Source organism: Amphiprion ocellaris, chromosome 6 (genome assembly GCF_022539595.1).
Source record: "Amphiprion ocellaris isolate individual 3 ecotype Okinawa chromosome 6, ASM2253959v1, whole genome shotgun sequence".
Taxonomy (NCBI): Eukaryota; Metazoa; Chordata; class Actinopteri; family Pomacentridae; genus Amphiprion; species Amphiprion ocellaris.
The window spans coordinates 13072355-13210633 of NC_072771.1; the positions used below are offsets into that span (position 1 = coordinate 13072355).

At 40.5% G+C, this 138279-nt stretch overlaps 7 protein-coding genes across 7 annotated transcripts; 3 read left to right on the forward strand and 4 right to left on the reverse strand.

The window, feature by feature from the left end:
• Positions 1-222: 222 nt before the first annotated feature.
• On the forward strand, positions 223-3495 carry znf703 (zinc finger protein 703). The gene is made up of 2 exons (XM_023289549.3): positions 223-880; positions 1487-3495. Exons 1-2 carry the CDS (start codon positions 614-616, stop codon positions 2993-2995), a joined length of 1776 nt encoding a protein of 591 aa, XP_023145317.1. The 5' UTR covers positions 223-613; the 3' UTR covers positions 2996-3495.
• A 24180-nt stretch (positions 3496-27675) lies between these two features.
• On the forward strand, positions 27676-48012 carry erlin2 (ER lipid raft associated 2). The gene is made up of 12 exons (XM_023298472.3): positions 27676-27795; positions 29285-29392; positions 30086-30167; positions 33384-33430; positions 33679-33740; positions 33944-34069; positions 36779-36852; positions 39036-39094; positions 42675-42766; positions 42843-42932; positions 43782-43861; positions 44040-48012. The coding sequence occupies exons 2-12, from the start codon at positions 29286-29288 to the stop codon at positions 44217-44219; spliced, it is 999 nt and encodes a 332-aa protein (XP_023154240.1). The 5' UTR covers positions 27676-27795; position 29285; the 3' UTR covers positions 44220-48012.
• Positions 48013-51589: 3577 nt separating this feature from the next.
• On the forward strand, positions 51590-58661 carry ch25hl3 (cholesterol 25-hydroxylase like 3). The gene is made up of 2 exons (XM_023298475.3): positions 51590-52226; positions 57537-58661. The coding sequence occupies exons 1-2, from the start codon at positions 51808-51810 to the stop codon at positions 57898-57900; spliced, it is 783 nt and encodes a 260-aa protein (XP_023154243.2). The 5' UTR covers positions 51590-51807; the 3' UTR covers positions 57901-58661.
• Positions 58662-63433: 4772 nt separating this feature from the next.
• bmp10 (bone morphogenetic protein 10) lies at positions 63434-70662 on the reverse strand. The gene is made up of 2 exons (XM_023298476.3): positions 66800-70662; positions 63434-66315 (listed from the first exon to the last, which is right to left on the reverse strand). Exons 1-2 carry the CDS (start codon positions 67206-67208, stop codon positions 65243-65245), a joined length of 1482 nt encoding a protein of 493 aa, XP_023154244.2. The 5' UTR covers positions 67209-70662; the 3' UTR covers positions 63434-65242.
• Positions 70663-70805: 143 nt separating this feature from the next.
• arhgap25 (Rho GTPase activating protein 25) lies at positions 70806-86415 on the reverse strand. The gene is made up of 11 exons (XM_023298473.3): positions 86003-86415; positions 82128-82330; positions 79297-79384; positions 78799-78912; positions 77159-77363; positions 75999-76131; positions 75781-75854; positions 74860-74981; positions 74148-74302; positions 71951-72480; positions 70806-71414 (listed from the first exon to the last, which is right to left on the reverse strand). The coding sequence occupies exons 1-11, from the start codon at positions 86064-86066 to the stop codon at positions 71213-71215; spliced, it is 1890 nt and encodes a 629-aa protein (XP_023154241.1). The 5' UTR covers positions 86067-86415; the 3' UTR covers positions 70806-71212.
• A 272-nt stretch (positions 86416-86687) lies between these two features.
• On the reverse strand, positions 86688-116250 carry cds2 (CDP-diacylglycerol synthase (phosphatidate cytidylyltransferase) 2). The gene is made up of 13 exons (XM_023298474.3): positions 116039-116250; positions 104511-104653; positions 101201-101297; positions 99939-100036; positions 99289-99428; positions 97254-97312; positions 95655-95737; positions 95409-95496; positions 95187-95255; positions 94161-94313; positions 93572-93691; positions 93140-93243; positions 86688-90355 (listed from the first exon to the last, which is right to left on the reverse strand). Exons 1-13 carry the CDS (start codon positions 116105-116107, stop codon positions 90220-90222), a joined length of 1359 nt encoding a protein of 452 aa, XP_023154242.2. The 5' UTR covers positions 116108-116250; the 3' UTR covers positions 86688-90219.
• Positions 116251-128840: 12590 nt separating this feature from the next.
• On the reverse strand, positions 128841-137451 carry zgc:65851 (uncharacterized protein LOC321113 homolog). Its single transcript, XM_023282884.3, has 4 exons — positions 136585-137451; positions 133460-133777; positions 133211-133335; positions 128841-130826 (listed from the first exon to the last, which is right to left on the reverse strand). Exons 1-4 carry the CDS (start codon positions 137326-137328, stop codon positions 130445-130447), a joined length of 1569 nt encoding a protein of 522 aa, XP_023138652.1. The 5' UTR covers positions 137329-137451; the 3' UTR covers positions 128841-130444.
• Between the last annotated feature and the right edge of the window lie 828 nt (positions 137452-138279).

Consider the following 138279-nt stretch of genomic DNA (forward strand, 5'->3'; position numbering starts at 1 on the left):
TTGAGAAATGTTTTACTGCAACTTTATGTCTGGTTTGCATGTGGCTGATGCAGGTCACTGACACAGATTTCTACCTACATTACAGCCGGTTGTGAGGGTGAGGCCACAGACCCCGCCCCCTCCCCGGTCCCGCCCCTGATCATGAATACGGGCACTTGTGATTGGACGGCGGCTCTCTGCTTTGAAATCCCTCCCTTCACGTCTTTAGTATGTGGAAGAAGTGAGGTACTGTGAGGCTGCTGCAGTGGGAGAGAGACGCACACAGGAGGACTGTGGCACACTATCCTCTGCGGGGATACTCCTTCAACTTGCCCCGTACACTGATGAGCAGTGACTACTCATGGTGCTTTTGTTTGTTCCGCTTTTTTCAACACTGGATAAAGGAATATTTAGGAATAATTAGCGGGTCATATTGAAGAGCCCGATAAAGGATGACATTTTGTTTGTCTATAGAGACAGCTTGGTCACACGGAGGACGCGCACTGCGCACTGTTTGTTTGGATTACCGCACTCTCCTCTATTGAATTTATCATCATGAAATGTGCTGGTAAATAAAATTCAGCCCTGCGTCCTCTTGTTACGCGCCTTCTTTCCTCTTCGCGCCCTGATCCAGATGAGAGATCTCCCCGGTGGACCTGAACCGCTTTTACGCAGACAGTCCCCGGAGCGCAGCGCCACCGACGCCAGCGGCGATCCACACCGGACAGGAACGGAGAGACGATCCGTTTCCACACCCACGTCTTGTCCTTGTCCTTCGGATCCCTCGCGCCAGGCTAAAAGGCTTCCTATTAGGATCGTAAAGATGTTGACTGCGCACAGCGGCCACTTGCTGCACCCGGAGTATCTCCAGCCCCTCACATCCGCGCCTGTCAGCATCGAAGTAAGTAAATAAAATGAAAAATGCTCTCCGAGACGCGTTCGTATCATCTGATGTCGTTTTTCTTCCTTATGCTGATCAAATCCTTTGAACTACAGGGCGCAGGTTGCAATGAATGTTATTCGGACAAAAATATTACATGCGCCATTTTATGCACAGCAATTTTTTTGCCAAGTTTGCCCGAGTTCAGAATTACTGCGAATAGTGTTTAAAAAGCCATATCATCCTTTTAATTTTAACGAATACAACAGGATTATATTTTGTTTCTCTAAAACGTTAATTTGGGGCACTTGTTTTTTTTCTCATTTTCTTTTTTTCCCCTTAAACTTGGCTTCAGCTTTCCATTATATGACGTGCTTTATTCTGTCGATACGCAACTGGGGCCTCATTTTGCTTTGTTGGGATTTCTACTTTATATTTAATTTATTTTATGGCCAATATTATATATTTTCATTAAAATTAATATTGCATTTTGTAACTAGTAACCTTGTTGATATGTCTTTGTAGAGTCAACATGTCTTGTAATGTTCAAACTAAATGAACTTTTTTTTAGAAAGAAAGAAAGAAAACTTATTCACCTTTTTTTTTAATCTCCTTTTATTTTCCCAGCTGGATGCCAAGAAGAGTCCATTGGCTCTGCTGGCACAGACCTGCTCTCAAATTGGCAAACCAGACCCCCCCTCCTCCTCCAAGTTGGCCTCCCTTTCCTCTGGTAGTCTGGGAGACAAAGAGTCCTCCAGCAGGTCATCGAAGCCCGGAGAGCAGCACCAGTCCCTGGAGGACAAGTCGAGCTTCAAGCCTTACTCCAAGTCATCGGGCGACTGTCGTAGGGACGTTCTAGTGACAAAGGGGCCTTCAGATAAAGCAGCGTTCAGGGTGCCAAATGGAAGCTCCAGTGCTAGTAACGCTTCGTGTCCATCCTTCCCTCCCCATTCCCGGTCACCCAGCTCCTCCTCTCCTCCCCTGCACACTCAGAGCCAGCCCCACAGACAAAGCCATTCCCCTTCCACGCAGCCCCCACCACACTCCCAGGCCCCGCACATGGACAACAAATCTGGGAGTTCAGAGCAGGCCAACTCGGACAGTAACAGCAACAGTGCTGGCAAAAAAGACTCGGATGCAGTAAAGTCAGGGATGGATGGGGCTCAGTTGGCCAACTCCAGCCACGTACGAGCCAGCGCTAACTCCAGCAATGCCAGCTCTGCCAGCAGTCCGCGGCCGGAGAGCAAGACTGACCCACAGGCGTCTTCACAGTCTGGCCTGGGTTCTGGGCACATCGCCCCTGTCTCCCCATTTAAACCCGGACAGTCTGTATTTCCATTACCCCCTGCTACTATGGGCTACCATGGCTCCATTGTGGGGGCCTATGCTGGGTACCCTTCCCAGTTTGTTCCCGGCTTGGATCCTACCAAGTCAAGTTTGGGCTTAGGACTTCCAGGGAAGCACCCCAGCTCCAGCCCGCTCACTGGAGCCTCACCTCCATCTCTGATGCAGGGTTTGTGTCGGGACCCTTACTGTCTGAGTTACCCCAACGCTCCCCACCTAGGAGGCAGTAACTGCTCCACCTGTGTCCACGACCCCTCCAGCCTTAAGTCTGGTTTTCCCCTGGTTTACCCCTCACACCACCTCCACTCCCTACACTCCAGCTCCTTATCCTCAAGCAGCACTCCCTCTCTCTCCCACCCTCTCTACACGTACGGTTTCATGCTCCCCAATGAACCGCTGCCCCACGCCTGTAACTGGGTGTCTGTCGGAGGTCCTTGTGACAAGCGTTTTGCCACATCAGAAGAGCTACTAGCCCACTTGCGTACCCATACAGCCCTGCCGGGGATGGTGGACAGTAAGCTGTTGTCAGCCTACCCTTCATCAGTTTCGTCTACAGCTTCCTGCCATCTCCACCTGCCCCCACCCAGCAGCCCAGGTACCCTACCCAGCTCATTCTCCCTGCGAGGCTCTCCTGGCTTGGGCCTGGCCCGTTATCACCCCTACAGTAAAACCCACTTGCCCGGAGCCCCTGGACTTCCTATGCCATCCCTCCCCTCCTCCTCAGCCTATTACTCCCCCTATGCCCTCTACAGTCAGAGACTGGGCTCAGCCTCAGCTCTTGGATACCAGTGACATCCGAAATAGCGTTGATGCCCACAGACTGCAGGCACCAGCTTGGACTCTCCAGAGCTGCCCTGAAGATGGATTCTTGAGACTGGGGTCATCACCAGTACAGGGCATGATGCCTGCTGGCATGCCTGCCAGGAATACCACCTGTTAGCCTCAGGATTGTGACTGGTGCTCCAAAGGCAAGACTGTGATGGATGGTCTGCAGCAGAGAACCAACAGACTTTGGTGATTAAAGACGGCGGGAAGCAGAGCTTGAAAATGATGAAATTGTGGGATTATTATGACAGTCTTGATTTTAGTTTTGTTTTGTTTTTCTCAATATCTGTTTCCCAGAACTGAAAGTCTGTATTTATTTTTCACTGAAGCGCTTGGTATTCAACTCTGGGGGGGAAATTTTGCTGTCCAAATAAAATGTTCTTAAGTATTCTAACTGAAAAGAATGATTTAAGTATAGTACCATTATGCCTATCATACACTCTAAAAATAAAAATGTTGCACCATGATGAAGATGGACTGCGAGGCTTTATTCTGAGGACCTCTTTTTATCTCCTTTCCTCTCTGCTGTTGTATTTTTTTTTTTCATCCTCCACTATTCAGACTCTGGAGAATTGCATGTCCTTGAGAAATATCTTGAACAATGCCATTATTTTTATTTGTAAATATGCAAAGATGTAATATTTTTTCAAGCTTACCGGGGGCCAGCAGGTTGGGGTCACCGACACACATGGTGGCGCGATAAGAAACTATGACTTAAATAAAAGCAATGATGGCTGTGCTATCCGACCAACAGGAAAAGGTCTTATTTTGTTAAATAAATGATACATGGTTGCATTTTAACTTGTTTTTTCCTCATTGAATTCTATATATAGCGTCATGAAGTAGCAGAGGATGCAGTAAATCTTGCCAGACTGCAACACTGCACTTATCTAAGACTATCTATCATTATGGCTCTCACAGCCATGCTATATGTGGCTATGTGTAATATTTCATGGCTCATATCAGCTGACAGGGCTGTCCCAAGAAGGGCAGGCTGGGTCACATTAGCCCTGTTAGCTAGTCTCTGAGGACCTCCAGCCCTCCTCCTCCTTCCATCATCCACATTGCTTTTGTTGTTCTGAGTGCAGCTTTTAATTGCTGATTCTTGTTTGTGAGGTCTGAAAACAGCCTTCTCAGCAGAGTGGATGGATATGTGGAGTGGCTGTTGGGTCACTGGGACTTCAATAATGACCTGAGGGAGGTGTCGACCCAGGATCTCCTCACGGTCTGACAGATTGGCCTGCAACACAAAGGCCAGAGCTGACAATGGGAGGCGGTTAATAGAGAAATATTCATCAAAGCACTGACACCTCCCCTGAGGAGAGCGGGCTCTCTTACAGGAACCACAAACATGGAGGCTGGTGTCCTGATGTGAAGAGCCATTTTCTTGCTGCTTTCTGCTGCGTTGTGGTTTACTGAAGTCAGCGCTCCTGACTCACAGCCGTTAGATACTAATTCGAAGGGAAGGAGTTGGTCTATCTTAAAGCCACACTGCTGCCATTAGAGTGTTTTGGGCCTGATAATGTGTCTGTGTCTCCACTCTATTTGGCTGACAGGGGTAGGTGGCGGAGAGCGTTGAGGATCTAGTCTCCGAGGCGGCTATTGACCCCGACTCCCAGACTCCTCTACTCTCGCGGTTCATTAGCACTCCAGACAGGGGAGAGGCGAGCACAGGTGTCACTTGACAGGACCATTAACAAAATGGATGACCCTCCCAAACCACATCCAGCCCCTGCCACACCAGCAAGGTCACGGCGCCCTGATCATTGCTCTGGGCAGCTCTTTAGGACACTACACTTATTTTTCTTCTTTGGAAACTGGATCCAAGCACTTGTCCGGAACAAGACAGACTTACTTTCTTGTTGTTGCTATTTTGCTAGAGTTCATAAAGCAGTCTAGACAAAATGGGTCAAGGATATTCTGGATTTAGTGCTGTATTGCACATACTGTATGTATTTAGTGCAACATATTTCTTACAGTCGTCCCACTAGATATACTCTGGATTATGTTGCCCCCTATAGTTGCCTTGGTGAAGTACAGGTGAAGACTGATTGAAGAAGAGCAGGTACCTCTCTTACACAAAGGGTGAAACACATCTACACTGTTATCTTGCTTTTGATATGACTGCGGCTGCTGGGATGCTGTTTTACAAACTATAGATAGAGGATTGGTTACATTGGCTTCAATGTGGAGATGATTCATGCTGGAGGTCATGCAGAGGGGAGAACTTGCAATCTTGTCGGGGAGGTGGAATTAATTCTACTGTTGCCAGTTTACACTCGTTCATCAAATGCCTCACTATTCTCCCCATCCCGGCATTCATCAATCTCCTCCATCTATCTTCTTCCCCCACACTTTCGCAGCTGAGTCAACACCCACACACTCCATTTATGTCGTCTGTGTGAGGCTGTGTGTGTCTGTGTGTGTGTGTGTGTGTTGTGTGTGCCCTGATCCTTTGTCCACAGAGGGTGACACGTGAGACTGAATTCAGTGGGACTGTAGCAACACAAATGTTATTTTCACTCAAAGTGCTGGCCTTATGTTATTGGAAGTCCTTAAAATTAAGAGAAAAATGTTAAAAAAAAAAAAAAATATATATATATATATATATATATATATATATGCTATATAAATATATATATATATATATATATATATATATATATATATATATATATATATATATATATATATTGACATACATTGTAGGTCACATTCCCTGTGCGTACAGTATGTATAATTACACTTACTTCTTCCCATCTGCACATGTACAAACAATCATATGTCCATGGATGTATAAAACCAATTTATAAAATGTTAAGATAAAATCTCTCCGTTTAGTCGCACTAAAAAAGTTAAATGAGCTCCAAACTGCAGGAACATTTTTGTAGAGATAAACCCTCAAGCTGTCTCCAATTTGTTAAGAAGAGGGAGTAAATATTAGCACTTCTAAACATTTCTGAGCCAAATGCTGACTCTAGACTGGGTACATCCTGACAGGGATGCTGCAAGGTAAAATATAACACATTACAAAGCAATTTAGTATTACATTATTCCTTTTTTCCTTTATAGATATTTGAATTCAGAGGTTATTCTGTTATATTTATCCATAAATTTAGATACTAAATGCAAGCTGTGTAAATGCTTAACACGAATAAAAGGAAAGGGAATATTCATCTAAGGCTTAGACCCATCTACACATGTACCATGTAATCACACTAACAAAATTAAATATACACCAAGCGAAGACATAAATCCTTCAACTGTCACCATTTTGTCAAGATGAAGGAGTTAATATTAGCATTTTCAAAACACTTCTGAGCCACTATCTGATAAATACATCCTGACAGTGATACTCCACAGTAAAAATATAGGAATTTTCCTCGTTATTTAATAACATAGTCCTTTTTTTATTAACAAAATAAAATTATTATTATTATTATTATTATTATTATTATTAAAAAAAATTATTATGACAGGGTTCCATCCTCCTTAACATGTATTTTATTAGATTTTTTTTTTGTTATTTTTTGCTATTATTAGAAATAAAGTCTTTGCGGTCTAACTGTTGAAAGGAATAGTTTGACATTTTCTTCTTTCTTGGCAAAAGCTGGATGAGAAGATTGATACCACTCGCAAATCTAACTTTAGTTTAGCATACAACTGGAAAAGGGGGGAAGAACCAGCATTTCTGAAAACCCTAGTTCACATGTTGAAGCTTGCTTGTTTTTTAACTGATACAAAATCAAAAAGATTAAAGACTAGGTTATTCATTTGTTGGAATAGTAGTTGAAGAAATAAGAGTAGCTGTAGTCATGTAGACGAGTCAGTGAAGGTGGTTGCCACAGTAATGATGCTAGAATGACTGAAGTAATCAGAGTAGTAGTATCAGCGGAGGTGGTGATGGTGATGGAGGGGACTAATATTTTCCCCTCTGTGCGTCAGTGCAGAGACGGTGCGGAGTGCCACTGTGAGGTCCTGAGCAGCGGCTGACAGGCCTGGTGATTAATGACGACAGGGTGTGGAGCTGCTCTTCAATTAGACGCCAGCTCTACCGGCTCACCATCGCTGCTGACAGCCAGGACAGAGAGAGAGAGAGAGAGAGAGAGAGAGAGAGAGAGAGAGAGAGAGCAAGGGTACTCACTCATTCTCTCTCTCCTGCTCTCTGTGTCTTCAGAACAAAACATTAACCTCAACTCCATGACTACCACCTCTGTGTTTAACATCAGGACACAATACAGAGCCTCTGGCATCCAACAGTGACCGCAGTGTTAAAGCAACCCAGATGGCGTGAACACATCCCTCATCAGGGCCTGTCACACAATCTCTGCTTTATTTCTCCACATAAACCCAGTGACTGACTCTTTTACATGCCTGTTTCAACTCCCCTCTCATTCACGTCTGCAGTGAGGCATGCTGAAATGCTCTCTGTGAAAAAAAATAACAGCCACATTAAAGACTTCCAGGTTGTTTTGCAGACTGACTGTTCCTCCCACACCTCCAAGTACAGTAGTGTTTGCTTGGTCAGAGGAAATGAAAGGTTTGACAGTGTATAATTGTGGGCAACAGCCAGAGCTGATACAGTGGCATTATTAGTGACCCAGTTTATAGAGAGGGCGTATAAACTACCAGTCAAAAGCTTGGACACACCTTCTCATTCAGTGGTTTTTATTTAATTATTTTATACATTGGAGATTAATACTGAAGACATCAAAACTGTAAAAGAATACATATGAAATTATGTTGTAAACTAAAAATGTTAATCTTCAGGATTAATCTACAATGTAGAAAATAATACAAATAAATAAAAAACATTGAATGAGAAGGTGTGTCCAAACTTTTGACTGGTAGTGTATGTAGATAAAGGTATGTGCAGATTCAGGTTCACATATCAGTTTGTGGTCTTTTCTCAGAAAAAGAGAAATCATTTTTAAAAAATTGATGTTCATGCTTAGGGCTGCACAGTGGTTTGGTGGTTAGCACTTTCGCCTTGCAGCTAGAAGATCCCCAGCTCATGTCCCAGTCTTCCCGGGATCTTTCTGCATGGAGTTTGTGTGCTATCCCTGTGCATGCATGGGCTTTCTCCGGGTACTCCGGAACCCTCCTATAGTCCAAAAACATGCTGAGGTTAATTGCTAATTCTAAATTGTCTGTAGGTGTGAATGTGAGTGTGATTGTTTGTCTCTATGTATAGTCCTGTGATAGACTGGTGACCTGTCCAGAATGTCGCCTGTTTTCACCCTAAGTCAGCTAGGATAGACTTCAGATCCCCCCACAACCCTAATGAGGATCAAGAGGTGTATAGATATCGATAATAAAATAGATTGATTGACGTTCAGGCTTAACATGGCAAAATGGGCAACAGCATAGTGACACATGATTTGGGCCCTTCTTGATTTGAGGCAGGAAGCAGGTTTGAGTTTCTCCAACAAGGACCTGAATCCACTGTAACAAAGATGCAGAGTGGTTATGGAAGTGCTTTTTTCCTGTTCTGTATTCCTTTTTACAGTTTTTTAAAAAACTGCAACCCAGCAAAGTAAGCATTGAGAGTGTACATCAATAAAGAAACACAAGACATTATTGGGGATATATTGTAACAACCTTCTTGGTTCATGCATGCCCATCATTTTTAAATGATTCATTACTATTTTTAAAAACATATATTTTGTCCTAATTGTTGTATGGTGGACAAGCTTAATGTCTGATTTATGTTTTTAAAAAGATACACATAAGCAAAACAAACGAACAACGCCAGGCTGTTTAGAGATTATGGCATAGCAGACAAACCAGGACTTCCTCATTCATCACATGATGTACCCCCCCACCCCACCCCCCCCCCCCCCCCACACACACACACACACACACACACACACACACACACACACACACACACACACACACACACACACACACACACACACACACACACACACATTCATCAGACTGTAAAACAGTAAATACACTTATCTGAGCATTACAAACCGTCAAATTTTTTCTTTGATAGAATTCAATCCAGTGAGTGATAACATTTGTAAAGTGTAGACAAGCTGTATAATTATTGTATTCATGCCTACTTGTGTGTGTGAGAAGCTATCCAGAAGTCTGCCAGCTAAACCAGCAAAAATCTCCATTGCATATGATGACTGTGGGCTTTTTGAAGAAGGACACTAGCACACATGGTCTACAGGCCAAGATTTCTGACAGCATGTGAAACATCCAGGTATCTCAAGGTAGAAGCTTGGAAAACTATCTCCACCACTGAACTGTTTTTTACTTGACTGTGGGCATCCAGTTCTTCTTAATGCATCGGTGACATGAACATCTCTGAGGACCTGCCTAAAGAAGGCTGTTCTGGGCAACTGCAGGAAACACATCCTGTTGACCTGCTCAAGAAGTAAGCTGACTGATTGGTTCAACTCCTATCAGGGCACAGACTGACAACCAAAATTAAACCAATTGGTGTGCAAATGTATCCACTTTACCCCCACATATGCTGGCCTTCAGGACAGAGAGATGCAATTCTGGCTTAAACACTACAGCACCCATGATCCTTGGGAACTATTGTTACAGAGAAGAAGAGGGTACAATTGCTGCCTCTGACTGGTACTTTGTCGTTAACAAAATGCGGCATCATAGTTACTAATTTCTAACAAAACATTTCCTTCTCATGGATGTGTATAACTCTCGCCTACAGTTAGTAACTTGTGCAATTGCAATTGATGTTTCTTTGCTGTTGGAAAAAATTAACATAGACTGTACAAGTTTGTATCTTTAACTTTTCATCTGCAAGCTGACACGTGGTAGTTTAGGCTTCTTCTATATGAAATCCTTTAAGTCTGAATCAGTGCACTAAAGTTTCGAGGTGGAAATGCTCAGATATGGTGTTTACTGCACATTTCACCCATGATAAATTTTTCTGCATGGAAAAAAACACCATATGGACATGTTAACAGAGTAAACAACATATGCCAGAGTGGGTCTTTAATCATTTGGACTGCAGATTGGACTGAGAGAGTTTGATGACAATCTAAATTGTACACATGTACCAAATGTAAGTTATGCAACATTTTCTATGGGAAAAATAAATGGGACTTTTACTTCTGGAACCAGAGGTGCCTGGAACAGCTCCTCCCACCTTTGATCTCCACAAAAAGGAGCAGGAGCCACCTATTATGAAAAATTACAGTAATTTAAAGAGAGTCTACTGACAGCAATGGCTGTGTTCTAGCTCTTTCAAAGGCACAACTACAGTGATGGAAAAATGATAATATGACACTAAGATTTTAATAATTTTGAGGAAATACCATTATTTGCTTTCCTGCTGAGTGGACTGATACGGTTGTTTTATCTGTGTGAAATGTGAGTGACATTGATCTTTTCACCTCTGAAAAACATGTTTTTAAAAATGCTGAACAGCAGCAGCAGCATTAGATAAGGATATGATAAAGGGCTGTTGCAATTTTTTATTTTTTGCAATTGACATGATGAAGAAACATTTGCAAGAATTGTGTGATGCAGCTAACAGCACCCATAAATTACTTAAGAGGCTTTAAATTATCATGCTGAATTCTAACATAACAATATAGTGATTTGTTTTAAAGTCTTCAATATATGTTTAATAAATTTTTACATTTAAGGATAAAATGTGAAAATGTGCGTTGCAACATCATCTGACCTGCTTTTCAGCTGTGTCTTGATCAATTTGATACCAACAGTTCATGACGACTTATTGATCCTAAAACATCCTGAATATCCATCCATCCATTATCTATACATCGCTTAATCCTCATTAGGATTGCGGAGGGGTCTGTAGCCTATCCCAGCTGACTTAGGTTGAAGGCAGTCCCCTGCCTTCAAGGGGACACCCTGGACAGCTCACCAGTCTATCACAGGGCTATACAAAGAGACAAACTATCACACTCACATTCACACTTATGGACAATTTAGAATCACCAATTAACCTCAGCATGTTTTTGGACTGTGAGAGGAAGCCAGAGTACATCTTGAATATATACATTTTATTTTGAAGTAATGTACGTATATCATAGTGGCATGCACATCTAAAAACTATACTATATTACTAGTTTGAGTTATTGGATGTAAAATACAAGTCTAGCACAAATTAAATATAATATGCAACTGAAAATGTGCTTAAAATATATAAAAGGTTGTATAATTGCTTTTTGGGTTGATTAATTTATTGATTGGTAACAAAGCTTTGCTGTCAGCTCAGCTGTACAGTTTCAGATAGAGAAATAGTGGCTTTGATTTAATTTTCATCCAGATCTGACCTTGGCAGACCTCCTTGCCCTGATCATGGAAAGCTGCCCAGAGCTGCTGTGGTCTCTCCAAAGTTCCAGTGGTGTGAGTGAGCACCGTTAATAGACATACCCTCCCTAACCACCAGAGGAGAAATGAATGTTGCAATTACAGTACGGTGCACTGCTAATAGCGCTTGGACCGCTTGTCCAGCTGGATTCCATTTGCTGCCGTGCTGGGAGATGGCGGCGAAGATGTCACGGGTGTTCAGAAGGGAGCGTGCCTTGGCAAGAACAAGCAACATCACTGACAATCATGATTCATTCTCTGATTGACAACTTGGTTAGTTCTTCCACTTCGGGATGGTCTGTGGTCATAATATAGTCACTTTAGGCAACAAGGGCCTTATGTCTGTTTTATGTCTCCCCTTCATGGGAACACTGACTCAGAGGCTGCCATTATGATGATTACACTCATCTTATCCACTGCACTCCTGCCAGATTACACACTCTTTATATTAGCTGCTTAACTTTTCCAGCAGGATTAGTGCTACTTTAATGGCAGACTCTACCTTTCTGAAAACTAATGAATAGACACACAAAAATAAGACTCACAAATTGTCCATAACTGTGAATGTGATTGTGATGACGTGTGTGATATCATGTACATTTACAATCCTTAAGCCAAACTCTCTCTGAGGCTACTTAACACACATGAGATGTTTGTTAACTGACTGCCATTTGAGTATGACTTCAGCTGCCAGGGGCAAACAGAGCGTCTGTGTGCATCACTCAGCAGTGTTCTATTCAGACAGCAGTGCCGAGACATACATTATTCCACATGTCAACACATTGCAGGAGCCGGAGCTGCACACACACTACACACATACATTACACATTTGTGTATATTACACATACTGTTCACTCAATGATACATGCGCGCTGTTTTTTCTCTTCCTTTGTATTTGAATAATTATACATTGGATATGTGAACAATGAGTATTACAACTTAGGCTGAGCAATGATGACTGACAACCAATATTTTGCTCAAATTATCATTTTGTTTGGGTGCTGCACATATCTTTTGTTTCACCTCAGTTTATAAATATCATGCTGGAGAATGACAGTAATAAGTAGAAGATATCCAATTTCACATCAGGGCAGATATCATTCTTATGCTACCATGTATGTGCACTGAAAAAAATATAAACAGCATTAAATATTATAATAAATTCTTTTTTTCATTTTTACATAGGGGATAAGTATTTGTTTTTCCAACACAGAACACCCCTCCAATGAAATGGATGCCATGAAACAACAAAGTACATACTACATTAGAAATTATAACAGGTAGATTTAGAGTCGGTAAGAAGTGTGTCCACCATTTGCACCACGTAGTGTCACACATCTGCGACACACAGAGTAAATGAGGTTGTCAATGTGGCTCATGTACCGCTCTTCTAAAGGGCTCAGCAAAGTTGGCAGACATTTTGGGCAACAGGAACGTGTTGTTGGACATCCAAAGCATGATTTCTTAGATGATAAATGATTTGCTTCGGCCCTAACTGACAGCCAGCATCCAGCAGCTAACTGTGCATTCTTGCTTGCTCTCATCTGTGGCATAATGTCATTTGAACAAAGCTGCATTTTACAGTGAACTGTTACAGTCACTGGTCAAAGGAGAGTCAATGTACTGGTCACTATCTGATCACTTCAAAGACACACCCAACCACAGTGTGGTGAAACTCAGTTGCTGCAAAATTATCACCAGCTGGACATCTCAAAGACTTTTTGTGCACAGTTGGCAAAATGTTACTCTTTTCTAACTTTTTCTCTAATCAGAAAAAGTCTATTTGCAATGCTGCTTTTATATTCTGGCTCAGTGTGCATACTATCAAACCAGCAGAACAGTCTTCTCATCTGTTCATTCTGCTAAGCTGAAACTTTTTTTTAAATTTTTTTTTTTAAAGAGGGTGTTTAAACCTCTCTGTGTGTCTCTTTCAGCTTCTTGTGTCTCCCTAAGGTGCTGCACTGACAGATCCAGAGTGTCTGGACATTGCTGCACCAGTGTGGCACAGTGGCCTGATTCCTTCACACTAATAAGCTGCAGTGTCCTGCAGATGGACAGAAGCCATGTCAGACGTGCATACAAATGTTGTCTCACTGGAACTTAAGTAACTGGAACTTATCAGCTGCAACAGGTTATACAATTCAAATACAATTTTAGAACATTGAAAATAAACTCAGTCATTTTTTATTTAGAAATAGTCTTGTGGCTTTGCATATACATGTGGTCCTGTTTATTGCAACATGTCAGAGCTCATGGCCAAATCATCTCACATTTTGTGTCACATTTTTGACATCACATGGACTGCTTTATATTTCTAAATTCACAACAAACCTTCACACATTAAGACGTTCATGGTTCATGTTAGCAGTTCTACGCCATCCATGACTTCTCTGTGTTTAATTTAGCAGGACAGTGTGAGAGTGTGTACTCACATACACAAGTTTATATTAGCAGGGGCCTTGTGGTTTGTTGAGCAAGGCTGAAAAAAAAAACTTTTTCCACAGGCAGCGTGATTATTTTTATTTTTTTGGACATTGAGACCCCTCCCTCACCTCTGCAGTCCCTCCTCCCAGCTCCTAATAGTGAGGTACCCTCATGCCTATAAGTGCGCTTGGGGCAAAAAAGAAAAAAAAAAAAGGAAAGAAAATGTGGAGGGGATAGGAGGAGAGGGCAAGCCAGGGAGAGGGCGGGAAGGGAAACAGAGCTGATTATCCAAATACAGTCATTAAAGGGGAAATGTGTTTTTCAAGCTGTCAAGATGATTAATGGGCGAGAGCAAATCCTCACAAATGCTCTTGTTTAGTCTAACTGGCAGACATGATCCTGCCCATTGATTTATGGCAGGCCTGCTGTGTGAGACCATAGTGAGGTTAGAGGCTATGTGTGCGTAAGTCATAGTGTGTGTGAGAGTGCAAGCCGTGCATTTGTGTGCACACACATGTATGCATATGTGCGGTGGTGTAGAGGAAGCAGGGAGTGTGTTGGTCCACATGAGATGAGGAAGGATCAGAGAACACAGCAGAGCAGTGAGTAAATTCACCTCATCAGCTTTCACCCTCTGCTCTGACAAATCAACAACACAACCCAGAGAAGGAGAGCTGAGCCCCCTTTTTTTTTTAAAAATTTCATGGCTCCATGATTGAACATCAACAGCAGGATCGATGTTACATCCAGAATGAATCAAACAGCTGTCCAGAGGTACTTAGGCTTTCATCTGTCACTTGCCAATATCCCTCCTCATGGATGAGATTGGAACAGAATAAGCAATAGTTCTCTCATTGCTCAACTATAACTGATGTTTATCTGGCCTGTGCTGTAGATAACATCAGTCAAACACACCTCTTTGTAGAGCAGGGTCATGCTCACTAAGAGATGAGAGCACAATGTCATGACTTGTTTTCAAATGAGCTCAGTGTTTACAAGGAATAGTTTGGCATTTCAAGAAATACAGTTATTTGCTTTCTTGCTGAGGGGTAGGTGAAAAGATCAATACTACTGTCATACAGTATCTGTGTGCTAAATATGAAGCTCCAGCTGGAAGACAGTACGCTTCACTCAGGGTAAAGACTCACGTGCAAAAGGTCAGCTATGGTTTGGTTAAGTAGAGGAACTTATTTTTGAGTGTGTTTGTTTGCAGTTTGAAAAAAAAAATTCTTCTCATCTAACTGTTGCTAAAAGTTATATGAGAAGATCAATACTATTCTCATGTCTATGGAATAAATGTTTGCTTTCTCTGTCATAATGCTTTGTATAAATCGATTTCTGGTTCTAACATGTATGGCTGAATTACTCCACAACATAGCATAGCGTTGTTGCGCAGAGTCGTAGTGAGCTGATGTGCTTGGGCTGCTGTGGGTGGAAAACAAAACTTCTAAATGTGAAACTTTGATACACAGAGATGCATTTTAGGAGTTTAATCAACTTATGAAGAGAGACTTGAAGTTAGAGCCAAGGGATGATTAATTTTGCTTAGCATAGGCACGGGAGACTGGGAATTAGCTAGCCTTGCTCTGTCCAAAAGAGACTAAATCCACATACTTGCCCCTCTGAAGTTCTAAAGCTGTAAGTTTTTCTCTCCTCCACTCATGGTGATGACAGAATTTCAAGAAGAAGAAGTGCCCAGACAGCTTAATCGGTTATGCAAGTGACCCCTGAACAGGGGCTATAATCCAAAACACAGAGGCCTGGGTTAGATTCCCATTCACGGTCCTTTGCTGCAGGGCTTCTTCCTCCTTTCCTATCTGCCCTATCTGCCTCTTCACTAGCCTGTCAAAAATAGCCAAAAAAATAATAATAATAGAAAGCAAGAAAGAATCTGGCGCATAACCCCTTCCACAAAAAATAGGCCTTGTCAATTTACACATTTTGTATGACATAAAATGTATTATTTAGCCAGTTTATTTAATAGTTGGGTTTTTAAAGTTTTTTTTTGGCCTTATGTATAGGACAGTGGAGAGAGAGACAGGAAACACAGGTAGAAGAGTGGGGGAATGATATGCAGTAAATGACCATGAGCTGAATTCAAACCCACCACCGCTGTTATAGTCCCTGTTATGGGTCGCCTGCTCAGCCAGCTGAGCTATCCGGGCGTCACAGATTTTTAAAAAACTTTTGGACAAAGACAGACTAGCGGTTTGTCCTTGTTTACAGTACAAGCTAACCCTAACCAGCTTGAAGCTAGAATTCCATATACAGTGTACAGGCAAGAAGGCGAGGGTAAGAAGTAGAATCACTTTCTCACTGACTTCTATACAATCAAGCTTCATTTTACAGCCAGAGAAGTCGCCCCCCACTGACTGTTAGAAAGAATGCAGGTTTAAGGCATTTCTTAGACCATAAGGCTACATCCATCTTTTATATACAGTCTGTGGTAAGGGCATAAAGTCCATCTCAAGTGAGCAAACCGGCTAAGTCAAGATTAAATTTCTGTGGAAATTCCTGTCACTTAATGACAACCAAAACCATTCAGACTAACACTAACAAACGTTCCTTCATTTATCCAGACCTGTTAGCCAACATTTTTCATGTGACCAACAGGTCAGAATGACGCGTCTGTTTTTACTGGTGGAGGCACATAGTTTTCATGAGTCACTGGAGTCTTCAGGGGAAATATGTGTTCACAAACGTTTGAGAGACTATGTTGGCATACGCTGATGCTTTTCATCGCACACAATCTTGTCTTGTACTGGAAAGTTTCCAAGATTTCTATTCAGTTTCCATCGTGTACTGCATTCTGTAAAAGTTCACCCATACAGTTTGACACACACTGCTCAGTGCACCAAAATGTTTTACATTATGTGTTTGAAACGCTTACTTTTGGGTAAAACTTTTTAGTTGGAGAGATGTTTTAGATTTGCCAGATAATTATTCCGAGAAATGATTTTCACTAATTCCCAGAAAAAGGTTTTGGCCATGAAAAACAAAGACAAACAGATAAAGAAATGTGCATCACCCACCCAAATTGAAACTTCACTGACAAAACATTCAAGGAAAAACTTATCACAGGATCTCCCACATTGTCTGTCTGACAGGTAATCTCCGACAAATGAAGAGCAACGAGTAGCAGAAAAAATATCAGTGTCAGTTCATTTTTCTGGTTCCTGACACAAGCTGGTCTTACTCTTCACGACCAAATTATGATCTCAACCAGATAGTTTAGTATATATTGTAATAAATTACTAAAAAGGAAAATAAATGAATTCCATTATACATTCTGCATAAACAGGACCCAGTCATTTGCAAAACTCAAGTATTCTGTTTTTATTTTGTTTTTCTGCTCTGTTTTTTTTGTATCATTCTACTATTTGCTGTTGCAACACAGTCGTAAATGAAGTTTAATCTTATTGCATGTGAATAAATGAGGCCTTGAAGGGATTTTAAAATAAACCCCATGAGTTTTTTGGAAATACTTACTGACCCAGCTCTGATGGAAAGTCTCAGCGCTCTAGTCCCCTGAAGGTGAATACGTCACAGCAGTCCAGTTCAGGCTGGTCCAGATGGATGGCTAGCAGCTGTTGGCCCTACAACCTCTTCCCTCAGCACGACCATTAGGCCTATCTGTCTGCAATTTCCTCATTCTTCCTCAGTTCCCTCTGAAGTCCACAATGATCGCTTTCCCACACCCCCACAGCTCAGCACCGTACCACACTGTACATACACTGCAGCATCATTTGCCCTGAGCAGACCCCAGCACATTCACAGGACCAATTACCATGTCCACCCACGCATGCATGCACCACATATGGGCATGCCTGTACACAATCACACACACGTCCTCTAATAATTTTCACCATGAAGCAAAAGCAGGGGGACACCCGTGAGGAAGATGTTAAAGGGAGATTTCTGCAACCAGGGGAAGATTAATGTAGCACTGCAGAGAGAAGCCGGTTGTGTAAGTTTATGCCAGGACCTCCTCTGGGACTCTGCAGCTCAGTGAAGAGCAGGACATCCTAAACTTTCAAACAGTAATGGTTACAGATGATACATAGACACGAAGAGAGGAGCATGAGGATGGGTTCCCAAACCAGTAAAAGTAAATCATGCTGTGTCACAACACTCATGTTAGGCTCCAAATAAAACCAACGGACTGCAACAAACTGGTTGAATTACAGGCTTTACTTTAAAGCTGCTACAACAAATATTTCTACAGTGTCAATGAATCAAATGATTACATGTAGTATTAAAGGAGTTGCTCATTGTGACAAACTCACAGGAAATGATCACGCTACTCTGCAGTTCCCTGCCATTCTTGGGAATGTGGTTCATTCTCTCGCTGTCATCAGTCACATCATAGTTGTTTTTAGCAACAAAACTTTTTTAAAAATGACTGTATGCTACATGTACAGCTTCTACCAGTATACAACAAAACTAGCTGGTGAATGCTCTGGATCCTTCAGCAGCTATAGAGGCAAATGTTTCTGTCAGGCGTTGGTGGAGAACAAAGATGAGCTATAAGAGACTCAACATACAATGCCACATAGCCAGAAACACAACTTCAAATAAATATTTATGTTGTTCTCTATCTAATGAAAAAAAGTAATAATCGGTTGTGTTCGCAGTTATTGCAGGTTTAAACAAAATGGTTTACAGCATTGCTTTTGGCAGTTAATTAGCATGTACCTTACCTCAGGTTGGACCTGTGAAAGCCTTTAACCTCCAGCTCTTCATAGGCTGACAAAAATTCTCCATTTCACTCAGAGTTTTTTCAACATTCCAGAAAGTTCTGTCAAATTTTGCATTTTTAAGACATTTTGAAGGCCAACACATCAGAGAAGGGACAATGTTTACCCAATCTTTCAGCAAAACTTTGCTAAAGTCAGAGCCACCCATTTCAGAAACTGGCTACCAACTGATTGTTGATGTTAATGTAACCATTTCTACACCTAACAAAGACACTTAGGTGCAAAATTCAACCTTAGGTGTCCCTGGCTCTTTCACATCCAACTCTTCTAAATCCTCTTAGAGGTCAAACATGCAACTTTGGAATACAGGGGGAGGAATGTGTGAGTTAGTGGTGGGAGTCCAACAAAATCAGAGCCATGTAGCTCAGCTGCTCCTTCTCTGTATATGTACGCAGACATGTACATACTGTGAATATTCAGTGTTTGAATAAATGTTCAGTTGAGTTTTTTCACACTTGCAAGCTCAGCAACTGTGTGTGTGTGTGTGTGTGTGTGTGTGTGTGTGTGTGTGTGTGTGTGTGTGTGTGTGTGTAGGAATATAAGTGTCTGTGTTCATGTGTCACAGACCAATGATTAATGACCCACAGCCCTGCTTTCTTCAACTTCCTTCCTTTCCAGGCGTGTCACATACATCATCACACGTCACCATAAATGATGTCGGCAGACGGCTGTAGCAGCTCATGTTTGGCCTCATGGATACAAACAAACCATAACATCCTTCACTAATGCTAATTCACTCGTGCCTTTACATTTAAAGCTGCACTTGGAAACTCTGAATGTCAGTAGCCCCATAATGTGGCAGTAAGCTGTGTCCCTCTCTGACCTGAGGTGGTGATGGGTCATGTTTCTCTGGAGTCATTTGGTGCTATTTCCAGCTGCACCAGCTTCTTAAAGCAACAGGTTAATAGTTTAAGAAGTATTTGTTTTTGTAACACCAAATTGTTTGCTGGTATTATTTGCAAGTAATGGAAATTATATCCTATGGGTTTTATGTAACCTTATGTTGGCTTATTGGTGTTTTTGTCCTCATACAATGTATATAGATGAACTTTTTCATGTTTCTTTACTTGTTCAAATATAATAGTTCAGTGAAGTTCAGAGACTACATCCACCAGTATTTTATTTACTGCCTTCCACTGTCTTGCTGACAACATCATGACCATGATCCTATCTGTCCGTTAAAGCATCTATAATCAATATTTTTTTTTAGTAATATAATATAGTGTGTAATCTGAGAGGCATCACCTGGAGAGATGGACTGCAGATCTACAAATCTGAAGTATCCCTCATCTTTATAGAGCTGTAAAAGTGAGTTTCCGGTCATGGAGGGGAGGGGCACTACCCACCGGGCAAGAAATCGGGGTCAGGTGCTATGCCAACCAGTCAGTAGGCAGGAGCGGGCGTATAGGCGCACCGCCCCCTGGTGGCGTAGACTAGCTTTGGGGACGTGGAACGTCACCTCGCTGGCTCGCTCGCTATAGTTGGGCTCACCTCCACGCACAGCAAGGGTTCTGGAACCAGAATCCTGGAGAGGGGTTGGACTCTCTCCTCTTCCGGAGTTGCCCAGGGTGAGAGGTGCCGGGCGGGTGTAGGGATACTCACAAGCCCCCGGCTGAGCGACAATTGTTGGAGTTCTCCCCGGAGAACAAGAGGGTTGCCTCTTTGCAACTTCGGGATGCAGACGGGAAAACTTTGACTGTTGTTTGTGCTTATGCACCCAACAGCAGTTTGGAGTACTTGGCCTTCTTGGAGTCTCTGGGTGGTGTCCTGGAAGGGGTACCACCTGGGGACTCCATAGTTCTCCTGGGGGACTCACGTAGGCAATGACGGAGAAACCTGGAGGGGGGTGATTGGGAGGAACGGCCTGCCCGATCTGAACCCGAGTGGTGTTTTGTTATTGAACTTCTGTGCTAGTCATGGATTAGCCCTAACAAACACCATGTTCAAGCATAAGGTTGCTCATAAGTGTACCTGGTACCAGAGCACCTTAGGTCAAAGGTCAATGATCAACTTCATAGTCGTATCCTCAGACCTACGGCCGTATGTCTTGGACACTCGGGTGAAGAGAGGAGCAGAGCTTTCAACTGATCACCACCTGGTGGTGAGTTGGATCCGGTGGTGGGGAAGGCTGCCGGACAGACCTGGCAAACCCAAACGTGTAGTGAGGGTGAACTGGGAACGTCAGACGGAGGACTCTGTCTGTGGGGTTTTCAACTCCCACCTCCGGAAGAGTTTCTCCTGCATCCTGGGGGAGGTTGGGGACATGGAATCTGAATGGTCCATGTTCGAATCCTCCATTGCAGAGGCGGCTGTTAGAAGCTGTGGCCTGAAGGTCACTGGTGCCTGTCGTGGCGGCAACCCAAGAACCCACTGGTGGACACCGGTCATGAGGGAAGCCGTCAGGCTGAAGAAGGAGGCCTTTCGGGCTTGGCTTGCCCGGGGGTCTCCTGAAGCAGCTGACGGGTACCAGTTGGCCAAAAGGGCGGCAGCTGCAGCAGTCGCGGAAGCAAAAACTCGGGTGTGGGAGGAGTTCGGGGAGGCTATGGAGAAGGACTTTCGGTTGGCCTCAAGGAGGTTCAGGCAAACCATTTGGCACCTTAGGAAGGGGAGGCAGGGCTTTGCTCAAGCTGTGTACAGTCGGGGTGGAGAACTGTTGACCCGTACTGAGGATATTGTCGGGCGGTGGAAAGAGCACTGTGAGGAACTCCTGAACCTGGTAAACACGTCCTCTGTGGGGGAGAGAGCCTGAAGACTTGGGGGAATTTTCGTCCATATCCATGGCAGAGGTCGCCAAGGTAGTTAAGAAAGTCCTTGGTGGCAAGGCGCCAGGTGTGGACGAAATCCGCCCTGAGATGCTGAAGGCTCTGGACATTGTTGGACTGTCTTGGTTGACACGTTTCTACGATGTCGCGTGGGCATTGGGTACGGTACCTGTGGAGTGGCAGACCGGGGTGGTGGTCCCCATTTTCAAAAAGGGGCATCACACTTCTCAGCCTCCCTGGGAAAGTTTACTCTAGGGTGCTGGAAGGGAGGCTCCGACCGATTGTCGAAACTCGGATTCAGGAGGAGCAATGCGGATTGCGTCCCGGTCGTGGAACAGTGGACCAGCTCTTTACTCTTGCAGAGCTGCTGAGGGGGTCATGGGAGTTCGACACATGTAGACCAAGTCTACATGTGTTTTGTGGATCTGGAGAAGGCCTACGACCGTCTCCCCCAAGGGGCTCTGTGGGAGGCACTGCGGGAGTATGGGGCACCAGGCTTGCTGATACGAGCCATTCAGTCCCTGTACAACCAAAGTGAGAGCTGTGTCCGCATACTTGGCACAAAGTCAAACTCATTTCCATTGGGTGTTGGACTCCGCCAGGGCTGTGCCTTGTCTCCGATCCTGTTCGTGGTGTTCATGGACAGGATCTCAAGGTACAGCTGGGGTGAGGAGGGTGTCTTGTTTGAGGACCTCAGGATTGCATCTATGCTTTTTGCAGATGATGTGGTTCTGTTGGCTTCCTAACATCATGACCTTCAGCGCGCACTGGAGCGGTTTGCAGCCTAGTGTGAAGCGGCGGGGATGCGGATCAGCACCTCCAAGTCCGAGGCCATGGTTCTCTGCCGGAAACCGGTGTATTGCTCCCTCTGGGTTGGCGGGGAGTTCAAGTATCTCGGGATCTTGTTCACGAGTGATGAGAAAATGGAGCGTGAGATGGACAGGCGGATTGGTGCAGCATCAGCAGTAATGCGGGCGTTGTATCGAACTGTCGTGGTGAAGAGGAAGCTGAACCTTAAGGCAAAGCTCTCAATGTACCAGTCCATCTACGCCCCAACCCTCACCTATGGTCATGAGCTCTGGGTCGTGACCGAAAGAACAAGATTGCCGATACAAGCGGCTGAAATGAGCTTCCTCTGTAGGGTGGCTGGGCTGAGCCTTAGAGATAGGATGAGAAGCTCAGACATCCAAAGGGAGCTTGGAATAGAGCTGCTGCTCCTTCGCATTGAAAGGAGCCAGTTGAGGTGGTTTGGCCATCTGATTCGGATGCCTCCAGGGAGATTTCCTCTGGAGGTTTTCCGAGCACATCCACCTGGGAAGAGACCCCGGGGCAGACCCAGAACACGCTGGAGGTATTATATATCTCGTCTGGCCTGGGAAAGCCTCGGCATCCCCCAGGAAGAGCTGGAAAGCGTTGCTGGGGGGAGGGACGTCTGGAGTGACCTGCTTCACCTGCTGCCTCCGCAACCTGGCCCCGGATAAGCGGAAGTCAATGGATGGATGGATGGATGGATGGATGGATGCATAAGGTAAAGGAGCAGTCATGGTTAAAAGTCTCCTCTGTTAAAGCTCATTGTATTGTTGACCCATCCCTCCACCCAGAGGTCCTCCCCATGCAAACTTTTCTGGCTCTACAACCCCACCATATCACTCTTTTTTGCTCTGTCATAATGAATGTGACCACTAGAGGGTGGTGTCACAATGTGACAACTATGTGATGTATCACGATACATGTCACTTTATGCTCACTGGGAAGTATCACATTAGAAAATTAGTGGAAATGGTAAAATTTTTACAAACTTTGCCATTGTTGCATGTGTTTGCGACTCAAAAAAAAAATCCAAATAAGTTCTGACACAAGTATTTGGGTCACATGACTGATCAACTGTTTCTTTCTTTACCTTTGACTCTGAAAAGCATAAACAAAGATTTATCTGTTTCTTCTTTTTTTCTCATTACAGCCATGAGTATTGTGGCCTACACTGGCACCTTCTGACGACATAATGCAGCCAAGTTTATTCACTCCAAAGCAGTTAATGGAAACATTTACTATTATATTTTTCAACATTAGCATTTTTTGCTTAAAATTTGCTTGACAGTTCCATGGAAACATGGCTATTGGCAGTGTTGCAGGATGCCTAAATTTGCAACCGCTAACGAGTTCACCATATAAATTGAAAAAGGTGATGATATGTTACCCTGATCTGAGATGTTCTTGAATGAAGCCATGTCAAGTGTAAGTGTGGCACATATACAGCCAATGGTGGCGAGCTGAACATAAAGTTTGGAAACAGGAAAAACACAACATGGATCTGTCTAAAGGGTCAACAAGTTGCCCAAAAATTCATTAACAAACACATTAGAGAAGTTGTGGTTTTAGTTGGGTTTTCTATGTCTTAGTCAGAATTAAACTTTGAGTCTGTGCTAAGCTAAGCTAATAGCCTCGCTTCATATTTATCAGAAAGACAGTAGAATCCTTTTTCAGAATTATTGTTTACACTTATTAAGAGAGCAAATTGATGGATTTTCTTAAATGCTGAAGAGACCAAAAAAATGGTAATTTCTTACTGTTTTGTAATTTTAGATGGTATGGAGGCAGTATTTACACATTTAATAAAATTCCCACTGGTCCAGCTGTAAGTGAACTGGTGTTTTATTACATATTTATTTGGTTACTGTTAAAATAGAACCCACTGATAATTTAACAATACATTTTAATGCCTGAATTGCAACCAAGACAGCTGCAAAGTCAGACCTGCTAGACTTACTAGACTTTTATATATGTAACAGTATATGTTGCATATTTGGCCATGGTTGAGAAATGTTGGAGAAAGCCAGAATAAGGAGAATGAATCACACATGCACGCACAGACCCAGTGAACACATCTCATCCATCAAAGAATCACAGACTTTTCCAAACCCCTTCTGTCAAACACATTTATGTATAGAACAGCAAAAAAGGCCAAAAAAAATAGTATGTGAGCACATGTGTCCTGAGCTGTCTGCTGACATGCTGCAATGTGTTCTAAGTGTGTGTGATTGAGAGAGAGAGATAATCAATCAAGAATCTTTATTGTCATTGTGTTTCCACAGCGAAATTACAATTGGTGACTCCCAGCTATAGATAAAAAATACAAAAAGGCAGATAAAGAGAAAGAAGGGGAGTGGTACTGACAAAGAAAGAGCAGAAAGGGAGTGAGAATGGAAGATCAAGAAGGAAAAAGAATGAGCAGTGGAAAAAGAGGCAGAGAGGAGAAAGAAAAGGGAACAGCAGAGACAGAAAGCAAGCAAGTCTTGCATGTGTGTTGGTTCCCAGCCCTGTCAGGGCCCTGTCAGCCTGTGATTTATGGCACCGAGACTGGAAGCAGTCTTCGCTGCCAGCTCAGTATTGTTACAACTGACAGCTAATGAGGCCGGACGGGCTTTCAAGCACAGCACTTAACAGAGGCCTCCATCTTCACGAGTCACGAGCTCTCCTCTTTCTTTTCTCCCTCTCTTTCTTGCTCCCATTTATTTCTTCTTCCATGGTGGCAGCAGTGTGGCGGGCTACCACAAGATTTCTGGGGGTGCACAGAGAAACTAAGGCGGGACGACAGAGATATATGGGCGGCACTCTGTTACTGCCGCACTTCCACTCTCTTCCTCCTGCATGCTATTAAGCCAGAGGCTCAGCTCATATAAATGAGGGAGAGAGGGTGAAATACACAAAGGGAGGGATCCTGCCTCAACGCTGCACTATACTTCTCGTCCCACGCCAAAATACTCCCTCTGCAATTACCCCGTCAGGCTTTCAAAGCCTGGAGTCACATGTCTGTCTTCACAGTCTACCTGTGATTATGTGAGTGTGATCTGTGTGAGGCTAGCTGAACTTTGTAGCCTTGGCTGTGGTGTCTTTTACCTTCAGCACCCCTGCCTAGACCCTGCTCTATAATCACTACCAGAGTCTCTGGCAGCGCTGCCCTCCACATCCCCTCCTCCTCCTCCCTCGGCCCCTGGTTTCTTGTCAGTCGTGATTAATGGCACTAGGGCCCCGGCGCGGCTTACGCTGCCAGTTCCAGCGATGTTCCCTTGATACTTAATGAACTCTGACAAACTTCTTTTCCCTTGCTCTGTTGTTCCCTTTACCCTCCACTACCCCACCCCTCTCTGTTTAAAATGCACGACACAGAGCTGCCACTGCAGCACCTTGGGGTGAGCTCTAGTCCTTTGTAAATTTCTCAAGAGGCCAACATCTAAAAATAAAACACCACAGCCATTAAGTGTCACGACCCCTGGTTCTGTATCACTTCTGGTGGCTTGTTTGGGGATTGGCGACTTAATAAAATGACTTTTTTTTTTTGCTCCGTCAAATTTTTTAAAAAATGTAAAACTTGCCTTTTGTTGCTTTAGTCAGTATTTAACCTTATCCACTGTAAATTAATGGCATATCTTCAGCACAATAGCATGAAAAAGCTCTAAAATGTTACAGACTGAGGTGCATGGATAATGCAGTTCTTCAAGGTTTCCTTGTGAAAGTGAAGCTGAACATTTCAGATGGTCTCTGTCGCCACCTGCTGTTCCGTTTAGGAACATGGAGGAAATTTGTAACTTCACAATTTGAGCATCTTTGCTGACAGATATGAAATAATAACTCTGGCTGTTTAGTGCAAACAAAGTTTAGATCACTATTATTACTAAATACAATAGTAAAGAAAAAAAAACATTATGATTTTGCTGTGAAATGAATGATTTTCCCTTGTGTATTCCATTATAATAATGATACAAAATTTGGTTTCACTAAGCAACCATATTTATTATTTCGCATTTGTCTAAAGGGCAGCACAGTACAATAATAGGCACAGAGAACCAGGTCAATAGAGGCAGTGGTCTACCGCAGCAGAAGAGTCTGGCTGTGTGAAGAAGACCTGAGACATTCTGGCACATAATAGCAGTGAGAGGGCATAATGAAGTTACTGGGATAGTATACAGGAGTGTCTGTGCTGAGAATGAGTTAGAAATCTCTATGTCCAAACAGAACAAAGATCCTGGGGGACTTGAAGTTCCAGATTGACAGGCAGCTGCTGAATGACCAACCAGACATAGTGGTGGTAAACTTTATTGTTGTGAACTGGCTCTATATAAATAAAACTGAATTCAACTGAACTGAGTATTTGTCAGCAGTTATAACTTCTCCTGTGAATACATATGTACTATGATTGCAGGTTTTGCCAACCGCAGCAACTATTTCCTCTGATTAGAGCTCATCATACCTACCGCAGCTGTTTTTGTCCCTCTCTTCCCTGGTGGGAGCATGTAAAATTTTCCAGTTAAAATGACAACAGAGAAAAGAAAATGACAGGAAGGAATCCAATTGAAATCAATAGTATGTGTCTGCAGGGCCAGAGGCTGCACAAAGAGGACTGTTTGTTTTATAACGTTATAAACATTCATGTTTATGCAGGTCAAGGAGTCATAGAGATAATTTACCTTTGTGTGTTTGTGTATTTAACTTTTATTTTTATTTAATGGTATTGTATGAAATAAATATAAATATATATCTGTCTCCAGAGTTATCTGTGTGTACTGCCTCTTTCTAACCTTTCAGATTGTGCTGTTTGAGATCTCGACGCCACAAAGGCCATTATAGACGATTACATTATTATTTTACCCGATAATTGCACAATTTGTCTAAATGCAAGTTAAGGAATTAATTCCAGGCTTCTTAATGGAACAGGTATAACCACTGCATCTTCACTAGGCTCTTCATCAAACGACAACCAACATTTTCCCGGCACTCACTGAATACTTCACTTCCGTGTATCGGTGCACTCCTTCAGAATAAAAGCATGGCTCTAAACGAAATGAGAAAGGACGTATAAATTTCATGTTGCTTAACACAAGTCTCAGCAACCCAGTCATGATATTGTAATAAGTGCTATTTGGGTGAATCAAACCTTTAAAATCTTAGGTAGGATATGAAGTAGTACTTTGTGTGGAATACTCAATGTGGTCCTGAAAGTGCAGCCTCTGGCCCTGTAGACAAACTTACTGAAAGTGGAATACTCCTTGAAATAATCTTTTAAATTCTAAGAATATTTTGAGCAAAATCATCCTTTAAAATTGTAAGTTCTGCATTTAAACCGTGTTGTGCACTACAGTGACCATCTATTGTGGTAACATAAAAAATGCACGACCGGAAGTGTCCAGCCCTCTCGGTGCAGCCCTCTGGGTGCAGCCTCCGGCTCTGCAGACACACCCTTCTCACTGAAACTGGCGCCGTGGTCCTCTTCACCAGCAGGGGCCCCTAACGAGCCAATAATGAGAAACCTGCACCAACAAACACTCCAACTCTGTAAAACTAAAGCTGTTCGCTGACTGTCCGTCTGAGGGCGCCACTGCAACACTGCAGATGACGAGCAGTGAATTTTACAGGAGAAGAAGGAGGAGGAGGCGGAAGAGGAGGAGGTGTCAGAGGGTCCTGTTTCTGTCTGTTGGTGTCATCCTACAAGAATTTACAGGTAAGACCTGCCGAGCGAGAGAAACATGTGGTTCTATCTGTTTAACTACCAGCTGCCCCGCTCCTGTTTGATGCGACAGTAATATGTTCAAATGTGCTGAGACGTGCTGAGCTTGTTTTGCTAACTTACAACGTTAGCAGAAGGTCCACGAATGTTTGGCCTTATCTTGTGCTTAAACGCTCACACTCAAGACAGGGTTGAGACGTTTGAGTAACTGATATTGAAACTAGACAGGTGCTCCACTTTAAGAAACTCCTGTCTTTTAGGTAGAAAAAATAAATAATTAAATCAAGCTAATGCTGTTAGCCCCGGACTCTATGAATCCAAACTTCATTCAAATATTTTGATATTTTGTATCGACTGTTTAGATAGCCCCACATAGTTGTCCCATTTTGATATTTTTACAGTTTGAAACGATGTTTTGGAATCGTCCCTTCCATTCGGCATCCACCTGTTACTTAAACAGGTGTCCATTTGGATGTAATGTTAAGTTTGCACTTTGACCCACTGATTTCCGTGAATCGAAGAAGTCGTGTCCACTTCCTACAAACTAGGATTTTATTCAGCTTCATCCATTATTTTTACTGAAATGCTGTGAGAAAACCCTTTCTACTTGTGTAAAATGTTGCAGCAGCCATGCGTCTTTAGCAATATACAGTCAGATGATTTGTAAATGTTTTCTTCTTTATGGAACAGCTATACATCTTTACTACACATTATCTACTGTCAGAGCATGTTGCAGAATAGTTGTTGCTCTATATTCACTTGATTGTGTGGTTGGTCATTTATACTAGCAGATGTACCCTGAAGAGAATATGTCCAACTTAAATTGAATACAAAAAGCTGCAAACCAGTGTCTTACAGCAAACAAATCAAAACAAAGTCTAATCCACATTGGAGATGTACATTCAATAATTCAAAATTTAATTGACCCTGAGGGAAAATGTAAACATCTGCTGTATGCCACTGTGACTTGGAGGCACGTTCAATGTTGAGCCAGCAAGATCACCATATTGTATCTGTGTAAATCCTTACTAACCAAAGCTGAGCGAGCTTCTCATCCAACTCCTTCAGTACAAGTAAACAAAAATAACATGTTGTATCGCTATGTTTTTGTAAATAAAGGAGCATAGATTATGTTGTTAACAATATTGTAATATTCATTGGATGTATCACTGGAGAAGTTACAATGTTTCAGCATTTTACCTTCAATCCTCTTTAAGAGTGACAAGGTCACTGAGTCCTGGTTGATGCCTGGCTAAGCCTGAGCTCAGAGGAGATAAACAAGGGAGTGAGAGGCCAACTCCTATGTGTTGCTACTGCAGTACGTAGCACACTGAGTGTTAACTGGCTGGACAGACAGTTTCTCAGTCACTTCAAGCTTAAAGAGTAAACATATGGTCGTAATTAAGGCAGGCATTGTGGGAACATCAAAAGAGAAACTCCATCTGCTTATTTTCACATGCTGTCATTCCTGTCTGCTTGCCAGGATGGCACAGTGGGGTGCCATATTCTCAATAGTTGCTGCTCTTGGAGGAGCAGCGCTCTTAGCCTCTGTGCACAAGATTGATGAGGGACACACTGGAGTTTACTACAGGTGAGTCAGCAGCATGCATTGCTTTTTGTTTTGTGCCTGAGAAATTACACTGCTCTGTTGTAAAATTGAGACTATAAAGAGAAGAGCACCTGCTTTAGAAGTATTTGCCATAAACATCTTAACTATTCCACAGTGATGATGGTAATTATTTGGGTATTAAGAGGGCCAAAAAGGCCAGCTGTGTGGTGCTCTGTGCCACCACACCATCTTAGGTTCAGGGTGTTTAAATACTCATCACTTGCTTAGACATGCTGTAAATATCTGCGTTTTTATGGCAGGCGAGATAAAATCAGATTTCCATTGCTTCAGAAGCGGGGTTGTGCACAAATGATGAGTCACTAACTAAGACTGTGCTCTCCTGTGATTCATGGTGGTGTTGGCCAAGACTGAAATTGATCCTTTTACTGTAATTCCTCTGAGAAAATTCTTCTTTATCGACGAGATGATGATCAAGAATGTGTAATCTCTGAACTCGCCATCAGCAGCAGAGTGAGGGATGATAGAAGCACTGAGTTCTAACTGTGAGGGACAATTCCTCTTTGTCTCCCTCTTTAACTCCCTTTCTATTTGGGGTTTCTGTAAAATATATAACTGCTCTTACTACAAGTAATCACAGTAGAATATTGAATTACTAGCTAAAATTTTGTGAGAATTGCTCTGAACCCTTTCTTTATGTAACTTTGTGTCATGCAGGGGAGGGGCTCTCCTCACCACCACCAGCGGTCCTGGTTTCCACCTCATGCTTCCATTTATCACCACCTACAAGTCTGTTCAGGTGAGGTCACAAACCACTAGTACTCCCAGAACATTGTACAGCTTAAATCTACTCATTACACATTTTGTCTGTATAACACCATGAAGTTTAGCATAACAGATATTATTATTGGTAGCATGTCAGCTGTTATCTTAATAGAATGTGTTCAGCCCCTCCTGAGTTTTTTCTATGTGATCACATACTAAATTATCTAAAATTCAACATTAAACAAAAGCAACTTGAGTGAACAAACAATGCGAGGTTTGAAATATAACTGGATGTATTGAATCAGAAAGGTTATCTAATGCCTAAATTACCAATATGAAAAAGCAATGGCTGAACTTAATAGATAATTGCTCCACTATTGGCATTGAAATACTGGTGCACTCTTCCTTGTAGAAGTGTGATAGCGTGGCCATGTGGAAGGGTCTGCAAGCATGAACCCGCTACAGCATCTCAATGAAGATGAAGAGTGAACTTTGACTAGGTCACTCTGAAACTTGGCTCTTATTCTCTTTAAGCTAATCATAGTTGGGCTTCCTCCTGTTCTTTGGATCAGTCTTGTTTCATAACTCTGCTACACTGCAGCTTCAGCTCAGCCACTCTGATGAGCTGACATTCTCCCTCAGGATTTCCGATCAGAGAACAGAATTCCTTTAATTATGGAAGGCCACCCTCAAGCAGCAAAACATCCCCACAGCATTACTTTAGCACCTCCATGCTTTACTGTAGGTATAATCTTTTTTGTGCAAGTTTGTGCTTGGTTCTCACCAGATATAAACAGTTCAGCTTCCCACTCATCCATCCATAGAACGTTCTCTCAAAAGCTTTGAGGGTCAGTGGAGTGTGTGGTGACAAAATTCAGCCTTAATGTTCGTTCTGCCACTCTGCCATGATGCCAATCGTTCCCAGTGTCTTTGGACAGTATAGTCAAGAATACTGGTCTTTGCTGAGGTGAGAAGGGTCTGCAGATTCTTGGATGTTTTCTTTGAAACTTTGTGACTTCCTGGTTGAGTCGCTGTCATGCAGTTGGAGGAATTTTGAAAGCTTGGCCGCTTCTGGGAATGTTCACTGTTCTATGTCTTCTGCCTTTGTAGATGCTTTCTCTCGTTGTGCATCTGTGAAATCCCAGAGCCTCAGAAAAAGCTTTTAGCTCTTCCTGATTTTTTCTAATCACCTTGTTCCTCTTCTCTTCTGAAATTTCTTTTGCTTTTGGCATTGTGTGCAACTTCATGCTTATGAAAATGGTGTGTTTAAGAGATGATTTAACAAGGCTGGTAGTACACCTGGGTCTGTTTAGGACATCTGCAACCAGTTATCAAAACAGTTTGGTAGTGTTTTGGATTTATTAATTAAGGGGACAAATACTTTTATTAGATAGCCTTTTGATTCTATACATGCAGTTGTCATTTTAACACTTGTATTATGTTTTACTCAGGTTGTGCTTGTTTTATATTAGATTTGACACGGCTGAGTGTGAAATATCCCCACAAAATATAAATATTATGTTTTGTTGGGCGATGTAAGCTTTATCTGTTGTTCATGTGTAAATGTTTGCATTGTGTATCAGGCAGTATGTGTATTTAAACATGTATGTGCGCGTGCAAAATACCAGCTGCATAGGGTTATATAGGGATACATTGAATTCATTGTTCACATTCACAAAAGAAAAACAATCTGCAACAAAACAAGAAATGCCAACTAATATGTACCTCTGTACCATAAACCTTTTATTTTGTGAACGAAATAAACAATGTATTGATTTAAATGAGGTAAGATAGCCTCTCCCAGCTTTTACTTATTCAAGATTTAAAATATCCTCAAATGTGTGCTCCCACTTTTTTTTAGAACAGAACGACAAAGATAATAATTCCCTCAGCTGTAGCATACTGTATGGTTTCCATCAATAAACAGAATAAGCTAAGAAGCATAGTGAAGTTGTGAAAATGAAGTATTTTGCTCTAGGTGGTTGCTTAATAGTCACAGCTTGTTTCAGGTTAATGACACTTTATATGCATAAAGGAGTCCTGTTTCTAAAACTGATCGAAGCTGCTAGGTTGCCACGAAAGACTATTTTTCAATCTATTTTCCAATCTTTTCTGATTTTCCTAAAGAATCACTTTTCATCCACAACATCCAATCGATCATTCCATGTAAATAAATTTTATATGACTTTTTAGCATATATGTGTATTTAGCAGTTACAAGGACAAAAGATAACAAAAAGCTTTACTTACTAATGACCAGACAACGCTGTTCTGGCAGTGCTTCTTCCATAATATCATCCAGTTTTCTCTTAGGTCCTTATGCTTTGTGCCAGGCTGCTTTGATCTGAAATTTAAACTTTTCACAGTGTGAAAACCAGCTTTTTGCTTTCTGATAATTTAACGTAATCCTCAACTCCAGAAGCGTTTGGTCTTTGTAAATTTCTACACTGAACCGAATCGTTGCTGGTGCATCATGACACAGGAATTACTTTGTGACTTTGTTACAATGAATTGAAGCATTTTTGGAAAAATTAGACGACATTCTTTGGTTAAAATAATGAGGATGCATTTTCAGTGTTGATGTCACTCACTATGCCAACTGAAAGCAGCAGGAGGCTACTGGGGAGGCTGCAGCCTTCATCAGAAATGTTCCACACACGGATTGGGGTTGTTGGGAGAAATTAAAATATTATTCCAGATAGACTACCTGTCTCTGTTGTAGGGATCTGGATGTTCCTCAAATGCTGTCTGAAGAAAGAGGCCTATAAGATTTTAAAAAGGTGTGTTCTGGCACCAGACTTTAGAAACCTGATCTAGTCTACCAGTGCTCTGCTGCCCTAAGAAAGGAAATGAAAATGTTTTTCATCCATTACCTCACCTCCTAAACTTTAAGGCCAAACCTAAGATTCCAGTACAACAGAGGGTAAAATGTACAACGTTTGTTGTGTAATAATGTTGAGTTTGTGTTGTGACAGTGTCGCAGAGATTTGTTTCAGCTCTTTTACTGTTAAGATACAGTTTATAGTACTAAACAGCTCTTCTTCTTGCTTTGTTGATCCTCTGTGCACAGCTGAACACCAGCTTTCTTCAGTTTAACATACTGAATGCCCTGATTTCATATAGTGTTGATGGATTTACTTTCAGCCCACCAATGTGGGTGTTTTTGTAATGAACACATAAAAGACTTCCCATCATACAGAGTGTTAGAAAGCAATAAATGAAACTTGCAAATGTTTGCTTTTGACTCACAGACGACGCTGCAGACAGATGAGGTGAAGAATGTACCATGCGGCACAAGGTAAGTTTGCCGTTTTGATTGGCTTAAGTAGTATCAGATATGGTCTTGAGATTTGTTACGCTTAGCATTCATCATATACAACACACAGACCCCCACACAATACCTTTGGTGACATATTACGCCCACCACTGCAGGAGTCAGTGGTTCGTCTGCACATCTGAGTCACTGGCAGCATCCAGACTGTAGTCTCCTTCATTTCCCACTAGCGTCTGGGTAAAAGTGATTATTTTGTATTTTCTTTCTTTCAGTGGAGGAGTGATGATTTACTTTGACCGCATAGAAGTGGTGAACTACCTCGTTCCATCAGCAGGTAAACTCAGCTGGCCAAAAAGATCAAACAGTGTGTTTATCCTGAACTCCCCCTTCCATTTGTTTTGAATTCAACACGTGATGATAACTTCTTCAGCACTGACAGAAAAACATTATTAGATGAGGACAGACATTATTTTGCTGCTGCTTAACCAGCAACATGCTTTTCTTGACTTGACTGAGTACTTGTTTTCTCCTTTGCAGTGTATGATATAGTGAGGAACTTCACAGCAGACTACGACAAAGCTTTGATTTTCAACAAAGTTCACCACGAACTCAACCAGTTCTGCAGTGTTCACTCACTGCAGGAAGTCTACATCGGCTTGTTTGGTGAGTGTGCTGGGCTACAGACTTCGTGTAAACTGACTACTAATTTGAAATACCTCCTCTCAGCTGTACTTTAATAGTGCGTCTCCATGAACAGCATGTAGTCAGCCTACAGCTCAGGGTTCACTACACCTCGCATTTATAGCTCGTCTCATTAGGTTGTCAGTACCCTGTTACACACAACAGCTGTTGTGCATATGAGCACGGGGTTAGCTGTGTTTTCTTTTCACTTTTCGGAAAGTGAGCCCACAGTTGTGACTGTTACAATCTGTCTGGCTAAACACAGTCCCCAGAACGTAAACACATCCATGGGGTAATGTTGAGACACACACATATCTGTCATCATTAAAAGAAGGATAAACCGTAGGTAGGAGTGTATTTACAGTAAGCAAACTGAATATTCCTTCTGTCTACGATAGAATGAATTAGAGCCAATCACGCACTAATGCTAATGCTTCTGATCAATCAGCAACAAGTTCCACAATTGTTACCAGAATAAATACTGAAGCAACAGAAACTGCTTTCATGCATTTACTATCATTAGTCTTAAACAAAAACAGATCAATCACCAAATCAGATTTGGAGCAATTATTGACAGATATCATTAAGCTGAGATAACTTGACTGTATAGTGATTGTCACTGACAGTATTGTTTTCAGCTCTGAATGTCAGATATATGAACTAGATTTAATGTTTTGTGTGACTCCGACAACATGCACGTCATTCCTTGTTACATTGTTGCAGTGTCCAGAAAAAGTATTCGCCTGCCTTGGAAGTTTTTCCTTTTTATAGCTTTTCAACATTGAATCATGGTCTACTTAATTTAGATTTTTTTGAAAAAAAAATGACAAGTCAAAATGAATACATATTTTTACAAAGTAATGTCAAAAATGTCAACTATATAATGTAAAGCAAAGTTGCATAAATATTCACCCTCTTTAAGGTGACTAGCCTGTTTAAACACAGGCCATTTGGTGGTAGAAATCACACAGTTAAGTGGAGATCATTTGAGTGAAGTGAGTGTCTCAGTGATTGCAGTATAAAGACACCTGTATCCGGAAGATCTGATCACTGGTGAATCAGCACTAAGAACACCCAAAGCAACTCTGTGAAAAGGTAGTTGAAAGCTTCAGTAGCTGAGAAGGAAAAGACTTTGCATACAGCAACTAATGTCCTTCTTTTATAGTCTAAGCTTTATGGGAGAGTAGCAAAAAGAAACTGCTGAAACAAGTTTATATTAAATCTGGGGTAAAGTTTACCAGAAGGCACATGGGAGACTCTGAAGTCAACTATTAGAAGGTTCTTAGGTCTGATGAGACCAAAAATTTAGCTTTTTGGCCATCCTGATGCTGTTTTTGGCACACAACAAAGCAGATTTGCAAACAAGAAGGGTGTAAAATTGCGGTGTCCAGATGTGCAAGGCTGACTGAGACTATCCACGCAAGCTCAATGCTGGAAATGCAGCCAAAGGAGCATCTACTAAATATTGACTTGAATGGGATAAATACTTACGCAATCACTTATTTTATGTTTTTTGTTTTTAAATGACATTCCTTTATAAAACCACTTTTTACTTTAAATTAAATGAAATTCACCATGATTCAATGCTGAAAAGCAATCAAATGAATCCCTTTCATAGACAGTGTAAATGTATTGATAGCACACACATTTCATGAATCAAGAAGCTGTTCAGGGTTTGTTCAACCCAAATACAATTTTTTGTCATTTCCAGATTGTATCTAATTAATCTAATGTTGTATCTACAAACAGCAAGAAACTAGCAGGGCGGCATAGAGGACAACACAGAGAACAGCATTTCTTCTACATATTCTAAAATAAATTGTCCACAGGCTCTTTAGAGGGAGGCTTTTGTGTGGCAAAGCTGGAACATTACCAGACCATTGCTTTACCAGCGTAGCTAAGACCAATGTTGAAGCTAGTACCTAAATTGTACACTACTGTTCCAAAGTTTGGGGTCACCCAGGCAATTTCATGTTTTCCATGAAAACTCACACTTATATTCATGTGCTAACATAACTGCACAAGGGTTTTCTAATCATCAATTAGCCTTTCAATACCATTAGCTAAACAATGTAGCATTAGAACACAGGAGTGATGGTTGCTGGAAATGTTCCTCTGTACCCCTATGGAGATATTTCATTAAAAATCAGCCCTTTCCAGCTAGAATAGTCATTTACCACATTATCACTGTCTAGACTGTATTTCTGATTAATTTAATGGTATTTTCATTGAAAAAAATGCTTTTTTTTCAAAATGAGTACATTTCTAAGTGACCAGAAACTTTTGAATGGTAGTGTATATCTTTACCTGGTTGTGTGGTGTGGGGACAAAGAGCAGATAACAAAAACCTTTGTACAACCCTGGGAGGATATTAGAAATGTTCCTCCTTGCCCACTGGAATGATTAATAACTGAATATCCAGGAAAAACCTGCACATACAGCAAGTGAGCAGATAGGAAGTAATATAAATCCTAAATTACTTTCTCTCATGGACACTGTACATTGAATACACTGTCTAATAAATTATGAAATAAGACAATATATTAAATGATTCAGTGTGAAAAGTGGGAGCAGTTGAAATCAGCAATGAAATCTGAAAAGAACTTATTTCACTTTGAGAGAGCTTGAAATCAAAGAGACTTTTTTCTACTCTTCAGCTCACTCATCTTTATTTGAATTTTCCCCAAACAGACCAAATCGATGAAAACCTGAAGTTGACGCTACAAGAGGATCTAACAGCCATGGCACCTGGACTTATCATCCAGGTACAGTAAGACTGTCGGAGAGGCTGCAGACAAGATGAAGTGAGGTCACATCTAGCATCTGCATTTGGCTGAAACAAGAGCAAGCGAGGTTATGCTGTTAAGATCATGTAGTTAAAGGAAAGTACCTACAATGTAAAGAAGGACTGACCTTTGATCCCTTGGCTATGTTAAATTAGCTGTTGTTGATGTTCTACCCTCATCAAGAAAACATCAAAAAGTATATAAAATAATTTGTTTAATCTGTGCAGAAAGTATAGTGTAGTTATGTGTAGGCTGGTGCAGTGTCTCATTGTCTTCATGACGCTGCCAGAGGATCAGAAAAGCCTCCAGGAAATACTCGGTAATTTGTTGGACCCTAGTTTTGGTCTTTGTACTAAGCTAAGCCAACAGATGTGAGAGTGGTATCTATCTTCTCATTTAACTCTTGCCAAGAAAGTAAAGGCGTGTTTTTGTCAAAATGTCAAACTATCCTTTTAATGAGTCCTACAAAGATGATACAACATTTCTGTGGGATGAAACAAGAGGCAGCAGAGTTCCACATTAACTTTTCGCATTGGTTGTAGTGATGCACCTAACATTTTCACAAGCCCATAATTTATGTGCATGCAGCATTTTTCACCACAGCAAATTAACTTTTTCGTCAGTTGCTGCATTAGTAAATTTTAAACATTTTATGTAAATGATTCCAGAGAGAAATTACGATACAGATACATTTTTTGTACATTTAACCTGTTTATTTTCATCAGAATGATCTGAGACTTAAAGGTAGTAAAAGGTTGCTCCTCTTGGGCTATATTATGACTATTGTTCATTTGTTATTATCATTTCGTACTCTTTACTGCTTTGGTTTGTTGCTGCCTGGCACTGAAACTCTGCAGGGAGGGAGACTGCTCTGCTGGCCACACACTTGACACAGCAGCATTAGGTTCTTGGAGATGTTGTGCTCCTTTGCTGTTTTATCATGTCTCAGTTCTTCCCACAGGCTGTGAATTAACTTGTGGTGATATGTGGCTCAGCAGCAGCAGTTTAAATTGGGACATAAGATGTTTAAATGTCAAATTTACCTCAGTTTCCAAACGGGCGTGCTACTGTCACCAATGTAAATAATAAAGTTATTATATATGTTATAAAGACAGCTTTTCAGTCAGATCTGTGACCAGAATGGTTGCACACTGAAGCTGGATAGTTATACATTTAAAAAAAAAACACAACACAGCCACATTTTTGAAAATGTACACTACTGTTCAAAAGTTTGGGGTCACTTAGAAATGTCCTTATTTTGGAAAAAAAAAAAAAAAAACTTTTTTCAATGAAATAACATTACGTTAATCAGAAATACAGTCTACACATTGTTAATATGGTAAATGACTGTTGTAGCTGGAAACGGCTGATTTTTAATGGAATATCTACATAGTAGTACAGAGGAACATTTCCAGCAACCATCACTCCTGTGTTCTAATGCTACATTGTGTTAGCTGATGGTGTTGAAAGGCTAACTGATGATTAGAAAACCATTGTGCAATTATGTTAGCACATGAATAAAAGTATTGAGTTTTCATGGAAAACATGAAATTGTCTGGGTGACCCCAAACTTTTGAATGGTAGTGTAGGTAAGCACAAACTGAAGGAGGAGACGAGGCAGCTTGCAACATTTCATAGAGTTACTCCAGCTAACCATGGATAGATATTATCTCACCATGAAAATCAAAGGATGGAACTTTCTCCTTCAAGGTAACTGACTGAGACCTTTTGTGATAAAATCCATTCCTTAAAACAACAAAAGACATTGTTTCTTCGGGAAATCTAAATATTGCGTAACATTATGAGTGGTTCCTGAGTGTTGTTCCTCTGTTGAATTCACCCCCTCTCCCCACCCACAGAGATACGCTCATTTCATTCCTGAGAATTAAATGCTTCACTGGGCTCTAATACTCTAGGCTTGTGCTTCCTGTAAATGTCCACAAACGGTTGAAATAACAATTACAGCTCTTTCGATTAACCAGTGGTCTGTCAGTACAGAGGGTCTTTAAAGGGACAGTGTTTTTCTCTGGGCTTCTGTCCAACTGCCCGTTTCCTTTAACAGCCCCCCCCCCAGGTGGTGAAAACCTCTTTTTATAGTCGTGTTTCTCGGTTCACTGCTGTTGAATTCTGAATGTTTCTTTCCCTGTGTCACTGTTCCACAGGCGGTCCGTGTCACAAAACCCAACATCCCAGAGAGCATTCGGAGGAACTACGAGCTCATGTAAGTTCTCTTTTTTTCCATGCCGAACAAGGAATGTTCCCTGTCCTCCAAAGTCTTTATTGTGGATTTACTTTCCCTCCCAAATGAATAGACTTGATGTGCTTCCAACTCCCCCAGCCAAGTTCTGTCAAGAATGAAACTGCTCTTTCATGTCAGTCTGTGAGCGTCTAAGTCGGACTCCATGCATGTGCTTAGTCACAGCCACTGTCATAAGAAAACTTAATAGATTTACAGTTAGTTGCAGTCAGACTGAGAGAAGCTGCAGCAGTGGAAGTGGATGTTTTCAAGTCAGGCACATACATTGTCAAGCAACTAACAGAATTTTGATCTTCCTAAATACCACATATGTTTATCAACTGGTGTCTCTTACCCACAAGTGTATTTGTTTCATGGTGAAACAGAAGGCATAAATACTTCTTGTGATGTCCCAGGTCAACAATAAAAAGAGACGAGAGACTACTATGCATACTGACATCACAGTAAGCCATGTAAAAATAAATACCTAAAATTCTTCACAGCAGAAACATAATCATGCGTAAACCTGCAGTTGACTGCTCACTAAGCCCCAGTTTCCCACAGTTAGAAGCTACAAAAGCTGTCTGAATTCTCAATTAAAATTCTAAGCAATTTTGCAATGCAGTAAGTGGTGTCTCGAAAGGATGAATAGAAAGTCTGTGTTGATTGCAACTCCCAAAGTATCCTTCATGGATGTGTTATGAGCCACTCAAGGTACTTTAGGCATTTTAAAAGGAAACTGTATGACTGTTGACAGGACACCCCTGAATGCAAATAAGGTCATTTTTCATTCTTGAAACCCCAGTGATCTTTTATTGCATGGAGGTTTTATGTTTGCAAAACTTTCCAGACTCTAGAAAAATGAGTTTCATTTTTGTGGCATCATCATGATGTCAAAATCTATGTGTGCTGTGCAGTGAGCCTCACAATATGGAAGAAAACACAGACGCTAGGAGTCTTCTTTTTTATTATTTTTCATTATTAGGAAAATATATACATGACAAGCTGCAGAAAAATAAATATAACATCAAAAGCTCAAACTGGGGATTGCTCATGTTGAGGAAGCAGGAAAAGTCACTGTCAATATACACTACTGTTCAAAAGTTTGAGGTCACTTAGAAATGGTTAGGTTCTTGGAGATGTTGTGCTCCTTTGCTGTTTTATCATGTGTCAGTTCTTCCCACAGGCTGTGAATTAACTTGTGGTGATATGTGTGGTAATGGGGACATAAGATGTTGCCAAACAGACGTGCTACTGTCACCAATGTAAATAATAAAGCTACTATATATTTGTTATAAAGACAGTTTTTTCAGTCAGATCTATGACCAGAATGGCTGCACACTGAAGCTGGGTAGTTATACTTTTTTTTTTTTTTTTTAAAAGCACAACACAGCCACATTTTTGAAAATGTACACTATCATTCAAAAGTTTGGGGTCACTTAGAAATGTCCTTGTTTTTGGAAGAAAAATCATTTTTTTTCAATGAAGATATCATTAAATTAATTATCAGATATCCAGTCTAGACATTGTTAATGTGGTAAATGACTATTCTAGCTGGAAACGGTTGATTTTTAATGAGATATCTACATAGAGGTACAGAGGAACATTTCCAGCAGCCATCACTTCGGCTCCTTCACAACACGCTAAACAGGACAAGGGTTGCAAAAGACGCATTAAATGGAGTTTGGTATTTGGTCGTCATCCTATCAAAATTTCTAGAAGATGTCCACAGTGAATAACGGACTCCTACAGACTACTTTGATGCACACAGATTGTTACAACTCCTCAGTATTTAGTGATTTCTACAGATCAGACCATTGCTACAGCGCACATCCTCTGACTTTGTCTGTGTCATGCTGCCAAAGGCGCAAAGGCAATTTCATGTACATATCCTGTAAAGGTTCTTAAAGGACATACATGAAATTATTACATAAAATATTTGAAAATAGTTTTATAAAAGTCTGATGGGTCATACTTAATTAAATCATTCAAATGTGAAAAAGTTCCCTCCTGACCTCCTCAGAATTTAGCAGATTTTTGTGTGCAGTAACTTAAAGCAGTATATTTGAAGAAGCCATGTGAAAGTTACAGGTCCTCAAAAGACATGAATGGATGGAATAAAATTTCACACTTTTGAATTTGCATGACCTTTTCCAGCATTTTTCAGCCTTCATCATTCCATATGTAAGAATACATCATGAAACATAAACTTTGAGTGAAAAGCACCAATGAGCTCATTTCTAAACTCCAACCAGATTCATTTTACTTCCACTCCAGGTGTTACAATCTAAAGCTGAAATCTTGTTTTTGGTCAGCACAATTTTATCCAGAGCCAACTTCGAGCGTAAGTATCATGGGATATATCATAGTTTTGATGGTCAAAACCACAAGTGTGAGTTTTCCTGGAAAACATGAAATTGCCTGGGTGACCCCAAATTTTTGAACGGTATTGTATAAATAATTGCAACAGGTCTGGGCAGCATGTTTTTCCCTCCTTTTCTTTTAAATGATTGCATATATATTTACGTCTTTTTTCCTTGTGGTTTTTATAATTTCTTGTGGTTTTTTTCCCAGCATTTTTTGTATAAGTTTTATTTATGTTGATTTTGCTATCATTCCTGTGGGTTGTGGTAACATTTACCCTACAGTTTATCTGCAGAGCTGTGAGGAGGCAGTGATATGCTGTGTAGACATCCAGTACAAGCAGTCACAGGTTATTACCATTTCATGATGTGGACTTTTTTGGGGAGGGGGAGGTTTCTCTAACCTCCAGCATTAACTTTCTCAGAGCAACATTATGACTCTGCTTTGATCTCCAGTCTTTACTGTAGTGGGCACATAGACTTTCGATGAGTATACTTTTGGTTTCACTTTCCTGTCTCTGGTTCAGAACATGTTGATACTCAGTATTGTTTTACAGCCTGTGTGGCCATCTGGGTGTTGGTGTTGCCTCCCTGCACTGGAAAGTAATGTCAACAAGGCATGTTTTAAAATGAACAGTTACAAAATAAGGTCCAGGCTATGAAAATAAGCTCCAGGTTGTCAGGAGGAAATCATTTTTTCCCTTTAAGCAGCAGTTTTAATTTAGAGGAATCAGCAGGGAGATATAAAAGCATTACAAACTGATTGGTATGTTTTGTTTATTAATTGGATTACTTCCACTGAGGCTGATGGCAAAATCCAAGATTTGGAACAGATATTGAGCATTTTGGGTCACGTTCCCATGATGACTTAGGGTTCAGATGCTGGACTGGGACTTTGGAGCTGCAGCAGGCCCAGTCCCAATGCTGCCTTTACACTCAGACATACAGTTCCAAAATGTTCGCCTCACTGTTAAATCAGCCATTGGTTGACCGCTCATGCCTTCTCTGTAAATCATACTTTCCGTAAGTCAGGTTAAAAAAAGCTGAGTTTCTTAGCAGGGGAGTGCCTACAGTTCTACACTGATGTTAAAATCAGAAACAGAAAAAGAAATGTGCTGCCAAGACTAGGTTTGTATGCATACAGCAGCAAACACCACATCTTGTTCTTCATTATATGTAAAAATGTGCATAAATATTTGCAGGGAGAGCGAGAAGACAAAGCTGCTGATCTCTCAACAGACACAGAAGGTTGTAGAAAAGGAGGCAGAGACAGAAAGGATTAAAGCTGTGATAGGTGAGTGAAAATAAAACAATCTTGTTACATGATTGCACTCTAAGCCTGAAACTGAAACCGCTTCCTTGCTTTGTAGAGGCGGAGAAGGTAGCACAAGTGGCAGAAATCAAGTTTGGACAGAAAGTCATGGAGAAGGAAACGGAAAAAAAGATCTCTGAAATTGAAGGTTTGTATCTAATGGTGGAGATGTAAAACACTGTCCTCAGGAAAATCTAGCAAAAAAAATTGTTCATTCATTGTGTTTTTAATTTGATTATGTCATAGATGCTAACATAATAAGGAAACTCATATAACAGTGGACTTTATTTCACTGTAATTCTTTAATGTTAATGCAGCCACAGTTGTCAGATGATGCAAAGTAGAATGAACTGAAAACAGTCAAAAAAAATATATAAGTACCTATAAGTATTTGAGTAAATTTATTTAGTGATTTTCCACTGTTGTTTGTATCACTGAAAGTCTCGCTCTTCAACTCAGAGTCAGATGAAGATTGAAGCATAATGAAAGTTTTTCTCCACTATGGGTGTCTTCAAAAGCTGATATTAGTCATGTCTTTGCAGGAAAGGTATTGAATATCATATAAAAATATGAATAAAAGATATACTAGTTCTACAGTTCCGCCTGCTGACTCACTGATAAGAAGAGCAGGGTGATGACCCTGCCATCAGTGATGTTATCAGTTCCACCTGTTTTTTCCACCATGACTATCTACTGGGTGTGATTCCTTTGAACAAAAAGCCAAACAGCACTTCAACAAAGATGTGAAGCAGGGCATCGGAGGTCACTGTAATTATAAAGAAAAGTTGTTTTCATGAGTACAGAAAGAGTTCTAAGAGCATTCATGTTGGATTGCTTTACTGTTGGACTGTGGGAACTTGCTGTTTTGGTCAAACCCCTATTTGTCCATCTCAGTATTCATGCCAGCTTCCTGCTGTCTGACCGGTAAAGCAGATTGCACTTTTGTTAACCCTCCATCCCCTGTTGACTCTTGACAGTGTCTGTTTGTGATTGATAGACAGTGCTTTCCTGGCCCGGCAGAGAGCCAAGGCAGATGCTGAGTTCTATACAGCACAGAGAACTGCTGAGGCCAATAAGGTAAAGAGACGACACACACACTTGTCCCACTTAACCCTCTGATGCACAACATGGGTCAAAAGTGACCCATATCCAATGGAAAATGGGTATCTCTTGACCCACGCTGCGCATCAAAGGGTTTATGACTGGAGAGACCATTCTGCTCATTATAACCTGTTTTCTGTTGCTCCTCTTCCAGTTGAAGTTAACTCCAGAGTATCTGCAGCTAATGAAGTACAAGGCCGTCGCAGCCAACAGCAAAATCTATTTTGGGAATGACATACCCAACATGTTTGTGGACTCTGGCTCAGCAGGGAGCTCTATCAAGGCCTCTGCAGCCATGGACATTGTTGGTGAGCAGATCCTTGATCTGGATTAGCAGCGAAAGTAGTGGGACCCACAGGAGCACCCAGTGGTGGAGGACGACCTGCTGCAGGGCAATAGCCTGGTACACCAGCGAGCTGGCTGGTGGGCTGGCAGGTTCTCCCAGTGGCCCAGAGAATCTCTGCTGACCTGGGTCTTTATTTCTCAAACACCTCAGAATCACTGCTCGAAGCCACACTGGAAGACCAACTTGAAAAATGTTTCAGCCTCAGAGCAGAGGCTTCCTCTGCTTTTACTTTGTCCTGAGAGAGAATGACATCGTATCGACACCAAACTGTAAATTAGAAGAAAATAGCATCACCTGTGGGTGTATGAAAAGCTCCTTAAACTGACAGTTAGCCACAATAGTAATTTAAACCTGGCCTTGCTGTTACTCGGTTTTTATAGGCTGTGCATCCAGTACATTTAGCCATAGCAGCAAGGATCATAAATCCATAAATACTTACATGTCAATACTGCATTATCCATGGATGTGAAACATGTCCTCATCAAGCATTTAAAGAAACAATAAAAATGTCAATGAATATTACTGAAAATTCTCAAATAGGCTTATAGGTGCAATGAATTGCGTTACCAACGACAAAAATCGTGATTATTCCAGTTACGTTGTCCTTGTTTCATTAACTGACCGTTCACTAAGTGCTATCTCTGCAACAGTTTTCAGTTCAGTCATGCCACATATTCAGTTGACAGTGATACCAATGACTGATTTAAGACCTGAAATTTGTTGTAATTTTCTAAGCAATGGGTCAGAGGTGGACAACACAAATGATTTTGGCTAGCTAAAATGACTACTTTCATTATCAGCACGGTAGCTAGCAGATTAAGCTAACGTTAGTTCTGTGAGTTGGTCAAAAATGCTGCCCCAGCTTACTTTTTAGTGTTTCCACTTGATTCCTTTAAAACCAAGAATCTTGTAAAATGGTGCATCAGTATTTACTTGATGTCCACTTCCATGATACTGAGTTAAGAACTGAAGCCAAAGCTGTTAATCCCAGCAAGCATTTGACGTCTTACAAGTTAATGATTCAGAAAGATTTCAGGAAGAAAGAGGCAGTATTGATTTTATATTACAGTGTGGAGGCAGTCCAAGTACTACTAGTATGATGCCTACAAATGTAATATTTGATTATTTTTATGCCCAGTATAAGGTGTAAGTTTCTCAGCTAAAGAACTTGTTCATATTTCCTAGTTGAATGCTTCGTATATAATGTTAGAAGACAGTAATCTGAAAGAGAACTATTCACTGTGTCTGACAAACTAACTGTAACAAGTTTGACGGGGGTAGCTGATATTTCTCCAAATCCAATATTTGTACTGTAAACCAAGAAAGAAAGCACACATGCTAGTAGTAAGCAGAGGGTGGGTTGTTTTTTGCTTGTTTTTAAAGAATGTCTTTTCATGCAAAGTATCAGGTTATTGCAATACTTGCTGTTCTGCAAATGTGTCTGCTGGGGTCTGAAATTTCATGATCAGTCGGTCTGCACCCTCTAATTTATTGTGATCCGTGCACAGTCATTGCATGTGTAGTAGTAGTGATCTACTGTTCATCTGTGAAATCTGTCCTCTAAGTGGACAACTAAATAGTTTAATAAGAACAACTCTTCGTCCATTTACATGTCCATAATCCCTTTTTATGCTTTATGTAGCCCCATGCACCCACTTCAGGGCAATAGCTGTTCAGTGGACGGTTTTAGTGGTCAAATGAAATAACTTTACAAAAAAAAAATCAGTCACTAGACCTTTGAAACAAGTATATATCTATGAAGAAGCTATCTTGTTATTTTCACTTTCTGTATGACCACAAGGACCAAGCAGGGCAGCTATTCAGATGGTAAAAAATGTTGGTTGTCATTTTCCTGAAAGAAACACCTAATGTCACTCTGGGGATAGTGGGCTGGCTGTGATTTCCCTCTGACCTGCTTGAAAAATATGGGCCCTGACCACAAATGTAGACAAAACACAGGGATCATGAATGTACTGTGGTAGCTGCTGAGACTCATATAACTTCACTGCTTTTGTATGGTTTGTAAAGCCTCTTTGGAGCAGAGGGGTTCTACTGATTTTTCACTGAATTTGTGCAGCTTTACAAAGCTGTACAACATTTCTTCTGTCTATGTGTGTATCTGTCACCCTGTATATTTGGTTAGAGACTGTTTAGGTGTTAGTGTCTGTTTTCATTAGTTTCTTTTTCAAGGCAGTGCTCATTTTAAACAGGTTAGATTGGATTGCAACACACAAAAATAGCTTTTGTATGGTTTTTCCTAACCGCATTACAGACATGTGACATCAGGGTCAATTCATTAAACATTAGTCATTTCCTCCCTCCTGATTCTTCACAATCACCTGATTTTTTTTTTCACTATAGCTTAAGTATATTAAATGAAGTCAGACAAATTTACCTTTATAGTTAATGTTTCCTGAGTCACAGGGCCTATATTAGTTGTGGTGTTGTGACACACACGGAGTGATGGCTGGAGGAAGAGCCTGATACCAAGTATCGGCAAAAAGGACACTTTTGATATGCTATCATTTGTTTTGACCATTAAAACTATTTTATATCCCATGATACTGATGCTCGAAGTCGGCTCTGGATAAAATTGTGCTGACCAAAAACGAGATTTCAGCTTTAGATTGTAACACCTGGAGTGGATGTAAAATGAATCTGGTTGGAGTTTAGAAATGAGCTCATTGGTGCTTTTCACTCAAAGTTTATGTTTCATGATGTATTCTTACATATGGAATGATGAAGGCTGAAAAATGCTGGAAAAGGTCATGCAAATTCAAAAGTGTGAAATTTTAATCCATCCATTCATGTATTTTGAGGACCTGTAACTTTCACATGGCTTCTTCAAATATACTGCTTTAACTTACTGCACACAAAAATCTGCTAAATTCTGAGGAGGTCAGGAGGGAACTTTTTCACATTTGAATGATTTAATTAAGTATGACCCATCAGCTTTTATAAGACTTATTTTCAAATATTTTATGTAATAATTTCATGTATGTCCTTTAAGAACCTTTACAGGATATGTACATTAAATTGCCTTTGCGCCTTTGGCAGCATGACACAGACAAAGTCAGAGGATGTGCGCTGTAGCAATGGTCTGATCTGTAGAAATCACTAAATACTGAGGAGTTGTAACAATCTGCGTACATCAAAGTAGACTGTAGGAGTCCGTTATTCACTGTGGATATCTTCTAGAAATTTTGACAGGATGACGACCAAATACCAAACTCCATTTAATGCATCTTTTGCAACCCTTGTCCTGTTTAGCGTGTTGTCAAGCATTTGTAATATTTAGAGTGGCATTACATCAGCAGCTATTGATAAAAGCTGCCTATGTGTGAGTTAATGACCAAATGGACCAATTGATGTGTTTTCCAATCCATTTTTAATTTTGTAGCTCAAGGCGAAGACGGTAGTTTAATATGGAACATGTTTAGGCATTGGTTCTGGGAACTTGGTATGCTTTTTTCTCTTAAACAAACACATCGCTACTGTGAGGAAGTGTTGCTTAAGTACAGAGATCCAATGACTCTTTCACTAATAATGTCTTAGAAAGTTATTATTTCACCTGTTACCTGCAGCACTCTCTCAAAGTGGACCAGTTTGCTCTCTGAGTGGCCTCCAGATGTCAATATTTTCATTCCAATTTATCAGATTAATTTAGACTGACAGTGACTTAACAGGCAGGTGTTTTTGCACTGATTTCAATTGTGAATGTACAATCAAGTTATTGTCTTTTGACAATAAAAGTATTGTGTTTTATTCTTTGAAAAATCAATGACATTGTGAAGGTCTTTTTTTAAGTGTGATGTAAAATATGTTTCCACGATTCAGTGAAAGATTATAAATGTATGTACAGACATAATAAATTCCATATATCTAAACTACTGTTATAACTGCACATTAGATTTTATTACTTGGAGAAACAATAATAAACATTTCTTGACAGTTTCTTATCACAAATCAATTTAGTAGTTTTTTTTAATATAATTGCTTTTCTTCTCCCACGTATTGATCATAACTAAAGGGGGAAAAGGCTCAGAGATGTTTTATTTGGTTCATTGTGTCACATTAAGTTCAACAGAACCTTCCAGAAAGTAACAATTTACAGGAAGAGGCAAAAGTATTTTCAAAGGAGTCAGCAGGAACAACTCAGGAGTGACCTCAGTGATTATATCAGTTCATCTACGTCATTTAGTAACAAATGATGACTTTCTTGGGAACTGACGGAGAAATACCATGCAAACAAATGTTTGCGTAGTGATTACATATCTAGGAATCAGCACACCGACCACTTTCTTAATGAGTCATTCCAGATTAACTTACTGCCTGTTGAGAGGCACAGAACTCCTGGTGGAAAAACTATTCCCATCCTTTACAGTTAAAGGATGGGAATAGTTCTTAAGCATAATAGAGTAGTTTAACAATACTCTATTACAGGTAAAGACCCTGCATGAAAACCCCTGCTTAGGTAAATGTACATTATTAACAGCTATATGTAGTTAAAGTACAAAAAAAAAATAAATGACATCAGTAGATTCATAATAGGGAAACATCAGTGTGTCAGCAACACATTACTGCTGGAGCTGCTGCAGGTTTCAAATAATTTATATACAGTTCATATTAAGGAGCAGCAGATAAATCTGAATGTTTCAAACATAAATAATAAGAAAAAAAATCTGATTCACAACTCTGGTTTCAGTTTTTGAACTATTTCTCTAATATTTGATTTTTGGTGAAATACCAGATAATTTGAACATTTAATGAAATACAACCATGTGAGAAATTTAGAGGGAAAAGTCACTATCTAGTGGAGCTATTAACAACTTGCATTTGAACTATGACCCTAACTACAAATTGCTTTTTGGAAGAAGCCAAAATATTGGAAACTTCTGGTTTAGTCTTGAACAAAGTGTTGTATTTAAAAAATTTATTAAATTATCTATTGTGTAAAATTATTGTCTTAAAAGTAACTAAAACTGTCTTATAAATGTGGCAAAGTAGAAGTATACAGTAGCATGAAACTTAAAAGCTCAAAATTGAAGCATGGTTAAGCTGTCCCTGTAATATAAATAGATAAAATTGTAAAGTACAGTAATTAAGCAAATGTACTTAGTTACTTTACCCTACTGTGCAATTTTAACATCAACTCATTAATGACTTTTTTTTAAAGTCCTCTGAAGTGAAAATGACCTCTTTGACACTATAGTATATACATTATACTACTAAATTATACTGTTTATATAGACTGCACGCCCAAAAAAAAAAGTTGCACACTAACATTTCGTTGGACCACTTCTAGCTTTAAAATGACACACATTTGTCATGGTGTCATTTCAGTAAGCTTCTGCAATGTCACATTTATTTCTGTCCAGAGATGCGTTCATTTTTCACCAAAATCTTATACCGATGATGGGAAAGTTGGACCACTGCACAAAGTCTTCTCCAGCACATCCCAAAGATTCTCAATGGGCCTGAGGTCTGGACTCTGTGGAGGCCAATCCATGTGTGAAAATGATGTCTCATGCTCCCTGATCCACTCATTCATAAATGTCAGCCCCATGAATCCTGGCATCGTCATCTTGGACATGCCCGTGTCGTTAGGGAAAAGAAAAACTCCATTGATTCAAAGACCTGGTCATTCAGTATATTCAGGTAGTCAGCTGACCTCATTCTTTGGGAACATAACGTTGCTGAACCTGAACAACCCCAGATCATAACTCTAACCCCCACAGGCTTGTAGGCACTAGCCATGATGAGTGCATCACTCATCTGTCTCTCTTCTTACCCTGATGCTACCATCACTCTGGAACAGGGTAAATCTGGACTCATCAGACCACGACTCACTACATTTGTTCCTCGAAGAAGATGGTTCACCACTAGACTTCAGGTTTTTATGATGTGTTGGACGGTTCTTAACCTGATTTTAGTAGTAATCTCCTTAGTTATTTTCTTTGCTTGATGCAGGCCAATAATTTGACCCTTCTGAGACAGACTAGCATCCTTTCTACGACCACAGGATATGTCTTCCAACATGGTTGTTTAATAAATGAGAAGCTCCTCACTGCATCAGTTAGGGTTAAATAAGTTGTTGCAGCTGAAACATATTCATCACTGCAGTAATTATCCAATGGAAGGCTCTTACGTATTTGCTTAGTTAAATCCAGGTGGTCACTTTTTTTGGACAGGCAGTGTATTATATTAGCCTATATACCTATATTGGCCTAATTTTGCTGTTATTTTTGGATGTGCTTGGAAAATTTTACTGTTGTAGCGGGTCGAGGTTTAAAAATTTCACAGTATTTTTTCTTTGACCAGGCAACATAATTCATACATATTTGTATGTAAATCTTAATCTTCACAGCTGTTAAACATGTAATGGGAAGACTGAATTGCAGTGGAGCTGAAGGAGAAGGTAGAGAGCAGTGGCAAATGAAAGTAAATACATAAGTTTTTGTGTGTTTTTTTAAACTTAAGTACAGTTCTTAAATAAATTTAAATAGTTACACTTTACTACCTCATTCTGTCTTATAGAGGTTCAGCCAAAAAAGAAGTTTTTTAATAGTACATGAAGCTACCAGTAAACAAGGCTGTTTGCACATATGAAGTCACCATCTGTATCTATAAATGGTGCCAAATGGTTGATTTCTAGGAAACTGTTTCAATACATTTTATAAAATAATTCAAGGGACATATTCCCCCACTTAATTAAATAAAGAGTTGTAAGATTTAAATTTTTAAAAAAAAATCTAATTTACTTTTTAAGACGAACATTTTAAGATGCAAATATTTTGGTTGGTTGAGTTGGCATGATGATGTTGGTAATTGCATCAACTTATTACTGAATGTAACTTAATGGAACTGACTTAATAACTAAAGATTTCTTCATCTCGAGTTCAGCATTTTCAGATCCTCTCCTCTATCTGAACAAACCTGGACAATTCCTGACAGTTAAGACTGGTAACTAAAAATACCTTTGATTGCAGAAGAAAACCTGTGCTACTACTCAATGTAGTCGTGCTGGTTGACCATAATTTCATTAGAAGTTTTCAAAACTCAAAAATAAAATTGACACATCTTTTTGTTTGGGGAAAAAGATTTAAAATGTTTCTCTCCCCCTCCTAGGCTGATCTTTAGGATCCCACTTATTCCCGGAATATCGCTCATTTCTAGGAAACTCACAATCTGTAGATTTGCAGAGTAACCAGCCTCTGAATCTTAAAACGGTTTTCCCCTGCGTTTCCAGCAGTCAGCTTTGTGTACAAGTAATCTGTGTGCGTAAAGCTGCCATTTGGGGATTTACCTTCACCTTCTCTGTAGCACAGACAGACATTTGTAATTAGATAATATACTAAAAGTGGGTGGGGGGGCCCCTCCTCCCACAGTGTGGAGAGAAATGCTCTCCTGCATGACTCAGCTGCTGGAGACAGCGAGGCAGCAGCGGAGGTAGAATCAAACCACTGTTTCAGAGAAAGATTTAAACCGGAGAAGAGAATCCAGAGAATCACAGTGGATCTTGTTGTCGACACATGTGGGAGATGTAGGAGACCGTGGTGAGGAGGTGACCGCCGGAATGAACGCAACAGCAACTCCTGTCCTCCAGGGGCTCTGGGAGTATGTGAGAGCAGGACAGCAGGACATATTGCTCTCTCTTTACCTGCCCGCGTCCTGCGCCTTCCTGACGCACGTCCTCTTTTGCGCACCTTTCCTGGCGCTGGATGCGCTGGGCAGCGTCTGTCAACGCGTCCGTTCCTGGAGGATCGCCTCCGGCTCGGGTCCTCCGCCGTCTCTCTGGCGGTGGTTTGACTGTTTTTGGAGGGTTTTGTGCAAATACGTGACCACCGTCCTGCCCGCCACTGCGCTGTTCCAGAGCCTGCGGAGCTGCAAGTTCCCAGAGCTGGCTCCGACCTGTTGGCAGCTCTTTGTAGAAGTTGTGGCTTGTTTTCTGCTGTTTGACATGCTCTACTTTATGTGGCACTACGCCATGCACAGGTGAGCAGCACACACCTTTATTAAGTTAGTAGGATCAGTTAACTCTGACACGACTTGGCTTTGTGGTCTGTTAATTATTGCTGCTGCACTTTTAGAGTCGTTTCCATCCTTTCCTGAATAGAGAATATTAAAGGGCTTGTGCACATTTGAGCAGAATATCAGCTTCAACTCAAAAATATTCATATTTCTTTCATTCTCCCAATTATTTCTAAATGAGTCAATGGTGGAGAGATTCTAACTTTATTTAACCAAGTACTTTAATTGTGAGGTACTGAGTATTTTTGGTATTTTTACTGGCTTGCATTTAAAATTAATCTGGTTAACTTGTCACAACCCAGGACAGCTGGACAAAGGAGGGGAGACCACGCATGCGTTGTTACCGCAAATAAATTTATTCTACATAACTAAATGGGAAATGAACCCAAGTACAAACAAAACTAAAGAAGCAGATCAGCTTGTTGACTGTAGATAGCAGAGTCAGACCATGTGAGCTAAATCTACATGCCTGCAGGACTGTCCAGGACAGTCCTGCAGGGAGAACACTGACCAGAGGGCCGTAGCATAAGACAGACCTAATAACAAAGATTTATAGACAGACTTCTGGTGGTCCCAGTGAGGCGATTAGGATTTAATATGAACTGTTTTAAAGCAGCACTCTGGCAGTTTATCATTTACTGCCTTTAAGTTGACATACTTAAAACATTAAAGAGATAAGGATCAACCGAGAAACAGCTGAAGTAGCAAGATTCTGATTGTTTGTTCTTGTTAACTTCAAACTCTTAAATACTGTAATTCCGAATAATGTAACTCATTACTTTATGCTTTTAATACTGGTAATAGAGCACATCTTTTCAACGCCACTCCACCCGATTGCAACATCTGTTCAGAATTTGAGGTTTTAATCAGATATTATACAGATGTCATCACCATGACATCACCAGGGACATCGTGTTAAGTCTGTGGAGTGCCCCTTTAATCACCACATGCATCCTGACAGTTGTCTTATAATAAAATACTTTTTACTAGTATTTACTATTAAGAGTAATAGCTGAAACTCTGAGGTAAATTTATGTTGATCAGTTTACATCATAGACTGTATAATAAAGATGAAAGTAGCACCTGGCTCCAGAAATGAAGCCTACCCGGAAGTGTCAAAAACTTGCAATATCACACTGTCTGCCAGGGGCTGGCTCCAAAAAGCTCTGGCTCCTGGACCCCAATTCATCACGGGAAAAACTGAAATTCGATAGACTGCTTTTCTATGGCTCAGGATTATTTTTTCGTTAGTTTTCATGGTCAAAACAAGAGATCAGGTGGCCGATCTTAAAATATATCAATACTGAATTTTCTATAGAGGGTTAAAGTTTTGTGGAGCCAGGGGGCGTGGTTACTTGATTGACAGTCCGGTCTGGAATGATTGACAGGTCATCTGGAAGCGGTAGCCGCTCATTCGCTGTAAACTCTATTCTCGTTTGGATTAACTCTAATATGAGCATTGTTGGTTTATTTATCGGTGGAGCAGCAGAACATTTTCCACAGGCAGTTTTTCTGTCCGTTGGCTTGTTTTAACCAGTTTTCTACCTTCGGCTGATTCTACCAGCAGACACTGAAAGGAGTCTGATACTTCGGTAAGTTTATGTTTAGTTTCTTATCGGTGCCACTTTTAATGCACTTTATATGCAATTTTAGTGTCAGATATAACTTGTGCCATACACTCCAGAAGTTGGTGGAGTTTATTTCTCTGTGTGTTGACCAGAGAAGAGAGTTAGCATCCAGTAAATATTAGCTTTAATGTTAGTGATGCTAACAGAGCTAGCTGCTCAGTCTTAGCCTGAGTAAAGCTGATGTAGCATTAAGCTAACGATGTTTGTGTTGAGTTTCATGTAAACAGCTGAAGTGAGTTGTGTTACTGTAATGTGGTACATTTAGTTAATGAAACTGTCAGTGGAGATGCTGGGTCACATTAATGTAACATTTAGAAAACCTAAATGTGATTAAAACAGTAAGGTTAAGGTTCTGTGTTGTCAGTAGTCTTGAATATCTGCTGAGTCTCTGAAGTTAAACTGGAGAAAACAATAAATCTACTCTCTAGTCGTTAATATTGTTTAATGACTTATTCACATGTTGTAGTACATATTCCTGCAGTGTAGATTGGAAAAATAAAATCCCAGATTATGACCAAAGTAATGATGAACATTACAGTTATTACATTTATATTGCAGCACAGAGAAGCTGGATAGTAAAATCCTCTCCCCTAAAGCTAAAGTGACTACAGGCCTTTCTGTCTTTCAGTGCTTGGAAAACTATATGAAATAGGAAATCTTTCCAGGGATACTTTAAAATGAACCTCTCCTGTTGATGCTGATACTGTGACGTCTGTCTTCATCTCAGGTGTCTCACATTCACTGTGAGGATCTTCTGAGTGAAACCAGCAGAAGGAAAACCTCATCTGGTTGTGAAGAAGGAGACTGAATGGACGACATCCTCAGTGAACCACTTCCTGTTTAGCTTTCACTTACAGAAGGACAGACCAACTGTTTCAGCTGTTTATTATTCTCTGTTCTTAGTATTCACAGGTTCTATTTATCACCTTTATCTTCATCTCTGTTGTTGTACCAGAAATACAATATAAAAAGCCCATGTTATTTATAGCAGATATGCAGCATTAAAACATCAACACATTCAGGTCAAGAGCTTCATTATTTCCTTTATTGCACATTTAAAAACTACATTATTTAACAGTTCTGACCTGTAAAGATGTGTAAACATGTAAGAAATGGATGAAATAAACAATGTGTTGCTTACGATGATGTATAAAAACTGAACAGTCACAAGACAAGTTGTATTATGAAGAGAGGAGCTGAAGAGGAGCATTATTGTTATTAGTGGAAGGATGAGGAGGACATCAGTGCTGCTCTTCCTCACAGTGATGAAGGAGAAAAGACTCTTCAGACAACCACAGCTGGATGCTCATGTTCTCTGTAGCTCTCAATCCATCAGACTAGATGTTCCCAATGATCCAGGCCAAGGCTGGAAGGAAAAGACACTAACAGTGAGGAAAAAGATCTACAAGGTTCTTTCATTCCAACTGTTGAAACATTAAATATGAGAGTGAACACATCAGGATATGAATGTAACACAACAGAGTGTTGTATTTTTGTTCTATTTTTTAATCTTATGGAAATCTTTGTTTTCCTGGTTGAAGCTATTATACTGCCTTAGATGGACAATAAAGTTTATTTTATTTTATTCTAATGTATCATTAGCATTAGCATGAGCTCCACACAGTTATCTGACCATACACTGTTGTAGAGAAAAAACTGTCTGAAGCAAAGAATAGAGATATTAACTCAGAAATGAACTGAGAGATTAACATTCATCAGTAACAGTTCTGTGGAGGAACATAAACTTAGATTTATTTATATCTGCTGATCGTTAAACCAGCAGTTATCAATCTGTTATGATTGATCAGCTATGACCTGCAGGACACTTAGCTGCAGCTTACAATTAACTAGTTTATGACACTGACTAACCTGATTTAGCATCAGTGCTAACACTAAATCAGGAAACGTAACCTCAGATTTACAGAACAATTTTAAAACAAGATGTTAGAACATGTTTATATCAGAGGTTACAGTCTGATGTTAACTTACAGTAACTTCACTGCTTTATATGTGATATTGTCCAGATGTGGAGAAGAGTACAACTAGTTACAAAGATGACTTACCTGTAGAGTTTATCTTCACTTTTGGAGGCTAACGTTGTTAGCAGCAGCGTCGGTAAACAGCAGAAGCCGGTAAATGTGGGCGGGACAGAGAGTCCTCGGCTCTCAGTCAGTCCAGTCACTGCACTCGGGCTCCGCCCTCTGAGAATCTTGTTGTCGTCACTGGCTCCAAAAATCCAAGATGTCAACCAGGAAGTAGCAAATCCGGGCTTCATTTTCTCAGTGCAGAAACCAATGGGTGACATCACTAGGGTTGCCACCCGTCCCTTAAAATACGGAATCGTCCTTTATTTGACAATTAATTGTTGCGTCCCCTATTGAATCAATACGGGACGCAAATTGTTCCGTATTTTCATAAACGCCTCATACACGTCTGTCACACACCCATCAAAACTGCATAAGGAACAAAATAAAACACAGGAAATACTAAGGGCAGCCAATTTAAACTTCGTAGGACCCACGTAGCGAGGACCCGATGCCAGGTCCAGCAGGTCACAGTTTGCCATCCTCCAATCATCTCCTGAAGTCCTTATAGTAAGGGACATCAGTATCTGGTTGTGAATTTACAGATGCTTAAGTTGTTTAGTATTTTTTTAATGCCTTTTAGTTTTTAATAAACATTTATATAATAGCCAATATGTAATCAATAAATGGCCTTTGACTATCTAAAGAAAAACTCACTCAGAACTCTGATATGCTAACAGCACTAAATAAAACAATAAATACATGCATACACACATAAATAAGCTAATACATTAACTGTGTTAAGATTTAGATGGGAAAAAAATGTCTGTAGAGAATTCCTTTGTCCAGTATTCTGCATTCAGTTGTTTATGTTTTTGCAGAATCCAGTATTGCACACTGGTTGGTCATTACACTCTATTTCATTAGTATGGTTTCACTGTTTAAAATGATGCCACTTCTGTTCAGGCAGAACCTGTGATCATAAAACAATACAAAACTCTTAGTTTCACGTTAATAAAGCACTTAAAGCTTTAAGTATGGCTAAATGCTTTTTTCAAAATTAAATATATCACTCCTTGGGTGGTAGTGACCCCGAGTTCAGTAAAGTTGGAAAGATATTCACAGATTCAGACTTCCGGCATCAATAACTCATTAGATATAGGTTGTCAAAACGTAAACAATGCCTCTTTCCCATCATTGTAAGGTAGACAATGTGCTACAAGCCCAGTTTTATCAAGTAGCACATTGTGTACCTTATAATGATGGAAAAGAGGCATTGTTTATGTTTTCACAACATATATCTAATGAGTTATTGATGCTGGAAGTCCGAATCTGTTAATATCTTTCCAACTTTACTGAACTGTGGCCCCGAGGAGCCGTGGTGGGCATCCTTTATTTTCATTTCTGAAAGGTGGCAACCCTAGACGTCACGGGTGCTATGTCTATCTTTATATACAGTCTATGGTGCAGAAACCAACGGGTGATGTCACGGTAGCTATGACCGTCTTTATATACAGTCTATGGTTTACATAAACATGATGCCATCTAGAGGAGATTCTAGTAATTTTCCATTACAGTAACAGGTTAAACAGAGGCAACTGTGTGTGTGTGTTCCTCATCAGGGTTCCGTGGTTGTACCACAGCATCCACCAGATGCACCACCAGCACCACGTTCCCTTCGCTCTGGCAGCGCAGGACTCCAGTCCGGCTGAGCTGCTGTCGCTGCTGCTGCTGGCTCTGAGCACCGTCTGGGTGGTGGGCTGTCACCCCCTCAGTGAAGTCATCTTCCACCTCCTTAACAGCTGGCTAGCGGTGGAAGACCACTGCGGCTACAACCTGCCCTGGGCTCTGCACAGACTGCTGCCCTGTCTGGGAGGAGCTCCCTTCCACCAGGCCCACCACAGTCTGCAACGTGGCAACTACGCCCCCTACTTCACCCACTGGGACCAGCTCTTTGGCACCTACCGCACACCAGTACCGTATTAATGTTCAGAATGACAAAACTGTTGCACACTGCAAATTGGAAATTGCTCAGTTTCCTACAAAGCTGTTAAGATACAGTGAAGGATATTTTCTGTAGCATCTGATCATGAGATCAACTTTTCATTTCATGAGACATGAACTCTCTGCTTGAAGCAAACCAACAACGGACATTTCATTCACATATCTGCCAGTATGAAGACAGTTTGAAATTTGTGGCCACAAAATGACTGAAATCTAAAACTTTCATAAAGGAGCTACATGTTTTACGGTTGTATGTCTGAAACTGACTAAGATCTTGGACAGTCTCTTGTTCACATACAGTATTTACAACATATTTCCTGTGGTGCTCTAGAGGTGGAAGCATAGATCCACAATTTGTCACACACCAATTGAAAGCAGCTTGATACAAGTCAACATCAAGACAATGAACAAATGCTTGAACTAATGTGCAACTGATGTGTCCTCATGACATGGGTGTGGATAGATTTATTTGCTTTCACGGTACTTTTGTGGGCGTAAAGCAGCTGATACAGTGTACACTTAACAGATTGATTTTGATCATATTTGCAGTTAAAGGAACAGTTTGGCATTTTGGAAAAATATAGTTTTCACATTCTTGCAGAAAGAAGATTGACACCATGGACATGTATGAGTAGTTAGTATGAAGTATGAACTCAGACTCAACTCTAATCGTCATTCTAACCATGTGACGTGATAAGAACAAAACACTTTCACAGGTCTCAGTTTGTGAGAAATACTGCATATATATATATATATATATATATATATATATATATATATATATATATATATATATATATATATAATATATAATATATAATATATATAAGAAAGTAAAGCTATAGTATACATAAAGCTAAGGTAAGCATGAACCTAAGGTAAACAATAAATAAAACCAGGGATGGGACTGTAATGTACTAATTCTGATTAATTATTTACAGAAAAAACAATATGTTAAAAAAAAATAATGTATTTAATCGCACCTTTCTCAGTTCCCTTATTTCTGGCACACCGGTAACACTGATGAATACCCCAGGCCAGTAGGTGGCGGTACTGAACCTAAAGTCTGTTTGCCAGCCGTGAAGAACATATACAGGAGGCACTGAAAGATAAAAGTGTGGTTGTGTGCAAATTGTGCAACAATAAGTTTTCTTATCACCGCAGCATTTAAAGCCAACGGTATCACCTCAATGCAAAACATGTTGCTGTTAGCACCAGAGCTAATGTTTGCTATGACATTCCTGGTACCAACAATGTAGCCAGACTCCAATAGACCACTTTTCAAGACAATGAAAGTGTTTGAGTTTACAAAAAGTCTTAAAATGTTGAATATAATGGCACTTTAAGTTTTCAGTAATCTGTGAATGTATTAGACAGTTGAAAAATGCACAGATACACTCCCGTTAAAAAGTTTGGAAATGTCCTTATTTTTGAAAGAAAAGTTTTTTATTCAATGAAGATACACATTAAATGAATCAGAAATCCAGACTAGATATTGTAAATGTGGTAAATGACTATTCAAAGGGGTACAGAGGCCCATTTCCAGCAACTATCAGTCATGTGTTCTAATGCTACATTGTGTTAGCTAATGGTGTTGAAAGGCTTATTGATGTTTAGAAAACCCTTGTGCAATTATGTTAGCACATGAATAAAAGTGTGAGTTTTCATGGAAAACATGAAATTGTCTGGGTGACCCCAAACTTTTGAATATTACTAAATTAAACATTAACATTTTTGCATTTTAAGCTCATGTGTATGACTATTTATTGATTCAGTCGTCAACAAAAATTTATTTGAATTGGAAAAGCTTTGCTTATTGTGTCAAATATTTCCATTTGACAAAAATGCAATTAATCACAATTAAGTCATTACAAAGCCTCTAATTAATTTTTTCAATCGCATCCCACCATTAAATAAACCTTATGTACAATGTTGCACCATGTATAATAGCAGCAAGGTGGTCAGTGCAGCAATGAAACTACTGAGAGCAGAAGTCCAGCTTGAATGAACAATGCCAAACTATTCCTTTAACATTACCAAAATTGTTTGATATCAATCTTTCATTGTTTGTGACAAGTCTAAGCACTTAGCCCATACAAAATCTAATCATTCCTGCAGAATCATCTGTAATTTCAGAATAATTCATATGTAAGGGGAATTTTCGTTCTTTTAGCTAAATGTACTGTACAATTTGCACCATGTTTTCTGTTCATTTCAATGCTGTGTTTTGCCATTTATGCGTGGTTGTAAAAGTTATTACAGATATGGGACTTGATTGGCATCAGAAAATATATGAAAGCAAAACTCAGACTTGGTGTTTGGCTGTTGCCTCGGGTTCAGGTTTCTGCTGTGCTGCTGTGGTTCATGATTTGTATCAGCTGTCTGTCCTCTGTAAACTGGTCCCACTAGGATTCGACTGAGTAATCAAAGCCACATGTTTTTAGAGATGAGACACCTCTACATCAGTATTTTAGCTGTAATCTTCCTTTTTGTTTTTTCACTACTGAGTTCTCATCAACAGTCATAAAATCGAGTAATAACATTCTTTAAGTTTATTTTCTGCAGAGTTCTCCTGGGATCATATACCAGAGGATTTATAAGTACCTTGCCTTTCTCAAGTTCTCCTCACATTGAAGAAGGATAACAAAGAGCATGAAATTGCTCAAGCTTCCTGCACTTACTCAGTGTCAAGTCAAGTCAAGCCAATTTATATAGCCCCATATCACAAATCACATATTTGCCTCAAGGGGCTACAGCAAGAACTCTCAGTTATGCAATAGAGGTTGCATGTAAAGAAAGCAACAGCAGATTTGCAGTACTAACAATCAGAATGACAAAATTATAGCTTGCAAGTTTATATTGATGTGGAACAACATTAAAACCACCTGTCTAAACTTGTGTAGGTCCTCGTTGTGCCACTAAAACAGCTCTGACTGTCACATTAAAATACAGGACCCCTAAAGGTGTCCTGTGGTGTTCAGCACCGAGATGTTGGCAGTGGATCCTTCGGGTCCTGTAGATTGTGGGGTGGGGTCTCAGTAGATCAGGCTTGTTCCAACACATCTTTGATCTAACTGGAATTTGAGGAGTTTGGAGGCCCGATCTGTGCCCTGGAGTTTTCCCCAAAACTGTTCTGAGCGTTTTTTGGGAGGCAGCTACCTCTATGTCAAAATATCATCCACATAAATGTCGGGACCCGAGGTTTCCCAGTAGAACACGTCACTGTAATGAGAGGATCAGTGTTTTTTCATTTTACCTGTAAGTGGTTTTAATGTTGACTGATCAGTGTACAGAAGGACTACGATCCAGGATTATGTCACCAACCACAGTCTGTGAGGCACATGACCTCCTCACCACCATGGAAAGCACAAAATTACACAAGCACACCAAGGGCAGAACTGGAGCATGCCATCCACATGTCCAGAAGAGGGAGACAAACACACAGAAGGGAGAGAGATGAAGACAGAGAAGAGGAAGTGTTGAATCTGTTGGAGAGGAGCACAGATTCGGACTCAAAACAATGGGAGTAAAGCACAGCCAGAGGACAAAAAGAAAGAAAGCTTCCAGACAGCTGATGACCTAGGATTAGAAGGCTGAGTGAAAAGACAGGAGGAGGAGAGAGAAGCACACAACTTGGACACTTGAGTGCTTGAGAAACACAAGAAGGACTTAAGGACTCAGCAGGCAGCCAACTGCAATTCTTTCAGAGAGATAACAAGTTTATATTTCATTGCTTTACATAAGGATAATGTCTCTGCTTTAACATGGTTTTGCAACACTTTAATTAGACTTTTCTCACAGGTAGCTGTCTACCTAATAGTGATGATTAATATATATTTTTGAGGGTCTCAAGGGAGTGAAAGCAAATACTTTTAATGAAGAATGACACTTGTATGCTTGATTGTGTCCTGACTTTCACTGAGCTCATTTTGCTGAGAAATCATTCTCAGGGTTCTATTACTTGGCCTGGACTACTGAACGTCTGGTTTTCATTACTGGCTCTTTCAATGGGCTTTGAGAAGTTTCGCAACCACAAATGTAAATTGTTAAAAGGTGTTTGAACATTTGGAGGTTCTTTTGTATATTAACATCAAGCTGTGGGTTAAGCAAACTGTGCTTTTCCTGGAAAATGAAGAGACTTGAGGACAGAGTGGGAGATGAGCACTGGGTGGTGGAGCTGCCAAGAGATGCAGTGATAAACATGTGACCCAAAACGGAAACAATCAGGCCCTATTACATACCCCACGTCAGAGTCTGGGCGAGTCATGCCGCTTTGGGTGACACACACCAAAACACACGTTCACAGCAAGGCCTACGTCAAGAATTGCAGGACGCTTAAGCACGCAGAACCGTCTTTACACTGGGAACTGTTCAGATTGTTTACTTGTTGTTAGGTGCTCTCGTAAGTTTAACACGTAGGCTAAGTCCTTCACAAACTGCAGCGTAAAAACAGTCAGATTAAAATTCTTTTGTCAAATATCAAAACAGGAGAGAGAAAAACCACAGAGCACTCTCCAGCAGCCCTTATCACGCTAAACACTTCCCATTTCACCATATTCCCTGAAAGTTTGCCATTTAGTGACAAAGGCCAGATTCATATTTCTTCCAGCATTCTGTAAATATCCAATTAGTGAGCTTTACATAGCCGAGACCGCCTGTTGTCACAGTAACTGAGGTTGTTGCTCTTGGGTCTGCAACCATTTTTAGACGACCTCTGCTCTCATCTTACATGAGAGGTCAGTCATTGTTCAACTTGTTTGCTCTCTGAAATATCTCAGTGCACTTGTCATTAGTGAGCTGTTGCCAAAGATGACTTTTTAGGAAGCTTTGCAATAGCATAAATAGATTTTTCTTGCCATTTTGTTAAGAAAGCCAGCAGGCGCATTACATAATTGTTATTTTGTCACAATGTAGCAATGGAACTATGATTGCACAAGTTTGAGTTACCCCCAGACATGAATCTTATTGAGATTTTATAAACTGTATAAACCAAATTAGTGATTAGGATTTCTACAGTGACACTGGCCATGGTTTACAAGTCCCTCTTAAAGGAAACATACATTTTTGCTTTCTTGTATAGGGTTAGGCGAGAAGATTTACACCACACACACACACACACACACACACACACACACACACACACACACACACACACACACACACACACACACACACACACACACACACACACAGGTTTGTCATGAAAGAAGCATTAGCTAGACTAGCTTAGCTTAGCTTAGCATGAAGATGACAGTCATCTAGATTTTCTTCTCTGTGTGTTGCTTCTCCAGTATGTTTTCTACTATATCTGCGCTATATCCACCTGCCTGCCACAATCCAATCTTCACAACACTATCCAGATCTCACTGGACACTTTAATTTTCATCTTTCACCTCATTTCTGCAGGTATAAAAGTGTAATTTACCCAAACAGAGTGCAAGCATCACACCTTTCATCGGCTGTTACTTTTCTCTTTTCTCAGCAACTAAGGAACAACAGAAAGCATTACTTATTTCAGAGCGAAAGTTTGATTTGTATTCTTTATTTGCATCTTAAGTGTACATGAAAGAAACAGCACAATGCTGTTGCAATCTGGTTTAACATTCACAGAAAATGTAGTGCGAACAAAAAAAGACAATGGAGTCCAGATCTTTGTTTGCTTTTTGTTCACATTTTCTCTTAAAACCTGGTCATCTGTCATAGCAGTCTCTAGCCTGCTCACTGTCTGTGCAAGCAGCAGGCCATTCATTTTGTTCATTAGCGGGTCTTCCACTCATTTTCCCATGGCTCTTTGTTTGTGTGTAATGAATGACCTATGACCTATGAGCTGATACTGTTGAATTGAAAGATCTGTGTGTCAGCAAAACATTGTGTGATCCTAAAATACTGGAAATAAAAGTTGAGAGACCATGATTCTTCGACTGATAATTGTACTTTGGAAAACAGATTTACATTTACCTTTATATAAGGTCATCTTTAACAACACAGTGTGCAAACTTTGTAAAACAGTGTGAATGAAGGAATAATTAATAGTTAGACAGACCTGGGATTTGGCATTTGTTAAGTAACTTTTCTTTATTGTTTTAGCAATCATTTCTGTTCCCAACAAAATTAACTTTGAGCTGCAAATGCATTGTCATTATTACAAATCCTGCTCTACACTACCTTACAAATGTACATATATAGTTTTCTACTCTTGCAAAAATCAATAAATTAGAACAATAAATAGTCTTTTATTTGACACAATCAGCAGAGGTATCAAAATGCTTATAACAAAAGAAAATATCTGTATTTTCTTTGAGAATCCATATTGCAACAGTGTGGCCCTTACTGTACTCTTTAGCTCCAGAAAGTCAATAAAGTTTGCAAAAGGGCCATTTTTGTCAAAATAGTGATGAATGACTCAACTGAGGAGTTGGAGATATGTTGGGGCACATGGTGCTGGGTCAGTGAGTTGAGTCAGGAAAGATTGTTTGTTGCCTAGGAATGTAGACAACCCCAGCCCCCCTTGTCCTGTCCCACTCCCCCAACCCACCACCTCAAAAGTTGCCCAGAATGGCTTCAAGTTCTCTGAGCTTGAGTGGTGGCCGTACATGTTTCTCAACCCCCAACACCTTGCTATCACTGTAGCTCAGGGGAGTGGAAAAGAGGCATGTGAAGTGGGAAACGGGGTTGGGACAGATAACCCTGCTGCTAGGATCCCTGCACAGCACCTACATATCAGGAGGCTGCAGGAGGCAGGAGGTGGGCTTGGAGAGTTCATGTCTTGTCAGGTTGCCTCAGGGAGGCCATTTCACTGCAGCAAGGCACATGAAGTGCTGATTAGTGTTTGCATCGAGTAGGGAGGCCAGAGATAAGCGGAGAGGAAGACAGATGTCAGGGGAAAGGAGAGGAGGGGAACAATTGGCCCACTAGTTCCCACAAGGCCGTACAGACTGTAGACTGGGCTTGGTTCTTTGGGAAAACGTGTGCCTTTTTAGCCCTGTGGGTATGAGGACATACCTTTGCATCAATACTGGTCCACCTACTGACTGTAGATCTGCTGCTCATCTCTACTGTCTGCAGCTGATGTTTATGTCTTTGCCGTATATGAATACTCATTTCTGACTTAGGTACAAAATATATATCTGTCCATACATTTTTTTGGAGTGCACATAGTTGCATGAATCATGATTGCACACTTCCAGTCTCAGAGATTCAAATAATCGTCCCTCTCTTTTGTTGAAGGCATTCTTGGCTCAGCTCCTTTTTCAGCTTATTGTAAGTTTTGTGTCCTTTCTCTTATTATAAGACTTTATAAAGAGTTTAACTCTGAAAGTATGGACTATCTGCAACCACATTCAGCCACCACCATGCCTTCAAACTTGTACTTGTAGGTGACCACACCTGTGTCGTCCAGGTACAGCAGGGAGATGGGGTCCAGCTTGGTGGGCACACAACAAGCTCGTGCTGCCTTCTGAGGACTGTTGATGTTGACCAAAGTCTGGACAATGGCATGCTTTGTGGGTGTAACATGCTTTGTCAGTGGAAAGGAACAAATACCACTGCACTCAAAGGCATCGTAACCAGTGGGTGCCAGGATCCAACTGTCCCATCCAATGTCCTTGAACTCTACGTACAGAGATTGTTTCTTGCAGTGGTTTCCCTTAGCATTACGACGAATGCGGGATGCTGTGTCATAGATCAGATTGGAACGCATCTGGATAAGGTCTTCTTCACCTGGCTCACCCTCTTCATCTCCTTCCTCCCTGTCTCTTCCCAGTTCCCCCCACAGCCCATTTAGGCCTGTCCCCAAGTCATTCTGCAGAACCATGTTTGCGGTTTCATGGCCAATCATCTCGTTCAGCTCACGTTTGTCATCACGGTGATCACTACTTTGATCATCTGAGAAAACAATCAACAGAGGTTTGTGTTTCTCCTCAGGACTGGTGTCAATCTTCATGTCCCCTTCAGGTGGACTCCTGTCTTTGCTGTCTTCTTTCATACCTTTAGCATCGTCACCATTAGCAATGCTGGCAATGTGCACTTCTAACCGGTGTGTGGTACCACTGTCAGATTTGCGCCATCGCTGAACAGCAGCTGTGAGGTCAAAAGCCTCCCAGCCGTTATCTGTGCCGTAGACCTGGCGTGAAGCCAACTCCACCAGCTCTATCCGTTCTTCTACCCCTGTGAATACATCTCCTCTCACAGCCGTCATGTTGTCATCCCAATCATGCACTTCCAGTTCGTAGATAGTGACCTTGCGGTCGACACCGGCATAAAGGTGGCGGTCTGTCTGGACTAGAGTGTAGAGGCGAAGCTCAGCTGCTGTGATGCGTTCATGATGCGGAACTGACACATTGAAGAGGAGTGGGTGGCGCCTCACCCCTCCTAAACCCACAATACTGGGAGATGAATCTGGAGAAGAGAAACAAATGGTCAAAGTTACACTTTAGTCTATTTTGCAGTGTCTTTTTAGCCTCATCCTGTCCCAGAACAGAGAAACCTTTAACCACTGCTCATTTAATTGCACTGTGTACCATGCCAGAGTAAGAATACAAGTTTGCTATGAACATCACCTTGCAAAGAGAAGTAGCAAGGAAGAAGATCATTATAATGGCTTTGATCTAATTAGCTCAACATTTGTTTGTACATACTTGGAGCAACAGTCTACCTAAAAACTGTGCAGGTATGCATGAAGATTCTTGTTCTCAGTTTCACTGCCTGCATACCCTGGCTTTGCAGACCAGAGGGACATACAGATGTATTTTTTATACTGAAAGAATCATGAAAACGACAAAAAAAAAAAAAAAGAACATAGCAGCTTTCAATAATGACAAAGCCCTTTTCTAATGAAACTATATGATGTACAGGTGCATCATGACATGGAACGGAGCTGTACCTTCATTTTTGAAGCTTCGGATAATGTTGGCGGTGGGCATGGCAGAGTGGTCATTAGCAAAGCGGTTGTAGAGCTCCATCATGTATTCAGGTGGCTCCTCTCGCGTACTTCCAGGAGGCAGTGGAGGAGGACCCGAACCAGACAGGTTGAAAGTCCTCAAAAACTGCTCCTTCAGGCTCTCCAGCAGGCTTTGCATGTCCATGTTGCTGTCCTGCTCCAGCTGTGATGGATCCACCACACCTCCATGCCCGTCTCCCAGCCCTGGAGCGGGACGATGCCTCTGATGCGTGCTGGAGATGGGGCTGCTCTCTCCACAGAGAGGCTCCTGGAGCAGCAGGATGGAAAACAGCAAGAACAAAATCTTGGAGCTGCAAATGGTTCCCAGTTGAGAGATCCAAATGCTCGCCATGGGAGAAACAATCTGCAGCACTCTAGTTTATACCCTTTGGGGTAGTCAATGGATAAATTCATGCAACAATAAGAGAAAATGATTATAATCTCTGAACGCCTTTGGTTCTGTGGCAGGAGCTTAGAAGCGTTGTTGACCCTTGCACTGACCAATGTAAGTCTCTCTGCAGGCGTTTGTATTCCTGATGCCCTCTTCCAGATCTCACAGCATTTATTCTCATGCACACCTTTTGATGTCCTTTGTGACAGGGCTGTAGTTCCGGTGACAGGGTGGCCGAGGCTTGTCTTTGTCTGTCCGACTCATCTCTGTTGTGTCCTCTCCTCTGTCAGTCTCTCTCTGTGCTCTGCCCTCTCTTCCTAGCTCTTTCTTTCTGTCTCTTATCTATGATATGGTGGGTCTGCATTGCTCAGTGCTTATGGTCTCTTTGCTGGTGTGTGCGTGCGTGCCTTCCCTTCAACTCTGCGTGATGCACATGAGCGTGTGTTATCTCACAAATCCTTAATGAGGGTTTTGTAAACACTGTCCTGTAGCCTCTTCCTTGTAGAAGAGCTATTTTGTTTGGGTGGTGCTCCAGAGTTGATATTCTTCATTTGTTTATTTGCTTTGTAAATGGTGGAGTTCTCCGAGCTGCTCCATTGACCATTTCTTTTTGACAAAATACACCACAGGTCTATTGATATTGTTGAATGTAACAGGATACATCTATTAGACGAGACTTGTCCAAATGAAATTGAAATGCAATGAGGTGTGAGGCCTTAATGATAGAGGATGAAAGATACTGAGTTCACTTTGAGAAGATTAGGCAGCTCATGAAAACAGAGTAGTACAAAATAATCATTCTTGTTCATTCAGCGAAGTACACACCCCTGTTCTGTTTGCTGAAGTGCACTTCCTCTACTGTGGACATGTTTGTAATGGCTTAACAAGGCACAAGAGGCAACTCAAGAAGAGAAGAGGCACGTTCACAAGGTTTCATCAGGGACAGACTAAAGTTTATAGAGACATTCCTCTCAATTAGGGAGACAGCAACAAGTCAAAGGTGATGGCTGTGGAAACTGAGTGACTCACGGAGTAGACTTTCACCATCCAACTGATCTTCACTGAATGTATGGACATACATTAGTCAGAGGATCAGATATCAGCACTGAGAGGCTCTGATGACAGTAATAATGGCTCACACAGATTTGAATAACTTCTCCATTCGTCACCTGAACTCTCGTCCAAATACACAACTGTCCTTCATTCCTGAGCTTCTTTGTGTGACCTGCAGATACACTCCTGATTTTGGTGCGTCAGAGAGATGGGAAAGAATGAGCTTTTCCCACCCCTGTCACTCATCTGCCAGGCTGACAGTTGACAGACGTGCTGTTATCTGTCGCTTTGTTAAACTGCTTCTGCAACAGACTATCACATCTTCCTGACGGCCTTACGGAGGCTTGATAGTGGCAATGTCCTTTTGCACGCATAGTCCGACCCCTCCATATGGTCTGCATTATGGGGCCTCCGGGTGTAACAAATGTGGATTTATGCAGGCAACAGTTGCTATTTTTGGACTGAACCTTCTAACAGACAACATTCTGTAACGGCATCCAATTTCTGAATTTGAATATTTCCATCTGTCTACCCCACAGTGTTATGCTATGGATGAACATGCATTGATAGCTAACACACTTAAAGATAATACTACCACCACCACAAAGTATCTTCAAAATCGGGTTGAGAGCTAGAAAATCATTGTAATATTGATCTGCTTTTTTACTGCATTTAAAGCAGTATTGATACATTTTCTCTCACCTACGGGCAGTGGAACAAAGACAACAACAACAAGGTAATATGGCAACATTTGAGAACACAGTTTCCCAGTAATACATCCAGCAGATGTGAGAGTTACATTCATGTTTCTGGACCCCCTGATTAGTGCCAGTCTTGTACTCAGACTCTGTTTAAAGCTGGGGTGGGCAGTATCACAATGCCAACCGAAAAAAGAAGACAGACTCTTCAAAAAGAGTGAAATGTGTTAATATCTGTGAGGCATACTTACAGAACAAGTAGTCTGCTGACTACCATATTTCAAGCTTGCTGCTCTTCTCCAGGACAGGTGAGCCACTAACCTCATTTTCCTGTAATATAAATGTGTTGTAGTGGTTAGTTAGGTTTTGTAGGTAAATTTACTATACAAAATGGCAGCAAGTGGCTTTCTTAAATGCAATAGGCAACCTCTGCCTGAGAAATGAGGCTGACATGGAAGTACTAAAAACTGCAGTTGCCCAAATCTTGCTCCAAAAATGTGTCAATCCCCATAGATCTCCATGTTAAAATGCCCAACTTTACAGTAATTGGAATTACATTTTTTGTAACTCTCCTGTTCAAATTGTATTAAGCTTTAATTTATGCATAATCAAGACCATGGCCATTTTAAGTGACAGGTTGATACTGACCCTGAAGCCACCACACTGAGCTTCAAAACCAACCTGTGGGAAACCTATTCGTGAAATTACAGAGGATTTTTCCATCTTTACACACAGTCAGTGGTTAAATGTTGTTAATAAGTTAGCCTTCTATTGACTGTAGTTTAAGTCTGCTAATATGGCTAACTCTGTTTCATGATTATTTTCATGTTTACAATTACGTTTGCATGTGCATGTTGCATGTGCAAATGAAGTGCATGCATGTGCTGGAGCTTGTCTGGTTGGATGGGTTTAGAACAGAAAAGGGAAAACTGTAGTAGGAGGGAAGGATTTTCAAATTCAGTTTTTTTTTTGTTTGGGTTTTTTTTTTTCGCCTTTTCCAGATTTCTGCCTGCCTCAGCTATGACTCTGGTTCAGTCTTTACTGACTCCTGAGGGAAATATGTGTTTTCTTTAGCTGCTAAATGCACCATTATGTACATAATTTTCCTGTGTTGCTGTGAAGGCAGCATACAGTACATTTTTACAGGATTTAAGCTGAAAAATAGCTGCCTGTTGTTGGTATCATGGTAACAGACAGAGTCAAAACATTCAATTTGCAGACTGCAACATCCAAAACAAAATATTATATACTATAATGTTCCATACCTCTGAGCTAGAGGGACCTGTAGGCTCAGGTGGTAACTGACTGCAAGTGTTTTACTTTATGTGACACCCACCTTCATTTTTTATTACATATATTAATAAAGAAAAATGTTGACTAGTGCAGAGGAAGAAATATGAGGCGATATGATTTTTTGACCTCTAATGATGGCAGTCGCTTTAGTAGCCAAAATATGGTAGCAACAATTGGAGAGGATGCTATGTAATATAATGTTGACAAAACTTGAGTCCTAACGACTCTGGTGATCTGGTCTCATTTTACTCCCATGCAATCACCAGGTCAACTTGTGCCGTTCTATTGCTTATTAATTTCTGTAAAGCTAATGCGATTCCATTTGAATCCACTGCGTAACATCAGCGATCTGTAACATCTACCAGCTGTTGCCACTCAAACATGGTTTGTGTCAAAAAATTTGTGGAAAAATAATCTTTTGTACATCAACAAAAACCCTTGTATGTTTTTTTTTTTTTATTAATTTGCCACTTAAATGATGCATTTAATGAGGATGTCCATATGACACAGAATATTCATATTGTCTACTTTTAATAATATATAGTCCGGTTGTACTCTAATCAAGGGTCTGATCTCATGTTGCATTTCCATGTAAATAACTCATTCATTCTAAGTGTCCTTCCTTCGCTGTAAGTTCTGTACAACAGTTACACCAGATCAAGGCAAACTGCTGCAGTGGGAAGGATCAGATTTGTGTTTAAAGTCTCTAATGTAAATAGTGATATTTATATCTCTTCTAACAGACCTTTCCCACAGACACAAACAAATGAGTCAATAAATTAACTTCAGGACCAAACAGAGCTTGAATGGAGTCAGTCCAGCATCAGAGGAAGACAATGGTATTTTCCAGAAGCAGCTCATGTGAAATGAGCCCTGTTGAGTTTAACAGAGTCAAAAATCCATACACCAGACTGAAATATTTTAGGTAAGAGCTTGAGTGTCTCTAGTGAGGAACTGCTGAATGTCTCTTTGCAGCTCATCGTTGCGTCTTTGGGCCTCATCTCGGCTGCGCTCTGCATTTTTTAGGCAGATCTCCAGAGCAGCCACACGGCGGCGCTCTGCCTCCAGAGCAGACTGGAGCTCTGCCACAGTGGCCTTCAGCTCTTTGTTCTCCTGCTGCAAACTGTGAGACACAATGAGACACAGATTGTTCAGAGTCCATTAGTCTGGAAACAATTTACATCCTGGTGTTTGTCACTGCAAAAACATGTTAACATCCTGTCAAGACATGCTGCATTTGCTTCCAACGTAAATCAAATAACGAAATTCTGGGAATCAAGTTATATTTAATGGATTGTGGTTCAGTGATTTGTTGTATTATGACAAACACTGACACACTGACTGCTTACAGGCTCCTCCTTGGGTTCTAAGTGTTACATAACAATGCATTTAGAAAACGCTTTCACAACCTAAATATACTGATTAGGTTGTTAAGCTACAATGAAGTTCATTTTTAATATCCAGTTGGTGACAGTTGACATTGATAAACAATATCATAATGAAAGCGTTGTCTTTAACCCTTTGATGTGTAGACTGTATCAGGAGGTACCAATTCCCATTGGATTTGGGTCACTTTTGACCTATGTTATGCGTCAGAGGGTTAAAAGGCATATTCATCAGTGTGTGCGACATAGGATGGTGGGTGAGGACTGAACTCACCTGTCTGCAGTCTGCTGCTGGTCTTTGTTCTGTTCTGACCTGCTGTTGACCTGCGGACCTGAATCCACTGTCAGGGTGTTCACACTCTTCTGAGGAGGCACAACCTGGGGCGACTGGGAATCACTGTCAGGTTTCTGGGCAGAACCTGTGGTGTCACTCCCCCTCCGGGCGGTGGATCTGTCCTCTCCCTCCTTGTTGCTTGTCTGAGACGCTCCAAAAAATGACCCCGAACTCCGCAGGTCCAGAATTTTGAAAATGTCCTCTGACAATGTCCCGCTCTTCTCCTCCACACTCTCCTGGATGCGACTCCACCTGTTGAGGGCTTCGGCCTTGGCTGCCATCCCAGTGAGGGGGCAGTTGAAGGTGGGTAGGGTCTGAGTGCGTTTGCGGGGACTTCCAAGCCAGTCATCTGCAGATGGACTGGGAGGCTCCTGCAGGAGGGTCTGGGCACTGCAGTTCCCTCTATCTGGACCTGGACTCTCATTGTCCTCCTCTTCTTCTGGAGACTCAGACAGAGATGCATCACCCATCTGAGAAAAAGACAGAACTGAACATTAACTACGGATATACAGTTCACACTGCTGGTCCTTGGAGTCAGAGGAAAGAAATGTCGGCAGAAGAACAACCAACAACCATCAGCTGAGCCACAGGAGCCTGGAAATCTGGTCCAAACGATGACAAAGACCATCAAGTTTCTCAGAGGAGCCTCTCCTACAACCTAGAATCAAACTTAAACCACACATGATCATCATTTTAGAGTCCACCAAGCAACTGTTCATGTTGGAGTTCACAGTGTCCAGCATAAATGAAACCAACGAGAGGAAGGACGCAAAGTTCCAGAGGCTTGTAGGATAGTGCAGAGGGTACGGCGAAGTGAACTTGGTGTGAGCATGTGGGGTGAGCTATCAAGGATTTAAAGGATTTACATTACTGAGCATCACCCAAGAGGTAAGAGGCAACAAAAAAGGCTGAGAGATTCTCTGATAAAGCTGTGGAGAAAAACACTCTGTGGCCCTGGATTCATGGGAGAATGACCAAACCTAGCTGGGTTGCTTGGGAGAAGATTATTAATCCATCCATTATCTATCCATCCATCCATCCATCCATTATCTATACACCGCTTAATCCTTATTAGGGTCCCTGTTAAAAGGGTGTTTTCCTTGCCTCTGTCGCCTTTTGGCTTGCTCTGGGGGTCAGGCATATGGGTTCTGTAAAGCGTCTCGAGACAATTTGACCGTAATTGGCGCTATATAAATAAAACTGAATTGAAAATTGAATTGAGGCTGGAGCCTATCCCAGCTGACTTGGGGTGAAGGTAGGGGACACCCTGGACAGGTCATCAGTCTATCACAGGGCTACATACAGAGATAAACAATCACACTCAGATCCGCACATACAGACAATTTAGTCATTAATTAACCTCAGCATGTTTTCGGACTGTGGGAGGAAGCCGGAGAATCTGGAGAAAACCCACACATGCACAGGGAGAACAAACTCCAAACTCCATGCAGAAAGATCTCAGGCCCAGGCCAGAATGCGAACCAGGGATCTTCTAGCAGTAAGGCAACAGTGCTAACAACCGAGCCACTGTGCAGCCCAAGATGATGAATACTAGCTAATTTTTAATTGGAACTAGTAGTTGGTTAGGTTAGCTTAGCATAAAGCTGCAAAAGAGGAAGCAGTTAGCCTTGTTCTTGTCTTGAAGGTACAAAAATCTGTCAACTCTGACCTAACAGGTCAACATACAACACAATACATCTTGTTTGCTTAATTCATACATAAATCAAATTGTAAAAATACCAGTCAGCTGTTTTGTAGTAGCCTAGCCTCACTGTTTTATCTTGTTTCCAGTGTTTGTGCTGAGCTAAGCTGACAGTACTCTGGCTTCAATTACATGTTTATCATACTGGCATGACAATGGGATCTACAATATTATTTTATCTATCACAGCAAGAAAATGAGAACAAATATTTCCCAAAATGTTCAATTATTCTGTTAGCATTTGAAACTGAAAATCTGGCAGCCGTATTGGATAGAAACACCTGGCAGCAAACCCCACTGATTCTGACTGTGAGGTTTGGAATGAAAATATCTTGTCAAAATATGAAACAACTTCGTAACAGAATGCATTTGAGTGCCACAACAGGGGAAAAAAAAGCATACAGCAAAGGCTTATTGTACAGTGAGATGCTTGTACCTCTGCAGATTCCCAGCCAACAAAGCTCCGGGGAGTGTTCTTCTGACTTTCAGACTTCTTTGAAGGAGGTGATGGTAGCACATCTTTGGAGAGAGGGAACAGAGTCTCATGCTGTCTGATCATCACTGTCATCAGTTTTTGGATCTGAGGAGTTGCTGTGAAGAAAAAGACATGTGGAAAGATTATGATCAAAATGCATTATCTTTAGGCTTTTATAAAAATTCTTAATTCAATTCCTTCAGAATTTGTGAAATTCACTTGAGCCAAGTTGCAGATACATTTTTATTATTATTATGTACAGTTCTAAATAAACATAGACAGACACTACGAGTCAAAAGTTTGGACAGACTTTCTCATTCTCATTTGAAAGAGAAAGTGTATTTATGTATATTGGTAGTGGTTTCAAAACAGCAGCAGCATTGCTGAGATATTTTATTTGGTTTATTTATGGAGTTAGAAAAGTAGTAGTCAGTAATGAAGTAGCACATGTTTATTGCTGCTTCAGGGATTCATTTAGATTCTGGGTGTTTTCCACATATCCAGGAGTTTTCACAGCCAAAACAGAAACCCTTTACAGGGAAATCTAAAACTGTACTGATATATTTTCTGAATATTTCACAGCACATCAGGCTTAGTGTTTCCTGGCCCTGAAAAACCTGCAGATCTGCTCCCATGTTGGCTCAGGACACATCAGTGAGCACTTTGTTCTCACCCTTCATCACAGTGATGGGATCTTCTATCTGAGGTTTGAGCAGGTTGATCCCCATCACAGTTGCCAAGTTCTCCACATTCATCTTATTCACCTTGGATTGCAGCTGCACCTCAAACAAAAACCTGAAAACAAAGAGATAAGATTACCACAGGTAGAGTCTCTCTCTGGTCATTGATTAAAGCCCTGAAAACTCATCTCTGTGTATTAGAAGTATATATGTTATTCATAGAAGTTTTTTCCCAAGAAAATCCCTTCATGCCTTAAAATGCAGTGTTGCTTCCTCTAGAATGAGCAGATCTATGAAGCCCCCATCTGTACCTCCACCCCCCACGCTGCAGCTTGAGCACACCGGCTCACCTATAACTCTGTTCAAACACTCCAAAAACTACTCTACACTGCAGTCGTAATACTGAAGTCATTTATTTACACATTTTTGAACCAGAAAATGATTCTAAAGATGTTTATTGATTTGTTAAGTTCCATCTTGCAAACTAACAAGATTGGTTCTTTAGGTTTGTTACATGTGAAACCCCAGAAGTCTGAATCTGTGTTTTTGAGGCTGGCATTAGTACACTGTAGTTCAGGTGGAAATGCTCAGACAAGGTGGTGACTGCATATTTGGCTCATGATGTGTCTGCTAAAATATTAAAAGTACAGCGTGGACATAAGAACACAGTAGAAAACTTGATTTTCACCGAGGGAGGCCTTTAACAGATACAGTACAGAATGTGTCAGGTCTGAAAACTTTGTCGAACCAGACAGACTGTGTTAAATCTCGTAAATGTCTTGCTCAAGCACTTGTTAGTGAGTTATTGTATTTCCATGTATGGGGCATCCTCTCTAACCACAAAGTCACCGGGGGTTTTATTTTTTTACTGGAATGTCCCATGATGCTGTCATATAGCATTAGCTTCTACTAACCGACAGACATAACTCAGAAGGTTATAGTTGACTCTGGGCAGAAGAGCGATTTGTTTCTCCAACTTTTCCCAACCCTGCAAGGACACAAGGAGAAAAAATTAAAGAGCACGCACACTCAAAGCATCTCAGCATATCTCCTTTATATGTAGGCATACACCGAGTCCACATACACTCAGAGGTGTGGACATGTTGTAGCCCTTTTTAAAAAATAAATTTACTTCCGTGCTGCTGGTGTCCCGCAGGCTGGTGCAGTCTAGAAAGTCTTGGTACTGAGTCCAGGGCACCACAGGTTCAGGCAGCTCCCGCAGGTACAGTTTGAGTAGTGATGCCACCGTGTGGACATCTGTGTCACTATGGACAATGACACATTATTTGTTATTCAGTGAGAATCTGCTAAAAGTAGACCTGGCATTTAAACCTTGAACACTGAATGCTATGCCAGAATTGACATGTTTTCTATAAAAGCTAGAACCTGGCCACTACATCATAGCCATTCAGTTTGGTTGATACAGTAAGTACAAACCTGAAGTTATTCTCATACAGCATATTTTAATGTTGTTAGAATCATTTGAACATGTATTCTGTTCATTGCGGGTTTGAAATGCTTACCACAAGTGTCTAACTGTGGCCTCACACTCAGATCTGTGTAAATATTTTAATAGACTTAGGAAAAGCTTTGACACAGTGGAGTGACGTGTAAACAAGGTCTTTTTCCATTCTAAGATACACTTCTGTAGAATTTGGCAGTTGTTCTACGTTATGGGCCTCTAGGCCTGGTTTTGTATATTAATAGCTAAAATAACTAAATATACAACATCAACAAAACTCTGACAAGAATACAGTTCAACAAAAAAAATCTTTATTTGTTTGATTTTCGTCCTGAACGTCGTCATAAACCATCTTTTAGTAGTCCTTGCTGGCTCTAACCTTGTGCTCCGTTAGGTTAAATGGGTGCTTTAATCAACAGTGCTCTGTCAGATGAGCTTGTGGTGTTGAGTAATGAAGGCGTCCTCCTGTGTGCCTGCCAGAACAGGATGTGGTATTGCTCTGAGCAGACAGAGATCTATCAGCCTCTTTCTACGTCTGTCTCATCTCTCCTGACTTACTGAGAAAAAGCTGACTGAGGTTTGAATATTTGTCTCCTTATATGGCAGTGGCCTTCTCAGGTTTAAATAAGGCCTACATTGATTTACAAGCACATTTGTGGCTGTAATGTGATTTATAAACTATTTCATAACCACTTTACTCTCAACGCTTCCAGTGAATTTCAATAACCAGAATACTTCATAGACAGTTCATGTCATATTCAGCACTGAAATCATGACTTATTCCTATTACAGAGCTTCATATGTTGCAGAGGGAATGATGAATGTGTCACCTGGGGAAGGAAGGCCTCTCTCCTGCATCAAAGGCATCTCTGAACTGTTTGACAGCGTTATCCTGACCAGGGAGGCGGAAGATGCCCTCCTCATTCAGCCCATGCTCTTTGATGAACTCCACACACTTCTGCACCAGGATTGGCACCATATGAGGTCCAAAGCGCTGCTCATACGTCACAGTGTCCATGAGACTCTTCCCAAACACTGCAAATTTGCACAGAAGAAAGATGTGGCAGGGTGGACCAGTAGTTTTCATACAGAATAGTTATTAGACAACAGATTTACTGATTCAGAAGAACATTATTATTGTCCCTTTTCAGACAGCCTTTACAGTAATCATTACATGATGGCTGTGCTGTTGAAACACTTGATTAGTTGAAGTCAATATATGTTTATCTATTTACCCTGAAAGAATGGTATAAAATTTGGCGGAAAATATGCATTCACTTGCAGAAAGTTAAACTAGAAGAATGATACCACTTTGCCCTCATTCAGTAATCAGCTTAGCTTAGCTTGACATACAGACTGCAGGCTAAGAAGCCTGGCTCTGCCCAAAGGTAACACAATCTGTCTACTAGCCCAAGCAATACTATCTAATTTGGATAGGTTGTTTATGAAAATATTGTTTATTAAAGTTTTTCAAATGCTGTGGTTTATGGGTGAGTTATGTGCTTGACTTTTTCTTAGCTACAAGGAATGACTTACAGGTCTCCCTTTAAAGCTGAGTTAACCCAAACCAAAGCCCTGCTTGTGTTTTTGGTTCTAGGAAGCAATTTTTCTTTTTCTGTTTCTTTTATTTTTGGACAGATCCAGACCAGTTGTTTTCATCGATTGTCATTCTTTATGCTAAGCTAGGTTAACCGGCAGCTAATTGTATCTTCACATTTAAAGGACGAATATGACAGTGTTGCAAGTGCTCTCATCTAAAGGTCAGTTCATTCTTTCTGTGTCCACAAGTCCACAAAGGTATCTGTGTCATGAATTTGGTCATCCATCAAAGCCAGCAAGGGTTTGTGCTGAACCCTCTGCGGGTGCAACCCACAGTTTGTGAACACATGGACTGTCTGCGCTCCATGTGCACCGACTCACCAGCAAAAAAAAAGAAAGAAAAGAAAGTAGTAATACAAGGAGACTTTTAGTCATTAACAAATTTGTCATTAAAAGACTTTTGATTGAAGTAGTTGCTGCTGGGCTTTGAAGGAGATATAATATTTACTTGCTTTCTATCAACGGCATCCAAACATGAAAGTTCTAATTTCTCCAGAAATCCTGTGCTATGTTTGCCCACTAAACCCCTCAGGAATAAGCACGGACACCATAATCTGTACCTAACTGCTACATCTAGTTAAAAATGAGGACTGAAGGTTGCAAACAGCCTTTCAAAAATGTCTATATGAGCTGTGAGTTTTTCTATGTTCCTACTTCTGGGTAGTAGGCCTATGTGTATCTACTGTAGCAGGAATAGAACTGAATGCATGTCCAATATCAAAGTCCACATCAGTCATGTGGAAACCATTAATTTGCCTTAACTCTTGGCAAGAGAGTGTGGTCTTTTCAGTACGCTAACTTATGCTTCTAACATGATTCTTCTCTTCATGGATAGCCACAGTTTCCATGACAATGTCAGATTTTACCCAACCTCCACTTGTTGGTACTCCAATGACTCGGCGCAGAGTGCGGACCCACTCCTCCATGTCACTCTGAGAGTTTGCCATGAACACATATGGACACCGCTCTCTGTCTCCTGTGGCACCTGTGAAATGATAATTTTTATTTATTTTTTTTAATCTTGAGATACGCCTGTCAGAAAATGTCAGATCTGCATCTAGGTTTCCAAAGAAATTGTGATTGCTATCAGTTCTTGGTAGTTTCTAATGGTTTACCATTCAGAAAAGCGTTGTGTTATACAGACAGACACTGACTCAGAAAGTAGACCCATGATTTAAACACATTGGGATACAGAAAATATAAAAAGGGACTTCTTACTAAGAAGAAAGACTAAGACCAATATGGCAACGGCAATGAAAGGAGGTCCCCAAAAAAGCAAAGATGTCTCACTGCTACAAAAACCATCTTTACCTGCTAAAATAAATATACCAACCAAGGCCTCTCCTTCAAGGATGAATTATAAGCTTACGTGGTATGATCTCAAAGAGGTACTTCCCCGGGTCATCTGAGCTTGGATGAAGTTCATTAACTTTACTGAAGCGCAGTGGGATGACTCCCTACAGACCAAAAAACAGGAGCATAAACAGAAGAAATGTAACGTCCAAATTAAAAATACTTCATAGTAAGAAGCAGTCACTAAAATTTACACTCATACTTAGATCCTCTCATATACCACCATGCTATCATTAATATTAAAGGTGCAATAAGTGAGGTTTTGAAAAAGCAGCAGTAAACAACTGTCTGCTATGTAATGCTACAGTAGAGTCATGGCATCCTTAGCACAAAAGTCACACTGCATGTGTGTTTCGCCAGTTGAGCCTGTATAGTCATGGAAAAAATGATCAGTTTGGTAGTATCATGTTGGGCTTGTTTTTTCTTGGTGTAATGAACAGCTGTCTTGGAGATCTTCAGTTTTTTCGCTACCTGTCTCTCACTCATGCCAATTTCCAGCAGTTCCAAGATGGCTGCCTTTGCGGCTTCACAAAATTCTTTAGTTTTAGGCATTATGTGAGAGGTGACGACTTCTGAGTTGTGCTACGGCTTGAATGGAAGCAGGAAACCACTCTAGACCTTTGCATGTGCAGTGCTGCTTATGACATGAAATGGCCTCTTTTATACCCTGGAAATACAATTAAGCTTAAACATGTTAAATAGGACATAAAGTATTATGTAATCAGCTGCATTTTTTGTTGTGTTCATTGTATTCTTCAGGTAATATACCTTTAGTGATACCAGGCATTGAAATGAACAAGAAATTGAAGAAAACAAGGGTGGTCTCATAAATTTTTCCATGACTGTACGCATGTGAGTCCCTCCCTTTGAAACTGTAGGCCCTCCCATCATTTATAAACAGACTGAGAGTAACTTTTCACATCACACAGCAGAAGTGAAATGAGTATTCAGCTGACCCCTCAAAAACCGAAGAATTTAAAAACAAATTTTTTATGTATGTTACTTTTGTTATTTACATGAATTCTGATTTCAGCTCAGTTCAGTGTTATACTTCTGGCATTCTGTATGTATGGGTCCACCTGAGTCTGCATGGCATAAACTGTCAGCTCAGCCAACTTGCTCGCCCATGTTTACACCTCTGCACATGTCTGCGTACTTCCCAAAATCCATAAACACTACATTGTTCAGGCAGTGGTGCAAAGTGTAAAATATATATACAGTAGTTGATGAAATAATTCCATGTTAGAAGCCACCCCAGAACATTGTCAGGGTACACCGTTTTTTTTTTTTTGTTTGTTTTGTTTTTTACAGATATTCAAAAGCTGGAGGGATGTTATGTATAGTAGTGAGCAGGGGTTGGTTTGCATGTAGGGGCTAAACAATGACAAACTGTAAGAGACTAAAGGGTCTGGCAGGCAACAATGAAGCGATGAGACCTCAAGAGGCAAAAAATAAGGGATTATTATATTATTGCAGGAGTCAAAAGTCAGTTCAAACCCTCGATGATAAGCAACCAAATTACAAAGAATGAGTCCTTTTAATCAATAGACATGTTGTGGATAAATCTGTATTCTCCCTTAAAACCTGACTGCACATGTGTGGAATGTAGTCCTTCTTAGCAGATCAACGTGTGGAGACAGACGGATACAATGGAATGAATATGAGGCAAGTCTAGTGAAGGTGATGTTAAACAAGTTGACAACAAGTTGTCATAACCATGACATCATTCTCACAATTCTAGTGTGGACTAACGGTTGTGGTTGGATTAGTTATTGTTGCTCTTGTATATACAGCCTTACTTGTTGTAAATGAAACAAAAAGAGGGGGACAGTGTGGCTGACACTCTTTAAATTTTGTTCTGAGATGGTGGTTCTCTAGCAACATCAGGTGTTTCTTAATGCTGCAAATATCATATTTAACTGCTCACTTTCTGAGAGTTCATGATTTATTTGATGTGCAGACATTGGAAAGGTGCTTTTATTGCAGATATACGACATACTGTAAAATGCAAGAAAATGCCCACTGCTGTTCTGTTATCATTTGATTTAGGCTTATTTTCACTGTTTCCCTCGCAGAACACACAGTACAGTATACATCAACTCAACTATAAATGGGTGATGGCTTAGGGGTGATTCCTAAGTGCTACGTGGTGTTGGAGGTAGTAACTCCAAAGAAAAGGATATAGTGAAGAAACATTTTTTACCTAAAAAAAAATAAACTGACTAAAGAATCAAGAGCTTCTTTTGTTTGCTTGCTGATACTTTACTCATTAATTAGGCACTACAAATCTCACCATGTAATGATTTACTAGTGTTACAGATATGAAAGTAAAACACTGAACAAATGATGATATAAAACTGACATGAAAGTGTAACACGTTAAAAAAATGGTTTTAATACTATGAATGTCAGTGGGCCTGTCTTGTGAGGTTTTTTGTGTACAGGAAGTGTGCAAAGGTAGCCACAGCTAGAATGTTTGTGGTGGTGATTGGAAATATAAATGACCCATTTCTCATTGAATGAATCTATTGATATAAAAGACATTTAATACATAAATACAAATTTTAGGTGACAGTTATAATATGATGCTTCATATTAAAAACTAGGAGCATCAACAAATGATAGAGACAGAAGAAAGGATTTTGATGACAGTTCTATTCACACATTTAAAGTAGTTTTGAAATACTTTTAGAATTTTGGAATATGAGGCTTGTGCTGGAATTTGCATTAAAAATAGGGTGCACATGTTTCCAGCAAAACAAGGATAAAAGGAAGATGGAAAAATGCAACATAATCTTAAAAAGTGACATTAATAGGGGTAAAATAAACCTCTTCAGCAGTGTCTCACCTGGACTGTGGTCTCCTTATCATCTTTGTGGTACGACAGTGTGCTTCCCCTCAGCACAAAGTAGCGCTGCTGCCAGTTCTTCACTAAAGACCTCTGTTGTTTCTTCAGCCAGCCGGCCTTCAGCGGCCTCTCCATGGACCTGGAGGAGCGTGGCGAGCCCGGGCCAGGGCCTCCGTCTCCAGGTATCACACTCCTGGATCGTGCTGCCAGACACCACAAGGAAGCAGTTGGTGTAAGTAAGAAGAACAACAATCCCCAACATGCTGTGTCACAGCCGGTGCTGTGAAACGTTTTCAAAACATCAGCAGTACTCTACAGCAGTAGTGCACTTCCTCTTTTAGATATGAATATGCATCAGCGTATCAGGGCTAAGAGAACATCTCGCTGCAACCTATTTTTGTTCCCCAACTATTCAGTTTCAGGCTGAAAGGAAACTGCTGGTCTGGGCTGACCAGTTTCCTGTGGAAGGTGCATGAATGCAGTTGCAATTGCTCTACATAAATAACACAGTGACCTGCAAGAGGCGTTCCGTCAAGCAATAAGCAGGAAAGGTCAGAGATTGACTTCTGTGTGAACTTAACTTGAACTGAAACTGACACAAAAATGCATTTTTCAGTTTTTTAAGATTGACTAAGACTTGTCGCCCTGAAGTTGTGTAACTGTGAACCCTTATGATGTGATGGTTTAATGGTTTGAAAGAAGATGAAAGAACAGAGGCAGAGGTGTACGTGGCACAGAAGAGACAGATTAGGATGGAGATGGCAAGAGTAACACACAGGGTGGTAGAAATGCAGAGATAGCTGGATAGAGATTGAGACCACTTTCTCAGTTGTTCTTAAATTCACCGTGTCTTGTTAAGCAAGATAGAGGAGAAGAGAAGAAGAAGGGCCACACTGGGGTAAACAGGAAGCTGCCACATCATTGCCGGAGGCCCAGCGCACTTTGAAGGTCTCCACCTACAAAGCTGAGAGCACTTTGGTCTAATTTCAATAGTACCCCCCTCCCCTGATTAGTGGAGAGTTCAAGTGCTATTGAGGAACCCTGAGCCCACACACAGACGCTGCTGTCACACCACACCCTCAGCTGACAAACACACAGTTCTTTAAACTGGCCTTATTTGTGATGAGCCACCAGTTCCACAGCACCTCAAAGATGTGTTCAATGACCACAGCTCAAATAAAAGTTACATCAAGTACAACACTTTGATTGCAAGATGGATACTTAGGTTCCCTCAGAACTACAACATAAGACGTGTCATTTCACCAAATGACCAGGCTAAACATTCACCTACAGGCCTGAATTTCCAGAATCCCACAAAATAACTAATTGATAACAGTGGAGTCTGTAGACCTGGGCATCTAGGCAACATCCCCAGTGTTTTATGAATAGCTGCACATTTGTTTTCAAAATATGACAACTGAAAAAAGACAGCACTGCATTTATTAAACTGTCATTACAATAAGCCTTTCAAAAAGGAAAAGAATGAAGGCAATGAGGCACATGTGAGGCTGGAGGAGGTCAACAAAGAGTTATTATGCCCGTCAGTCAAACTATTGAAGTTACCCAACTGGTGGTGGTAGCTTAAATAGATAGCCCTGTGTAACTCAGTGCTTCTCAAATGTGCTTTTATCACAAGGCACAGGATTATAGCTGTAAATCTTTATAAATAACTAAAATTCAAAGGCACACAGTTTAAGATCCACTTGTCTGACTATCCTACACTCTCTGTGACAATAACATGGAACATTAAAACAGAAAGAAAATGGGATGACCTCACCTCCAGCACAGTGCTTTTACATTTTATTTTCATTCTGCTCTGAAATAACCTGAAAATAATGCAATAATCAGGGTAAAATCTAAAGATTCCAATGTTGCCAACAACGCCTTTGGCTAATAATAGGATCAAGTTTAGTTTGCACTTCCTGGGGATTGTGCTTGGACAGCATTAATGCATGACTGAGTTAATACTGAAAAGGAACCTTTTGTTTTAAAATAACTGGTATTATGGGAAAAACTCACATGAATCTTATTTGATCAGATAATTACTACCACTTTCATGTTGGTATGCTAAATATAAGCTAGACAGCAGCCACCTAGCATAATTGAGCATAAAGACTGGGAAAAGCTATAGCCAAGCTCAAAGGAAACAAAATTCCAGCTAGAAGCACCTCTTAAGTTGTTGTTATTGTTAATGTTGTTGTTTTACGGGCCATTTTTGCCACTAAGTGACATTCAGAGTTGTTTCCTCTTCTGGAACTGGACTGGCTGTTTGTGTTTCCAGTCTTCATGTTAAACAAAGCTAATTAGCTTCTTAGTTAATGCAACAACCTGTAAAATTTGCCAATTAACATGTTATAAGAAAGAAGTCAGGCGCAAAACCTGTACAAAAAGTAAATTTTGAAAATTCCCACAACTTGTTATTCCTACACTTCAGTTTTTGTATGGACTAAACAAAAAAGGTAAAAATTTCAATGTTTAGCTATAATACGCTTTGAACAGAGCTTGTATAGCTGTAGGCCTATCTTCAAGGTTTTATGCTAACGAAAGCCAACCACATTCACTCAGTAGTTTCATATTTAACAGGCAGACTTTGGAGTTGTAGCGATTTTGTCATCTAACTAAAAAACATTAAAAAAATAAATAAAGTTGGACATTTTCCACAATGTCAAACTCTTCATTTGCATGAATCAGATGAAAGGTTCAGGGAGAAACTGTGTCAGGTAGTTTGTTAGTTGAACTGACTGAAAGATTTGTAGCTAACCTCTCAGATGTTCATGAAAGGACAGGTGCAGTATGAGTGTAAATACACGTCACACATCCCTGCACTCGCACATACTGTAAGTGGGCAAAGCTACATACACAATGTCAGAGCTCTGCAGAAACTGAGCTGTTGCATCAGTTTCCTGCTGAAAGGTGGATCACTGACTTTTAGGGCAAAATCACCTTTCGCGATATATAAAATATGTCAAAGTAAAGAATCACAATGGGGCACCAGATACACTTTCATACTGGGGCGAGAAAAGCAGCTGATATTCAGTAAACCTGAAGCAGATAAAGTAAATGTACTGCAAGCTGCTACTTCCTTCCATATTGCTGAACAACCCACACCACACTGATGGCAGAAAATGATTAGAGCTGATGCAAGTTGTGAACAATAGCAGACATGTCTGCAGAGAATTCCTCCTGTCACTGCTTGTGTGTAAACCTGATGTGAATGTTGCAACTATTGTGCCATGCAAGGCTGAGATGAAACAAAAGATGTTGTTGCACTGATTCCACCTCATGCAAACACGGGTAAGCATGGTATTAGGAGGTCTACACGCTATACAGTCACAATTAAAGGTTTCAGTACATGTACACATACACATGTAGGTAGGCCAGCCTCTTTATGCACCCGCTGGAAGCTGCTTTTGAGTCAGTAAAAGTGACATTTTAAAGTTTTAAATGTCAAGCTATGTTTGAATATAGAAACAATGTACTGCATGGTGGACAACAGTGATTTTTTTTTTCTTCTAAAAACAGCTCAGGTTACCATCATCGCAATAACCACAACCACCAATGTCACCCACAGAGAAAACAATATGCAATCAGTCACTAATTTGTATAATCAATTTCTGGTATTCTATATCAAATCTAAATATATATACAATATGAATTCACTGGAAAAGAGGAAACACAAAATTTTAAAAAAGTAAAATGTTTGTTGTTAGTATACTTTTTTGCCTGTTCTGTCCCTGGTTTCATGAAAAAAGAGTAATCTCTTCAGGTGACAACATCAACTAAATGTCCCAACTGTAATGTTTCTAATAATGTGAAGTGTGACAGTGTTGCATCCACTGTGGCTGTCAGTGAACGCAGCACGGGCGCTGGCTTACCTATCCGAGCTGTCTCAGCCTTGAAGGTGCTGAAGTCCCAGTTGCGAGGTAGTTTCAGAGACATGGTCCTCAACTCATAGCACAGGTCAGTGTTTCAGTTCACACATGCACTTCACCGGAGCACACACACACACACACACACACACACACACATACATATAAATACACACTCAAACACACACACACAAACTGGAGATATCGCAGATCACACTTCCTTCTTCCTGTGTGTTAATCTTTCTTCTTCTTTTTTTCAGCCCTTCATAACGCGTCCCCTCATGCAGTCTTTACTTCCATGTTCATACTTGTTCTGCTGGAGTGCTGCACAGATGACTTCCAGGCTGATTCATTAAAAACTGAGGTTCCATGTAGTGGGGGAATCTTCAAGTGACTAATGTTCACTGATGTCAAAGGAAAAAAAACACCGGCGTCTTCACAGAGGAAATGGTTCTTACTTCTTGGTTTGACTCCTACAGTGAGAATGTTGCCTCACATCTCAGACTGAAGGGGCTGAGACAGTCATTTACAACGATGTGGTTCAAGATTCAAAGCTTACATGTCTTCTTCTGGTCCATCAATAATGAAATGAACAATTTTATTTAAAAAACACATGCAAGGAAATCAACTGAATGTTTCGAAATGGGGAAGAGGACAAAGGGGGAAGAAACCAGTCACACAGCCAACCACATGATTTTTTATAATTTTAATTTTCTCTGAACGAAGGCAAAGCATATTTCAGCATCAAAGAGTGCAGCTTTTTTTTTCTAGACAACTCAACACAAACCATTGCACAGTTTTATAATAATATACTGAAATCATACAGCTTTGTAAGAGAATCTATAACCACAAAATAAAATGTCCACAAAGGGGAGCCTACACAGCATGTGGGATAGACACAACTCCCATACATTCCTTTTAGAGGGTCCTGGCTGGGCAGGATGCACTACAGCAAAGTGGCACTGTGTTGATTAAAAATGCACAGAGGTGCCTTGGGAGGAAAAAAGTCAGGTTTCCTTTTTTAATTTGCTGAAAGTTTATCCCTTATATTCTGCCTCCCTGTGAGCAAATCTCAACTTCAGGGGTGCTGGAATGTATCACGCAGAGAAACAAAGGGTCAAACGTCCACATCGGTGTTACTTTGGATCGGCCAAGCACAGGAGCTCCAGCTCTCTCTAGTGGCCGTCCGTAACAACAGCCAGACAAGTGGCAGTACAGAGCTGCAGAGCTAAAAACCTAAACTCACCACAGAGGCAGTGAAGATATTTGCGACTGCTGAGACACCAGCCCTCGAGTTACTTTCCGGAAACTACTCGAAACAGTATTCAGAAGTAACAAGCATTGAACTTGCACTGTGAAGCGGAAGTTGACACACGACAGCTACCAGGGAAGAGCCTAGAAAACACCCAACTGCACTAAAGTCACAGCGAGAAACAACAGAGAAAATACTTTTCTGCTATCTCAGTACTCTTTCCTATATGGCAATAATAACACTTTAAATATTCCTCTAACCAAAAATACTAAAGAACACTCAACATGTTTCTAAACATCTTCTTAATAAATGTACAATATAGTAACTTGGAAAAGGTTGAATTTGCTTACAGTAAATAAAATAAATACTTTAAGAAAGATGAAAATAAGACCTGTTGGACGTCAAAGAAGAATCATGAATGGAATGACATCGACAGACATATGAATGAAGTGACATTCAAATATGGGAAACAAGATGTGGAGCCATGCTTGATTTCTACAGCGGTTCATTCTATGAAAAATACTGAGGTCAAATTTTTCATACAGATGCCATAATGAAGCACAAGCTGATTCTGGGTTACAAAAAAAAAGATTGTTTTGCTTAAAAATATAGACATGTTTGAGGACAGTATCTGATGAGAGGAAATTTAAGGTGGGAAGAAAAATCCAAAGAGATTCTAAGCAAAGGAATCAATTACAGAACACAGATAATGGCACAATTATGTTATTTTGTATGGTTAGCATTTAGACACTCAGTACTGATCTTGACATTCTTGCTACACTGACTACTGTATGAATGTTCATATTGCTGTTTTGTCCTATAACACTTAGTACAGAAACAGTTCTGCCTAGATCTAGCTTCACTGACCAAGATAAATCCATTCTATCCTCTGATTGGATAGAAACACAACAGTAAATAGGCACAAACATAATGCTGATTGGTTAAATAATAAGTGTGGTGGAATGTTTAGAGTCAAATCTGTGTCTATGGCACCTTCTTTTCCTCACAACCATAAAGAATCTTGCAGATTGGCCACATTTGATATTAATAAACTAAGCTTTTTGAAATCTATTAGACATTTACATACAAGCTTAATTTTCTTAACCTTTCTAAAGCAATACCAACAAAAAAATCTTGAATACCAGTGAATATGCTTTTCAACTGTTTCATTTTGTGAATTTCTGAGTCAATAATTAAAGAAAAATAAAAGTGTGTCAATAAGACATGTTGGAAAAATTCAAAATAACAGATTGTTCTGGCAGTTTAAAGGGAGCTACTGCACTTCCTTAAAGTTGGGGAGCTTACAAGAGTCAGACTAAAAAGGAACTGTCCAAATTGAGGCTGAGACAGTGCATCAATACTACACTTCCCAAAATGCATCTCAACAGCATCTTTAACCTGATTATTCCTCATCACATTTTTCCACCAAAATTTGAGGTCCCCAAGAGACTACAAATCAGGGAGGAGCTGTTGAGTATTCCTGCTAATGAAAAACAAATTTCTATGATATTTATTCATAGAAATGAGTACAGTGGCCCTTTAACTTCAACCAACAAAGCTACGGACTGTGAGTGACATCATTGCGAAAGCTTGACAAACAGAAAGAAAGCCAACAGGAACGAAGTTTCAGCTAATATATTTCACCATGAAATCAAACATACACCTGACAGTCGCATAAATATCAAAGAATCCCGCTGTAAACCATCTGGGAATGAACAATGATATGTACACAGCTGATTGTATTGGCAGAGTCCAACCTGAACACATGCAGGAGAACGCTATTGGCCATTTTATAGCAAAGGTTTCACTCAAACGGGTCAAGTTGACCAGTTATAGTAACATATGCTGTGTCTGTGTTGTTAACATGGCAAGGTTACAACACAGAGGCAGATAATGGCAGTGCAGAAGCCATCGTTGTACCCTACAGTTACAAACAGTCCCAGCCCAGCAGCGTGACAAACCATAACTCAACAGTACTCGCTGAACACGTGTAAAAGCTGGAACAGATCCTTGATAGACATACAAAGCATGAACACAGAAAGTGAATCACAAAAATAAAACGTGACTGTTCCATCTCTGAGAAGCTTTGTCTTTATCCACTAAACAGCAACCAGGATGGATTGTGGCTGTTATGCTGAAAGGGGTGCTGGTGTCCATCGCACTGGCCTTCAGAGATACCTACTGATTCAGAATCAAACACTATTCTGTCTGCAGCAACACTAAACTGCTCCTTACAACACAAAACAGTTGTCAGGTTTTAAATACTTGAGTGTCATATAGCTGTTCACTTTATATTTCAGCATGATAGTAGAATGGTAATGATTTGGCCAAGCTTGATGGATGGCAGAGGAAGAAAAAACACAAGAAACACGAGTGCAGATGGCAAAAGTGAATTCAGTCCAAATAAAACAGACACAACATTAAGATATAATAGAACATACCAAATATAAAACCATCTATGTATAAATAGGAACAATCACAACAAAGAAAATTAAAAGTGAAATTTGGAGGGGAGGTGCAGCCGAAGTAAGAATACAGTGAGTAACAGGGTTGAGAGCAGTGCATTCAAATAATAAAAAACACATACCATAAAATATTAACACACATTAATAGGTATATAGAGGATATCCTGTATACAGGTAGAAATGTACAGCTGACCAACTTTTTGTTTAACAGTGTTAACAGATAGAAGCTGACTATAATGGAAAACAGTACAGTAACTCACAAACTCAACCTGAAAACACTAGTGTCAGAAACATGATTCACAGACTGCATGAACACAAACACAACTCTCATACCCAAATGAAATGGAATGGCCCAAGGCTGTGGTTTTTTGTGGTTTTCTTGGATGTGTTCTCGCTCACACAAAGCACTGCGAGTCTCCCAAAGCTCCGGGGCAGCACGGAGCCCCCGGGTGCTGCCCTCCTCTCTGCCTCCCTGCTCCCTTCAGGGCCAGCTGCTGTGGGTGTCTCTATGCGGCCGCCTCCTCCAGCGCCGGCAGCAGGCCTTTCTCTGTCAGGTGAGCCTTCAGCGAGTTGAAGATGTGGAGCTGCTGATCGGCTCGGAGGGCCAGGAGCTGCTGGATCACCTTGCTGGGGTTTGGACCCCTGAGAGAAGAAGGAGAGACAGTCAGACACCGCTCTTTTATTCAAAATGACATGAGCTGAACTGGCCTTTTATTAACCATCTGAACCCCAAGCAGTTTCTGGGTGTTTTTAGCTCCCGTCACAGTTTTACTTAGTGTTGGCTCATTTTTCACTGCACTACAAAGTCCTGCACTTTTATGGTAACAGCGTGGACTGCAATGACATGAATCAAATGAGAAGAAAAAACTAAAGCTGAATTTCCTTAATTTGTTATTTTACATAAATGAAATAACCGTGCATCAACATGTACAACACTGTTCTAAGTGCCCACAGGTGTTACCTGTATGGGGGAAAATGTGGCTCTACAGTGGTGGGAAAAAGTTTTTGGACATCCCATACATTTGTGAAATATTGCATTAAGAATCACTCTTAGGTCTTCAAGTGCAATTTCTGTTAGTACAATCACAGACATAATACTAAACAAATCCTTAAAAAGCCATTAAAAACTGAAATTGATTGGTTCAATAAAAATAAGAAATTTGGAGTATTGGGTCATTTTGGTAGAATTTATCTTTGTTAGTTTTTCTTGTAAACAATAAACCAAAAAAAATAATTTTGATTTGTTTGTGTCTGTCTAATGCAGTCACAACTTTTTAAACACAAAAAAGATTTTCCACAAATATTTCATGATAATATTTGAGATTGTGTAAAATTTTAAGGGTGTCCAAAAACTTTTTTCCACCACTGTATGCACTACAGATATTTTACTATTGACAGCTTTAATTTGTTTCCACACTTTTCTCCTGTCTTAAATAAGACATGGAGAATAACGTAGAGTTCATGTAGAATAAAGCAGTGTTCATGAAATATTTAATTTGTAAGGTTAAATTTGGGTGCTTTTTTTGACAAACAGCGTATCATATGATTTGTTCAAGGGTCGCTGGAAAGTTGAAAATCTGCCATATCCTTCAGTTTTTACAGTTTCTGGTGCTGATAATGGTGTAGTTTTTCATTTTATTAAAGGTGACACGATTTACTGCCGGCAAGTGTTTTGGTTAGAGGGTTAAACTCTTCCTGCACCCAACAGTGTTCGCCATTCAATATTTTTTGTGGTAACATGTTACAATATCAACATGAACCACAACATATTTTTTTTCTTTTATTAAAATGGGTGTTTTAATAAAATACACCCGTTTAGTTTCATTGTAGCAGAGCACTGATTCACCCAGCCCCTCCTTGTCTCATAAACACACTGCTCTCCATCAACACTCCATTAAAACATGATCATGTGCAGAAGGAGGTATTACTGCTGGATTTTCCCTGCAGAGAAGACAGCTGGATGAATTACTTATTAGGATCATCGCTGAGTTCTTGAAGGGAAGACCTCTGTACAAATTTATCCACAACAGATATAAACTCTGATAGTCTATGCTCTCAACACAACATTGATAATCTCAGAGACCCAACTTTTTCTATTTGTTTAACTCCGAGACTGAAAGTTTGCTTCACTAATTCAGAGGACTCTAAAAAGCTTGGCCTGATGATGTGGCTACACTCGACAGATAACATATGCAGACTGTTCACCAGTGGATGGGCTTATGGAACATATCTTTTTACTGACTACACCTGCAGTATATACAAGGTGCAAAGTTGTGGTCAAACAAGACGGAGAGCTTCCATTTTGGGATTGTTGTGTCTTCACTTTTTCAGTTACTTTGTGTAATATGGGAGAGTTAACATCTACAGACTACAGCAGACTCTGTAAAAGATAAAGCTACTGAGCAACCATCAGCATGAGCAAATAAAGGTTAGACACACAGAGTGATTATTTCCTGTATACCTGGAGTTTAAATTACAAAGTCAGACAGACACTTTATGACCCACTGCTGTGTAAAAGGGTGACACACAGGCAAGTAAAAATATAAACAGAAGACTGTTTGCTAGTACATTTGCAGAGCAGACCTCTGACACATTCACACTATGTATTGAGTGCTCGCATATCTGGTATAACTACTTATTGAATATAGTGGAAGTGTAGTGATGCAGCAGGCGTTCCATAAACAGTCTGCATACTTTACATGTTCAGTGCCAAGAGGCACAAAGACAATGTGGACCACAAGTATCTGTTTTTCAACATCTGACATAAAGTCAAGCGGCAAAGCTGTTACAAAGTACAAATAAGCTATAAAAGCATCGTACTACTATGAAAGTGTGTGTAGCAGAGCACTTTTTATTCAGTATTACTCTGTAATAATTTAGGAAAGCATAGGTATGCCTCCTTCTAAAAGCACACACCTCCCCACAGCATAACGTTTAGACTTCTGCCCCCCTTGTGAAACCTGCATCCAAGTCAGCTTTTATTTCCGCCAGTCCTTATTCTTACAGCCCACTCTCTTTTTTAAAAAAATACAGCCAATAAAGCATAATTCTTAACTCAGGGTTGTTTAAGTATGTTTGTAAGTCCGAACTGTATAGCTGTATTTATGATAACGTAATACAGTACTAACACTACTGCCCTGTGACTTGTAATTTTTAACTTCTTTGGCATCATTACAGAGCACCTGTATAGCAGCACCAAGTCATGTAGGCATCTTCCGCAGCGATCAGATTTCTCACTGGAGACATGGAAATGTCAGTAACTTTTATTAAACTACCATCACCTGGCAACATGGTGGAAAGCTGAAAAGATTATTTGTTGCTGAGAGTCTCACTAAGAGTGTGCGTGGGCATCAAGGATAAAATCTGACAATAAGAAAAATCACAGACTGTGATTTTGCAAAAAATTTCTAGGCGTTGTGTTTTTACCTGATGAAACTAGCAATGTAGACATTGACGAATGTGGCCATGAGGTACTGGCAGTCGAACCTGTCCATAATGCCACCATGACCCGGGATAGTGTTGGCAAAATCCTAAAAGGAGAAAAACCAGCACATGAGTTTGCACTGACTGTGCTCTACACAAGGACAAGGAACATCAATAGGAACACCAATGGTAATGAAATAAGCTAATAAAAATGAATATATACAGAACATGTTCATAAAATACATGGTACGTAACAAACACAGCACACAGTATATGCTATAAATATGTAACACTCCATAAAGTTTAACATGAAGACTCTTAGACTATTCAAATATGTACAGCGAACCTACCTCTCAGATAGTAGCAGCTGACTGAACATAAATGTGTCTACATGTATGCTGACTGGCTCCTGCGGGTCTACGGTAACATCCCTACCTTGATCTTGAAAGCTCTTTTGAAGCCGCTGGCAAAGAAGCCACCAAAAGGTCCCACAATGGAGGCAAAGGAGGAGAGAGCGATACTGTGAATCTGGAATGGATACAGACGCACTGTGGTCTGTGGAGACAAGAAGGAAGCGTTACACACTCAACAGAGACCAGCAGTGAACAACATTCAAGCATTTTATCAAAGGCCAACTGTAATATAAGGTCAGAACAAGCTAATGAAGGACTTTTTGGAAATGTCTAAATTCCAGTCCTCTTTCTGGTTCTGATTTTGGCAGTTTATCCTGCACATATGAGCTGAACGACCAGCTAGGTGCTGACAGAAACAAAAAGCATTATGTACGTGTAAAATTTGACAGTATGTTTACTGAGAGTCGGTCTGAAACATCTTATACTGTGTTACTACCTGTAACATAACAGGTCAAATATTCCTTTATAAACGATTGATAAGATCCAACAAAAATCTTTCTAAGAAAACCAAAAATATTGGAACAAAATATTGTGCTTAAATACTGTATATCCTTCTTTTATATTCAACATCAGTTTCTGTGACAGAAGGAAAAACAGCAGCTGAGTCTTACCCATCCAGTGACAGACTCCAGAATGCCGGGTAGGGCATAGTCCTGCAGCTGAAAAAGCTCTGATGGCTCACAGTCCACCTGGAAGCTGTTGGAGTCGTTGTTGAACTCCACTGGACACACAAAGTAGCGGTAGCCAGCCATGACATAGGAAAGCTGAGAGAGGAGGAGGATTCTGTTACTCTCAGTCACCTCACTTTCACTTTGATCTATTCAAGCTTTGCTCATACTATGATAAATACATCAAACACTGTGTTGCAGGGAGTTCTCTGCTGTTGTTGATGTGTTCCTGTTGAATAGGAGTTTACAATTCTACAATTTCATTTAGCAGACACTTTTATCCAAATCGATGTACATGTGAGAGTAGATACAACACAAGCAAGGATCTAGTCAGGAGAAAACAACCTGGATAAGTGCCATAAAACAAGTTCAAGTGTGATAATAGGACTGTGGTGTCTACAGGCAGTGCAGACATAAAGGGGTTTTTGTTTTGGTTTGTTTTGCAGTCTGTCAAGTGCAAAGGTGTTCAGTGAAGAGCTGGGTTTATAATTTTTTCTTAAAGACTGAGACAGACTCTGCAGATTGAACAGAGTTTGGTAACTCGTTCCACCCGGGAACCACAGAAGATAAGAGTCTACCTATTGACTAGCGCTATTGTGGTGGTTGTATCAGGAGCCTTTTGTTGGCCAAGCGTAGAGAGCGGGAGGGAGTGTAGACCTGAATGAGAAAGGTTAGGTAGTAAGGAGCTGTTTTCATTGTAGTTTCGAATGCAAGTGTCAGAGTTTTGAATTTTATGCAGGCAGCAACTGGAAGCCAGTGAAGCGATCTGAACAGCGAGGTGACATGCTGTTTTTGGCTGGTTGAAGACCAGACGTGCTGCTGTTCACAAGAAAGTAGCTAAGATAGGTGAAAGTAGCTAAGATAGGTGGCCAGAGCTGTGGCTAACCTTATATTGCTAGCATATTGTAGTCTCTGGGGAAAATGTAGGCGTATGAGGGAAAAAAGCAAAGAAATAAAAGCACATCGCACCATGATGCCAAACACAATGGTGGAGAAGAAACCCCCGATGAATCCCTCCCACGTCTTCTTAGGTGACAGCTGCAACAGCAAAAATCAAAGGATTAATATGTCACCAAGTAAAGCACAACATAAAAATACTCATGAGGAGAACAATCTTCATCGGGAAATAATTCTCCAGAAAGCTTGCATCTAATGTTTAAGCAGCGACTGAGAATGATTCTAACAACCAACCTTGATGAGTGGAGTTCGGCCAAAGAAGAACCCAAACATGTAGGCCATAATGTCATTACAGATCACACAGGAAATGGGCACAATGAACCTATGTGGACAAAGAAGAGCTTACATATTAACTGTCTGCATTCGCTTAAGTACTGCAATTGGATTATAGTGAGACAATTACCAGAGAAGAGAAGCCCTGTTTCTGCCTCTTATGTTCAGCTGGACCGTATGAAAGGAGCTGAAGAGATCTTTACTCACCAGATCATCCCCTCAAACAGGTTGTGAATGATGAGGTGGGACTGAGTCACTACGATCAGCAGAGTCACATGGGTCCACCCAAACTGTGGAGACAGCACAAGATCAGCTACATGTCTACATTAGGACATGTCTACATTCAAAGTTTACTATTTACAATAATAATAACTTGTCACTCTAAATATTACCTGACAGACTAAGAATGTATGTGTTGGCATTTATTTTTCCCCAAGAAAAAAAGTGATTTGCACCAACTTCCTACAATTCATGACCTAATCTCTTGGTGAAGAAACCGTCATTTGTGAATCACAAAAATGTTCCAGAGTGTCTCCATAACACTAGAAAATCACTGACTGAAAGAGATTACTCTGACAAGCAGTACTGCTGCTTTTTTCCGTGTGACATTACTGAGTCCTGACCAATGAGTGAGCTAATGTTAGGTGACTAGTTTGACATTTTGGTAACTGTACAATTCTATTTTAGGCAATTTAAAGTTTTTAAAAGATGATTGGAGCTAATGGGGCAAGCAGGTTCATTCAACTTATGCTAGCATACATGTTCCTATTGTAGCTTCTGTTTTCAGTCAGGCTTCCTGTTAGTCAAAGGATCGAGTTCAAAATCTGACTCCTGGTCTACAAAGCACTGAACAGTCTCGGACCAAAATACATCCTGAACTTACTATTTCCATATGAAGCATCCAGAGCCCTCAGGTCATCAGGGACAAATTTACTGTGTGTTCCCAGAGTCAGAACCAAAAAATAGTGAAGCAGCATTTAGCTATTTTGCTCCTCACCTGTGGAACAAACTTTCTAAGCACCTGAAGTCTGCTCAAACTGTGGGCTTTTTAAAATCAGGCCTGAAAACCATATTGTTTACTGCAACTTTCTCTTATATACTCAATCTATTTTCTTAACTTTTAATGTACTTTTACTGCTTAATTATGTTTTATTTCTGTGATTTTAATGTATGATTAATGTCTACCTTTAAGTCATTTTTATAATTAATTTTCAAGTTCTGTGCTGAATGTATTTCTTTGCCATTGTAAAGCACTTTGAATTGCCTTGTGTATGAATTGTGCTATACAAAAAATTTGCCTTGCCTTGCCTTGAGTCAGTTAAGATAAATGGTAAAATGGTTTCAAGCAGTGCACTGGGGGCAAAACTACATTCTATCTGAGAGGTCCATCAATATTTCCTGGTGATAACACTTTTGCCCAGTGATGGCCAGACAAATGCTGGATACAACTGAAACATGATCAGATAATAGCTTGATTAAATCTAGTGTGACAGGAAAATATGAGGATGTAAAAGGGGAAAGGTTTGTCTTTCACCTGGCAAAAAAAAAAACATATTTCCTGTCTTTTGTCTTCTTATTATGTAGGATGCATGCAGTGTGCCTTAGCCATAGAAATTATGTGATGTTTCAGGATTGGTTTGTGGTTATTATACCAAATACAGCTGGAGTGCCTATGCCAGACATTTCTATTAGAGCAATCTCTGGCCCACTTCTCCATTTACTTGAGGCCCTGTATTTTAGCAAGCCTCATCATTACCCAGCAGTCTCTTGAGGAAGGATTCCAGGAGGCGGCAGGGTGACACTTACCATGTAGAACTGGAGGCGGTAGTGTTTCTTCACCAAACTCAGCACAAACATGCAAAAGCCTGCAACAACAAAAGAAAATAACAACTGAAACAGCGAGCAGTGGCGCCGGTAAAGAGGAAGAGGTGAATTAATTCGGAATCCAGGTCATCTTTGGTCAAAATGACTAAATTTAGCTTGACCTATTTTAAACAAAGGCCAATTTAATGTGCTGTGAGTAGCTCAGGGTTGAAATTTTTCCCATGGCTGAGGTGAGGAGAGGACAGTGTAAAGGAGACAATATCTCTGACAGAAATACAAGTCACATGTACTAAAAGGCCCAGCTTCCTGGACTCTTCAAACAGACATTTATTCTTTGGCAAGTTAGATGTAACATGTATAACTTGACAGATCACCACGGAACTGTGCATTTCCTGTCACTTCAAAATATGACATCATCATCAGCCTTTCTGCTCACAGACTTGTAAGAAAGCTGAGCCCATCAGTTACACCTTGTATCTAGTAGGCAAGAGGTTGATGAAGAAAATAGCACACCTTTTGGTACTAGTGTCACATGCCACCCCATTCATTCCATTTCCCACGGCTATCCCCCCCAAATCTGTTATGTTTATCTGTTACTGTCTGTCAGACCCCCTGGCCTTTAACTTTTGGTGTCACACTTTCATTTGCATCTGTATGCCAGATCCTGTGATTGAATTGCTCTTTGTTCTTTTTGTCTTACCCTCTGTTACTGATAACCAGCTATACGCAAATTAACCACTATTCACCCTTGTGTTTACATACGGCCCCCTCCCTACCCTCTGATTCACTCTCTGACATCCCGATAAAAGGGGTACTCTCAAAATGCTCTGGGTCGGTTTACCTTCACAGACTCATGCTCTGTGTTGGTAAGCCCACCATATGCCGGAATACCAATAAACACCCCACTACAGCAAACTTTGCAGAACTAAGAGTGAAATTTCTTCAACAAGGTACAAACAGACAGGGTGCTTCCTTCCTCCCCACATCCTGTTTGGCATCAGCCAGAAGCTGCAGTAGAACTGTATAACTAACTGACAATTTGCAGCACAGGATGTGGGACTCACACCGTGACTGAAATAACCAACTTTGAACATAAGAATACATACAATTTGATATCACTGAGACTAATTATTGACTGGAATACTGGCATCTGCTGAGAGAAATATAACATATCCTGATGCAATCTCTTCTAATTTGATCAACTGAATCACTAGACAACATCTCGCCAGTGTCTAACAGCAGTTCAGTTAAATCTAATTAAATTCAATGATGTACATGGATATCAGGTTAACTAGCCAAAGCATCAGTTACAGTGTAATTTTGCTGTCTGCGTGCTACTGTTGTCTTTGCTACAAGAAACAACAACAACCCCCAGGCTAGCGATGTACACACTAAATATTTCAAGTTTTGTAGAGGATTTAAATCGAGCAAGAAAGGTTTTGTATTGAGATAGCTAAACTGTGTGGTTGGTTTCACTGAAGTGTGAGTCTCTTCTTACCATATTAGCTGTGTTTCCATGTAACTGCCAAGTGAATATGAAGAGAATATTTGAAATGTTGAAAAAGGGTAATTTGACTGAATTTGCCAAATGTTGTAATTTCAATTAACCTTTTTTGATGCGATAATTAAAAATATGCATGAAATGCATTACAGAAACACAGCTATTGTTAGAAGTGTAATGGAGGAACTTTAGCAGACCAAATGGGAGAGGATTTAAAGGAATTTCCACACTAAGAAAAAATAAATTTCTTTCATTAGCTAGACACATTTAGAATAAAAAGCCTGTCTTTAATAGAAGCCTGCTTTAAATAAAGGTCTGTTATCTTGTGTACTGTTTGGGGAAAAGTGCTACTCTAGTCACTACTAAATGACCTGAATTTTTGTTATCCACTGGCATTAACAATATACAGTGATATCGGTCTCAACTGAGTTGTAATTGCAATAAGTTTTCCAGTTAAATTAATACACCAACATGGAGACAGACCTTTTTTTTCAGTATGACTCTCAGTGTTTGTACCTGTGAGGTAGAGGGCAAAGGAGATAAAACGGTGGTATTTGCTGAGGATGCGAAGGGGCTCCTCTCTTTGCACCAGTGTGAAGAAGTAGTCTGTCACAGTCTCACCGTAGAAGAAGTAGTTCACACACAGCAGGAAGTACCTGCAGGGTTAGAGCAAATGTACACATCTCACAGTGTTGTGACAGCAGCCAATCAGATTCTGAATTCAATATGCCTGTAGAAAAACCACCAAGGCTGAGACCTTCAGTCCATGGAGTGAATAAACTTAGCTCATTGGCTGACTTTCCCCATGAAAGAAAACATGAAGCAAAATGTTTTGTTCATCCTAACTGACAACTTTATCAGTTTTTTCAGGAACATGGCATAGTGAATATCAGGGCTCTGTTATCTACAATACTACACTGGACACCACTACTGCTATAATTAAACAGCACCTTTGATTTATACTATTTCTGCCATTATTTGGTGATTGGCTTAATAATCTAGGAGGTACTCAAGATTTAAAAACACACCAGAAAACAAACCTCAGGACATCTGCAACAAAATGAAACATGAGACAACACAATAAGGAATAAGCCAAGAGTGATATTTACTACGTTAATGACACCTCCATAAAATGTGTGATTCCTTATGTTTGTTCTTTTCCTCACCAGCTCAACGTCCTGAACCAGGGCAGGTGGTAGGAGTGGTACACACTGTAGCCAATGGTGATGATTTCTTGGAAGCACTTGATCTGAACACAGAGGACCTGCACAGAGACGCACTGTGTTACCAGGGGAAGGAAATACTGGAGCACTACAACTCAGTGAGCATGACCTACAGCATGGTGTCCCACTGACACAAAATGGATGACAGGCCTATTTTCAGGGAATTCCCAGATGAGCAGAGCAGCGATCCTGCATGTTATTAGAGAGCCCGGATCCCCATTAATCCATGAGATTAGGTTTTTCGTTTGTGTGTCAAAGTTGAACTGAACATACCGCATAGAGCAACCTGAACTCACTGAGAAAATGAATTGTGCTGCACCTTAACCCTCTGAACCCCAATTAGTATCTGACTGTTTTAAGTTCCTGTCATACTTGCTTTCACTGTGGTTTCATTTTTTACTGCAGTACAAAATCCTGCACCTCAACAGAAACAGAACAACCATGACTAAAATTAGAGAGAATTCAAAGATGTTATTTGTGCTGTCCAACACATGGAAATCAAAATATAAAACACTTTCAAAGTGCCCACAGATGTTAACAATACTGGAAAAATGGGGGCTGCACATGTTATAGATGGGCTATTTACCTGCAAACTCGTGTTTTTCTCACTGCTCTGTATTTAACTCTAGAAAGATCTTTCACCATGTTGAATGTATCTTCCAGTAACTTGCTCCTCTGTGTACTGTTTTGGAGTCATGCTGCATATAATTAGTTAATTTGATTTCCCTCTCAATCTCTCTTGCCATTTCCTTCTTGCTCTGTGCAAACACGCCTGCAGTTCACCAGAAAAGTCCCTGAAATTTTATCACATGACCGCTGGTCGTAGTTGAATGACTCATGATATCTCAGTTGTGCAGAGATGCACAGATATTTTTGCTTTCAACAGGATCTGGTGTAAATTGTTCCTTTGACAGGACACCTATAACAAAGTGATTTTGATAAAATGTCATGAATTCAACCTTAGATTTCATTGATTCACACATTCAAGGCCTTTTGGAAAGTTGAAAATCTGATAATTCTTTTTGTTTTTAGTGTCTAACTCTGGCAAATGTTGGTAATTTATGCTTATTTTGTCTGTTGTTTCAAACCTGCCTGCAGATTTTGGCTTTCACAGGCTTAAAATACAGAAATATGTTAAAATAGAAAATAGCTCAGACCTTTTAATGTTCATGATTTTCAGCACCATCAGTTCTACATCTACTTACAATCATCATAAGCACCATGGGGCCCAGGTAGATGATGAAGAAGAAGAAGGAGATCATGGCTAGTGTGAGGATGCCTCGTACCCACCAGTTCTTCCATCTGAACAAAACATACAAACACTTCTTTCAGCTCAAAGATGAATAAAATACAGAAGTTAACAAACAAATCAAACACTTCACTTTAATAATGGATGGGCAACAATAAATAGGATGCTTCAAATAAAAAATATTAATAGGCTTCCAGGAGCACAATATATCACATCTGTTATGTCCATACTATATATCTGAGCAACTATGTGACTCCTTATGTGTATTGTGATTCCTTTGTGTTACTGTGTTAATATGTTTTCCATGACTGCAGCATCCAAAACAATAGTGTAATCATGGTCATATGCACAAATCCAATCCAATCCAATCCACCTTTATTTATATAGCACTTATAACAACCAAAGTTGTTTTGTTTTGTTGAACCAAAGTGCTGTACATCCAGAACAAAGCAAATAAAATCAGGAATACACAATAGAAGCACTAAAAACAAATAAAATATGAAAATACACGATAAAAACACTAAAAACACATAAAATCTGAGATACACAATAAAGGCACTAAAAACAAATGAAATCACAAAATAAAAGGCACTAAAAACAAAGAAAATCAGAAATACACAATAAAGGCACTAAAAACAAACAAAATCAGTGTCTCATTCTGGATGGAAAGCCAGGGAATAAAAGTGTGTTTTAAGATGGGTCTTAAAAATGGACAGGGAAGGGACCTGTGTAAGGTGCAAAGGCAATCTGTTCCACAACATTGTTCCACAACATAGGGGCAACCACAGAGAAGGCTCTGTCCCCTCTGAGCTTCCGCTTAGACTTGGGCGTATACAGGAGCAGCTGATCAGCTGACCTGAGAGACCGGGCAAGAGTATAAGGGTAAAGCAGCTCAGAGAGGTATGGCGGGGCAAGACCATTTAAAGATTTAAAAACAAATTAAAGAATTTTAAAACAGACTCTAAAGTGCACAGGCAGCCAGTGGCGAGAGGCCAGAAGAGGTGCGATGTGTTCTCTTCTCCGTGCTCCAGTTAGAAGGCGTGCAGCGGCATTCTGAACCAGCTGGAGACGTGAGAGAGAAGACTGGCTGACCCCAACATAAAGAGTATTACAATAATCCAGCCGAGATGAAATAAAGGCATGGACTACTGTCTGAAGGTGCTGCCTAGAGAGGAGAGATTTCACCTTTGCCAACCATGCTTTCTAAGAATGGATCCCAGAGGAAGTAAGTATAATGAAAAAAGCAAGGGTCCTAAAATTGAGCCCTGTGGGACCCCACATGACAGGGAAGCAGGGGCGGATTCAAAACCCTCAAGGCTTACACTAAAGCTTCTATCTGCTAGATAGGATCTGAACCATTCCAAAGCAGTGCCACAAATGCCCACTTGATGCTGCAACTGAGAAATTAAGATGTGGTGGTCCACTGTGTCGAAAGCAGCGGTAAGATCAAGCAGGACAACAATCACATAATCACCAGAATCACATGCCAAGAGGATGCCATTAAAAACCCTTAACAATGCCGACTCTGTGCTGTGAAGGGTTTTGAATCCAGACTGAAAAACCTCCAGGATGTCATGCTTGTCCAGGAAAGATTGCACCTGACCAAAAACTATTTTCTCCAGAATTTTTGACATAAATGGCAGTTTAGAAATAAGCCTGAAGTTTGATAACACAGTAGGATCAAGATCAGGTTTCTTAATCAAAGGTTGCACTACTGCATGCTTAAAATTTGCAGGAACCACACTGGAAGACAGGCTGTTGTTAGTAATAGCAAAGCCCACTGCCTTAAACTAGAGAAAACCTCTTTAAAGAATCGAGGCGGGACATAACGGGAGGAACCTGAAGGCTTAGTATGGCGAACCACATCCTCTAAAAAGAACAGGGTCACCGGCTCAAACTGATTGAAAACAGCAGAACAGGAATGGCAGAACAGAGGACAGAAGCAGAGTGGTCAAGGACAGGAGCTAAGATGAGAGCCCTTGTCGTGGCCACCTTATCAATAAAAAAGTGTAAGAAGTTGTGACACATTTCAGAAGAGGCTTCCAAACAGGCAGCCTTAGGAGCATTTGGAACAGAGTCAATGGTCTTAAATAACACACGTGGGTTATGATGGTTCAGCATAATAATATTTGAAAAATGTTCACTTTTAGCCTCTTTGACAGTGTTCTGGTAATGACGCCAGCAGTTTCTTAAGATTTGAGAAGACACGTGCAACTTATCCTTCTTCCATCTGCATTCAGCTTTGTGGCACTCCTGTCTGACAGCACGGGTCTTGTCATTGAACCAGAGCTCGGGTTTAGCTTTACGCCGTCTTGTTTTTAATGGAGCCACAGAGTCAAGGATGGTTTGACAGGTGGACTGAAACTAGGAACTAAGTTTCTCTGTATCACCAGAAATTGAGTCAGGAGGGACACAGGACTTTGCAAAAGCAGCGGAAAACTGACCAGCAGTGGATGGATTAAAAATTCAACAGCACCGAGCAGGAATGCAGGTTTGAACAGCAGTACATGGAAAAACAGCTTCAAACAATACTGGCAGATGATCAGAAAACACAGTGTCACAGACCTCCAGATTAATCACTGACAAACTGTAGGAAAGAACCAAATCTAATGTGTGTCCATGCTCGTGTGTAGGACCAGACACGGACTGCACCAGATTAAAAGAGTCAATTATGCTGAGGAAGTCTTTCACCAGTGGCTTGTCAGGACAACACAAATGCAAGTTGAAATCTCCAACAATGAGGACATGATCATAATTCGGCATAATTCCAGTTAAAAAAATCAGAAAAGTCCTTTACAAAGTCCTTATTGTATTTGGGGGGTCGGTAGATGACAGCGCAGAGCACTGGGTTAGAGTGACCCACCTCAAAGAAAGTCAGTTCAAAGCTGGAGAAGGAAAACAAGAAATCAAGTTTGATATTAACAGTTTTCTGCCATGACTGCATATCCTACAGTTCAGTGATTCATCTGTTGTTCAATGAAAGCTACGTGTGAGGAGGAATATCTTGTATGAATCATGACATCTCCCCTTGTGTAGGATAGCTGATAATGTAGTACAGTAAAAACATGGCCTTCTGGTTTAGGTTAACAGGTTTAAATAGAGCATGTAGTAACTCAGAACACAGAGCACTTTCTTAGATACTGGATGTCTATAAAAAGGACTGAGAACTTTCAGGCCATAAAGACTCATCTTTACAGCCACACTTTAAAACATAATGTAAGCATACAGCTTTATTACTGTATATAAAACTCCAGCACTGAGCATACCTTGAGGAGAGTCCCGACAGGGCCTTGTTCAGAACCTCGGGGGTGTCATCAGCAGGAACCGGCACCTCTGGGACTCCAGAGTCCACCTTGGACTCGTTGTCTGACACCCCATCTTTGTCCACCTTCAGCTCACTGTCTGAACCCTGATAAAGACACAGAGAAGACATAAGACACTGACATCCAGCAGAGATATGATTCTGTAGCAGTGGGAGAACAGGTGTGACCAGAATTACATGAAACATTTTTTTCTCTTTCAATTTAATGACTAATGGGATTTTGTTGTAGTTTCATCATAGATCCAGGTTGAACGCAGCCGTCTTCCCCTCCTCTTTCTGAGCTATCCAAAAATATGACATATGCCTGTGCTTACATATTTCCAGGGGCAGAGAGCCAGCACAGCTAAAGGAATGTAAATGATGTCACAGTGTGAACAGTGAAACTACAAGCAAACAGTATTTACATGACAACCAGCCTCGAAGCTATATCACATGATATGGTATCTAGGTTAGATTGCTTTAGGTGTCTGTTGCCCTTTACAGCTCAAAAACGCACAACTCTTCTTGCACCGTTTCCCCCAGCGCTTTATTGCAAATACAGCTGCTTGCAGAAAAAAAGCTGGTTTGGGTGAGAAATTTCCACTACATATATTTTTGTTGCACGAAGAGACGGTAACATAATTTTGATTCTTGGTATGTCATGTACATACTGAAGAATTGACAATAAAGCTGACTTTGATTATTTCACTTCGCTTCATTTGGAACTGAACTTAGTACAGTAATTTAATCATGACACCTTCAATTAAGGGCTGCACAGTGGCGTAGTGGTTAGCACTTTCGCCTTGCATCTAGAAGATCCCTAGTTCGCGTCCTGGCCTTCCCAGGATCTTTCTGCATGGAGTTTGCATGTTCTCCCTGTGCATGCGTGGGTTTTCTCCGGGTACTCCGGCTTCCTCCCACAGTCCAAAAATATGCTGAGGTTAATTGATGATTCTAAATTGTCCGTAGGTGTGAATGTGAGTGTGACTGTTTGTCTGTATATGTGGCCCTGCGACAGACTGGCGACCTGTCCAGGGTGTTCCCTGCCTTCACCCCAAGTCAACTGGGATAGGCTCCAGCCCCCTGTGACCCTAATGAGGATCAAGCGGTATATAGATAATGGATGGATGGATGGACCTTCAATTAAAACAGTGTCACTACAGCAAGAGAAATGACAACTAATGCAGAATGTAAGAGCAACCCAGGCCTACAATGTGTCTTTAAGCCTTTAAATGCAGTGTCACTTGGAGCATATCAGTCTACCATTATGATATATGTGAGCGCCATACTCATCTCAGAATACAATCTTACACTGTAAGTACTTCAAATTACTTTTGTCTGGTTTTGCTAATGCTACAATTAGACTGCAATTATTAGCTTTGTGTGTATCAACACTGCAAAAATACAGTAGTTTCTGAACTTAATAAATGGTGCTACTCAATAAAAACAACATAATAAACTACTGTTTGAATTATAATTTCTGTTTAATAAAATAAATAAAAATAGATGATATTCAAAAATTATACCAAAAATGCAACTAAATGACAAACCTAAAATGACAATAGAAGCTACTTAAATTTTTTAAAAGTCCTGTCATATAAAAGTAAAACAGCTTTTCATTTAAAAAAAAGTTTAATAATGAACCAAACTGACAGAAATCATGGGCTCTGTAAACCTAACAGGTGTTTTTAGTGCTGCCTTTTTCCTGTGGCTGAAAATGTGTGAAAGCTACACCAGCTTCTTTCAGGTCACCACACTCTGAGTAATTAAGTGCTAAAATAGCGCCCCCTTAAAGATCCCCTCCAATGAAAATCAATGTTTTACCTTGTTAACGTGTCTATGTTTTTTTTTCATGCTGAAACACACATTATGAGCCAAATACTGTGTACTGATGACAGTCTCAAAACAGATTCAGCAAGCCAGGGTTTCATATGTAACAAAACTATGAACCAAATCCTGCAGGACTTCAGTCGGACTTTCTGTATCATAGCTCTTCCTTCGAAAAGTTTCTTCAGTTTCTGGTTTGAACATGTAGCTGAGCTAGAGCGCTTCAGCTGTAGTGAGTGTGGAGGAGTGGATCAAAAGAAAGGAGTGGACTTCAGTAATTGCACATTCTAGAGAAAGCCATGTTGCTACATCTAAGGCATTATCGGACATAATTTTCATGGAAAATAATCAACATACAACACTTAACACATGTATTTAACCACCATCCAGTGTAAGGTGTTTGCCATCGCTGCCCTAAATTAACAGTGTTGCTGATTACCAAAATATTTTTTAATGTTTCTGTAATGGTTAATCTGCCAGCATGTGCAAGCTCTTGAATCAAAATATATCTTTAATGTTAAATATAATTATTGTTGTGTTCCATGAATTTTCAAATGTACAGTTTTACAAAAAAGCAGAAAAAAATAGTAAAGCACATTATTATTATTATTATTTTTGATAGAGATGCCAAATTACAGTTTGCTCTCATTCTTGAACAGAAAAAATTGCTCTAGTGGTTGTATGTTGTTCTTGATTAATTTCTAACTTCTCAGAGAATTCCAATGTGCTGGCGCAAATTTGGGTATAAAAATGTGAATTCAGTTTGAAATTCTTCACTCCTGTTCAAAATGGTGAAGTGCAGGGAACTCACTAAGAAAGACAGTCTGAATTAAAGCACTTCATGATGCTGGATGGTCTTTGAGACAAATAGGGAAGACATAACGTGTTCTCACAGTGTGGTCAAGTATGTCTTGGACTCAACTGCAGAGACTGGTACTTAGGAAACGTGCCAAGGAAGAGGCTGAAAACAAAAGGTAACTGAAGCAAGATGTCAGACACTTCAAGATCTGACCTACTAGAGACAGAAGGAAGACCACTGCTGATCTTCAGGCAGAGATGAATGCTTCCAGATCAGAATCTGAGAAAGTGTCCAGAATGCCCATAAACAGACGACTGAAGGAACAAGGCTTAAAGGAAAGATTAGCTGCTAAGAAAACATTATTGCGGCTGGCAAACATCCAAAAATGCCTAAAATTTGCCAGGGAGCACAAACACTGGACTGTAGATGACTGGAAAAAGGTACTCTGGATGGACAAGTCCAAGTTTGAACTCTTCGGTCGTCATCGTCGTGTCCATGTCCATAGAAAAGCTGGAGAACGTTTTAATGCCAGATGCATTGCACTGCAGTGAAGTATGAGGTTCCATTTGTGGAAACAGCATGGGCAAATTAGTTCAAATGGATGGTATAGTGAACAAGAAGGTCTACCACAACATCTTGGTGCATCATGAAATCCCTTCTGGATTGAACCTGATTGGTCATGGGTTCATATACCAAGAAGACAATGACATACTTCAAAGCTGTGCAGAGACTACTGGACCAAGAAAAAGGAATCTGGAGTTATAGAACTGATGGACTGACCAAGTCAAAGTCCAGACTAGAATCCTGTTGAACAAATCTGACATTTATTGAATACAAAAATGGGTCACACAAAAGTTTCATCCAAAGTAAGTCTCTGGGAATGATGAAAAGTACATTAAAAAACAATGGCAGTGAGAACACAAGCTGTTATCAGGTCCAAAAGACGTTGTATAAAATATTAAGATTTTTGGTTAATACAAGTGAATAAGGACTATTCAATTGTTGCAGTTTGTTATTTGCCTAATAAATAACAATGCCTAGTTTGAAACAAGTTTTTGACAGATTTCTAAAATATTTGTTAAGCACTGTATATATCTCTAATACATGGAGAGAAGTGTGAGATATAAGCTGACCATTCGTTAAACCCTGCCTCCATTTGTTACTGATGCTACACTTGTAAAGCTTTTCAGTCTTTACCATAGTTGAGGCTCTGGATTTAATACCAGAAGGTCAGAGATTCAAGCCCCTACACCGTCAAACTGCCACTGTTGGACCCTTGAGTGACGCCTTAACTGTATCTGTTGTAGAGGCATCTTATCATGAATGAGCCTAGCTGGGATATGTGCAAAGACAATTTAATGTTGCTGTAACGCATTCTTTGACAAATAAAGGCTGCTGCTGCTTCTTTTACAGATTTAACACTCATAAGGTATCTCTTACTTCTAGTCAACAGCTGCTGGTTTTGCTGGATGAAATGACAAATGTAAATGGCAGATTCTATAAGCTAACACTAGCTCCAGAGCTAGCTGAAAACTGTGTCTCTATGAGACTTTTTCATGCTTACAATTGATTTGTTTTAAAACAACAAATGCATAAAGGGTCTTAAATGTGTACTTTGATAGCAACATATCTTATATTACATATGATATAATGTAATATAAGACCGAGGCTAAAGTTGCAAGTCCCAAGAAAAACGTCTTTATTTTCATCCAGTTGCTGATCCAAGGTGGTGTAGCAGCATTAGAAGCAGCATCGTTGCTTTTGGGACTTTGCTCTAGCATCACAGTCAAATATGAAAATGCCATCATGTTTTTATGTAGCTAAAATCTGAAACAACTGAACTTTGAGGATGAGGAGTGGCTTAGGGAAACTATCTCAAGCAACAATAAAGATTAAGACAGAGCAGCTAACTTTTGCCCCAATTCTTCTTCTTGGTTCCCATGCAGAAGATGTGTTGATCCTGAATATTCACTTTTCTTACATAACCTGTAATACCAGTAATAATGTAGTTAATAAAATAACAAGCCCCTTTGCTTTGGTAGTAAATCTAGGTTACTACTGTAAGTGGCAAGTTATAACATTTGTGAAACAGAAGAACCAAATACAGTTTTGTTCCTACACTGTTGTGTGATTACAAAATAGACTCCACTAACTAAAATCTTCAAATACTAAGTACTGCTCCTATTCCCACTTCATGCAAACGACTTCAACATGAGGAAAAATCCAAAGATGGGCACAACTGTTGTACATAGCTTGCTACACTGTGATTGGTCAGTCTCTCTTCTGGGGAGGGACTTAAGGTGAACAAGTGCAATCTGTATTTCCACAGAGATATGAAGGAAATCGCTAATCAGTCAAAATAACTAAAACACCTGTGGTCCGTGGATGAGTGCTGCTTTACAGCCTCATGAGCCACTTAATTAAAAATGCATATAAGTTCTGTGCACAGTAACTGATATGTAGTCAGACAAATAGTGATTTATTGCTGAACAAACAACATCAGATTCATCATATTGGATCTGGACTAACTGTATTAGGCAAACAGGAGCAGGACTGCGTCAGCAGGGTTGTGTGTGGGAGGCTAAATGCTGCGCCAAATCATCTCCATCCATATTGTTGATTTCTCAGAACCATCTGTTCTTTAATGGAAGCCTACTTAAACCACACTGATCTCTGCCGCTCCATGGTAACAATAGTGAACATGATGGCTGTTTTCAGACGGTGGCAGTTACATGCTGTTAGAGCTCCTCTGAGGTTTCTTCAGGTCAGCTTGTCCTTTTGCTTTTTACCCCCCCACTGACCTCTCTGGTGCTGGTGACCAAATTAGGCTCGGACTCTGTCACCTCACATTTATGCAGCAGATGGTGGACTTGCTGTTTTGTGACACCCACTCAGTCTCACACTTTGGCTTTATAACTGCAACCATACTGCAGCTGGATATTTTCTGTATTAATAATATAGCTTTGCTGTTTTTTGCCTCAGTGCGAGGTCATTTCATATGTCTTCTGACTTTACTTTGCAATCTCATATCATTTTGTGCTCCTCCTTCATGTCCGTTCCTTAACTAGGTTAACGGTATATTATACAAAACTGCTGTCACCCACAGAGCCTCACCTATTAAAATGTGTTACGGATTAGCTTGATGGTAACACTGTATTATAATATAAACAGCAGTATTTTAACAGTTAATATTTTATGTCCCCTACCGTCATCCTAAATCACCTGGGATAGACTCCATTCCCCCTGCGACCTTAATGAGGATTAAGCGGTGTATAGATAATGGATGGATGGATGATTGTTACATTAGAATGACACATTGTAATTGCATACTACTGGATACCAAATTATTCAGTTGCAACACAAAGCTATTTGTTTTATCATACTAGCCAAAAACAACATATTTATATTAAAAATATATAATACTGCTCCACAGAGGTGGGTAATGTGATGATGTTATATGATTATTATATATATTTTGAAGGTTCCGTTGCTGGGCTGCAAAGTGGCTTGGTGGTTAGCACTTTGGCCTTCCTGCTAGAAGATCGCCGGTTGCTGAAGGATCCCCCTGGATGCGTTCTCGCTGCTAACCAGCTGGCAGCAGCGTGCTTAATTTTGTGCTCCTCTACCTGCAGGCCAGGCTGGTCAGGTCACTGTCATGTCCTTGATCCCATTCAGCTGCTTCTCCAGTGAGTCTCATCCTGTGGCTGAACTCCAATTGAACCATCTTGGACTGCAGCTGGTGACAGTAGTCCTTGTTCTGCTCACTGAGAGACCTACTGGGAGCTGGAGGGCCACTCCAACCAGAACTAAACTGGTTCATGTGCTGCTACAGCAATCTCACCGAGGCTGCAGAGCAGAACGAGGATTCTGTAATGTCTGACTGCCAACTACATCTGCTAGCTGTGATTCAAGACAATGGATTTGTAGTTTGTCCACGGGGTCAAAGACTCACTAGAGCGGCAGCTAAATGGCATGGAAGAGCGACAAACAGCAATCTTGCAGCATATTCTATCAACGGAAGACAGCATGGTCAATACAGAATAATGGAGAGAGGACTAACATCCTGAAAGAAGCATCAAAGTGTTGGACATACAAATCACTGCATCTAGTGCATCTAGAGTATGTGTATATGAACAAAAACAGGATGCAGAGCTTTGTGAGGTGGCCTTTAGCCTTGAGTTGAATTAATAAGTTTTTTATCCAGGCAACTAGATGCATTAGGAGTCAACAGATTATTGGTTTGGCTGATTATCCAATTAAAGGAGAAATTTTAACCTGCGTTATTTTGGATGTGATAAAATTTTGATACCAATATTTTTGATTTTAACAGCAAATATATATTTCCGCTATTGGTATAATAATAAATAATAATTGGCATTTATATCCGCCCTGAAAAAAACATATTGATCGACCTCTAATATATACAACTAATCATGTGACTACATGGAAATCTGCAAGAAATATGGTTCAGATCCTTGATTGCAATTCTGTTTCAAAAGACTGTCACACAATCTGTCAGCCAGATCACCCACTAACACTGCCAAGTGACAAATAGCTATAAAATGAGAAAGGGTTCCCATTGCAACAGTGAACAGAAATTCCCTGCCACACAATTGAGCTGATTTTGTAGAGAGACTGAATGTGTAGGTTGAAAATCACATTTTAACAGCTGTAACATTCACTGTTTCTTCACCAGCGTTCAAAACCCAACCAAAGCAGTGATTCCCTGAGCTGTTGCCCCGTCTCTAAGCATTAACTCAGCCAAGCAAAACTGTATTTCCCAAGATGGGCAAAATTTCATTAACATTCGTTCAAATGATATGACACACTTTTATGCAATAGAATGCACTGTCACATAGATGTCAAACTCCACTCACTGGATACAGAGGTGTGCATAAAAACACACATAGACACATACAGGCCAATTCTCCGTCTGCTGGTTTCTATGGAGACAATATCCGTCATTCAGGATGCTTGAGTTAAAAATAGGCGCTCCTTTCACATCAACACTCCTCCCCTTTCTGGTTGTCTTGTACAGGCAATAGTGCCTCAGTGTTTGTTTTTTCTTAAATCTCAAATTTATTTGAGAAATCTATGTGTCTGAGCTGTGAAAAGCTATTTTCACTGGGAGTTTACAGCTATTAGATGCAGTGAAGTGATTCCTTCAGACGCAATACAGAAACCAATCTGGGAGGCTTGTGATCTTGTTTTCAGCCGTGTCGTGCTGTGAGTTCATCAAACCCAAATATCTTAGAGCAACTGTTTGGAAATGTTTGGAATAGCCAAAGACCACATGTGTGTTCAGATGGCCTACATGGTTTAGAATGAGTCTACTGATATCGCCTTGGAGAAAGCCATTTGTCTTTAAATAGAAAAGTACAGTCTGATAATGCACCATGCAATAACAGCTAAAGTCTCTGAGGCATATTTAATGGATACGTAGCTCGTACAAAGAGTGATTCATTCATAAATTAGTGAACTGAATTTCACCTGATTCTCATTCATGCAAAACACCACAAAAATGTACCTTGTATGAACTAATGACATCCAATAAACCTGTCATTGAATTCAAAGCTGTTCATATAATACATAATAAAATTCTTTTATTTCACATGACCACGATGTCACCAGGTTTGAACCCACGAGCAACTAACTGCAGTAATAAATGTCCCTGTTCAGATGATTGTGTGACATTGTTTATGGTCTTCACTCACCTTAAAGGCATGATAGTTTGCATGAATTGTGCTTGTTACTGTTGTATGACTCTAACTTAATGTTCTTTTAAATCAGGATGTTTAAACCAGGACTTACCAGACCACATTTTGCATTAGCCTGCTATCAATTCCACGTGTAAATTATTCAGTCTTGACATTAGGGGTGCAATGAATAAGCAATGTAGTCAGCGTATGTTGACTAAGATTGAGGTCCAAAACACTTGCCAATAAATGTAACTGTCAATTAGTTGGTGACATCAACACGTGCGTTTGTGTCCTCTTGGAATGTTCTGACATTAAAAGGTGTCACTACCTGTTGTGAGTAACAGCCAGATGTGAGTCATGTGACTGTAAACACTTTACAGCACAGAAAGTCTGCCATCTGTCCTGGATTACATAAAAACATGCAACACCTTCTCACAGTCAGAGGACATATGCTGCAAGTAGACCAGTTTTACTGCTGATCTCAGCACAGAAGAACTGAAGTAACAATGACGGACCAAAATAATAACGTTGGTCTTTATTACTCCACCAAGGAACGCGGCGGAGTTATGTGACGATCAGCGTTTGTTTGTCTGTCCATCTGTTATTCTGTCTGTGTGCAACATTACTCAAAAATGGATGGATTTGAATGAAATTTTCAGGGAAGGTCAGAAATGACACAAGGACCACCTCATTAGATTTTGGCAGTGATGCGGCTTATAGTCTGGATTCTCGGATTTGTTTCGTTATCCGTACATAACGTACACATGCATAACACATGTCTGTGCTCAGTGCAAGGTCATTTTGTTTGTGGGTACATCTATATTAAATGGCCACATTCTATAGTGCCGTGATTTCTGATCATCAGTAACTAATAAACAAATGCTGCATTTGAAAAAAAAAATGCTGTATTTCTGACAATGCTATATGGGGGAATGAACAGCCTTGGCAGAGTACTGCACTCTCTGAGTGTTTTTCTTGTTTGTATTATAACAAAGTTTGGAACTAGATATTGCCGTGTTGCAGCAGAAATTAATGTCTGTGAAATCACACTCTAGCTTCATGATGAGTACAAGTTTCTCTCCTGTTCGGAAGCAGATGACCTGTTGAACTGATGTTAAGAAGAAGTATCTTACATTGACAAGAAGCAGCAACAAAACAGCTGAGACAAACTACCAACATGCAAGTACCAGCTGACAGTTGTGAGAACATTAATGTAACACTAATGCAACACAGGTGATGAGGATGTAATGTTACTTTGAGTCAGATAACATTCATATTGCTGTCAGAAGGAATGAGTAAGTTCTAGGCTTAAGAACTGCACTCCATTTACATCATCCTATACATGTTCGCTAAAGAACTATCACTCCATTAGCAGCTTCTGTGCTAACACACAGTGAACTGTAACTATGGTAACATACATAAAGATGTAGCCTAAAAATGCTTAGAAGTTCTAAAAATTAAAAACACACTAGCTCAACTAAAATGTCATTGACAGACTAAATTTAAACAAACAAAAATCAAATGACTGAACACACATTTTTTAATGAAACTAAGCAACTAAAACAACATGAGACACCAAAAATAATTATAAAAAGTAAAGATTTATTACAAAAACACACAAGCATCTTTACTGATTTTACTTTGAGTTAGCACATATCTATAACAACCCTAAGCTAAGTTTAAAAGCTGATTTTGTGAATAAAGGCCACAAAGTTTAGGCAAAATCTGATTGATTGATTGATTGATTGATTGATTATTTGCTTCAATAAGTGATCACTGTTAAAATAGTGAGTCGGAGTCCTACTCGACTTGTAACATTCAAGTGTCCGCATTTGAGCTGTACTTGAAAATCTACTGTCATATGAAGGTAAAAATACCGGATGGGTATTGTGTATTGATAGATACTATAAATATAATAAACCAAATAATTATGATTATTAAAAAAAAATGTTGAAAAATGAATGAACTTTTACTTAAAAATGACAAAATAAGCATAAAAACTCCCTCAATGTTACCTAAATAGCACTTTATCCAATACTGTTTATTAACGGTAATTAACTGATTGCATAACCTAATGGTCATATATAGGACTCAAAAGGCAAGCTCATAAAGTAGGCTGCTCTGAAATACATCACGACCGAGAAATTAATAAAATAAAAGTCATAGTACTTTGTGGGATTCCCTGCTAAATCGACTTGCCCCATGTGGTTTGATGTCAGGACTAATGGCTCCACTACTTTCCCATCTGCTTTAATGTGTTCTCCAATTCTCTGTAATCATCTCGTCCTAGATTCATCCCACATCCATCACGGTTCACCACGTCCCTTTCCCAGTTACACATCTTTCAACACCCATGTTGACAACACAGAGCATTTATGTGCCTGCAGTTTGAATCCAACTCCACATTGATTCTAACATCTGGCCACACAGCAGCAGCGGATGCTGTTGCAGCAGTGAGAGCAGCAGAGCTAATGCTGCTACAGGGACCATGTCAGGCTAACAGTAAACAAGCTAAAGTAAACAGCTAACTTTAGCTAACGCTGCTGCTAAAGCAAACATTTAGAAGGAAAACAGTCTAAACAGGTCGTTACAAGAGACGACATGCAGAGCTTCGCCAATGAAAGGTCTCTGTGAAAGGTTGTAAGTAGCTAGCTGAAGAACGTCTCACCAAATATAGGTTTAATATCTCACAATTTACAGTTGCAGTGCTTGACATCAAATAAAAACGCCGGTAGAAATATAATTAAAAAGGTTTTGTTACACAAGAACAGTCATTCTTTACATCGGCATATGTAAGATGAAAAATGCAGAAGTAGTTTCGATAGCATTTTTACTTTTGCATTTGGGTCGCTGTTGTTTTCGAAACCAACGCTCACGCAGGAAGACCGCAAGTCACTTCAGCCAATCATGTCTAAAATAGGAGCAGTTTGGCGGATGATTTGTATGGCGTGTTCCTGTGGTTTGGACGAGCTTTTAAATTACAGCCATCAGTCCTCTAAGTAGGCGACTGTGCCCCGGAAAACTACATTACATTATTAACTGACTCTGACAAGACTTTTGTCCTGCCACACAAACCGCGGGATAAAACACTGTGACTGTGGAGCAGCTAGCTGCTAGCTAACGTTAGCCTCGCAGTAAATGGCAGGACTGAGTCGTGGCTAACGTTACCTTGTCCTCTGACGGCTGCTGCTGGAGCGGCTCGGTGTCTCGGGCTCCACGGTGTCTCAGCTCCGTCATCTTAGCGGGTCGTAGCCGAACGACAACAGCGAAGGTGCGGAGGATCCGACACACAAACTCCTTTTTTGGACTGACAGATCTTCTGCTGAGCTACCAGCTAGATTTCACCAGTAACACTTTTCTGTCGAAGAACCCGATCGATAACAAACCTACAGCAATAACACGTAAACACAACCTCTGGTTTTCAAAATAAAGGCCTCGTTGAGCTGATACAAGCAACATAATGCTGCCAGACTCCAAATCTAAAACAACCTTGTTTAAGAGGTAGTCCAAATAGTAATATAAACTATTAAATTATTGATAGATTGTTTGCAAAAAAAAAGATTGATGTCATCCTTTAATTTCGATTGTGCAGAGTGCAGGTACAAAGCTATTAAATGCAGTTAGCATCTAACTTAGAAATTTAAAAGAGCAAAGTTATTTACAGATGTGTGTAGGTAAAAGTATACACTACTGCTTAAATTATACAGTTGTACATTTAATGTATTAGATATGTTATACACAGAGAGAAGAGAAGCACTGGAAAGAGGACGGTATATGTTTTATTTTATTTTATTTTATTGTTTTGTTTGTTTTTGCAGGGACAGTGCACAATGAATGAATGAATGAATGAATGAATGAATGTTTCTTTATTTCGGACATGGGAGAAAACAGCCACAAAAATAGCTGAAACTCTGAGGTAAATTTATGTGATCAGTTTACATCATAGACTGTCTATGGCCCATATATACGCTGGCCATTCGGACCATAGACATATACACTATGTCTATGGCCGTTTCTCAATTCTAAGTACGCAAGTCCGTACTCGCGTACTTGGCGAGAACGGACTTGCGAGTCGTTCTCGCAAGTCCGTACTTGCGAGAACGCATCGAGGCTAAAGTGCAGTTGGAACACCAGCGTACTTGATGACGTCACCGCCTCGGTTCATCCATAGACAGTCTATGGGTTCATCTGTTCCGGTTATTTTTTACCGTGAAAAACAACGAAATGGAACAGATATAATGACACAGCCTTGCGTGTTCACGTTTTAATATTAAAACAGTTACTGTGTATATATATATTCAGGTTTGTGAGATCGTTATACATCTTTTTTTTTAATGTTTTACAGCCGCTGAGCTGTAGTTTGTGATGAACTGAACCGTCTCATTCTCAGTTCTATCAGTGGATCCACAAAAACTTTTCATAAACTGATTGCTGAAAAAATATTAAACTTTCACGAGGACATGTCATAAAGAGGGATGGATGGTTTACAGTTTTATTATTAACATTAATACAATACATTAGTCTACATTCTACATCCAGAGCTGCTGTTTGTCCTCCATCATCTAGATGTTTATAGTTTATTATTAGTTATTAATAAATACATTAGTCTACATTCTACATCCAGAGGTTTATAGTCTGACAGATACTTTAATGTGATCACCAGGACTTCTGGATGCTGAACATCATCACTGATTAATGAGAGAATATTTCATGTCAACTACTGTACTCAGAACCTGAATACAGGTGAGCTCCTACAGGTGAGCTCCTACAGGTGAGCTCTTCTTCTGCCTGTCAGGTAATAAGATAGAAACCTTCTCAAACATCAGCAGCATCTGATCAGACAGGTCTGATTAGAGCAACATTTACTTATGGCTTCAACAATTCAATTCAATTTTTGAACACAGTTGAGTAATATTTAATTGCAAAATGGTTAAATACATTTAACCATTTTCTATCCTTCAGTGTCCACGAACAGCATCCTGCTGGTCCAGATGCTGAAGATGGAGCTGCTGATGTTCTGTTGTGGAGTCTCCCAGCAGTCAGTGAGGATCTGGGTTTCTTCAAATGCCCCTGGAATAAAATTTTGCTTAAATGTTATTTTTTAATGCACAGTAACAGTCAGAAGAATAGAACATAGTTTTACTACAGGTAATGAAGACAAAATAATCATTCAGAAGAACACAGTCAGTGATCGAGTAAAACATTAAAAATATTATGTTATGAATTATTTACTTTAACTTCTTTCAAGCCCATTTTTCTCTGAACAATAAAAAAAATACACCATGAGGTCAAAGTGTTTCATAAACCATCATTTTTGTCCAGACCTGTTTCATGAGTTTATTATTTAGAATAATTTTGTTAAACCACGGTTCAAAAGCAATGTCTGATTTTCATTGGTTAATTTTCATAGAATTTTTATTTACTATTACTTTTGTCAGATTCAAATGATTTCTGTGACCATTATGGGTTTTTCTTTCATTAACCGAGGGGTACCAACAATTTTGTCCACGTGTGTATCTATGTACACACAAAGTTATTGGGGGAAGTTTTTTGTCCTCCGAAGGGGGGCCCGACAAGAAAAAATTCAGCTTAAAACTCTCTGGTACGAAAATGTATAGTCTAAACACAGTTTAACTTATATTGAGAGGTAAATTAGATTTTTTTTTTTAAAGAAAAGAAACACCACACAGAGTGACACAGAGAAAACTGATTAAATCAGTTACATCTCCTTTGTAACACAAACATATTTTCATTATTTGATGTGTAAAGTACACATTTTTTTGCTCTACAATCTATTTTTTTCTGTTTTTGTTGCTGTTCAGATGTTTGTGAGATGTCTTTTAAGCTTTTTTTTTTTAATTAGCATTTCAAATTTGTGCTTTTATTTTTAAGGTATGATCACCCGGTGTTTAGTTGTACTCTGTCTCACTTGACGTTACCAGCTGAGTCCTCTGATGTCATGGAGGGGTGTGGGCTATATTCAAGAAAAACACTCTGGAGTGCTGCTACTGTAGATTTTTTCTAAAAGACCTATAACTATATATGTATAGCCATTTTTTATTATTACTGTTTTAGTTATTAATAACTAAATCATTCGGGTAGATAACAGTGGATGTGTAGGGACTGTAAGGTCCCTACTGAGGTTTTTATACGAGGTCATAGATTCTATCTCAAGTGATACCTTTTCATACTTCAATTTTAGGATTGCTCTTGATGCTTGTCATATCTTATGTTATACAGTCATTCATCACTCACTCTCATTGTGTTTAACAACTTAACTTCACAACAGAAAGGCTTCCTTTTCAGGTATAGAGAATTCAGAGTTCGAAATTGTGCCATGTATACATTTCATCATTCCAGAAAGAGCACATTATTATCTTAGAAGGCCTTTTAATTAGACAAGTGCACATACAGCATTTATAGTTTCATTTCGCTAAAGTCAGGCTGTCAAGCGTCCCTGAAGACAGGAACACTTGATTGTAGAGTGTGGATCCGGCCTCTGAAATGATCTGTAATTTGCACCTTTAACGCCAAGTGGCAGCAAATGCTCACTACAATAGCAGCTCGTGTGTGTGTGTGTGTGTGTGTGTGTGTGTGTGTGTGTGTGTGTGTGTGTGTGTGTGTGTGTGTGTGTGTGTGTGTGTGTGTGTGTGTGTGTGTGTGTCAGCTCTGTGGCCTGACAGCAGCCAGCACTTATAAATACTTAATGGCCTACCGCTGTCGCAGTAGAAGTGAAAGGGTGAGCAGCATTGCAGCCCAAATACAACAGTTCAATGAGATCTGACGCCACTCTGGAGAGCGTTCACTTTCTCCAGAGCTGGAGGTGAATGAGCATTAATAAGGCTGTGAAACAGAGCAGGATTATTCAGGATCATCAGAGTGAAGCAGTTTACATTTGTATGCATCACTCAGATGACAGTCTCCAAATCCTGAGACTAATCCAAAGGTTTACTAATCATTCTTTTGGTGTCTCTACTGCACTGAACTGCAGGACTTTCACTGATTGTTGCTCTCAGTTTTACCAGTGGTTTGCAGTGACCACATGAATGAATGAATGAATTATGGCAGGTCTTTGTATTACCATACAGAAGAGATTAAATCCAGTGATGTTTACATTACAGATTCCTGATAAACAGAGGAGCTAAAGTTGTCAGTTTGCAGTGTTCTGCCTCTGTTCATACTCCAGTTATGTTTCGACTTCAGGCATGCCCAGCTTATTTTTTATCATCTAATTAATCCTTTTAAGTCCTCTTTACATGAGTCTCTTTATATTAATTTGGGTTCCTTTTATATCATGTCTTATTTCTTTAATGTCTACTGTCTGACTTGCCTGGTTGTTGACAGGTTCTTTGTAAATATCTGGCATAAGTTCACAGTCACACATCAGCCATCACTGCATAATGTATCACATTAATGATGGATAACATTTATTTTTCCTATTAATTTGACTGGTGTTGTTGGGATTCATTACCTGAGAAGAAGAGAAACTATTGTCAGTATTTAATAAAATATTAACCACTGACGAACCTTGATGTTGATGCCTGCAAGTCCTCATTAAAATCTTGTTTTATTCTTTTGTCATTTTTAGTCAAAAGGCATTTGGCTCTTTAATAACGGCCTTTGCTATATTTCAGATCATGTTTAAAAGGTTTCATCTGTTGCTTTTTATAATTACTTTTGCTGATGATGTATTTGATGCATTACTTCAATAAATGTATTATTTATTTTGCATATTATATAGACATCGCAAAATCGAAAGAAACATGTGCTTTGAAATAAACATATAATGTGAAATTTATTGTTTTTGTTGAAGGAATTCATACAAAAAGGAATTGAGTCATTACCTAGCAATTCCCTTAAAGCAAGAACCAGAAGGAAACTGCTTCAGAAAATTATTATGACACTAAACACTAGCATATCCACCCACCCAAAGATTAGGACTGCAGTGGTTTTCACTCTATTCTGTGGGGGGCACTTCATCCTTGCTGCAGTGCGATGACTGTACATGTTCAGTGTTACTGTGTTCAGTCTGGTCACGCTGTATCTGTCCCATCCTGTGGTACACAGTCAGTCGGCGGTTTCTGCTCGCCTACGTGGGCTCTGTGTGTCAGGAAGCCCAAATTTTGGCTGGGGCTCCTCAGCAGCTTCTCCAGAACTGCAGGGCTCTGGGACATCTGCAATGCAGAAGTCTATATATAGCAATGGAGTTAGAGGGGGAGAGAGAGAGGGAGAGAGACATAGACGGACAGAGAGACAGAAGGATGAATAGAGATGGGGCAAGCACAAGACGGAGGGAAACAATGAATGAAAAGAATGATCCTTGAACTGAAACTGAGCTCATAGAAAACACTCAGCTGTTCTGTTATGTTAAACTTTCACCTCCACGTTTTATTAAAGGTAAATTCCTATCTGTGCAAACTCCCACATCAACCACTCAGGATGTCAGCACTCAAGATGACAAGGACACTGAGCAGTGTTTCACCACGATCTCTCAGTGTAACTCACTGAAAGAGGAAACGTAATTACATGCTTGTGGTCCTCCTGCAACAGGAACAGGGCAGGCTGCTTCCTAAATGCTGAGGTTCAGTATTTATTGCTTTATCTCAAAGGGTCTCAGGAGGGCAGTGGAGGAGGAGGAGAAGGAGGAGGAGAGTGGGTCAATTATGTATGCACCTCCACAACAACAGAATCTGCTGACAGCAGAGCTCAGCACACAGCAGCAGCACGGCCAAATCAAGGACGACTCCACAGTCCTGCCATCAGCCTGCAGGCCTGCAGAGCTGCTGAGGGATTGATCAGAATGTTGAATTTTCAATAAATCTGCCCTCTGACACGCTCCCTGTCTGACTCCCCTCCACAGAGGTCCATGCTGAGTCATAACTCTAGTTGTGCCACTGAGAGAGATGAGCATCAATCATAGGGGCTGAGGAAGGTAGCTTAACTCCACAGAGTGGTTTCTTTTAAAGAAGTGTTACATAGTAAGGTTTATACAAGCACTGTACTGCTGCTGTCTTTGGTAAAACGTTTCAGCTGTGTCTGACCTGATGCAGAGACTGGTCTGAGGGGAGCACCTGTGGTCAGCAGGAACAAAATTTTAACAACAATTTCACTCTCTTAATCTCCAGTTATGGATGAATCTTTGTCATTTGACTGGTGTATCATTTGAAGGCAAACAGTTTGCAAAACATTCATCTTTGCCTACCTGCAGAAAGTTATTTTCAGATTGAAACCACACTTACATGTCAGTCTGCCAAGTAACCAAACTACAGTGTAAAAGCATCAGATTGTTATGTGCCATGAGCTATTTTCCTTCTTTTTTCAGCCTTTAAGCTAAGCTAACAAAAACTGGCTGTAGCTTCATATTTATACAGACAGACTTAAGAGTGGTATTAATGTTGCTGTCAAACTCTCAGCAACAACTTATGAAGAGTTTTTTCCGAAAATGTCAAGTATTGGATTAGCATTATACACTGCCCGTCCAAAAAAAGTTGCACTCTCCAATATCTCGTTGGATCACCTTTAGCTTTGAGAACGACACACATTCGCCTTGGCATTGTTTCAATAAGCTTCTGCAAAGTCACAGTATTTATTTCTGTCCAGAGTTGCATTAATTTTCTGCCAAGATCTTATATTGATGATGTGACAGTCGGCCCGCTTTGCAAAGTCTTCTCCAGCACATCCCAAAGACTGTCAATGGGCCTGAGTTCTGGACTCTGTGGAGGCCAATCCAAGTGTGAAAATGATGTCTCATGTTCCCTGAACCACTCATTCACAATGTGAGCCCCATGAATCCTGGAATTGTCAACTTGAAATATGCTTATGCCATTGGAAAGAAAAACTCCACTGATGGAAAGACCTGGTATTTTTTAGTACATTAAGGCAGTCAGCTGACCTCATTCTTTGGGTGCATAACATTGCTGAACCTGAACCTGACCAGCTGCAACAACCCCAGATCATAATCCTAACAACCACAGGCTTGTAGGCACTAGTCATGATGAGTGCATCACTTCATCTGCCTCTCTTCTTACTGTGATGCCCCCATCACTCTGGAACAGGGTGAATCTGGACTCATCAGATCACATGACTGACATTTCTTCCCCAAAGATGATGATTCACCACTATCCTTCCAGGTTTTTAATGATGTGTTGGACGGTTCTGATTTTAGTAGTTTCAGACATTTCCTTAGTTATTTTCTTTGCTTGATGCAGGCCAATAATTTTCCCCTTCTGAAACAGATTAACATCTTTTCCATGACCACAGGATATGTCTTCCAACATGGTTGTTTAAGAAATTAGAAGCTCCTCACTGCATCAGATTGGGTTAAATAAGTTGTTGCAGCTGAAACATATTCATCACCACAGTAATTATCCAATGGAAGGCTCTTACCTATTTGTTTAGTTAAATCCAGGTGGTGACTTTTTTTGGACAGGCAGTGTAGTAATAAAGCACCATAATTTGAATCATACATCATTTAACCCAAGCACTGATCAATGCAGATAGTTTTTATCACTTTTAAACTGTTGTTCATAACCCTCTGATCAAGGTAATAATGAGTTGTTTTCTGTCTTTTGTAGTTTTTGAAGGTTTGTTAAACAGTACAAAATTGCAACAGTAGGTCTTACAAATATCATCACTTCTATTTCAACAGGGTCTATAGATAGTTAGGCATTTAGGATTCAATCACATAAAAACTTGTGTCCTGAAAATGATTTTCTTTGCATTAAACAGCTTGATTCTTCACTGTTAGAAGCAAGTACATTTGACTGGTTAAAATTGCAATTGAGCTGCACAGTGACTCGGTGGTTAGCACCATCACCTTCGGTTTGTGTCCCCGCCTTCCCCGGATCTTTCTGCATGGAGTTTGCATCTTCTGTCTTTGCTTGCGTTGGTCTTCTCCGCGTACTCTGGCTTCCTCCCACGTTCCAAAAACATGCCGAGGTTAACTGATCATTCTAAATTGTCCATAGATGTGAATGTGAGTGCGATTGTGTGTCTCTATGTGTAGCCCTGTGATAGACTGCTGGCAGGGTGTCCCCTGCCTTCACCCTAAGTCAGCTGGGATAGACTCCAGCCCCATATGACCCTAATGAGGATTAAGTAGTGTATAGATAATGGATGAATGAATGGATGGAAAATTGCAATTGTAATCCATGCTTATAATGCATTTCTGCACAATATTTTGCTCCCCTCACACATACAAATGGGGTGGACAAAAAACTAGCAACACTTTTAAGCGTAGAGCAGTTCAGTAAACCACCATCACCCACTATGAAACCAATAATAAAAAAAAGTACAATTGTCAACTTTATAAAGTCAGCAAAACTGAAAATGTATAATTAGGGAGAATTGCTGTATTAGACTGTGGTTCTAATAAAAGTAGTCAGTGAGTGTATACTGAGTTAACCTTTAATTAATGGATTTACTCATGATACTGTCACAGGCTCTTTGGTGCGAAGTGTTACCTTTTTGCAACACAGAAAATACCTTTTAATTGTGTGTATTCTACTTTCCAAAAAACTAAAGTTTATATTACTAAACATCTTTAGAATAAAGTAAAAGAATACTACAGGTCAGATACAGATTTCCCTTCAGACACACACCGACACTCATTTGAAGAGTAACTTCCCACACAGGCTCTGGTGGATGTGTAAGAGAAAAATATGCTAAAAGATCCTGAGTTAACCTCAACACACACACAGTGTTAATACAGTGTCATGATGATCTATCTCAGATAGCATCGACTGTAACTCCCTACTGATTGTCCTGAGCAGGCTGGATCACATTGCATTTGCTTTTCCTGAAAATCACGTGTGCTCTTTTTCATTTAATACTTTAGTCAAAAACATTAAGCCTCGCTCCTTCCCCTGCTTTTCTGACACTTTTATTGATTGTCTCTTAGTGCTGATAATGTTTTTGCCACTGTGCGGATTCTATCTCCCACACACACACACACACACACACACACACACACACACACACACACACACACACACACACACACAGAAGACTACAGTGAGTGAGCAGGTAAACAAACAGTCTGAGGCTGTAATGAAGTTCTTGCTGTTGACAGCTATGCTGGTGGTACAGCGTTGGCAGCTGCCATCCATCTTAGCCGGGCCCATCTTTTACCTCTGGGTGCAGGCAGGCGGCTGAGATGAGCCGATAGGAGCACCGGTCACAGTTAATGCGGCTTCGCCCCATTTGAGGTATTGACTACAACCTGGCAGGCAGTCATATGATTAGAAGTAGACAGTAGACTTTCTGTGTGGCTGAAAGTAAATTAGTGGACACCAGTTTTAGTAACAAATGCTCTGAGAGTGGGGCCGTATAGTGGCTTGGTGGTTAGCACTTTTGCCTTGCAGCTAGAAGATCCCCGGTTTATGTCCCGGCCTGGGCCTGGAATCTTTCTGCATGGAGATAGCATGTTGTCCCTGTGCATGCTGGGTTTAGGTACTCCAGTTTCCTCCCATAGTCCAAAAACATGCTGAGGTTAACTGATGATTCTAAACTGTGAGTGTGATTGTTTGTCTCTAAATGTAGTCCTGTGAGAGACTGGTGACCTGTCCAGGGTGTCCCCTGCCTTCACCCTAAGTCAGTTGGGATGGGCTCCAGCCCCACATGACCCTATAGAGGATTAAGCGATGTATAGATATGGATGGATGCCCCTCAGAGTGAATGTTACACTCATTTATCTTCTTTTAGCCATCTTCTCTGATGCTAGAAAGTACTTTTCCATGCAGTTTTATAACCAGAAAAAAAACACCATTTCCTTAATTAAAGGTGCTAACTTATCACATGAAACATCAATAATGAAGGAAGCTGACATGTCAGTTAAAGTCCATACAGGCACAAAGATACGCTGAGATTTCAGCTGAAATGAATGTGTTGGAAGAATTTGCAATGAAAACAGATACAGTGCCATTTGAAGCACCAAAAGCAATCAGTGGTTAAAGTATTCAGATACTTTACTGCATAAAAGTACTAATACCACACTATCGACATAAGCCACTAGAAATATTCTCCTGCCTTCAAAACCTTGCTTAAAAAGAAGCGTCATCATCAAAATGTACCTACACCATGTTGCAACAATTCATTCTCCCCAAAAAACAAAGCTCAGACTGAATGTGCAATATAATCAATTTATTCAATAACCAGTATTTCCCCCTTTAGCTTCGATCACGGCTTTCAGTCTTTCAGGCATGGAATGTACAAGGTTCTTGAGTGTGGATGGTTCTGTCTTCCCCCACTCCTACATAGCCCTAGAGTTGAGCTGTTTCATGGTGGTCAGTGGTAGACTGGTAAAGATGCAACTTTTCAGGATTCCCCAACAGTTCTCAATTGAGTTGAGGTCAGGAGAGTTTGGTGGCCATTCCTCCTTACACAGAAAGCCAGGTAGATGCTCAGAACACCATTGCTGAGTCACACAGGCAGTGTGGTACCTGCACAATGTACATCTCTGAGACACCTGAAGCAGACATAGCCCCCCAAACCATACTATGGGGACTGAATTTCACTTACTCAGAAGATGGCACTTTTTCATGATCATCTGTATAGATACGGTCGTTTTGGCTGTTTGGTGTCGGAAATAAGTAGAGAGGGCTTTGATCAGAGAAAATCCAGTTCTCCCAGTATTTTGGAGTCAAAGCTATGCAATTTGGTGAGTCATGGGGTATGTTGGCTCTTGTAAGCTATTAGCCCCAATGTTTCTGTTAAATAACGATGCACAGTGCTCTTAGAAACATCTTCCCCAAGATTTTTCAGCCTCTGACTGAGTCGCCGACATGACTGGTGTCTTTTACTCTTGGCCTGTCTGATCAGATCCTTTGCTCTTGCAGTGAGGCCAGATGGGCGTCCTGAGTGGGGCAAGTCTTTGAAGGATCCTTCTGTGTTGTATCTTTGCCACCACTTCTGCACCCAGACGATATGTCTACAAGGGCTTGAGCGACCTGCTAATGAGTTTTTCCTGCATGTCTTAGAGCAATGGCCTGTGCATGAATCTTAGACTCTGAAAGAGTAGCTTTTCCACCCTTACTCTTGGACATGGTAATAGTGCTTCCAAAATTTGGTTGTGAGTGTAATGCATTTTGGTTAAGCAAGAAATTTATATACTGGGACCTGACAGTTTGACCAGAAAAACAACCAAACAGTACCTGATTGATCAGGTGGAACCCATTTTGGTGAGAAACTATCAAACATGTTGTCCAGTGGGGAGAATGAACTTTTGGTGTAAAGTATCAAAAGAAAAAAATAAGTTGCATAGGCAGCTGAATCTTCCCTGTTGGTGTTTTACTATTATTAATCGTATATGTATATAGTATATGTTTTCTTATAACTATTACTGCCGCATTAATGTGTATGTTACATGGTAGTGCTGTAGATGTTTATGGCTGAGTTATCTGTATGTCTTCATATACTGATGTGCAGTTTAATCTACAGTGATGCATCATATTCTAGAAGAAGATAAAAAGTGTTTGCAGGATCACTGTCCTGTGAGAAGATGTGTGAGTTTTCACTGGACAGGAAGGGTATGACAATTCGTAATTTGAAAAAGTCACTAAAACTGTCAGACAAATGTAGTGGAGTAAAAACGGCAATGCTGGCTTCTGTGATATAGTGGAGAAGAAGTGTGAAGTCTTGAATTTCCCTTGGGATTAATAAAGTATCTATCTATCTATCTATCTATCTATCTATCTATCTATCTATCTATCTATCTATCTATCTATCTATCTATCTATCTATCTATCTATCTATCTATCTATCTATCTATCTATCTATCTATCTATCTATCTATCTATCTAAGTACAAGTGTCTCAAATTTGTACTTAGGTCAATGCATTTAGTTACATTCCATCACTGGGAGCTATTGCAGGGTCATTTGAAGGTTAAGAAATGAATCGAAATTGCAAATGAAGCAGTGAAAGTAGTTTAAATGGAGGTATTATAATTCAATTCAATTTTATTTATATAGCGCCAATTACAGTCAAATTGTCTCGAGAGGCTTTACAGAATCCATACGCCTGACCCCAAGAGCAAGCCAAAAGGCAACAGTGGCAAGGAAAACACCCTTTTAACAGGGAAAAAAACCTTGAGCAGAATGAGGGTTACAGGTAGAGGGTTACAGGTAGAGGGTTACAGGTAGAGGGTTACAGGTAGAGGGTTACAGGTAGAGGGTTACAGGTAGAGGGTTACAGGTAGAGGGTTACAAGCAGCTGCAATGATAGTTCAAGTGTGAAAAGTGAAATTGGCTGAAATGTCACTTTGAAATACAGGCGTTATATATTGTGTATTCTGTTTTGTGCAGTGCTGGTGGTTGTGACGTCGTTGTGGTCAACTGCCTCTCTACCAAAGGCATGCTGGGAAAAACCTCAGCTGCTATATGGCCTTGAATAAGTGGCTTCACAAAAATGGAGGGATGTTCAGGTTCGACAATATTAGTCAGCTTCAGGTACAAGGACACAGTGATAGAGGAGACTTAGTTATTAATAAATACAGGCTTTCATTTGTAGCTTTTCTGGGATCTTAATCACCATGTCAGTGATCTTTTTCTGCAAAGACTGCCGTCATCATTATCATGTTTAATCACTTTCAGCAACCTTTTTAGCTGCATAGTTTGTCACTGTCAGCTTTATCAGTACAACACTGCACATAAATAGATTCCACACATGCTTTTACACCTCATTATAATTAATTTGAGCTACTACACTCAACAGGATCACATTTTAATTCTATATTGATTGCAATCATCCTTAATCCATGTTTGGCACTGAATAACTGGATATTATTCACATATAATTATCATCTTCTTCTTTCCTATTTAAAATATGTGTATCCTTTTGAGCAGTATTATCATAAATATTGCCAACATCTTACATTTCATTGACGTCTTTGTTGAGATTTTTGCCAACTAATTTCAAACCCATGAATGTTGTTGTATCAGTTTTCAACAGAAGACACGGAGATGCAGCACATGTTTGGTTAATAAATGTCTTTATTTGGCTTTGAGAGGAATATCACTGCATGAGATAGCAGCACATACAGTCACAGTTGTATAGCAGAACGGTCTGGAAAGTGTCAGCACTCTTCTGCCTCCCCAGAAACAAGTGAGATGCAGGTGAAATCACGTCTTATTTTAACTTTCATTCATGGTTAAGGCAAGATTTTTAATTGAACACACAACAAGCAAAAATCTATCCCATCCAGTAGATATTCAAGCTCCAAGTATCAGGCCATGCATTCATGCCCGTTGGTTGATTCATTTGTCAAAAACTCAAGGCTGAGGGAGTGACATGATGAACAACAGTGATGAAAAACAGTTCAGGGCAAAGTGACAGAAGAGGTTATGGTGAAAATAGCCCTTATATGTGACTCTGTACCATTTAACCATGGACCCAGCAGCATCTGCCCCGCCTGCCACTTGCAGTCTGGGCTGAGGGCTGTCAGTGTCACCATCAGCTGCCTGGCACTGACAGCTACACCTTCCTTCACTTCATTTCCTATTTCCAGCTAAATGAAACAAAAGCACCATGTGAGGAGAAAGAAAACAGGCTGGGTTTCTCTAAAAAATAAAGATAATGAAATACTAAATACTCTGTCATGTGAGAAAAATTCCTTGACAAATGAATCAGTCAAAGGGGTGGTTATTTATATTCCCAAAATATATATAGCAGCAATTTAAACTCTACATTTTTCATTCCCAAAGATGCACTCCCTCGTGGAGAAGCTGCAGTGCTCCTCCGTTCCATCACCTGAAAATACCACCCGCCCTCCCAGTAGTTTTTTCTGAGCTCTGAGTTGCCATTATTGCCGTGCTGTGACACTGCAGTAAACAAAAGAGAGATGAAATGCAGAACTAAGAGAATAGTGGAAAAGAGTGAGGCATTCACCTGCTGTGCGAAATGTGCAGCTGGACTTCCATTTCAGATAGAAGCAGTTTTTCCTCTAAACCTTCCTGCTTAACATTCAGGAGTGAGCTGGTGGAGCTTCGTTCTACCATAAAATCTTCTACTCACAGGACTCCCCAACTTTTATATGTAAAAATCAAGTAGCACCATTAAAAGTTGGACTGGCTGTTTCTCGTGCTCCAGGATCTGTGTTTATCCTAAGTCTGTGTGCTGACAAAGTTGTTACTTTCAAGATATTTGATTGCTTGAATATTAATCATTAATGGCACATTTATTGTTGCTCATATGGAGGAAAAAACATTCCTACTTCAAACTCAAGAAACTTTGTGCCATCATGCTAGTTTCGGCGCTTCTCTCTGCACTTCTGTGATGTAAAATCATGACGACGGCAGCGTATGGAAATGATTTAAACGCTTCTGCCACTGTAGTGCTATCTAGTCCTTTCTAAAGCTCCTTCTCTGTCTAATAAGGTTTAAATAAATCACTTCTGAATTACAGAGCAACCAGAGACAGAAAAACACAGAAGGTGTGAGGCATCTGGAGTGTGCAGATTTGTGTGTGTGTGTGTCTGTGTGTGTGACACAGAGATGATGTGAACAGATCCATAAGTGACTGGTGGGATGTGGACTGCGTTATTGATGATGATGATGATGATGATGAAGAAACAAGCAGTTTAGCTCTTGCTGTTCTTCCCGGTGGGGCTCTCCTTCTTCTCCTTCTCCTTCTCTTTTGGCTTCTCCTCTTCCTTCTCCTCCTCTTCCTCCTCCTCCTCTTCCTCCTCTTCTCCCTCTCCCTCACCTTCACCCTCCTCCTGGTCATCTCCCTCCTCTCCCTCCTCTCCTTCTTCTCCCTCCTCACCCTCTTCTCCCTCCTCCTCTTCTTCTTTCTCCTCTTCTTCTCCCTCTTCCTCCTCCTCTTCAGGCTTGGCTCCGGACCTCCTGTAGGCTCCGAGGGTGTAGGTGCGGGCCGACATGTAGGAGAAGCCGGGGTAGCCGGACTGAACCATGGCGCCGCCGACAGAGCTGAGGCGGCACTCTTCACCTTCCAGCAGCTTCCTACAGACACAAAGAGACAAGAGGTGACATCACATCCTGGTCTGGATTTGTTGCTTGTATTATCACAGTCTGTCTCTCATGAGGGATATAATGTTACTGCAGTATCAATGGCAGCACCTCTGGCGTCTGTTCTAGGTGACGGCTTAGATAGATGTAAGGTTTCACATTGTACCATTTCCCATTATTTATCTTATTACACTGGGAAGGATTGATATCTCTGAGAAAGCACTGAAAACCACATTTTAGAACATTACGATGTTGCTGTAGACCAGTGGTTCTCAAATTTTTTCTGTCAGGCCCCCCTTCGGAGGACCAAAAAAATTCCACGCCCCCCCAATAACTTTATATATATATATATATATATATATATATATATATATATATATATATATATATATATATATATATATATATATATATATATATATATAAAAACTGCGAAAACATGAATATGCAGGGCTGTGTTATTTTATCTGATTCCATTTTGTTGTTTTTCACAGTAAAGATCAGGGGTGTCAAACTCATTTTAGTCCAGGGGCCACATAAAGCCCAATCTGATCTCCAGTGGGCTCCACCAGTAAAATCACAGCATAATAACCTATAAATAACCACAACTCCAACTTTTCCCATTTGTTTTAGTTCAAAAAAGCACATTCTGAAAATGTTCACATTTAATAAAGTATCTTTTTACAAAATATTATGAACTTGAAATTTCTTAAGGAAAACACGTTCAGTTTCAACAGTAGCCTATTATGCCTCAGTTCATCATTTACACATGCATTGTAACTGCCAGATCACAGTTTATCTACAAAACCACAAAACATTCAGTCACAGGTATCTGCAACTGAACAATCTAGTATTTTACTTCATGATCAAAACAACTTGTCAAGGTCTAGAAATTATTTTAAATTTACAGTTTTACACATTTACAATTTACAGTTAATGTCATTGTAATTTTTATCCTTTGTAAAGTCGACCCGCGGGCCGAAATGGACCGTCTGGCGGGCTGGTTTTGGCCCGTGAGCCACATGTTTGACATCGCTGGTAAAAATAATCGGAGCAGATGAGCCGAGTACGTGACGTTATCAAGTACGCTGGTGTTCCGACTGCACATTAACGATGCATTCTCCCGTTCTCGGGAGTCCGTACTTCCGAGTCCGAACCATAGACATAGACACATAGACATAGTGTATATGTCTATGGTCCGAATGGCCAGCGCATATACAGTCTATGAGCCAGAGCAATTTCCACACTGTTGTACGCCGCGAAAAACAGGCCGACGTTAAAACAGGCCGACGTTAAAACAATAATTCAGCTAATTGTTCCGTGTAGACGGACCTGTTCCTCCCAGTCGCCCGCGCCATCCTTGACATGACTCTACGCCGTCCCAGGGGGGCGCGCCCCACTATTTGAGAAACACTGTAATTGTTGGGTGAGACAGGATGCATGACATGCAGGAAAGGTCCCTGGATCAAAATGAAATCATGCCATGTCTCAAAAAATAGGCCACTAGGCGCCCCACTAGAGTTCCATTCTAAAAGTGCTTAAAATAAATGCTGTACTAGATGTGAAGTTCATTGACGTGCGCATTTTCAGCTGATAAAAAATCAGCTGAAAACTTGAATGTGAGCTTCTAATTCAAAGGCAGACTTCTGGCTGCCCTGCTTTGTTGACTTAAGTGGATTTTGAGAAAGTGTATGTAAGCCAAGCTGTAATGGAATTTTGCATGTAAGGCATTCATAAAAGCCAAATAACAAAAACAACATTCATTTTGATAATATTTCATTTCGAAAATAAAGAAGGAACTACGTAAAATAAAAAGAAAAACAAAAAGCTCACTAATCATTGATTCACCCCCCCCCCCCCAAAAAAAAAAATCACTCCTGTGTATTAAAGTTACATATTTTATTTATTCAGCCCTAAAATGACTTAGATCTCCACCTATCCCTCCACTGTTTGCTGCAACTCAAGGACACCAGCTCACCTACGACTCTGGTCAAACACTGTAAAACTTCTCTACACTACACAATGGCATATTGTAATATTGAAGTAATTCATTCATATGTGTTCAAACTGTAAAACCTACAGAAGAAGGATAATGATACCCTGCAAGTTGATACATAAAAAATCCATAATGAAAGTCTGGATCTGTGTTTTCAGTTCACTGCACTTTCAAGTTGGAAATGTTAAGTCATTATGTTAATGGATTACTTAGCTAATAATGTATTATTCAAAATAGAAAAACACCACATGAGCATGCTAACAAAGTAAAAATCAGATTTTCACCACAAGGGCTTGAAATAATTCATGAATAGGGCGTCGTGTTGTCAAGTTAGTTCAATTTCCCAAATGATTGCTCATTTATTGTTTCTAATATAACAGACCTGTAGGCAGCAATCTCAATGTCCAGAGCCATCTTGACGTTCAGCAGATCCTGATATTCACGCAGGTGACGGGACATTTCTCCTTTGGTGGTACGCAAGGCAGCCTCCAGCTGCTGGATGGTATCCTGCACAAACACACAATATTGCATCATGAAATACTCATTATCTTGTCATGCTGTCACATTAGCCAAACATTTGCCTTGTAACTTATATTATTAACTGTTATTCTACCTCATGTCAGGTACGTACCTGCATCTCTCCTATTTCATTGTTATGGCGATCCTCCATCTCGGCAATCTGCCTCTCCAGAGCCTCATTGTGGCCCCGGAGGGCCTCGATCTCCAGGGTGCGGGCCTGCACCTGCCTGCGGTACTCACTCAGCTCCTCCTTCGAGTGCTTGATGGCGTCCTGGTTGCGGGCAGCCGCCTCAGTCACGGTGGCAAACTTGGAGCGGTACCAGTCCTCTGCCTGGGCCTGGTTCCTGGCTGAGAGGTTCTCATACTGGGCTCGGATGTCCTTCAGGGCTGCAGCCAGGTCCGGTTTGCTCATGTCCATCTCCACCGACACCTGGAGACAGGACAAGACTTTTTTCTTAAAAGCAGAGACATTTTTTTAATATGAGTGATAGCTATTATTAGGTTCAGACATAGAAATACCAGCACCATTTCAAAATTTTGTAATCAGTAATTCCTATAATTTCAAAAAGTAAGACTATGTGTGTTTACATTTAGAAAACTGCAGACTTGTTCACATTGCTTTTTTTTTTTTTTTTTTTTTTTTGCTCATTGCGTCTGCATCACACGAGATTATTTTCCTGTTTATTAATTTGGAAAAATCTAACAAGACCAAATGAAGTTTAAAGTGGCCTAAAAAGTAGGTAGTATCTAGTCCAGAAAGTCTGATTCAGAGGGGAAAAAGTTTTTTCTCTAAATACTTAGAGCCTGAATATCTTAGTCCTTCTCTGGGTAGTTGAGTTTACTTGTGTTTGTTCTTTCAACAGTAGTGACTGTAATTCAAAAACACTTCAACACACTGGTTTGCTGAAGTTATTGAATTTCTTCACAGATGACAAAAAAGCTTTTTAAGCCACTCCATAATTAATGAACTGACCCCCCTGATGAAAACAATACCATTTCTTTATATATTTCTCAAAAATATAGCGAATAATTAAATAATCTAATTCTTCAAAAGCAATTTAATGCTTTAGCTGACTGCAGGTAAAGGCTATTTCCTCTGCTGCACAGCTGCATTCATTTAGAGTACACTCTTTTCCTGCACTGTAGTCAGACACTATTTCTCCTGGTGACATATACAGAAATGTATAAGGTGAGCAGGGTGTTGATGAGCTGAGTTGCAGTGCAGTGAGGTGGACTGCTGCAGGATTGATGAATCGACTGCTGACTCAGGCTCTTCTGCTGAGGAAAGCTGTGCTGTCAATAGCTTGCATGGCAATAATATTCCCTGCGGGGAAGAGGAGAGACCCTGGAGAAATCTACCCAGCAACCATCACTGAATGGCTTACTCAATACTGGTGTGCATTCACTTAACGGATTTCTCCTCAAAGTTGCACTAATAGTTGGTGCGTGCACTTCAGAGTGAAAGTTTCTTCTTTTTAGTTTTCAGTCTGAATCATGATGAGATTTAGCCCTGTTCTATTAATAACAGGGCCATAAATTCTCAGGTTCAAGTTCTACCCCAATCGATATTATTGATGGTTTTGTAAATGAAAACAATACATGCGCGCATTTAGCCTGCAGTCGGTTCACTTTTTTGACAAACTGTCAGTATTTCCACTGTTGTGTTGCTGTTAAATAGGTCTAGCTGCTTAAACTGTAGCTACAGAAAACAGATGCCAGTGCACCGCTGCCTGCTGCCCCTTGGGACGACCACACCCCTGGATTTATGCGCTATTTCTCCGCATTTTTCTCCCCCCCTCCGCCCTCCCCCCTTCTCACCTCCATTAATGAAAATATCACGATTATCCCACAACATGAACTAGCTAATGGCTGCTCTTAACCCAACTTCACAACGACCTTGACGCACTAAGAGTATTTGTATCATAAGGAGGAACCCTGTAATGAGATACTCACATTATATCCCCCCGGAGAATTCAGTTTTACGACACAATCGACACAGAAAATGCGTTGCCGACCACATTCACTTTATTAGCTTTAACATCTTTAAGTTTTCACGGGCGCGTGACGGAGCGGGCGGGACGCTGCAGGGACGCGCGAGACCCCCTGAATTGTGGAGGATGGAGAGCGCGCGCTGCTGAAACGGAACTGCAGTGCCATCAATTTCCCGGTGCGCAGTGTTCGGAGAGGACGCAGCTGTCCGCCACCGAGACACGGTCACGGAGCTGCTCACACTCTCCTCAACTCTGACACCTCCATAGGCTTGGTTTCTGAATCCCTTCAGTGTTTAGAGAAACCTGTGAGCCTAACGTGTGAGCACGCGACTACAGTCTGTAAACAGACCGTGGACCTGCGTGTTTGGCCGTATAAAGTATTTTACAGGTGTCGAACAGCGATGGAGTCTAGTTAAAGGTGTAACGGTCTGCAGCTGCTCTTATCTGCGTCAGTCAGAACGTGAAAAAAACACAAGTTTACGTCTGTAGTAATGAAAAAGTGTGTCTATGAAAGATTTTAACATTTCTTGTAACAGAATATGTATGTTAAAAAATGTTTACAGCGTAGTCAAACAATAATTATAGTATTCTCTCGACTTAATGTGTTTGGTATATTTAAAATCCTTGTTTAGACTCTAAACAAGGTGATTTATGAATGAGTTCGATATACTGTATGATCCCTTTCCCTTATTTCTTCTACTGAATCTTTAAAATCATATTGATGCATTATTCAACATTCCAGTCGCAATATAGGGGCGGCTGTCACTTTTTGGTAAGTGGAAATTAGTTTTTTGTAAGTTGAACTGGTCTTTCATAGGTATTTCAACTGTAAATCCAGCTAGACTGATTAAACGTGAAGCACGCAGCAGGTCAAATAAAGCAGAAATGTAAGGAGAACTGCAACCAGCTCACTTTTGGTACAGCGCCTGTATGTAAAATCATTGGTCACACAGCGGTATTTTGTCTCTTGATTCTGCTGCTGTGTGATGCGTATATAGGGATTTTATTGTGTGTTGAAATAATTTGGAAAAACAAGGACGAGGCTTCAGTCAAGTCAGAGCACAGCCCCTGTCACTGTAGCACCAGTATTTTGTTGGTATGTGGGGATAAGAGCGTGCGAGCTAAAGAATTACTCTGTTACTGTGTTTCTGGTGATGTGACTTTGCTAATAACTCTGAGCGGGGAGAACAGAGACTGCTCCACCTGTGGCTCTGCGGGCTCGCAGGTGATCAGGGACGGTAGCTACCTGTGTGGCCTGCAGGGACGCCTGCAGCTCCTGGAGCTCCTCCTCATGAACTTTCCTGAGGAAAGCGATCTCGTCCAGCAGAGACTCCACTTTCTTCTCCAGTTCCAGACGGGCCAGGGTGGCGTCGTCCACGTCTTTCCGGTAGCCCTTCAGGGTGTTCTCCGCCTCCTCGCGCAGCCGGCTCTCCTCCTCCAGCTTCTCCCTCACGCGCTCCAGCGTCTCGTTCATCTGCACACAGTCCAGATGCATCTGACTCTTCTCGTGCGTCATCTCCTCCACGCGCGCCCGCAGCTCACGGATCTCCTGCTCGTACAGCTCGTGCAGGCGTGAGGGCTCGTTGTGGCGCTGCCGCAGCAGCGTCACCTCCGCCTCCAGCACCTTGTTCTGCTGCTCCAGGTTGTGCACTTTCTCAATGAAGGACACGAAGCGGTCGTTGAGGCCCTGCAGCTGCTCCTTCTCGTTGGTGCGGATAATCTTGAGCTCGTTGGTCACCGCGGTGGACTGGGTCAAGTCCATCGCGGAGTCCGGCATGGAGGAGAAGACGCGGCCGGGCGCCGCCGTCCTGCGGTAGGTGCTGGAGGACATCACGGAGGGGGACCCATAGGTGCGGTGGCTGCTGCGGTACCCAGCAGAGTGCAGGCGGGACGGGCTGCTGCTACCCAGACCAACACGACCAGGTCGGGGGGCATCTCCGAAGATCTTCCGATAGGAGCTGCTGCTGTAGATGTCGCTGGAGTAACTCATGTTTGCTTTAGTAGAGTCCGGCCGGTAGTTCTGCACAGGAGAGAAAAGTGCGTGTGGAGTTTAGGAGTGTGTGAGGGTGAGTGTGTGTGAGAGAGAAAGTGAGATGCGAGTGATGTCTGGCCAGGACAGGTGCTTTTATAGCGAAGGCGCAGCGGCGCATCATTTGACGCAGCAACAACAGAAGATGAGGGAAACCTGCAACCTTTTGCAGAAAGCCTCCACCCTCTGGGGAGACACGAACTCACTCATGCAGCTCCTCGTCTCTGTCCTGTAGCTCAGGCAGCACAACAACTAGTCATGGTCACGTTTTGTATGCAGGGACTTTCTATTACATATTTCATCTCATACATCTATTAAACTTCGCTTTACTTCAAGTTACTGTGTAACGATTACCTGTTATGTTTTGTTTTAATGACATGCAAATAAAATCGCATCATACTAAAATCACACGTGTAATCTCAGTGCATTCATTATGCCACCGGACTGTCTCATGTTACCTCAGTCCATACTGTCCACTGTCATTGCAGTTTTTCTTTGCTGTTCCAGCAGAATGGTAAATGGGATCGATGTGTCGAGCTGTGCGCCAAAGTGTGTTTTGGTGCTGCAGTCTGCATTCAGCCGCCCTCATCCCTCCGACCTCCGCAATATCGGAATACAGGATGAGACTCATTATAGTGGCCTGATTCCTGCACACACACACACAACCTCACCGCCTCATCTACAGCCCTGGACCGTGTAAAACACCAGTGTCCCGTGCAGTGGTATGCTGTTATATTGATTGATTAAAGCATCGAGATAATAAAATGTGTTTTTGTTGAATGTTGTTATCTTTATCACAAGATGGAATAATCATTACACGGTTTTTACAAAGTTAGGTCGCTTTTTGTGCGTGTAGGTGCATACACAGCTATGGTGCATATCAAAACTTGATTCCCAAATACCCAGAGGCAG

Excerpts from the sequence above, each read along its gene's own strand:
- ch25hl3 (XM_023298475.3), top strand. The coding sequence starts at position 51,808 with ATGAACGCAACAGCAACTCCTGTCCTCCAGGGGCTCTGGGAGTATGTG. Across the intron at positions 52,227-57,536 it reads TGGCACTACGCCATGCACAG|GGTTCCGTGGTTGTACCACA; the intron begins GTGAGCAGCACA and ends GTTCCTCATCAG.
- znf703 (XM_023289549.3), top strand. The coding sequence starts at position 614 with ATGAGAGATCTCCCCGGTGGACCTGAACCGCTTTTACGCAGACAGTCC. Across the intron at positions 881-1,486 it reads CCGCGCCTGTCAGCATCGAA|CTGGATGCCAAGAAGAGTCC; the intron begins GTAAGTAAATAA and ends TTATTTTCCCAG.
- bmp10 (XM_023298476.3), bottom strand. The coding sequence starts at position 67,208 with ATGGCGAGCATTTGGATCTCTCAACTGGGAACCATTTGCAGCTCCAAG. Across the intron at positions 66,316-66,799 it reads CCGAAGCTTCAAAAATGAAG|ATTCATCTCCCAGTATTGTG; the intron begins GTACAGCTCCGT and ends TCTCTTCTCCAG.
- cds2 (XM_023298474.3), bottom strand. The coding sequence starts at position 116,107 with ATGACGGAGCTGAGACACCGTGGAGCCCGAGACACCGAGCCGCTCCAG. Across the intron at positions 104,654-116,038 it reads AGCAGCCGTCAGAGGACAAG|GGTTCAGACAGTGAGCTGAA; the intron begins GTAACGTTAGCC and ends TGTCTTTATCAG. Across the intron at positions 93,244-93,571 it reads AAAGAGCTTTCAAGATCAAG|GATTTTGCCAACACTATCCC; the intron begins GTAGGGATGTTA and ends TTCTCCTTTTAG.
- erlin2 (XM_023298472.3), top strand. The coding sequence starts at position 29,286 with ATGGCACAGTGGGGTGCCATATTCTCAATAGTTGCTGCTCTTGGAGGA. Across the intron at positions 42,767-42,842 it reads AAGGATTAAAGCTGTGATAG|AGGCGGAGAAGGTAGCACAA; the intron begins GTGAGTGAAAAT and ends CTTGCTTTGTAG. Across the intron at positions 42,933-43,781 it reads AAAGATCTCTGAAATTGAAG|ACAGTGCTTTCCTGGCCCGG; the intron begins GTTTGTATCTAA and ends TGTGATTGATAG.
- arhgap25 (XM_023298473.3), bottom strand. The coding sequence starts at position 86,066 with ATGTCTCTGAAACTACCTCGCAACTGGGACTTCAGCACCTTCAAGGCT. Across the intron at positions 74,982-75,780 it reads CTTCTGAGTTATGTCTGTCG|GTTTTTGTTTGAGGTGCAGC; the intron begins GTTAGTAGAAGC and ends CTTTGTTTTCAG. Across the intron at positions 72,481-74,147 it reads TTGGCTGGGAATCTGCAGAG|ATGGGTGATGCATCTCTGTC; the intron begins GTACAAGCATCT and ends TCTTTTTCTCAG.
- zgc:65851 (XM_023282884.3), bottom strand. The coding sequence starts at position 137,328 with ATGAGTTACTCCAGCGACATCTACAGCAGCAGCTCCTATCGGAAGATC. Across the intron at positions 133,336-133,459 it reads ATGAAATAGGAGAGATGCAG|GATACCATCCAGCAGCTGGA; the intron begins GTACGTACCTGA and ends GTGTTTGTGCAG. Across the intron at positions 130,827-133,210 it reads ATTGAGATTGCTGCCTACAG|GAAGCTGCTGGAAGGTGAAG; the intron begins GTCTGTTATATT and ends TTGTGTCTGTAG.